This window comes from Lissotriton helveticus, unplaced genomic scaffold (assembly GCF_964261635.1).
Source record: "Lissotriton helveticus unplaced genomic scaffold, aLisHel1.1 SCAFFOLD_392, whole genome shotgun sequence".
NCBI lineage: Eukaryota > Metazoa > Chordata > Amphibia > Caudata > Salamandridae > Lissotriton > Lissotriton helveticus.
The window spans coordinates 6,378-150,556 of NW_027611977.1; the positions used below are offsets into that span (position 1 = coordinate 6,378).

Sequence of the window (144,179 nt, forward strand, 5' to 3'; positions counted from 1 at the left end):
CTTCAATGCCATCATTGGTGATATCATTTGCAGTGAAATTTTTGATAAGAAAACTGCATGGTGGGCGTGCAAGTTATAGTTACCCAAGGGCACGAGTTATAGTTTCTTGAGATAACTCTAACCATTACTGCTGAATTTCTATGGTTTTATGTATAAATTGTGAACGAAACTATACCGTCCCTGTAATCTTTGTTTTTTTAGCTAATTTCTCAGGTTTTTTTAAATTCTATTTCCTAACTAGAACGTCCCTGTAAACTTTGTTTTTTTTCCAGTGGATAAACATATAAATATATATATATTACCTACTGGCGGTCGCCAGTAGGTATATATAGTTAGGATTTTTTCTCTATGGGATTTTTGAAAATAACTTTGGCGTTTGTGGACGGAATTGGCTGGAATTTTCAGGAAAATTGAACATTTTGTTTCTGAGCAGCCCCTGAAAATTTGGGGGGGGTTTGTCAAGGGGGGGGCCGAGAAAAAAGGGGGGTCCCAAAACGCGTTTTTCCCATGTTAATTTCCATAGGGCGGTTAGCCTCACTTTTAGCCCGAACGGCTGAATGGATTTGCACGAAACTTGGCAAAATTGTAGGGACTGGTAGCCCGATGTGCCTTTGCTAGGTCTCAATATATGTGCTCCAGTGGATTTTGAGAAATTAACGTTCAAAAAAATATATATATCTGTGACAGCGTCCCGGGTAGCGCTCCGTTTCGCGTACTTTTCGCTGTTACGGAGCTTTGCGAAGCGAAGCTGATTGGCTCTCCGGTGTCTGTAAACATTCCAAACAGTCCGTAGCGGCCGCCATCTTGTCTCTCGGTAGGATCGAGAGACAAGAGGAGGCCAAAGCGAAGGGGCAAATGACCATAAGGGGGCATAGTAGATCCTCCCTGACCCCCTAGGTTTGATGTGGAGGTTTTAAAAGGGCCCCACGGGGCAAAAAAAAATCGAACGTCTGAATGGATTTGCATTAAACTTGGCAAAATTGTAGGGACCGTTAGCCCGATGTGCCTTTGCTGGGTCTCAATATATGTGCTCCAGTGGATTTTGAGAAATTAACGTTTAAAAAAAGATATATATCTGTGACAGCGTCCCGGGTAGCGCTCCGTTTCGCGTACTTTTCGCGTTACGGAGCTTTGCGAAGCGAAGCTGATTGGCTCTCCGGTGTCTGTAAACATTCCAAACAGTACGGAGCGGCCGCCATCTTGTCTCTCGGTAGGATCGAGAGACAAGAGGAGGCCAAAGCGAGGGGGCAAAGGATCATAAGGGGCATAGTAGATCCTCCCTGACTCCCTAGGTTTGATGTGGAGGCTTTAAAAGGGCTCCGCGGGACCAAAAAAAAAAAAAAATCGTTTTTTTTTCGTGGGGTGCGCCCGGTTCGCGTAACGGGAAGCGGACTGGGGAGCGTACTACAAGGAAACAAGAATGATTGACTTTTAACTTATTGTATGTTTATAGACTTTTTTTTTTCTTTTTTTTCTGCTGAGTGACGTCTCGGCCTATCTCCACGGGATGCAGTCCCTACCATCTCAGCGTTTAAGCCGAGGGGGGCCGGTAGTGTGGGAGAGATAACGTCTGTTAACGTTCGATTCGAAGGAAATCAGGAAGTGTTGATAAACATTGTCTGCGCCATCTTGCCTTTTTTCAAATGCCACATTTTTGTCGTGCACGGCAGCCATTTTAGATGCCTTGACCAGACCCACTCTCTGCATGCTGTCGATCCTTAGCATGGCTCCCCACCCTCGCAAGCATCTCCCCCAGGCACTGGTCACCCCCGCTCTCTGTCTTATGCATGGGCAATAAACCTCCCCCCATCTGCGCTGCTCTTCCCTGAGAATCACACCCTGTGCCCGCCCGACACCTCCCTTTCGCCCTATTCACTACCGCACCCTCTGAAACTCCTCTTCCTCTGTGTCCGATTGTCCAGGCCGGTCCCAGGCTATCACCTAGCCCTGCAGATGTAGTTTATGGCCCCAGCTGTAAAGAATCACCCCTCTTCAAAGGAGTTACAGTAGATCAAGTCCCCCACCCGATGAGATCCGTCACACCACACGCGTTCCTACTATCTGAAAACCATCCTGTATTGTGATTGGGGAGGGGACCGAGCCTGAAGCGGAAGATTCGAGGGATGCCTCTTTGTACATCAAAGTTTTTACAATTATGTGTCACATTAAAAATATATAGCACTCCAACAAAGTAGTAGGATTATAAAACTTTAATAACTTATAAATATATACAACGCAACAAAAACAGTAAAAACATTTAAACATTTTTAGGAAAAAAGAAGCAACAATGGTCAGTAGCTGTGTTTTGTGCGAATAGTCCCAAGGCAGCACAACGTGCTGAGTTCTGGACGGCACCCAGGTGATGTTGCCTGGGTGCCGCACTGGTTTTGGGTATCCTACAATGCAGCTCTGAAAAACGGCGTGGGGCGTCCCGGGGGGTGGCCTCGTCAGTAGCGGTCTGTTGTGCGAATAGTCCCAAGGCAGCAGAACGCGCTGAGATGTGGATGGCACCCAGCTGATGTCCAGTAAGTTGCCGCACTGGTTTTGGTATCCTACAATGCTGCTCCGAATAACGGCGTGGGGCGTCCCGGGGGGTGGCTCGTCAGTAGCGGTCTGTTGTGCGAATAGTCCCAAGGCAGCAGAACGCGCTGAGATGTGGATGGCACCCAGGTGATGTCAAGTAAGTTGCCGCACTGGTTTTGGTATCCTACAATGCTGCTCCGAATAACGGGGTGGGGCGCCCCGGGGGGGGGTGGTGAGGCGGCGTGAACGGGCCTCCCCAGCTGGAGGCTCGTCTGCTGTAGTGGGGCGCCCCTTTACCGTTTCAGTTGCCATTCCGCCCGCTTTTGGTTCACTGTGCCAAAATCCGCCATTCAGCTGAGTTGCGCCCACTCTTGCGGTGCAGCGATAGGCGGCTGCCACAGGACTCTCAAAATGGCGGCAGGCTCTTTCCTTTTTGGGCCTGGTCCACTGAAATGGCCCTGGGACACCTTGGAAATCGGACGCTTGTCTGCTAGGTCTTGGACCCCATTCTCGAAAGCGTCCCCTCAGCCTTGAAGATTCTACAAAAGTCTTGGGGGCCCCCGACTCCTGCAGGCTTCCGGTGGGGAGCGGCTGCCATGATTGCTCGCGGAATGACCACGACGGAGCCACGAGATGGTGGTGCTTTCATGCTGACGCCAGCTTCAGTCTGAAACATCCAGAAACAAGGTGGGGCTTTCATCGTTTGGGAAAAAAAAAAAGTTTTCACCCAATGAAAAGTGTTATTTTTAGGTCATATGATCAAGCCTTCCATCATTAGGAAACCAAAAGTAAAATGAACCAATGAAAAGTTTTATAAACAAGTCACATGACCTGTTATGCGGCATAGGGTATAAAAAGCGTAGAAAATCCGTTGGCACGTGAGGCGGCGTCAGTAGCGGACCGATGTGCGAATAGGCCGAAGGCAGCACAACGCGCCAAGATCCGGATGGCACCGAGGTGGTGTCCACCAAGTTGCCGCACTGGTGTGGCCATCCTACAATGCTGCGCTGAAAGTCGGCGTGGGGTGCCCCGTTGGCCTGTGAGGCGGCGTCAGTAGCGGACCGATGTGCGAATAGGCCGAAGGCAGCACAACGCGCCAAGATCCGGATGGCACCGAGGTGGGGTCCAGCAAGTTGCCGCACTGGTGTGGCCATCCTACAATGCTGCGCCGAAAGTCGGCGTGGGGCGCCCCGTTGGCCTGTGAGTTCGCGTCAGTAGCGGACCGATGTGCGAATAGGCCGAAGGCAGCACAACGCGCCAAGATCCGGATGGCACCGAGGTGGAGTCCAGCAAGTTGCCGCACTGGTGTGGCCATCCTACAATGCTGCGCCGAAAGTCGGCGTGGGGCGCCCCGTTGGCCTGTGAGGCGGCGTCAGTAGCGGACCGATGTGCGAATAGGCCGAAGGCAGCACAACGCGCCAAGATCCGGATGGCACCGAGGTGGGGTCCAGCAAGTTGCCGCACTGGTGTGGCCATCCTACAATGCTGCGCCGAAAGTCGGCGTGGGGTGCCCCGTTGGCCTGTGAGGCGGCGTCAGTAGGGGACCGATGTGCTAATAGGCCGAAGGCAGCACAACGCGCCAAGATCCGGATGGCACCGAGGTGGTGTCCAGCAAGTTGCCGCACTGGTGTGGCCATCCTACAATGCTGCGCTGAAAGTCGGCGTGGGGCGCCCCGTTGGCCTGTGAGGTGGCGTCAGTAGCGGACCGATGTGCGAATAGGGCCAAAGGCAGCGCAACGCGCCAAGATCCGGATGGCACCGAGGTGGGGTCCAGCAAGTTGCCGCACTGGTGTGGCCATCCTACAATGCTGCGCCGAAAGTCGGCGTGGGGCCTGTGAGGCGGCGTCAGTCAGTGGGGGCTGTTTGAGGATCTGACTGCATTGGAAAGCAATGTGATGCTGTGCGTCGCCCCCAAGATGAAGGTTCCTCGGCTGCAGTGGGGCGCCCCTTGGTGTTTCACTCGCTATGCAGCTGAGTTGCGTGCGCACTTGCGGCGAATAGGCCGAAGGCAGCACAACAATATTTTCGGAATGGAAGACACCACAAGGCGCTGAGATTCGGTTGGCACCGAGGTGGTGTCTAGCAAGTTGCCGCACTGGTGTGGCCATCCTACAATGCTGCTCCGAATAACGGCGTGGGGTGCCCGAAGGGGGGGGGGGGAGGCGGCGTGAACGGGCCTCCCCAGGTGGAGGCTCGTCTGCTGTAGTGGGGCGCCCCTTTACCGTTTCAGTTGCCATTCAGCTGAGTTTCGGCCGCTCTTGATGCTACAGCGACAGGCGGCTGCAACAGGACTCTCAAAATGGCGGCCTGTTCTTTGGATTTGGGCCTGGTCCACTAAAATGGCCCTGGGACACCTTAGAACTCGGACGCTCGAATTTTTTTACTTTCCTCTACATGCAAAAAATGTAAATGCCCGGTACGTAACCTGCCTCATCTGCCACGATGTACTCTCCAGAGGAACCGGAAAAAAATATAGTTATGGTAATTATACCATGCATCGTCATATGGAGAGGTGGCACCGATTAATTATAGTGCTGCACAAAAGAGAGATTTGGAGGAGAACCCCCGGTCTGCCAGTACATTCACCAAAGAAGTGGCACTGACAGCATCAGAGGCAAGGGAAACGGTCCCAAATATTTAGAAGAACTTTGGAAAGATTAAAATCACATGTTTAGATTGTGGCAAATTAATTTCATGTGGACAGATGAGTGTTACTCTAATAAATACAGCATATGACCATCATCATAGTCGATGGTTGGTGGAGACATTTTGACTATATCCTGGACCTGCCCGTCCTCGCCCAAAATGGCGCCGGAATAAATGGGACTCGTAACTCCTTGTTGTGTACTGGTTGCACAACCTTGATATCACGAGATACGTATGCAGTTTTGAAGCATATGGCGGGCGGGGACGAGAATTGATTGAATATTTCGACATCCCTATTGATATTAAGTTCTGATGTGTTATTGATTACTGTACTATTGAAAGTTCGAATTAACGTCACCCATGGTACTTGCCCGCAAATGTATATCTAGATCATTTTATTGTAACTGGCCCTGTCGTATTTTAATTATAAAATGTACGTCCACCGATTCCGCAACTGTTAGACACCTTAGTTCTTGCAACCTAATGGCCCGCCCGTTACGTTCCTCTACAGTGTAAATGTCTACTCATCATATACGATTACAGTTTGCTCCGTGGCCGGCCCACGTGGTTATAGGCCCGTATTTGTATACTGACATTTTCACAATAAAGGTTTTTAAAAGAAAACATGGTAGAAGTATTTACATTGGTAACGTTTTTAATAATAGTCACTGTTTTAGAATCAGTAAAAGGCAAGTGAAATAAAGCAGTCCAATTACATGAAGGGTAAAAGGTATAATACGCAGGAACGCAGTAAAGATAAATGGTCAAGGGCTGTTGTGTTTTCTACTTCTGCAACATAAAGTGATCGATAAGAATCTGATATTCAGGCGTATCGGCGACTAAGACAGCAGGCCGAGCCTCTTTTGCTCAACGGCTCCGTCATGGGACGAAGAAACGCCCTTTTTCTCGAAAAAGGAATATATTTTACTTGCAGAACAGTTGTAAATTTTCCGGGAAAGTACATTAGCCTGGAACATTATAACATATGTTTAAGAAAAAATAATGTTCGAAAGTAATAAAAAGCGTAATTTTTAGGTCATATGACCAAGCCTTTCATCATTAGAATAAGAAAAGTAAATGAACCAGTGAAAAGTTTTATTAACAAGTCACATGACCTGTTATGCTTACGTTACGCGCTGCGCGCCGCGCCCCGGATCGCTTCCGGGAAGCTGCGCTTCGCGCACCGGAGCACTTCCGGATGCGCTAACGCGGCGCGTCATATGACGCATTACGCGACAACGCAGGTCCAGAATATAGTCAAAATGTCTCCACCAACCAGCGGTCGGAACACAACCCCTTTCAGCAGGCTAAATAGTTCTGTTAAATGACAACAGAAGGGACAGGCAACAAGAACCATCAGTCAAAGAGGGGAGGGCAAGTTCTTCTCTACCGGGTCACGTTGGGGCGCTACCGGAACTGATCGAATTGGTAGTCTACAGTGTTTCTGGATGTTTCAGACTGAAGCTGGCATCAGCATGAGAGCACCACCATCTCGTAGCTCCGTCGTGGCCATTCCACGAGCAATCATGGCAGCCGCTCCCCACCAGAAGCCTGCGGGAGTCGGGGGCCCCCAAGACTTTTGTAGAATCTTCAAGGCTGAGGGGACGCTTTCGAGAATGGAGCCCAAGCCCTAGCAGACAAGCGTCCGAGTTCCAAGGTGTCGCAGGGCCATTTTAGTGGACCACGCCCAAATCTGAAGAGCCGGCAGCCATTTTGAGAGTCCTGTGGCAGCCGCCTATCGCTGCACCGCAAGAGCGGGAGCAACTCAACTACATGGTGAGCGAGACGCTGTAGTCGAAAGAGCGGGCGGTAAACAGCTAAATAGCGGAAGAGGCACAGTGTAGCAAAAGCGGGCGGAATGTCAACTGAAACGGTAAAGGGGCGCCCCACTACAGCGTGTCTTTAGGTGAAACGGATTGTGGGACAAGGTCAAGAATGGAAGAGTCACCAAAAGGCAAAAAGTTCCGCTTGACCCCGGGAGCCGGCCACCTATGTCGGGGGCGATCTCAGGCCACACCAGGGCAACACGACTTGGGGAGGGGGCCGGAGCCAAGCGCCCCCTCCGAGTCCGCGCCATCACACCGTCCCTCGGGGGCCTCCGTCAAGCGGTTCAGGGTGGCACCGCATCACATTGTTTTCAAATGCAGTCACGTCCTCAAACAGCCCCCACTTACATTGAGAATAGTGAAGCTGTAGCAAGTGCAAATAAGCTTCAGACAGTGTTACAAGCACTCCTCAAAACTTTGAACTATCAGAGTGCATTAGTTTCATGCTCGATCGATTGAGCTAGCCGGATCGGGCACCAAAAAGTATAAAATAGTTATGTAAATAGTTATTTAATAAAATGTTTTACCCTGTTACTTTGACGGTGTGTTGTATATATTTGTAATATTTGCATAGAGTTTATCGTTATTTTGGGCGGGCTGGGTGGCGGAGCCGAGCTGTCTTGCAGCCATCATGGTGTGGAGCTCAGTTCATCTCACTAGTTTCGTATTTCTCATGAGGGGTTGTTCCTAATGTTTCTATTTTAGCGAGGTCAAAAAGAGATCCCATTAGTGGCCTACTGATTTTGCTCGATTCCTTTAGTTTTTTTACACGATTTTTCACTATCTGCAAAGACTAAACAGAGTATTGCGACTCTGTGCTTGTTTGTAAATAGAGAATGAACCAAAGAGAACCAATTCTAAAACAGTAAATGCTTGGATAACAATCAATCAAATGGAGAGAGAAGCAGGCACGACGGATTACAACGGGGGCAAAGGCCTGCGTTAACTACCCTTCACCATCTGCAAAGAGAGAGTACTCCTAATAGAAATGAGGGGGAGGGGGGGCAGCATTCAAAGCAGATCAGTGTGCATAAACACGAAAATGTTTTTACTTACCATGTACTTGACATTCGACAGCTTATGATATTTGCTATTAAAAAACCATTGAAATTCACTGAAAAAACCATAGGTTAGAGACCATATATAGTTAGGAATTAGCATTTAAAAAACCTTGAAAATTCACTGAAAAAACCATAGGTTATAGACCATATATAGTTAGGAATTAGCATTTAAAAAACCTTATTTTACTCACACAAAACCATTGAAATTCCATATATAGTTATTTGCACTAACTATATATCGCGCACCCGCAATTCACTGCTGATGATGTCACATATTACATCATTCATGACATGGTCAGTGACATCACTGATGACATCACTGATGACATCTCAAATGACATCACTGATGACATCACTGATGACATCTCAAATGACATCACTGATTACATCACTGATGACATCTCAAATGACATCACTGATAACATCTCAAATGACATCACTGATGACATCTCAAATGACATCACTGATGACATCACTGATGACATCTCATTTGACATCATTGGTCACATCACTGATGATATCATTCATGTGACAATACAATGCATCTCCTCACACTTTCATATAACCTCTGTTACACCCAGTGTTAAATACAGAGTATAATTTTTTAAACCATTGACACACCAATACTAGTTACTACATACGCACTCACTGATTCCTATGTTTACACAAACACTCACTCATTCACCCATACAATCATTCATACATACAATCACTCATCTTTACAACACTATCATATGCACTCATACACCTATACAGACACTCACACTCTGCCACTCATCCATGGAGTTACTCACACACCTAGTCAGTCATGTAAAGAATCAATCACACTTCCATTTTCTAATCTATACAGTTAAACATAGAGCACCTTACATTTTCAAACATATACTAACACATACTTACTCTCTTATACAATCATTGATACAAGTACACATTGATCTGCACAGAGTCACACACCTCCCAGCCAGCCACACACACACTCAGTCTCCCATACAAATACTTGGGCAATCAATCAATAACCCATATAGTTACTCATATAGCTACTGATCAACACATGCAGCAGTTTACAGAACAAAAGACATAATGATGCACAAATTAAGACAGTTTAGTCACTAACCCATGCACTCAGTGAGACACATTTAATCACTCACTCATACATTCAGTCATGCACCTCTTAAATCCTTCGTCCAGACACTTATACATCTACTCATTCTTCAATATGTAAGACATATTTTAACTTTACAGAAACATACAGTCACTGGATGTTGTCATCAGTGATGTCATCAGTGATGTCATTTGAGATGTCATCAGTGATGTCATCAGTGATGTCACTGACCATGTCATGAATGATGTAATATGTGACATCATCAGCAGTGAATTGCGGGTGCGCGATATATAGTTAGTGCAACTAACTATATATGGAATTTCAATGGTTTTGTGTGAGTAAAATAAGGTTTTTTAAATGCTAATTCCTAACTATATATGGTCTATAACCTATGGTTTTTTCAGTGAATAATATTTATAGTTAGGCACCCGTAGAACTATGGAAATACTAGCCCCTAAACAAACTCATAAAATTCTCTTTTACAGGTAGCTTGGCAAAGGTGTAAGAAGATCTTACTCAGTGAAGTAGCTCCATAGATAGCCTTTGCTAGAACTTTATCACTGTAAGAACAAATAGGGGCTTGGAAAAATAGCCTCTCATACTATGAGAAAAAGTATAAAATGATGAGTTAGTCCGAGACCTAGGAGAAGCAACATTCTGGATTATGACCTTTGCAGGAGCGGTTCAACAAAAAACAAAAATTCAAATAACCATTACTTTATAACTGCTGGCCCTTCACCCTTACTTGGTGCTCACAGGTTTATGAGAAGCTCTTTGTACTGAGCTCCTCCATTCCACAATAATTCATATCAATATTTTGCCATCATGCATTGATTCTGTCCTATAACCAGTTAGAATTTGGTTGAATGAATCTCTGTAAATAAGAAACTCATAACATATATTTATACAATGAATCTAACTGGGACTCATTTACACAGCCAGCTGTGACCAAGATCCAGCTCGATGATAAACACCTCTGTTATATATAATTTATCTAACTATCAATCATTTACATAGCCAGCGGTGAGCCAAGATCCAGCTCGATGATAAACACCTCCATTATATACAATTCATCTAACCGCGACTCATGTACACAGCCATTGGTGAGCCAAGATCAAGCTCAATTATAAACACCTCTGTTGTATACAATCCATCTAACCGTGAATCAGTTACATAATAAGCGCTGGGTGAGTTAAGATCCAGCTCGATGATAAACCCCTCGGTTATATACAATTCATCTAAGCATGACACGTTTACACAACTATTGGTGAGTCAAGATCCAGCTCGATGATAAACACCTCTGTTACATACACTTCATCTAACCGTGAATCATTTACAGAGCCAGCGGTGACCAAGATCCAGCTCGATGATAAATTCTTCTGTTGTATACATTTCAAGTAACCGTGTCTTATATACATACCCAGCGGTGAGCCAAGATCTAGCTCGAAGATAAACACCTCTGTTATATACAATTCATCTGACCGTGACTCATTTACACAGCCAGCGGTGACCAAGATCCAGCTTGATGATAAACATCTTTGCTTTATACAATTGATCTAACCGTTAATCATTTACATAGCCAGCGGTAAGCCAAGATCCAGCTCGATGATAAACACCTTTGCTATATACAATTGATCTAACCGTGAATCATTTACATAGCCAGCGGTGACCAAGACCTAGCTCGATGATAAACACCTTTGCTATATACAATTGATCTAACCGTGAATCATTTACATAGCTAGTGGTGACCAAGATCCAGTTTGATGATAAACACCTTTGCTATATACAATTGATCTAACCGTGAATCATTTACACAGCCAGCGGTGACCAAGATCCAGCTCGATGATAAACACCTTTGCTATATACAATTGATCTAACCGTGAATCATTTACATAGCCAGCGGTGACCAAGATCCAGCTCGATGATAAACACCTTTGCTATATACAATTGATCTAACTGTGAATCATTTACACAGCCAGCGGTGACCAAGATCCAGCTCGATGATAAACACTTCTGTTGTATACAATTTATCTAACCGTGAATCAGTTACATAGCCAGCAATGACCAAGATCCAGCTCGATGATAAACACCTTTGCTATATACAATTGATCTAACCGTGAATCATTTATACAGCCAGCGGTGACCAAGATCCAGCTCGATGATAAACACCTTTGCTATATACAATTGATCTAACCGTGAATCATTTACATAGCCAGCGGTGACCAAGATCCAGCTCGATGATAAACACCTTTGCTATATACCATTGATCTAACCATGACTCATTTACATAGCCAGCGGTGAGCCAAGATCCAGCTTCATGATAAACACCTCTGTTGTATACAATCCATCTAATCGTGAATCAGCTACAGAGTCAGCGGTGCATTAAAATCCAGCTTGATGATAAACACCCCTGGTAAAGGGCCACGATGATGGGTGTATTAACTGATGCAACAATGGACATTGGAGTCACCTTTTTCCACATCAGGGCTTGGGTGGTGAATGCCATGCACTGCAAGCATTAACCCTGAGAGTCACAGCTCACATTCTTCTCCTTTCATTCTTCCATGTCAGGGCTTGGGTGGTAAATGCAGTGCACTGCAACCATTAACAAAGAGAGTCGAAGCTCTCATTCTGATCCTTTCACTTGTTCCGCATCAAGGCTTGGGTGGTAAATGTTGTGTACTGCAAACAATGTACCCGAGAGTGACAGTTCACATTCTTCTCCTTTCACTTTGCTTTTGGAAACTGTTCTCTGACCGCTGTCACTGAATCATTACTGTTGTAGAAAACAACCAAACACCACAATCAGCTGTGACTATTCACCAGTGTGTGCTTGTTAAATTAGTTCCTCCTGCAGGGACTCAGTCCAAGTGTGTTGAGTTTATAGGATTTATCACTAATCCCTAAAGTTAGCTGAAAATACCCTTCTTTGTCCAAGCATTGTTTCTAGAGCTGCTTTTGTTGCGGGGATTCTGCTCATGCACAGAACGATGCTCAGGAAACCAGGACCTCAGTGTATTGTGGTGTACCAAAAATCCACCTCAGTGCCCGGAACCCCTATCCGACTAGCAACTGTGTCTCATTCATTCCTCGTACTACAGTGAAGCTAGCAATGATTAGACAACCCAGAACAAGCGACTTTGGGACCTCTCAGGAATAGTGGGAATCAAGAACACTCTTTCGTTTTTATTTTCATAAATGTCCACAACGTGAGCAATCAGAGACACAGTACAGTTTACGTGCTCTAAGATGCAGTATCTTCGCTACCATAAGTAAAAAGAAGCATAAAATCAATACAATCAGCATTGTTACAATTCCATAAAATACAAAGGGAGAAATCATATTATAATGATAGTGGAACCAGGTCTATAGCGCCTTGTGTACCACCCGCCCCTTGCTAGGAGCTAGGTATTATAATAATAAAAGACCTCTAGGTTAAAACGGGGAACCCAATACCTCCAAAGTCAGGTGAAGTGAATCACATCCCAGATAAGCACAGCACTTTGTCGATTGAAAAGTTTTTTCCAAGTGCTAGTCTCATGCATACAGTGCAATATTAAAAGCAGCTGAGTTTTAGAAATGAGCAGCTGTGTTCGTGTTGTGTCTAGAGCGTGGGCCGATCAACCTCAATCAACAACATACATTGTTATTTTAACCTTGAACACTTTGTGCAGACTTGAAGTCGCATTGTGAGTCTAGAGATGTGAAAAACAGACCATTCTCATGTGAAGGAAAAGCAAGAGACATGTAGTGTTATGTGCAAAAGCAGCAAAATGGCGTTTGAGCAACTAACTCACTTATGCTAACATAGCAATGTGTGCAGGCAGAACCGTATCCTCAATACACCCTCCCTTGATCGGGCCAATGCACGAAAAGAAACATAAGAAGAATGCAGAGTTCAAATTCATCCGAGACAGAAATAAGTTCATTCTTGTCAAAAAATGGGTGACAAGGAAATGAAAGGGGCAAAAAGAAAAGAATGTCTATTAAAAAAGAAAAAAAAATGCAAGTGATAGAAAAAAAATAACATCACGGGGAGAAGCAAAAAACTTGAGTGATGCATCGCATGCTGGATCGTGGCCAATCGATTCCATCAGCGTGTATGCACAGTATGTCGCAACAGCCTCCAAAAGGAAGCCATTGTTATTGTCAGCAAAGAGTTCTGCCATTCAATTAAGTAACGGATATGAACATACATGTTCTTCAATTGCGGGAGCCTCTAGCACGATCATAGGACAACTTGCGTATACTTCAAGATAACTTCATTTCAGGAAGTCATGCGCAGCCGTATATATGTCCCAATTTGGCAAAACTCAGTGCGCTGCTGCACAGACCATAATCCCGATTCCAGAACAGGCCAATTCATGAGCCACTAAGGGACTCAATAGATGGTCGAAATCTGGAGCAGGAGACACCGTATTTGAGAGACAGACTTTTAATGCCCATTCGAATTGGCAATCCAGGCAATGGAACATGGAGAAGCCGCCAAAGATGCTGGAAAAAATAGAATGAAAAAATGCCAGTATCACATCAAATATAGTTTGGAATGAGGTCACGAGGCCGAAGCTAACAGTTTTAAAAAAGTGGGCCAGGCTTGTAGTGGTCGAGGCATTAAAGATAGTGTGGATTAAAGCGCCAAAATGAAGTGGGAGATCCGTATTTAAAAGCGCGTGTACTTCTGTACACGTGTTAGCAACATGAAGGACAAATGTTTCACGAGAAGAAATGAGAGCGACTTCTTTTTGAGACAATAAAGCTCTTATTCTGTTCAACTTGTTGAACTCTCCTTTCAGGGTCGGAATGGAAGGCCAAATAGAAATATCAAGCCTCCTATGCGGGGGCGGGAAAAGAAATTTTTTACAGCAAACTGCACGCTGTGAAACAATGACAATGTACGGAATTGCAGCCAACATCCTGCAGCAAGCTTCATTATTTAAAAGCAAATAGTTACCGTTAGCTAATAGTGTGAATGTTGGTATGATAGCTGGCACAGGAATTCCCTTCAAAATGCAAGCTAAATTCGGAGCCTCCACATTACACGCGCTGTGCAATTGAACATTCTTGCATACGAGAGAATGATCAGGTGTGGAAGTGCACTCCTGCCCTTTTAAGTAAACCTCTTAGCCATCCCTCAGTCATCTGTATGAGAAGGACAGAGACCAAACTTCATGGAGAACAGCGGTACCAAGTTTTTCATATCTACCCAGGGCATAGTGTTTCATAGATGAACTAAACTTAAACAGAGGAAAAGGCAATGTTATTAAACCATGGATGAGCCACACAGCTGAATTAGATTCAACTACAGAAAATGGTAATGGTTCTAATTTTTCAATATGCAATAGAGAATATGACGCATCCATCATAGACAGGAACTGGTATTTTTCTGTTAAATTAAACGGTAAAAACACTGACGAAATATTAATGTAGTCCCAAGGCACTTTCCCAGATTTTAAAGTTTGTAAAGGTCCATGCAAACTGCATGATGGACCGCAATTGATTTTGACCATAGAACAAAACAGAAACATCATCTTACACAATATCCACAACAGATGAAACAATATTATCCAAGGTGTAAATCCTGAAAGAGAGTGTGTTAATGCTATTATCAATGAAAGCAAGCACTTTTTCCAAATTAGCTTGGTCTATTGCTCTAAAACGGGAAGCAGCCTCAACCTGCAACAGTTCCCAAACTTCATAGTAAATAGCACATATATATATATCTTTTAGATCCTCCACTCACAGGACCCTTAACAAAATCGGTTAAATCAACATTGTCGGTCAACAAAGATAAATGATGTTTAACAGACGAAAGGGTGGAATGTTTCAGCCAATTTTGACATAATTTCCCCACTGACTAGGTGGTAACTGAATGGGAAGTTTAAAAAAGGGATCAGTTCTGTCCTGTGTAAGGCCAGGGGCTAAACCCAGAAAGCCATGTTGACAAGAATCAGAACTTGTTGGCCACAACAGCCAACCCTGAGGATCCAGGGACGAAATGTTGAAGGAGAAATTTGAAATTAAAGATTGTAATTCATCAAGGGACCTATCGGTATGATTGTTCCAATTAGGGTAAGCATGCAGATTAGGAATTTTAGGGGTATTCATGTGTTTTGAAGTGGCCAAACCAAGACAAGTTGTTTGTGAGATCGTACTATTTAAAAACAACATGTGGCCGAGAATAAGACATGCTTTGTGTAAAGCTTCAGTGCCCTGCACTTGCCAGGGTCTAGAACTCCAAACAGATTTAGGATCTATGGTATATTTCCATACTTTGTAGCCACCCACTGCTAACTGATCCATAAAGGATTTGGAATACAACAATTTTGTGTGAGTAAGCCTCACTTTCGAATTTGATTTGCAATTTAATTTAAAATAAAATGAGCTTGGGTTAGACCGATAAAGTCAGTAAAATATGTGAATTTATTCAAAAGGGTATTTGAGCTGCCTTCTATGGGAGTAGGACAATGTTCCCTTTGGGTGTAATTAACCACATTTCTAAATGTATTAGCCTTATGCAGAAAGTGATGGCAATAGTGTTGGTAACAGAACAAGTCGGCGTAGTTTGCGGAGTATAAATATAAATCCTCAACGTGAAAGGCAGCATAATATTTCAAATCATAAAAGAGAGCTTCAATGGCTTGGACATCCCAATCATCAGAACGTATGTTTTGTTTCACAACATTTCCCATTGAAACACGAAGTACATTAGGAACATTAACCACCTCTGTGGGTCCATGAATTTGAAATTTTACAGCATCTCATACAATAACATCTAGCATGGGCCAGGCTGTGATGTTTACAAAAGACTGATCTCTTTTCATGATGTGGAGTGTGGGGCCAAAGTTTCATCAATTATTCTGATTTTTGATCGTTCAGTTATATAGTGTCCTTTTACCAGACGAAAAAATACCATCACAAATCGAAACGACAAGAACAAAAAATGGAGATGAGAACCAACCAGATGTAAGTCCAAGGTGGAACCAAAAAAGTCTTTTAAACCAAGTAACGAAAATAGAAAACCTCAATGGTACACTCGATGTTATAGAGTCAGAGTCAAAAGAAAAATGTGACTGGTCAGCTGGACTTGTCTACACACCAGGCAATTTAAAATCTGTGGGATATGTATACTCAGTATCTTCATGTGGATCGCCAGCTGGCGAATTTAATAATGGATTAGTGACTGTGGACATCTCTATAGCAAGGTCAGGCCTGTTGGTGTCAGCCGAGGCCAAAACAGAATTTCTCAGCAGTGCTGGAAAAGAGATAGCAGGAGTCGTACTAAGAAGAATCGGTCACTCGTTGTAGTTTGATATTGTCAATGGAGTCGTACTTGTTTCCCTTGCGACCAGGAAGTGGTGGTAAAATGACTGTTCTTGTACCCTGCATGCCAAGCACTGGAACGGGTTCATGATACGAGGGGCTGAACTCCTTCTTGTTCTCCACCTTCTCACGGACCATGTCACCGACTCGGGGTAGCCAGCTAACTACCTGAATCTACCGGAATCTGTAGGGCAGCTTCAGCTCCATATGTGGAGGGCAAGTGTTCCTTTGCAAGACTATGTCGAGTCTCTTGTAGGTTCTGTAACACAGCAGAATTATTATCTACGTCAAAGGGAACGGCTGTCGCCGCCATGTCTAGACCATCAAGGTCTGGGACAAACATTTTTATGCCAAACAGCATTTCGTATGGAGTCTGCCCACCCAGAGATCTTCTAGGAAGATTATTTAGTGCACGTAGTACCTAAAACCCTAGCTGTCAAAGATTGCTTTAAGTCACGGTTCATTCGCTCCACAACAGAATTGCTCTCAGGCCGGTATGGAGACAAAAATTTCACCTGCACCCCCAAAGACCCCATGGCTTCCTTGTATGCCTTAGAGGTGAACGCTGGACCTGATCAGAATGGACAGTCCCACATGCAAAAATTCCTACAAAGACATGCAAATCTCTGATGACAGTTCAAGCATTAGCACTCCTTTGCAGCCAAACCCAGAGAAAACGTGTGCATGTATCCACTGCAGCTAAGATATACTTATATGCAGTATCAGCAGAAAAAGGTCAGCAGTGATGTAAATAAACACAACCAAGTGGTCTATTAGATATGTACAGCTGAGTCTGTGGCAGCCGAGCAGCAGTTGAAGGTTTAATCTGCTGACATACATAACAAGAAATTACATATTCACAAGTTCATTTATACGCCACCAGTAACGCTGCTGTAAGATAGAGACATATGCTGAAACGCGGGCATGAGCCGAGGCTATGCCTTCGTGAGCGACTGTTATCAAGGGTAGCCTGTGGTCCGCATCGGGAATAAGCCTGTCACCAACGTTGTTAATTCTCACATAGGGAACTTTATCAGGACTTAAATGATGAGTTTTGTGGTAAATAAATAATTAATTACCGGTACTATTTTTGAATACAGTGAATAAAACAGATAGCTCAATAAATAAGAGGCAGGATCCAATGTATCCGAGTCAGAAGGATTTTATTCAGGCAAAAAGGAAGGGACTGGAACGGGACAGCCTGAAATAAAATAGGAAGGAAGACAAGAAGGCAGTAAGGCAGCTGCCGGGGGCAAAAGAGTGGGGATGGGAAGGAAGTAAGGATACATCACATTAACAGTACATTGTATATATACCAAAACAATTACATTACATTCAATACAGTAGGCGTAGCAGTAGGCGTAACTTGTAGCAGTCGCGAAAGATAAGAGTGAAATGGGTGGAGGAAGAAGGCGTGTACAGGGCGTATACATAGACATGTGGTGTAAACGTAATAGAAGTGTCATAAATGGGGCGGAAACATGAAGGGGCTACTCGAGCAGCTGGGACCTTTAACTGGGAGGCTGGTGCTCGGGGACGGAGAAGTGCTCGGCGGGTCGGTGCAGAGGGTCGGAGCTGGCTGGAGCCTGTGGAGCTGCTGGGGGACTCTCACAAGCCTGGTTGACCGCGGCTAGAGCCTGCCCCGCTTCACTGTGCTGCCACGTTTCCCCTCGGGACCGAGATCCGGACCTTCGGGCGCTGCGCTGATCAGAGGCGCGGTTGCAGGGCTGCAAAAGGAGCAGCGGAAGCAAGCACCGTGAGAGACCCGGGGTGAGCCTCCCTGAGACGCCTGGCATCAGGCGCTGCGTGGATCAGCAGGGCTGCAACGGCAGCATCGGGAGCAGACACCGTGAGACACCCGGTGTGAGCCACCACTGAGGACGCCTGGCAACAATCAGCAGTATAGGACGCCAGGCGGTGCGGGACCCCCGTGCTCTCATGGCACAGCAGACACTGGTTGCGTGCCCCCCCCCCCATGATATTGCGAGTGGTTAGGGGTGCACGCGAGGGCATGCTGGCAGCCGGGGAGCCTGTACCCAAGGACAGGAAGGACTAAGAGCACATATCACCACCAGTTTATCTACAACATAAGCAAGCCACAGCAACAAGCAGAACAGACCTCAACTTGCCACTAACAGCAGCTGTGCACACTTATGGATCGCCGGACCGATTTTACCAACGGATCATCGACAACTGCAACACTCTGCTGGCAAACTCAACATGCTGTGTGAGCAGTATATTCACAAGAGGAGGGGAGAGGCATGGCGGTCTAGTCGAGTGAGCTAAGCTCCGCCTGAACGAGGAGCAGAGAAAAGGTACTTTGTTTTTGTGCTTTTGCCATCAGTCCTATTTAAAAACACATTGCTTAAAATGGCGGGGTTCCAAGTTTCAAAAAGCTAAGGCAATAAATCACCGCCTGTGGTCACGAGGCTCCTCGAGATAAGGCTCCCTCGAGCAGGAAAGTGAAACTGCCCTCCCGGCTCACAAAGCAACCACAATAAACAGAGGACTAAGGTTTTCTTCCCCCCTCTATGTGGCGGCCATTTTGACGATTCTCTTCCTCTCGGGCCGCCATCTTGGACTAGTCAATATCGCTGGGCTATTAACTGATTCACTTCACCTTATAAACTGTCACTAAGAACTTACCACCCCAGACTAAGCCCAACTACTTTACTCTGGCGCACACCCATCTGTGTCTTGTAACCGACTGCTTGCATGTGTATTCTGCTGTTTATTTTTATATCTGTATATTTTATCCATAGATTTGCATTTTATCAGAACTATTCCTCCAACTGTACTCTGCACTACTTTACACTACTGCTACCTCATATAATGTAGGTTTATATTTTTTATCAAAACTACTCCTCCAAGTATACCCTGCTCTACCTTACATAATGCTGCAACCTGCACCCATTGGTGGTCTATAGTGTCCCTGAACTATTCCTCCAATTGTACTCTGCACTACCACTTTACACAACTCTGCAACCGCACTGCACTACCACAAGTATTCACTTTACCTATCCTTCATGTAATGCACCGACTGCACATATGCCTGTCGTCTCACTAGTGTATCTTTCTGCCCGCTAGTGCTGTGCCATCCCTGATCCTGATAACCGGCGGTGTCTGCATGTGCATCTTGCTCCGGCATATCACTAGGGCCCACTAACCCCTGCGCTATACTGCCACCATACCAACATGGAGCTCAGCGGCAAATACACATATAAAATAAACTACCCTCCCGTGCTCACCAAAAAAGCTACTAAACGCTTTAAACACGACTTCCTTAGGTCTCACCCAGAAATACCCTTTGCCGACACCTACTTCTCATCGGTCAATGGACCCTTGAACACCGACATCATTTTCCACACCACACGCAGAGCGCAATGGAAAAAAGTGTTCCTCACCCTATTCACCGTCTCCACCTCCCGGAAATCCGCACATGGCGTAACACTTTCCATCACATCGTCCCAACTCCTCCCAGGCAGAACCACCGTCACTATATACAACAACGGGATTGTCTTAATTCAAGCGACAGACAGAAACCTGGAACTACTTGACAACATGTTCCCCTCTCTTAAAGAGCACCTTTCCAATCCTCGGACTTGCACGCATATCACCCCCTGTCCTACCTCTCCTAACGTCACAGCTCCCACCCTCAACGCTCCTAACCCAGTGCAGCAGCAAGAAGACACGCACCTCACCTTCACACCCTGCTCCACAATCAATCACCTGCCCGTCCCAGCTATCCCTCCCCGCCCCTCATACACAGACTTAGACCTGGTCCCTCCACACACCACTCTAGTTCCCTACCCCCCTACTAACCTCCCTACCTCCGCTCATCCTCCTGTCTCCCCCTCCACACTCTGCACTCCCGTACCTTCCCCCGCACATTTTTTATCAGAGCACCCCTCCTCCCCCAATGGCACCCCACACATCATGACTCTCTCTCCGACTTCCGCCCCCCCCACACTTAGCACTCCCGCCACGCCTAGCCTGTATCCCTCCCTCAACCTCCCACCCCCCTCGCTCACTCCTCAATATTCCACCTCCTCCCCCACAACGGCCAGCCTTCACATCGCCCCCTTATTCCCCTCCCCCCCTAGCGCGGATGCGCCTCCCAACAACACCTATCCTCTCGCTAACGCCCCGAACACCCACACCAGCCCCGCCTCTCCTCCCGGACTGCCCCCTGTCAACGTATTCGCCGATTCAGCACCAGTACCCTCCCCCAACACCGCGCCCATCATCACCTTGGACATCATTATGTCCACCCTCCTCCAACTGAAAGAGGAATTTCACTCCATTAAAGAGTTGCTCATCACACACCCCATCAGACACCCCCCCCCCATCACCACCCTTCCCACACCTAACACCACGTCCCCCTCACCGCCTTCGCGCCCTACCACACAACTCTCCACACACCGGACTTCTATCCCCCCTCGCAACACCAACAATCTCAATAACAATTGCAATCTCTTTACTACCAAGCGCAATATTCCTCCTTCCTCTACACCTAACAACACTTCCTCCACACCTCCTTCTCGCCTCATCACACATCCTTCCCCAACTTGGACTTCTACCCCTTTGTGCAATACCACCAATCGCCCCAGACGCACCACCAACACGATCTCTGACCTTGACGTACACACCCTTCTCCACTCTTACGACCCGGCTCCCCAAAAGCCACTAGCTACCAACAACATGTCCATCCCAACGATTATATCTAACGACCTCAGGCACCTAAAGGATAACAACAGAGGCGCTGTGCCCAACAACCTCACTAATGTACCCCTCGTTGTGGAATCTTCCTCCACCCTATGCACCCCTAGCCTTAAATGCATACTTCTCAACTGCAGATCGGCCCAAAGACATTCCACGGAGGTCGCCGAACTCATCATGTCCCTGGAATTGGACCTAGCCATCCTGACTGAAACATGGCTGTCTGACACCTCCACACCTATACTGGATATCCTAGTCCCCCCCAATTACTGTATCATTAGACTTGACAGGGACAAAAAGATAGGCGGTGGAATTGCCTGCATTCACAGAAGCAACCTCTCAGTCTCCAAAGTGACCGTCTCCTCTCTTACTTCCTGTGAATACCTCTGCCTTGATATCATCAGCGAAAGCAAACCGGTATGTTCACTACACATTATATACCACCCTCCTGGGGACAATCTCTCCTTCTCCCAACAACTCATGGACACAATTACAGCCAACTCAGGACGTCAGCACACCCAAATTTTCCTTGGTGACTTCAATCTCCACTGGAATGACAACAGTGACACAGTGGTAAACAGCCTCAAAAGCTTTCTCAACGCACTTGATCTCAACCAAATATGCAACAGCCCGACCCATAAGAGAGGCTCTACCCTTGACCTCATCATCTCCAAAGAGGGCGCTATTCAACTGGAGTCAATCCAACCTTGTGACTGGTCAGATCACCATATTGTCTCCTTCATCATCAAGGAAAAAACCAGACTTAATTCAGTTCAACCCCCTAAGCACAAAGTGTGGAAAAGAGACTTGAAGAAACTCAACCCAAACTCCCTACCACCTAACAGCTGCAATCGGCTACTTCCCCCTCCTGGCGTTACAGACGTTCAACTTCTGACTGACCACTATCTCAATACTATGTCCACAATAATCGATGAGGTGGCGCCCATGCAACTGAAAAGAGTCTCGTCCAAGAAGACTTCCAACCCATGGTATGACGGAAGCCTCAATGAGGATAGACGGGCGATGCGAATGGCAGAGCGCACCTGGAGGTCAGCCCCTTCTGCAGTACACCTAAAAAATCTAAAGAAACAGAGAAACGCCTATTTCAGGAAAATAAAACGCTCAAAAAGAGACTTCTTCAGCCTCCAGCTCGCCCAAGCTAAAAACCGTCCAAGAAAATTGTTTGAGTTAGTCAGAACTCAATCCAAAGAGCATCCCCAGACAATCAGCTCCATGGACGCTACTCCTTCCGGCGAAGACTTCTCTGCCTTCTTTACCCAAAAAACTGAGAGAATAAGAAGCGATCTCCTCAATGACGCTATCCTGTACTCCAACCCCCGACACTCAGCAATACCTCAACCAAAGAACAATGCTACTTGGTCTTCCTTTGACACTTACTCCGTAGAAGAAATTGGCAGACTGCTCAGCGCCTTGAAACCTTCCAATCACCTCTCTGACCCCCTTCCTGCTAGCGCTGTAAAAGACTTCTCCCCTTGGCTTCTCCCACTCTGGTCTAAGATTATCAATAGCTCTCTTCAACAAGGATCCATCCCCAACGCCCTCAAAGTAGGCCAAGTCACACCGCTACTAAAAAAACCAACAGCAGACCCCACTGATCTAAACAACTACCGCCCTATTACAAACATTCCCACTCTCGCTAAACTGTTGGAAAAATGCGTTCAACTACAACTGACTAAACACATAGATAAGTTTGATCTCCTAAACGCTCATCAGTCAGGCTTCCGAGCAGGGCACAGCACCGAAACTGCCATGACTCACATAGTGGACGATGCCCTCCAAATCCTAGACCAAAACGATACCTGTCTCCTCATCCTTCTGGATCTCTCCTCAGCATTCGATACAGTTAAACATGAGAACTTACTCGAACTGTTAAACACAAGAATGGGCATATCAGGGACTGTGCTAAAGTGGTTCACCTCATTTCTACACAACCGGACACAAAGAATCAAAAGCAACAACCTGCTGTCATCTCCGGCTCCAGTATCGCTAGGTGTCCCTCAAGGATCCTCCCTCTCCCCAACACTGTTCAACCTAGTTATGGAACCTCTCACCACGTTGCTACAGGCTTCTAATGTGCACTTTCACATGTATGCCGACGACACCCAACTTTATCTTAAAATACAATCTCCCAAGGACATCATGCTGCTGAACACCACGATCAGTAACACCCAATCCTGGCTTGCAGAGAATCACCTCAAACTCAATGCTCTGAAGACCGAGTTTCTCCTGATCTCACCTCCCGCTAAAATATCAACGGCTCAAACATGGCTTAAGCAATTAACGGCTCTAAATGTACAGCCCATCGTAGTAGACTCTGCAAAATCTTTAGGCATAACACTTGACACCAATCTCAACATGCAGCAGCACATCAGCAAGGCAACCAAAGGAGCGAACTTCCAAATCAATACCCTGAGAAAACTTAAACCATTCCTTCCTGCCAAAGACTTCCAAACTGCAGTACAATCTATAGTCATCCCGCACATAGAATACGGCTGCACCGCCCTCTGCGGGCTCCCCCTAACTACAACAGCACCCCTAAGAGCATCCCTTAACGCCGCAGCGAGACTCGTCACAGGCTCAAAAAAACACTCACATATCTCCCCGGACTTTAAATCACTGAACTGGCTACCTTTTGAGGCCAGAATCCAACTGAAAATCGCATGCATGACACACAAGGCTGTGCATCTGAATTCACCCGCCTACCTCACTCAAAAGTTGACAATTTCGGGTGGCTCCCGAACTACTAGGAGCACAAGCAATCTGTTGCTGAAACCCCGAAGATTTCGGAAGGAAAAAACGTATAAACGTTCCTTTTCAGGAATGGCGCCCAGGATCTGGAACTCACTCCCTCCTGAAACAAGGCTCATCACCTCCAACACTATCTTTAAGAAGAAAGTTAAAGCGATCCTCATGGCAAAATACACATGACCTATTTCTACGTATCACTCATGAATCTGCGCTGTAAGTCCTGCCCGTCCATGGCCTATTGTACCCTGTATTAACGAATTACGTATTGTATACGCTCACTCCTTGTATTTTGTTATAATGTTTTGATGCACCTGGTTGATTATGTTTATTGTTATATTGTTGACGCACCTGGCTGACTTTGCACACTTTACCCTCTCCACCTCAACGATCCTTACTTCCCTTCTACTCGCACCTGTGGGTCTTTACATCCTGCACACACCCACCTCAACTAGGCCCACCTTTAAACTCTAGATACTCTAAAGACGCTTAAGCAAGTATATGCTCCTTGCTATTGCACTTTATGCTATTGACACAACTGTTTTGTCTATACTCAGTGTACCTACATTACCACACCTATGACCTACCTCATGTCCGCTGACCTACCTATGTAACTAGCACCTTGTACCTAACTACCTCATATATTACTTTGTATATTCGCTTCTTTACATTGTATTTTTACTTTGTATATTCTACTTTGTATTTTTTACTTGTAAAGCGCTCTGATATCTGCAAAGATCTTGTTCGCGCTGTATAAAACTCTCAAAATAAAATAAATAAATAAACCTAGTGGTGCGCGCAAACGGGCAATGACGTATTACCAGTGTGGAAAAGTAAATTTTGCCATGTTCTGTGTCCCTACGTGTCATCCATCATATGTTATGTGTGCATGATTAATATGCATATGTATTCCCTATGTTCGATTCAAGACGCAATTATAGTTGTGTCCACCTCTAGTATGCCAGTTTCCAGTTCTCGTGAATACTACGAATATCAGGCCTATGTAAAGCTACGTTGCCACGTTTCTCAGTGTGCACGTTATTCCATTATAAAGTCCCCGTTTCTAGGCCTCAAAAGGGCCTGGACACCAGATTCAGCTCCTGTCTCCTGAAACTTCGCTGAGGAGCGATACAGCCCCCACCTGTATCCTCGACCCTTCACTTACTTCCTACCTCGCAGTGCCCGGCTCACCCTGGCTCAGCCTCTGAGTCTGCCAAGAATATGTTATGATTCCAGTTATCAGTTCAGTCCTCCTTCTCTGCATTCCTAAAGCTACTGAATCGCATCGATAGTTTCCGTCATTGTCTAGCCTTCACGTCTCCACGTTAGAGAAATACTGCATTTAATGGTCATTTAATATTCTTCATCACGCACTACATGTAGAATAATGCATGGTCCAGTCTTAGAATCAAGTTAGCCTTTCCCCTCCTGACTTATAGTTTATATCAACATGTTCTCTAAACATCAGATACTAGATACTGTTTAGGTACATGTCGCCCTGACTCTCCAGACTTCAGTCTCTGCTCCTAGCACAGAGTTCATAGCCCCCAGCTTCTCCTAGTAACACGTCATTGCTAGTTTGCGCGCACCACCAGGTTAGAGGTCCCGGCTCCTTAGGTAGCCCCCTCCATGTTTCCGCCCCATTCATGACATATTCTGTTACGTTTGCATCACATGTCTATGTATACGCCCTGTTACACCCACTTTCACCCTTATCTTTCGCGACTGCTACGCGTCACACCCTTTGCTCCACCCACTGTTCCGCCTATCATATGTACTGTAATGCAACTGTTTTACTATATATGCTTATGTATTGTTATTAAATGCTAGCGCGCTCATCCCAGATCCAGCCCCGGCAGCTGCTGGGCCCTGCCATCCTATTCCTATGCAGGTTGTCCTGTTCCTGTCCTTTATGCTGTAATAAACCTGCGAAACTCCTACTACCTCGAATCTTGACTCTTATTTATTGAGCTATCTGTTATTCATTTATACATTCAAAAATAGGGTATTATTTATTTATTTACCACATAATGGCGCCCGAATAGGGACTTGCCCTTTCCCCACGCGCCGGTGAAGCCACGCCGGGCCCCTGACCCTCTGCAGCCGTGACGGAACCATACCGTGCACGTGCAGATATTTCTGCTTCAAGTATCCCTCAGGCCCACGGAGGAGACGGAGGAGGCGGTCCAGCATCCAGACGAGGCGGTGGAGGAATGCGGCGAGTCCCGACCAGAGCCCAAGCCGAGAGTCCAAGGTCCGAGGTATCCGGAGGTCCACCCGTAACAGAAGTCCGAAGTTCGTCCGTCCGGCGTCCAAGCAGTCCAGTCCAGTCCGAGGCCTTCCGTTCTTGCTGCCCGGTGAGTACCATTACTGGGGTAGTATCTAGACAGGGTCAATCTAATTGACTCTGGTCCGTGGGTTGGTGGTACCCAGACACACAAACGAAGTGTCCACTTCGGTGGATGCGGGTCCTGACGTGTCTCTTTATGAGACCGGTAAGTTTCGTACTGTTTCAGCAGTGCATCTAGTTTCTGTTCCAGTCAGTTCTGTTCTCGAGAAAATTCATATAAAGTCATATATTCTGTGTTCCGTATTCCAGGTAGTATTCTGTTCGAACTGTTATTTCTAAATGTTTTTCATGTATTTTAATGTCGTGGTATGAATGGGGAATAAGTATCGTGTTCATTGTGTATTGTATTGTGTCAAGATTACAGTCCAGTCATGCCCTTGTTTTCAAAATTACGTCAGTTAAAAACTAGAAAGGGTTTGTTAGAGGAAGCAGTTCCTGTCCCGCCTAGGGACAGTCCAGGTCATTTTATGTATCAGAAGCATGGCATAAGTGCCATACTATATCTAGATTTATGGGTAGAGTATACAAAACAGTTAGAAGAAAAGTATAGATGGCCCGTATCGGGTACATGGGATGCCGAGTGCATCATGCGAGTAGAAGAGGCATTATGGAAAAAGAAAGCCAGACAATCACAGAAAGATGCCATCGAGTTATGGCGCAAAGAAGCTCATAAAAGAACCGAAAAAGAAATCAGAAAGTCAGAATTAAGTAGAGAATCCTCGGAACGAGCACAAGAAAAAGAACTAATCGAGATAGGTGAACAAGTCAAAGCCGAACAGTCAGACAGACAGAGGAATGCCCTCATTAAGGGTATGTACCCTCTCCTTGCCGAGGGCTTGCCAAAAGCGACCCCAGAGGCATCCAGTAATTTTCCGCCACCACTAGTTTCGATCAAGTTACGTCACAAACAGACCGCAGCTGATATTTTTATTTCGTCCTATTTGGACGACACAGTCCCAGAATATGCAAATCCTGTTCGCGCTCCGCCAGTCCCTGTAAATCAGGCACTTCCCGCTCCTCCAGACACCAGAGTACCTGTTACGGTACCCCCGGTCCAGCCCGCCATACAAGTCCAGCCTACATTTCCATTTCCCACTCTGCCAGGACGAAGAGCCTCAGTAGACGACTCTAGTTTAGGGGCCGCAGGGGGAGGTACTCCTCAAACCCCGCCGCCACACAAGCGTTTAACGACAGCCGAATTACATGCACAAGCGTCACAGCGTACGCCCAGACATCAGACTGTAGCAGAAATAAGAAAATCCCTTGCCGAATGCGGCTATGATCCAGTCCCAGGCGAGGATAATATGGTTTTATATTCATTCCGCGTAAGAAAGGTGGCCGAGTATCTAGTCACCTTACCGAATATGAAAGAAGATCTAGACAGAATATATCGTTTCATCCGTACAGGGGATGATCCAGAAAGCATTAGCGAGGCCATGTCTCAAAGGAAAGCCGAGATCCAGCTCATGATATTAAAGTTTCTGATTAACTGTCTAATAAGAGAACAAGATTACCCATCTAAAGATCCGGCCGAAATGAAAATCCTGACAAGGTGGAGTGATAATATAGCCGAGGGTAAGCACAAGACCGTCGGTGCTATGGAGAGTATGTACAAGAAAATCCGTAAAGAAATAATAAAGTTACACGAACAGCGTAAAGCAGTACAAGTAAGCGAGAAAGAAAGTAACTCTGATACTGAAGAGGTAGAGGACGAGAATCCCGCCAGAATAGCGTATGTAGGAAAATCTAGATTTCCAGATCGCCATTTACGCCTAGAACACAAGTCTACTTTCCATCATCCAGTACCAGACCAAGGTTCTCTAGAACAAGTATTTCAAGCTACCGATCACATTCTGAAATCACGAATCGGTTACAGTGAGTTGAGTACCATGCATGAACAAGAACTAGTCCGATCAGCAGTCCGATGGATTACTGATTCTACCACTTTTCCAGACGAAATAGTGGCACAAATGTTTCTGAAACTGCCCCCAGCCGAGCAACGACTGGTGGGTATGTATATGATCCAGCACCTCATTACATTGTATGAGGGTCAGCACTCTGATCCAGGCCCGTTACATGATGTCCTGAACGAGTTACTCCAGTATAGATGGAAAGGTCTAGGTACCGATTTAATTAGTGTCATTCTAGAACAGCGTCACAAATATAGAACGTTTTTGAACCCGCATTTTGTTCATGTCTCACCCCCAGAAAGTAAACCATTTTACATGGAGAGACAGAATCCGTTACGAGAAGTCCACCCAGTTAGAGGAACGGGTGGCGAACTAGAACGAGTGTTTGTTTACACTCCGATTACAAAGATGGAACTCCTCGAGATGAAGAAATTAATTCCCTGTCATGACAAAGATCCAGCAGGGTTCCATAGAGAATTAAAAGACATGCTCCGTATGGGAGAATACACGTATCCAGATATAATTAAAATGTTAAAAGTTCTGCTGCCCGCAGGGGTGTATGAAAAGCTCAAGGAAAAAGAATGGGAGGTGGGAGAGAAAAAGATCGATTGGGCAGTTCTAGAAGCTGAAGATAAGGCACGAGTACCAGGTACCGGTCTTGGAGCGAAATGTAAAGAATTACCAGAATTATTAATACAAGTTTTACCTAGATTATTGACAACTAGAAAAGAAGACTGGGATGCAATCTCAGCCTGTAAACAGAAACAAGACGAAGATATTAGTGATTTTTATTCTAGATTCGGGAAATGTTTTAGCATCAACAGTGGCCTCAAGACAAGTAGTGAGTCATACCCTCACCTTTTTGTTACTAAATTAGTCGAGAATTCAAGCCCACAAATTAAAAATCGAGTTTTGAAAGTCGAAAGTACCTGGCAAGCTAATACCCCGTCCCAGATGTTGCAGATGCTCCAATACCACCAGAATAGAATCAGGGAAGAGCAAGAACACGAGAGAAAACGTATGAAAGACACGAAAATGAAAGTACTAGTTGCACAATCTGTTCCTCAAGACAGTCAGAAGAGGGGTCCAAATCAAGCCAGTCATCCTGCAGCTCCCGTTAAAGGGAACTGCAATTATTGTAAACAGCCAGGTCATTTTATAAACGAGTGTGCAGTTCTGAAGCACAATATAGCTACTGGTAAGACTAAAGAAAGACCACGTCCGCCTAGACAAGAACAAGTTTCACAGACTCCTCAGTTACAGAATGCACCACAGACAGTTACAGCACCGCAGCCTATCGCTGCAACACAGCATGTCACACAGCAGATGTACCAGTATGCACAGTCTGAGTATCCAGAGTACCAACAGTATTCATGAAACAGCCTAGAGAGGGAGGTAGGCGTGCCTCTCATCGAGATACCTGTAGATCAAGAAGGTCCCTATGTTCATAGTCAAGTATTAGGGAAAGACAGAAAGTTTTTGATTGATACAGGGGCAAGTAGGACCACAATTAGTCACGCCGAAGTTCCAGGGGCTCCGCTCTCAGGCTCAAGAAATGTTTCCCTTGGATTTTCAGGAAAACCCATTGTAAATGAAATATCAAAGCCAGTTACTCTAGAAGTAGGTCCATTGTCCCGCACTACTGATCTGTTACTTACTAAGTCATGTCCAGAAAATCTATTAGGCATTAAGACACTGAAAGAGTTAGGTGCAGTTATATGCTGTTCCCCAGAGGGAATACGATTGTTTCTACGTGACTTTAAGGGTCACTATGTATTACGAGATTTTGATTCAAGACTGTCTAATGTTCCGCAGCACTTATGGGCGCAAGGTCCAACTGATGTAGGTTACATGCAAATCACACCCTATCGTGTGACTCTCAAGCCAGGAGTAGTGTTACCACGAATCAGACAGTACAGATTGCCACCTGAGGCTGTAGCAGCCTTATCCAAAATTATTGACGAGCTCATGGCTCAAGGAGTGGTTGTAGAAACTGACTCCAATGTATGTAATTCTCCGATCATTCCAGTCATGAAACGTACTGATCCAAATGCACCCCCAGTATATCGATTAGTGATTGACCTACGAGAGCTTAATAAGTGTATTATTCCTCAGTACCCAGTTGTCCCAGACATCTCTTCCCTATTAACGGCCATTGATTCCGAAGCCACGTTCTTCACTGTCATAGACCTCAAGAACGCATTTTTCAGTGTCCCTATTCATCCAGACAGCCAGTTCCTTTTCGGATTTTGTTTAAATGGAAGGAGCTATATGTTTACACGAGCTCCTCAAGGTTTCACAGAAAGTCCTAGTATTTACAGTCAAGCACTCAAGAGACAACTAGACAACATTCACATGCCAACTGACACTGCCCTGCTCCAGTATGTCGATGATCTCCTGATCACAGCCCCTTCTGAACGTGCTTGCGAGCAAGCATCCCTTACAGTCTTGTATTTCCTAGCCGAGATGGGGCACAAGGTGTCCCCTTCTAAGCTTCAATTCTGTGTCCAGCAAGTGGTCTACTTAGGACACTTACTGTCCAAGAGGGGTAGGCAGTTGACACCAGACCGTATCCAGTTAATAGCGAGTCTTCCTCAGCCCAAGACCCAGAAGGAGGTACGTGCTTTTATCGGCCTCACTTCTTACTGCAGACAATGGATTCCTCAGTATGCATTTCTAGCCAAGCCACTGATACAGTTAACGACACAGGAGGCAGCCGTATCGACTGTCCTCCCTTGGACATCTGAACATACACTTAGTTTCAATGAGTTAAAGAAAGCCCTATGCCAAGCTCCAGTTCTAGCGACACCGAACTACAGTAAGCCTTTTACACTTTTCGTCACTGAACGTGAAGGTACAGCATTATCTGTTCTCACACAAGATCAAGCAGGACAATACAAGCCCTGTGCTTATTTTTCGAGCACATTAGATCCTGTAGCCCAGGCTCTGCCTGCGTGCCTCAAGTCAGTTGCAGCCGCAGCCCTAGCTATCAGACAAAGTGATTCCATAGTCTTAGGACATACCTTGACAGTACAAGTTCCACATTCTGTGGAAGTTCTTTTGAACCGAACACAAACTCAGCACTTGACAATTGCACGTTTAACAGGTTATGAATTGACATTATTCCAGCCACACATAGAAATCCGACGCTGCAACATCCTTAATCCTGCTACACTGTTACCATCAGTTAATTCAAATCCAGCCACACATGATTGCGTGGAAGTAGTTAACATTACGACAAAGCCAAGACAAGATCTGACAGATATTCCGTTACCAGATCCCGACCTGACACTTTATGTGGATGGTTCATGCATGAGAACTAGTACAGGAGAACTAGTCGCCGCGTATGCAGTGACTACTGACACTGAAGTTATTGAGACACACCGTATTGACACCCTGTCCGCTCAAGCAGCAGAGCTAGTTGCTCTGACACAAGCCTGCATACACGCCAAGAACTTGAAAGTTAATGTCTACACGGATTCACGTTACGCATTTGGAGTCGTACACGACTTCGGAGTGCTCTGGCAGGAGAGAGGTTTCATGACTTCTCATGGAACCAAGATTCAGCATGGTCTCCTTATTCAAGCTCTGTTAGATGCCATACATTTACCGACATCTATCGCTATCATGAAGTGCAAAGCACATACGAAAGTTACTGACATTATTTCTCAAGGTAACGATTTAGCAGATCGCACAGCCAAGCTCACAGCACAGACTCTAGACATTCCAGTTAACATGACACACACTCCAGATCCGATTACATGCATGACAGTTAAGGACCCTACACAAGATGTCATAGATATCCAGTTACATGCTACTCCCGAAGAAATCAAGAAATGGTCCGAACAAGGAGGGGTCCAGACAGATCAAGGATGGTTAACGAAGGGTAGAGCCACATGGTTTCTCCCCGACTCCATGGTTCAAGTCATTATTAATACCGCACATAGTCCAGCACATTTAGGAGAAAAAGCTATGTTAGACAGTATCCAGAATATTTGGTTCAACAAACATTTACGAGCTGCAGCCAAGCAGAAAGTCCGTACCTGTATGATATGTTGTCAGTTTAATCCAGGTAAAAGTGTCCCGGTGGAACAAGGTGGATTCCAGCCCCCTGACCACCCTTTTGAAGTCCTCCAGATGGATTATATTCAGATGGAGCGATGTCGAGGTTTCAAGTATGTCCTTGTAGTTGTATGCGCTTTGTCCAGGTGGACAGAAGCATATCCAGTCCCAGATTACACAGCCGCGACCACTGCCAAGCAGTTGGTTCGTGAGTTTTTCCCTCGTTATGGACTCCCTAGAGTCGTATATTCTGATAACGGTCAGCCATTCTCATCTGAACTCATGAAGCATGTTTCCCTGTTGTTAGGGTACCAGTGGAAGTTTCATTGTGTACGCCATCCTGAAGCAGCCGGTCTCGTAGAGAGACATAACCAGACTCTGAAAATCCGAATCGCCAAAGTATGTAAAGAGAAAGGTGTGGACTGGCTGGTAGCTCTACCAGTCGCTTTATTTTATATGCGCATGGTCGCACATTCCAGATCAGGTCTGTCCCCGTATGAGGTCGTTTTCGGCCGCCCCCCTAACATGTGGGGTACTCCTAGACCCCGAAGTATTACCGATGTTTCAAGTAATATGCTGACAGATTACCTAGCTTCCTTGATGTCTGCCCTCAACTCATGTCGTTCACAGGTTGCCGCCGCATTTCCAGACAATACCGAGGTGGCACCGCATGAAATCGTTCCAGGATCCATGGTGATGGTGAGGAATTTTGACAGATCAAGTCCGCTGGAGCCTCGCTGGAAAGAGCCCCGACAGGTCCTCCTCACCACCCGTACAGCCGTGAAGTTGGAAGGTCGCAAAGGCTGGGTGCACCTTTCTCATGTAAAACAGTTTAATGGACTGAAACCCGTCTTAAAGAACATTTCCCAGGATTTGAAGGATTGCCAAAACATTGTTCTCAAGGACTGTCCCGCAAAAGACATTGCTACAAACCCTCCCCTGTTAGAGAAAACTCCGCAACAGGAGTATAAACTCAAGTTAAGGTCTAGTAAAATAAGTCAGTCAGTTTGATTGTCTAAGTCCTCCCCTAGGTGAAACGGTTAGACTGTTTCTGACATGTATAAAATAGACCCCCATAGTGAGAGAGTCAGTCAAAACTCAATTCGATGTATCGTTTTTTTATGTTTCATATTGTTTCTCAGCATTATGATTTCCTGCACCAGTTATGCATTTTTCTTGTATTTCCCAGTTCTTCATGTAAATAAGTCTGCTAATGCTACAGTAGAGCACACGTTTAGTGATCTACCTCCCCATGAACTCTCTTACCGCCTCGCTATGCGAAATAATTCCTTTATCCGCATGTTACATTACTCACATCAGACCAGCAATGCCACTAATTGTTGGGTGTGTGGTCGACTCCCCCCTTTCCAGATACCGAAGGGAGTTCTGCCACTTTTTCCTTATCCATTTTCACATAATGGTTCGTGTGGAGCATGGTCCACGTTAACGTCATCCTCAACAGATATGTCTTTTCTTAACAGTACATGTTTCCCAGACAAGCAAGGTCTCCCCCACAGAACAGGTTTAGATCTAGAAAATGAAGTGTATAATTTAGGTAACTATTCTTCGAATTTCATGGTCCTGAATGTTCAGTCTGATACTACTCCAGACTTACCTGCTATTTCAGTATTACCAGTCAAAGGCGAATTATGTGTCCGAAATAATGGTTCCGTACATGTAGGACACAGTGATTGTACTACTATTGTCAAGTATAGTGACAGTGGGAAATCTATTTTTAAAGCTTCACGTCATTCTTATTTTATTTGTGGTCAAACTGCATATGTTCGTCTGCCCCTCGATTGGGAGGGAACCTGTTACATTGCCTTCCTACTGCCACCAGTTTTCCTAGCCCCACCTGATTATCATAGAAATACACATCTAGTACACATTAGACATAGAAGGGAGTCCCCAATTGTCGATTATACTGAAACTGCTCTAGAACAGTATACAGATTTCAATAGAGGTTTCTTCTTCTTTATAGGACCTATCCAGAATAGTAAGCTAATCCGTAGGTTAACAAGAACTCTTGAAGCTGTGGTAAATGAGACTGCCTCTGCTCTAGGTAACTTAACCGAAGAGCAATCTGCTATGAGATTTGTCGTTTTACAGAATCGTCTCGTCCTTGACGTCATACTGGCCGATAGGGGCGGGGCCTGTAGAGTCATCGGATCTAGTTGCTGCATTTTCATTCCAAATAACGCGCCGTCTGTTTATTCAGCTATAACCAGACTCCATAAAATTGCCCATCTGATACACCAAGATCCAGGCACCTGGACATGGTCCGGTTGGTTCTGGAATATAATTTCCGCATGGGGATGGAAAATATTGTCCTTCCTAGGTATTGCAGTAGCGATCATATTCAGCTGCTGTCTCTGTATACAATGTGGCCCTGCGATTTGCGGCATTTGTGCTACCTCTTGTATTCCTAATCCCAAGCCCCGTTCTAAATCCCGTTCCAGGATAATTCGAGACGAGCAAATGATACTGTATGAAATGATAGATGGTATCATGAATATTGATGTTTCCTGATGGAAACGTAGTGACAAGGAGGGAATGTGGAAAAGTAAATTTTGCCATGTTCTGTGTCCCTACGTGTCATCCATCATATGTTATGTGTGCATGATTAATATGCATATGTATTCCCTATGTTCGATTCAAGACGCAATTATAGTTGTGTCCACCTCTAGTATGCCAGTTTCCAGTTCTCGTGAATACTACGAATATCAGGCCTATGTAAAGCTACGTTGCCACGTTTCTCAGTGTGCACGTTATTCCATTATAAAGTCCCCGTTTCTAGGCCTCAAAAGGGCCTGGACACCAGATTCAGCTCCTGTCTCCTAAAACTTCGCTGAGGAGCGATACAGCCCCCACCTGTATCCTCGACCCTTCACTTACTTCCTACCTCGCAGTGCCCGGCTCACCCTGGCTCAGCCTCTGAGTCTGCCAAGAATATGTTATGATTCCAGTTATCAGTTCAGTCCTCCTTCTCTGCATTCCTAAAGCTACTGAATCGCATCGATAGTTTCCGTCATTGTCTAGCCTTCACGTCTCCACGTTAGAGAAATACTGCATTTAATGGTCATTTAATATTCTTCATCACGCACTACATGTAGAATAATGCATGGTCCAGTCTTAGAATCAAGTTAGCCTTTCCCCTCCTGACTTATAGTTTATATCAACATGTTCTCTAAACATCAGATACTAGATACTGTTTAGGTACATGTCGCCCTGACTCTCCAGACTTCAGTCTCTGCTCCTAGCACAGAGTTCATAGCCCCCAGCTTCTCCTAGTAACACGTCATTGCTAGTTTGCGTGCACCACCAGGTTAGAGGTCCCGGCTCCTTAGGTAGCCCCCTCCATGTTTCCGCCCCATTCATGACATATTCTGTTACGTTTGCATCACATGTCTATGTATACGCCCTGTTACACCCACTTTCACCCTTATCTTTCGCGACTGCTACGCGTCACACCCTTTGCTCCACCCACTGTTCCGCCTATCATATGTACTGTAATGCAACTGTTTTACTATATATGCTTATGTATTGTTATTAAATGCTAGCGCGCTCATCCCAGATCCAGCCCCGGCAGCTGCTGGGCCCTGCCATCCTATTCCTATGCAGGTTGTCCTGTTCCTGTCCTTTATGCTGTAATAAACCTGCGAAACTCCTACTACCTCGAATCTTGACTCTTATTTATTGAGCTATCTGTTATTCATTTATACATTCAAAAATAGGGTATTATTTATTTATTTACCACACCAGGGAGAACTGGGGGCTATGACGTCTGCGCTAGAAGAGGAGACTAAAGTCTGCGGTGTCAGGACGACATGTACCTATATCATATCTGGTATCTGGTGTTTGGAGTACATGTTGATAGAATCCAAAAGTTATCAGGGCAAAGGCTACTTGACACTAAGACTGGAGCATGCATTATTCTACATGTATTGCGTGTGCTAGGAATATTCTATGAATATTAATACAGTATTTCTCTTACATGGAGACAGAAAGGCTAGACCCTGGCTGAAACTATTGATGCGGTTCAGTAGCTTAGGAATGCAAAGAAGGAGGGCTGGACTGATAACTAGAAGCATAACATACTCTTGGCAGACAGGCAGGCAGAGCCAGGCCGGGCCGGGCACTGTGCGGCAGGAAGTAAGCGAAAGGTCAGGGTTGCAGGTGGGGGCTGCATCGCTCCTCGGAGTGGGTTCAGATAACAGGAGCTTGAATCTGGTGTCCGGGCCCTTTTGAGGCCTAGAAACGGGGACATTTTACTGAATTAACGTGCACACTGTAAAACGTGGCAACATAGGCCTAATACTCGTTGCTTTCACGAGAACTGGAAACTGGCATACTAGAGTTGGACACAACTATGATTGCGTCTTTAATCGATCATAGGGGGATACATGCATATCGATCATGCACATATAGCATAATATGGGGAACACGTAGGCACATACAACATGGCAAAATTTACTTTTCCACATTCCCTCCTTGTGCCCTACGTTTCCATCAGGAAACATCTATATTCATGATACCATCTATCATTTCATATAGCATCATTTGCTCGTCTCGAATCGTCTTAGAACGGGATTTAGGACTAGGACTAGGAATATAAGAGGTAGTACACATGCCGCAAATCGCAGGGCCACATTGTAAACAAAGGCAGCAACTGAATATGATCATTACTGCTATACCCAGGAATGACAATACTTTCCATCCCCAGGCAGATATAATACTCCAGAGCCAACCGGACCATGTCCAGGTGCCTGGATTCTGGTGTAACTGATGGGCAATTTTATGAAGTCTGGTTATAGCTGAATAAACAGACGGCGCGTTATTAGGAATGAAAATGCAGCAACTAGATCCGATGACTCTACATGCTCCTCCTCTATCGGCCAGTATGACGTCAAGAACGAGACGATTTTGGAGCACGACAAATCTCATAGCAGATTGTTCTTCTGTTAAGTTACCTAGAGCGGAAGTAGTCTCATTTACTACTGCTTCAAGGGTTCTGGTTAACCTACGTATTAACTTACTATTCTGGATAGGTCCAATGAAGAAAAAGAAACCTCTATTGAAGTCTGTGTACTGTTCTAAAGCAGTTTCAGTTTGATCGACAATTGGGGACTCGATCTCCCTTTTATGTCTAACGTGTACTAGATGTGTGTTTCTGTGATAATCGGATGGGGCTAGAAAAACTGGTGGCAGTAGGAAGGCAATGTAACATGTTCCATCCCAATCGAGGGGCAGACGAACATATGCGGTCTGACCACAAACAAAATAAGAATGACGTGAGGCTTTGAAAATAGATTTCCCACTGTCACTATACTCGACCATAGTAGTACAATCACTATGTCCTACATGTGCGGAACCATTCTTTCTGACACATAATTCGCCTTTGACTGGTAGTACTGAAATAGCAGGCAAATCTGGAGTAGTCTCGGACTGAACATTCAGGACCATGAAATTCGAGGAATAATTACCTAAATCATATACTTAATTTTCTAGATCTAACCCTGTTCTATGGGAAAGACCTTGCTTGTCTGGGAAACATGTTCTATTCAGAAAGGACATATCAGTTGAGGATGACGTTAACGTGGACCATGCTCCACACGAACCATTATGTGAAAACGGATAGGGAAAAAGTGGCAGAACTCCCTTCGGTGTCTGAAAAGGGGGAAGTCGACCACACACCCAACAATTAGTGGCATTGCTGGTCTGGTGTGAATAATGCAACATTCGGATAAAGGTATTGTTACGCATAGCAAGACGATAGGATAACTCGTGAGGAGGCAGGTCACTAAACGTGTGCTCTGCTGTAGCATTAGAAAACATATGTACATGTGACATCGGAAAACATAAATGTAAAGCATAACTTGTGCATGTAATCATAAGACTCAAAAATAACAAGAAGAATAGAACGACAATACATCTTTTAGAGTTTTGACTAACTCTCTCACTGTGTGGGTCTGTCTCATACATGTCAGGAACCTGTCTAACCGTTTCACCCGAGAGGGACTTAGACAATTAAACTGGCTGACTTATTTTACTAGACCTTAACTTGGCTTTATACTCCTGCTGCGGAGTTTTCTCTAACAGGGGGAGTTTGAATTCAGAGTCTGTTTTTAGGCAGTCTTTAGGAATGAGGCAGTCCTTGAAAAATGTCCTTGGCTTAAGTCCATGAAACTTCTTAATATGGCTGGTGTGCACCCAGCCTTTGCGGTTCTCGAGCTTGACGGCGGTCCTGGTGGTGAGGAGGACAAGACGGGGCTCCTTCCATCGGGGCTCCAGCGGACTTGAACGATCAAAGTTCCTTACAAAGACCATATCACCTGGAACGACCTCATGCGGTTTCACCTCAGTGTTGTCTGGGAATGTAGCGGCAACCTGTGAACGACAAGATTGTAGTGCAGACATCATGGAAGCTAGGTAATCTGTCAGCATATTAATGGAAACATCTGTAATCTTTCGGGGCATAGGTGTACCCCACATATTTGGAGGGCGGCCGAATACGACCTCGTACGGGGACAGACCTGATCTGGAATGTGCAACCATTCTCATGTAGAACAGGGCAACTGGCAGAGCTACTAGCCAGTCTACACCTTTTTCTCTACATACTTTAGCAATTCGGATTTTCAGAGTCTGATTATGTCTCTCTACGAGACCGGCTGCTTCAGGATGGCGTACACAATGGAACTTCCACTGGTACCCTAACAGAAGGGAAACTTGTTTCATGAGCTCGGATGAGAATGGCTGGCCGTTATCTGAATACACGACCCTAGGTAATCCGTAGCGGGGAAAGAACTCACGAACCAACTGCCTGGCAGTGGTCGCAGCTGTGTAATCTGGGACTGGATATGCTTCTGTCCACCTGGACAAAGCACATACAACTACAAGGACATACTTGAAACCTCGACATCGCTCCATCTGAATATAATCCATCTGGAGGACTTCAAAAGGGTGGTCAGGAGGTTGGAAACCACCTTGTTCCACCGGGACACTTTTACCTGGATTGAACTGACAACAGATCATGCAGGTACGGACTTTCTGCTTGGCTGCTGCTCGTAAATGCTTGTTGAACCAAAGGTTCTGGATGCTGTCTAACATAGCTTTTTCTCCTAGATGTGCTGGACTATGTGCGGTATTAATAATGACTTGAACCATAGAGTCGGGGAGAAACCATGTGGCTTTTCCCTTCGTCAACCATCCTTGATCTGTCTGGACCCCTCCTTGTTCGGACCATTTCTTGATTTCATCGGGAGTAGCATGTGACTGTATATCTATGACATCTTGTGTAGGGTCCTTAACTGTCATACAAGTAGTCTGATCTGGAGTATGTGTCAGTGTCGTGTTAACTGGAATATCTGGAATCTGAGCTGTAAGCTTGGCTGTTTGATCTGCTAGATCGTTACCTTGGGAAATGATGTCAGTGACTTTCGTATGTGCTTTGCACTTCATGATAGCGATAGCTGTCGGTAAATGTATTGCATCTAACAGAGCTTGAATGAGGAGACCATGTTGGATCTTGGTTCCATGAGAAGTCATGAAACCTCTCTCTTGCCAGAGCACTCCAAAGTCGTGTACGACTCCGAATGCATAACGTGAATCAGTGTATATATTTACTTTCAGGTTCTTGGCACGTATGCAGGCTTGGGTCAGAGCGACTAGCTCTGCTGCTTGAGCGGACAGGGTGTCAATACGGTGTGTTTCTATAACTTCGGTGTCAGTAGTCACTGCATACGCGGCTACTAGTTCTCCTGTACTTGTTCTCATACATGAACCATCCACATAAAGTGTCAGGTCAGGATCAGGTAATGCAATATCTGTCAAATCTTGTCTTGGCTTTGTCATGGTGTTAACAACTTCCACACAGTCATGTGTGGCAGGATTTGAAGTAACTGACGGTAATAGTGTAGCTGGATTTAAGATGTTGCAGTGTCTGATTTCTATGTGTGGCTGGAACAGTGTCAGTTCATAACCTGTTAAACGTGCAATTGTCAAGTGCTGAGTCTGGGTTCGGTTTAAAAGAACTTCCACGGAGTGTGGGACTTGTACTGTCAGGGAATGTCCTAATACTATGGAATCACTTTGTCTGATAGCTAGTGCTGTGGCTGCAACTGACTTGAGGCACGCAGGGAGAGCCTGAGCTACTGGATCTAATGTGCTAGAAAAATAAGCACAGGGCTTGTATTGTCCTGCTTGATCTTGTGTGAGAACAGATAATGCAGTACCATCATGTTCTGTGACAAAAAGTGTAAAAGGCTTACTGTAGTTCGGTGTTGCTAGAACAGGTGCTTGACATAAAGCTTTCTTTAATTCATTAAAGACAAGTGTATGTTCCTGGGTCCAAGGGAGGACAGTCGATACGGCTGCCTCCTGTGTCGTTAACTGTATCAGTGGCTTGGCTAGAAATGCATACTGAGGAATCCATTGTCTGCAGTAAGAAGTGAGGCCGATAAAAGCTTGTACCTCCTTCTGGGTCTTGGGCTGTGGAAGACATGCTATTAACTGGATACGGTCAGGTGTCAACTGCCTACCCCTCTTGGACAGTAAGTGTCCCAAGTAGACCACTTGCTGGACACAGAATTGTAATTTGGAAGGGGACACCTTGTGCCCCATCTCGGCCAGAAAATACAGGACTGTAAGTGACGCACGTTCGCAGTCACGTTCAGAACGGGCTGTGATCAGTAGATCATCAACATACTGGAGCAGGGCAGTGTCAGCTGGCATGTGAATATTGTCTAGTTGTCTCTTAAGTGCTTGACTGTAAATGCTAGGACTTTCTGTGAAACCTTGAGGAGCTCGTGTAAATTTATAGCTCCTTCCATTTAAACAGAATCCGAAAAGGAACTGGCTGTCTGGATGAATGGGGACACTGAAAAATGCGTTCTTGAGATCGATAACTGTAAAGAATGTGGCTTCAGAATCAATAGCTGTCAATAGGGAAGAAATATCGGGAACCACTGGGTACTGGGGTATGATACATTTATTAAGTTCTCGAAGGTCAATCACTAATCGATAAACTGGAGGTGCATTTGGATCAGTACGTTTCAGAATTGGAATGATAGGAGAATTACATACATTGGAGTCAGTTTCTACAACCACTCCTTGAGCAATGAGCTCGTCAATAATTTTGGATAAGGCTGCTACAGCCTCAGGTGGCAATTTGTACTGTCGGATTCGTGGTAAAACGACACCTTGTTTCAGAGTCACACGATGGGGTGTGATATGCATACAACCTACATCAGTTGGACCTTGCGCCCATAAATGCTGTGGTACATTCAATAATCTTGGATCAAAATCACGTAATACATAATGACCCTTAAAATCTCTCAAAAACAGACGAACCCCCTCTGGGGAACAACAAATTACTGCTCCTAATTCTTTTAATGTCTTGATGCCTAACAAATTTTCTGGACAAGACTTCGTTAGTAACAGATCTGTAGTTCGGGACAATGGACCAACTTCTAGAGTAACTGGTTTCGATATTTCATTAACAATAGGCTTTCCTGAAAATCCAAGGGAAACATTTCTAGAGCCTGAGAGCGGAGCCCCTGGAACCTCGTCATGACTGATAGTAGTCCTACTTGCCCCTGTATCAATCAGAAACTTTCTGTCTTTCCCCAATACTTGACTGTGTACATAGGGACCCTCTTGATCTACAGGTATCTCGATGAGAGGCAAGCCTACCTCCCTCTCTAGGCTGTTTCATGAATACGGCTGATAATCTGGATACTCGGACTGTGCATACTGATACATCTGCTGGGTAACGTGTTGTGTTGCAGTGATAGGCTGCGGTACTGTAACTGTCTGTTGTGCATTCTGTGGTGGCTGAGAAGTCTGTGAAACTTGTTCTTGTCTAGGCGGACGTGGTCTTTCTTTAGTCTTACCAGTAGCTATGTTGTGTTTCAGAACTGCACACTCACTTATGAAATGACCTGGCTGTTTACAGTAATTGCAGGTCCCTTTAACGGGAACTGCAGGATGACTGGCTTGATTCGTACCCCTCTTCTGACTGTCTTGGGGAACAGATTGTGCAACTAATACTTTCATTTTCGTGTCTTTCATACGTCTCCTTTCGTGTTCTTGTTCTTCCCTGATTCTGTTCTGGTGGTACTGGAGCATTTGTAACATCTGTGACGGAGTATTAGCTTGCCAGGTACTTTCGACTTTCAATACTCGATTTTTAACTTGTGGACTTGAATTCTCTACTAGTTTCGTGACAAAAAGATGAGGGTATGATTCACTACTTGTTTTCAGACCACTATTAATAATAAAACATTTCTCAAATCTAGAATAGAAATCACTAGTATCTTCGTTTTGTTTCTGTTTACAGGCTGAGATGGCATCCCAGTCTTCCTTTTTCGTAGCTAGTAATCTTGGCAAAACTTGTATCAATAACTCGGGCAATTCTTTAGCTTTATCCCCAAGACCGGTACCTGGTACTCTTGTATTATCTTCAGCTTCTAGAGCTGTCCAATCTATCTTTTTCTCTCCCACCTCCCATTCTTTTTCTTTGAGTTTTTCATATATGCCCGCAGGCAACAGGACCTTTAACATTTTAATGATATCTGGATACGTGTATTCTCCCATACGGAGCATGTCCTTTAATTCACGGTGGAACCCTGCTGGATCTTTATCGTGACAGGGAATTAGTTTCTTCATCTCTAAGAGTTCCATCTTTGTAATAGGGGTGTAAACAAATACTTGTTCTAGACCACCACCCTCTTTCCTGACTGGATGTACTTCTCGTAACGGATTCTGTCTGTCTATGTAGAATGATTTACTTTCTGGGGGTGAGACGTGAACAAAATGTGGATTCAGGAACCTTCGGTATTTGTGGCGCTGTTCTAGAATGACACTAATTAAATCGGTACCTAGACCTTTCCATCTGTACTGGAGTAACTCGTTTAATACATCATGTAGAGGACCTGGATCGGAATGCTGATCCTCATACAGTGTGATGAGGTGCTGGATCATATACATACCCTCCAGTCGCTGCTTGGCTGGGGGCAGTTTCAGAAACGTTTGAGCCACTATTTCGTCAGGAAAAGTGGTAGAATCAGTAGTCCACCGGACTGCTGATCGGGCTAATTCTTGTTCATGCATCGTACTGAGCTCGCTATAACCTATTCGCGATTTCAGAATATGATCGGTAGCCTGGAATACTTGTTCCAGAGAACACTGTTCTGGTGCTGGAGAGGGAAAAACTTTCTTGTAGTCTAGGCGTGAATATCGGTCGGAAAGTCTAGTTCTACCTACATACGCTATTCTGTCGGGATTCTCGCTGTCTACCTCTTCACTGGAAGAGTCATTCTCTTTCTCGGTTGCTCTACTTACTCTCTCTTTCTCATGTATACTTACAATTTCTTTCCGTATTTTCCTGTACATACTCTCTATACTATTTTGTGTCTTGTGTTTTCCCTCGGCTATATTGTCACTCCACCTAGTCAGGACTTTCATTTCTTCCTTGTCTTTATCAGGATAATCTTGTTCTCTTATTAAACAGTTAATCAGAAACTTTAAAATCATGAGCTGAGTCTCGACTTTTCTTTGAACCATGGCTTCGTGAATGCTTTCTGGATTCACTCCTGTACGGATAAAACGATATATTCTGTCTAGATGTTCTTTCATATCGGGCAGGGTGTCCAAATAGCTGGCAACCCGTCTTAAACGTAATGAATATATGACCATGTGATCATCGCCTGGAACTGGATCATATCGACATTCAGTAAGGTTTCGCTTGAGATCTGCGTATGTAGTCACTTTTGGCGTACGCTGTAACGCTAGTTCATGTAGCGTCATACGTCTTGGTTGAGGCGGGGTACGAGGAGAACCTCCCCCCGCGGCTCCTAAACTAGAATCGTCGGGGAATACTGTACGGGCTGGTAGAGTGACTGGCAAAGCGGGTACATGTACTATGGGCTGGGCCGGGGGTGCTGTAACATTATCTGGACCCACGGGACCAGCGGCTGGAGGAACAGGAATTACATTATTTACGGGAGCAGGCGGGACAGGATTTGCATATTCTGGGACTGTGTCGTCCAAATAGGACGAAAGAAAAATATCAGCTGCGGTCGGTTTATGACGTAGCTTAATCGGGACTAATGGCGGCGGAAAATTACAGGATGCTTCCGGGGTTGCTTTTGGCAAGCCCTCGGCAAGAAGAGGATACATACCCTTAATAAGGGCATTTCTCTGTCTGTCGGACTGTTCTGCTCTAACTCGTTCACCTTCTTCGATTAATTCCCTTTCTTGGGCTTTCTCTGCGGATTCTCTACTTAATTCTGTTTTTCGGAATTCTTTTTCGGTTCTTTTATGAGATTCTTTGCGCCATAACTCGATGGCATCTTTCTGGGACTGTCTGGCTTTCTTTTTCCATAATGCTTCTTCTACTCGCATGATGCACTCGGCATCCCATGTACCTGATACAGGCCATCTATATTTCTCTTCGAGATCTTTGGTGTAATCAGACCATAAGTCTAGATATATTATGGCATCTAAGCCATGCTTGTGATACATAAAATGTCCTGGACTGTCCCTAGGAGGGACAGGGACTGCTTCTTCAAGCAACCCTTTTCTGGTCTTTAGCTGACGTAACTTGGAAAACAGAGGCATCACGGTAATACACTTGGAATACAATACACAATAATCACAGTAATAACACAGCAAACAAAACTTTCATACCACGACATAAAAATACATGAATAACAGTTCGAACAGAAATACTACCTGATACACTGAAAACAGAACGCATGAATTTCTTGAGAACTGAACTTACTAGAAATACTGGATGCACTGCTAAAACAGTACAGAACATACCGGTCTCATAAAGAGACACGTCTGGACCCGTACCCACCTAGGTGGATACTTCGTGCTGGATCTGTGTACCCAAACCCATCGGACCAGGAGCAAATTAATGCTCCTGTCTAGATACCCCCCTGTGACGGTACTCACCGGGAAGGCAAAAACTGGAAGGCCTCGGACTGGACTGGACTGGACTGCTACGACGTCGGACTACGAACTTCGGAAACTTCGGTTACTTCGGTTACAGGTGGGCCTCCAGATACTTCGGACCTTGCACTCTCGGCTTGGGCTCTGGTCGGGACTCGCCGCGTTCCTCACCGCCTCGTCTGGATGCTGGACCGCAACCTCCGTCTCCTCCGTGGGCCTGAGGGATACTTGAAGCAGAAATATCTGCACGTGCACGGTATGGTTCCGTCACGGCTGCAGAGGGTCAGGGGGCCTGAATGAATGAATGAATGAAAATGTTTTTATTCTGCGCATACTTTGCCCCATGGGCGTCAAGGCGCCTAACATCAGAAACACAGCTTATCACTCCAGGGAACGTTCAGTTAGAGATAAGACTTCCTAAAGAACCATGTCTTTAGCTCCTTTTTGAACAACTCAATAGATGGCAACCTCTTAAGCTCAATGGGAATCGAATTCCAGAGCTGAGGGGCCACAACTGAAAAGGCCCTAGCTCCCCATCTTGCCAGCTTGACCCGTGGCACGACAAGTTGGAGCAATTTAGCGGATCGAAGGCCTCTAACTGGAACATAGCGAGCGAGCAAGGAACTAATCCCACTCATTGATCCCTCCGCCAATGCTCTGTAGGTCATGCAAAGAATTTTAAAAGAAATTCTGTGCTGCACTGGAAGCCAGTGAAGATCTTTCCTGGCTTTAGTCGCAGAAGCCACCTTAGGAAGGGCCAGTACAAAACGTGCAGCCGCGTTCTGCACAATTTGCAGTCGATGCACAAGGCTCTTGTTGGACTCCATGTACAGGGAATTGCAATAATCCAACCTGGAGCCAACAAGAGCGACTGCAATTTGTTTCCGAGCTTGGGGAGAAAGATATTCACGGATTCTATTTAGAGTCCTAATCACACCCCAGCAAGTGGCCACGGTCCTGTTTACTTGAAGGGACATAGAGAGTGAGGTGTCAAATATCACACCTAGATTTCTGGCTGATTGGGAGGGAGAGGGGCAGATGCCAAGAGACGAAGGCCACCACTCGCTCGACCAGACATCCTGGTTCTTTCCAAAAACCAGTACCTCTGTTTTTTCGCCATTGAGCCTCAGGGAATTAACAGTCATCCAGTCTGCCACCAACTGCATGCATACCCTGAAGCTCAAGGCAGATGTCACCACAGAGGAATGAGCCAGAGACACCATGATTTGAGTGTCATCAGCGTAGGATACTACCTCCATCCCCTGCGATCTTATAAGTCTAGCAAGGGGGGCCACGTAGATGTTGAACAGGGTCGGGCTCAAGGCCGACCCTTGTGGCACCCCACATTGCAAAGACTTGGCAGGGGAGAGGTAGTTCCCAAGCATCACTCTCTGCTCTCTTTCTAAAAGAAAAGAGTTCAGAAGACTCAAAGCCGATCCCTCGACCCCTGCCTCCCTAAGCCGAGATGTTAAAATGGCGGGAGACAGGGTATCGAATGCGGCCGAGAGATCAAGTAAGACCAAGACAGTGGATTGGCCAGAGTCCACTTTCCGACGGATCCTGTCGGCCACAAGAGTCAGAGCGGACTCTGTGCTGTGGTGTTTCCTGAAGCCATGCTGTGTGTTATCTAAATATCCGGATTGATCAAGAAAGGCGGACAAATGAGAATTTAGGTGTGCTTCCAATATCTTTGCAGGTGCCGGAAGAAGGGAGATTGGCCTAAAGTTTTTTAAAAGGCCAGGGTCAAGGGATGGTTTTTTGAGGAGAGGCTTTACGATGGCCTTCTTCCATACCGTTGGAAAAGAGCCCTGGGAAATGGATTTATTCATAACCATGAGCATGGAAGGAAGAAGACTGCTTCTACACTCTTTAAGCTTTTTTAGAGGTAGAGGATCCATAGGAGAAGAAGATTTGGTTCTATCCAGCAGGAGATTCAGTTCCTCCAACGACAAGGGGGGGAATTCCGATAGAGATGGAATAGCAGAATCCCTACTGAAAGAATCAAGACTAGACAGCTCCATAGAGATACTCTGATCCAATAGAAGGCGTTCGACATCCAAAGAGGCATGGATATCAAGAATCTTTTTATGGAAAAAAGCAGAGATCTTGTTGCACAGTTCCTGTGAATGGACTACAGGGTCAGGGAGTTGGAGGGAGCATAATGAATCAGCGATTTTAAACAGTTCCCCAGGAGATGAAAGAGAGCTGGTCAGATTAGCAAAGTATTCCTGCTTCTCCTTTACCACTCTCAATTTATACTCCCGTAGTGCAGACTTGTGAGCCTCTCGATCCCTAGAATCCCATGATTTCCTCCACCTTCTCTCGGTACACCTACATCCCTGCCTCAAAAGTCTCAGCTGGCTGGAAAACCAGGGAGCAGTAGGCTTTCGCCTTGCTACATATCGCAACGAAGCAGGGGCCAGCCTATCAACAGCACTGACTATGGAGTTCGTTAGATCAGAAGCTGCCTGCGTGGCTTTGCCGGCGCGTGGGGAAAGGGCAAGTCCCTGTTCGGGCGCCATTATGTGGTAAATAAATAATTAATTACCGGTACTATTTTTGAATACAGTGAATAAAACAGATAGCTCAATAAATAAGAGGCAGGATCCGATGTATCCGAGTCAGAAGGATTTTATTCAGGCAAAAAGGAAGGGACTGGAACGGGACAGCCTGAAATAAAATAGGAAGGAAGACAAGAAGGCAGGAAGGCAGCTGCCGGGGGCAAAAGAGTGGGGATGGGAAGGAAGTAAGGATACATCACATTAACAGTACATTGTATATATACCAAAACAATTACATTACATTCAATACAGTAGGCGTAGCAGTAGGCGTAACTTGTAGCAGTCGCGAAAGATAAGAGTGAAATGGGTGGAGGAAGAAGGCGTGTACAGGGCGTATACATAGACATGTGGTGTAAACGTAATAGAAGTGTCATAAATGGGGCGGAAACATGAAGGGGCTACTCGAGCAGCTGGGACCTTTAACCTAGTGGTGCGCGCAAACGGGCAATGACGTATTACCAGGGAGAACTGGGGGTTATGACTTCTGCGCTAGAAGAGGAGACTAAAGTCTGCGGTGTCAGGACGACATGTACCTATATCATATCTGGTATCTGGTGTTTGGAGTACATGTTGATAGAATCCAAAAGTTATCAGGGCAAAGGCTACTTGACACTAAGACTGGAGCATGCATTATTCTACATGTATTGCGTGTGCTAGGAATATTCTATGAATATTAATACAGTATTTCTCTTACATGGAGACAGAAAGGCTAGACCCTGGCTGAAACTATTGATGCGGTTCAGTAGCTTAGGAATGCAAAGAAGGAGGGCTGGACTGATAACTAGAAGCATAACATACTCTTGGCAGACAGGCAGGCAGAGCCAGGCCGGGCCGGGCACTGTGCGGCAGGAAGTAAGCGAAAGGTCAGGGATGCAGGTGGGGGCTGCATCGCTCCTCGGAGTGGGTTCAGAAAACAGGAGCTTGAATCTGGTGTCCGGGCCCTTTTGAGGCCTAGAAACGGGGACATTTTACTGAATTAACGTGCACACTGTAAAACGTGGCAACATAGGCCTAATACTCGTTGCTTTCACGAGAACTGGAAACTGGCATACTAGAGTTGGACACAACTATGATTGCATCTTTAATCGATCATAGGGGGATACATGCATATCGATCATGCACATATAGCATAATATGGGGAAAACGTAGGCACATACAACATGGCAAAATTTACTTTTCCACAGTTTTTAGAAGGGAAACCCTTAGGGTAATTATCACCGACCTCTGTAGCAACTATAGCTGCCAAGATGTCATCATCAATCTTACTGTTGGACCTTGTAACTGCTGCTACTACATATGTTGCTACTGCGGTCTTTGCTGCTTCATCAGCAAGACTGTTGCCAACAGCGTGTACTCCTACATGCTAGTGACCAAGAGTATGAATTACATTCACGAGAGGCAGACGTTCTTTATTTCTGCGACTCAAACCAATAGCATCTTGTGCTTAATTGTGCCACCTTTGGAATCACGATAGTCATTCTGAGTCCAAAAGAATACATTTTTATTGAAGGACTGAACACAGTAATAAGAGTCACTCACAATTAAAGTAGTCACACGAGGGTCAGCAAACTCCAATGCAAGCGCTAGAGCACAGTTTGAGAAAGGTGTGTCAGGGCAAGCTTTGTTTTTTATAGTCTATTATGGAAAAATTCCAATCACACGATGGTTCATTTTTTTGTTTTAATAAAGGTGTTAATATATTCGTGATAGTACGTAGGAGAACAGCCAACATTTGTTTCACCCTTTACATGGCCATCCGACCTGGGGCTTCCTCAGGGCGTTACGAATCAGGTTGAAGAAGTATATCTGGTCGTTCTTTTCTGTGGATAAATAGGGATTCCCTGATTTTGGTGTAATGCCGGTACGAGTCGTCTCGTGCGAGTGGAATTTTTCCATAATAGACTATTAAAAACAAAGCTTGCAATGACACACCTTTCTCAAATGTTGCTATAATAGGGGGTTAGGCCCCATCCCAAGGGCAAGCTTGACAAATAAGAGGCACCATTGCTCATAAATGGCCAGGAAGGATTGGGACATTTTACCCCTCATGCTCACTAACCCAAGCACTAGAGCACGTAGTTCTGCCAACTGGGCGGTACAGTCACCTAATGTCTGCTTGTGCACGACATCGGACTTGAATTCTGTATTCACCATGGTACCAGCCATGGTTGCGCAGGCCAATGAATAAGAATACTTAGATTCTATCGCCGGTTGCGCTGAACCGTCAGAGTAAATGATACAATGGTAGTCGTCAAACGTGCAGATGGACAGAGGAGCAGGATGAACAAACTCATACTGTAAGAACTCCTGAGTTTGCAATGAGGGGTCAAAGATAAATGTGACATCCGGAGATGTCAAAGAAGTTTCCCATTGTATGCAATTAGGATATATAACTTTAGAATTTGGTACACTGGCTTTCATCACTGCTTCAGATGCAGGATAAGGTGTAACAACCAACATGCGTTTTCCTTGTGACAGCGCTCTCTCTTTTAGAATCGCCATCTGTACAGCTGTCAAAACTTTCTCGACAGAAGAAAATCGCTTTTCAGTCGAAGTGTACAAGTGTGACTTGTAAGCAATAGGAATTGTGTCTCCTTCATTAAAAGTCAAGTACGTGAAACCCACGGCACCAGGCACAATTCTTATTACCAGGTTAGTAGGTTAGTGTGGTTATCATGAGTCAATAAGTACTTAGATTCAAGAAGATCAGACTGCAAAAATGGCAGAATAGCTGAATGTTCAGGCAGCCAGCATGACTTGGTAAAAGTTGGTTGTATCAAAGCATATAGAGGTTTGATATGCTGGGCATAATCAGGAATATAAGTACGCCCAAAATTAAAAAATCCCAGCAAGGATTGTAGTTTTTTCAGAGTTGCAGGAGACCGTAAACATGCGCATTTGTCCAGGAAGTGAGGTGCGAGATTTCTACCTTCATTGTTGAGCTCATAGCCCAGGAGCAACACTGTGTACTCCACAATGTGTGACTTTGCAAAGTTACATTTATAACCAAAGTCCGCAAACATAACTATGATGCGGTCAATGCAACACAGATGCGGCCATAATTTGTCATCCATGAGATAAATATCATCAATGTACGAGTATGCATCAGGATCAATGCCATCTAACAAAGAGACGACACCTGAGGCAAAGACGCCTGGGCTGTTTTTATAGCCCATAGCCAATCTTTTAAATTGTTTTTGTTTGCCGCCACAAGTGAACGCTGTCCATTGACTACTAACAGAGGACAGGTTATGACTAAAAAAGCCATTGGAAATGTCTAGTGTGGTCTTAAATCTTTTTCGCACCAGACTGTCAACAAGAGCTGAACTGTGGGTGTTCTGTACCGCACATTTACGAAAATGTGAATTTAAATGTCAATAATCCAAAACCAGGCAGTACAACCCATCAGGTTTGGTAACAGTGAAACGAGGATTATTCATGGGTGACACAAATGTCTCAATCAAGCCTTTATATTCTAATTGTTCAAGGATTTCCACAACGGGAGCTTTAGCCTCTCGCCGCATGGGATATTGGGGTTGTGGCTGTGGCATAGACCGCAATGGAATCTCGTGTCTGGGAGAAAGTTTATCCCACCCAACTTGAGCAAGGTACAACACAGGTGCAAGCACCAGAGCCCACTCTTCTGCAAAGTTCTGTGGACTGCCCCTTGGGCACGGTGTGCAGAAAACTAGGGAGGGTCACCTCCTCCCCTCTTGGAGCGGCCAAAACGAAAAGCAGGGGCCAGCCTGCCTCAGTTAATAGAATGTCATATGTAGAGGTCAGATGTTCCCAAAAAATCCCTTTTATTACACGTTGGATGTCACCTTCTATTAAAAGAACTATATCATATAGTCTGTCAGGGGGACCCATCCTAGTGTCAGTAGTTTCCACTGTGACAACGACGCCAACTTTGCCACCCTGATCCACAAACCTCGACAACCTTGGCCTCAGACAACTTGTCACCGCACTCACCCACGCAGCCGGCCACGCGCTGGACCCCGTCTTCTCCACAGGCACCCACGTCGACTTGCACCCACGTCGACTTCGACCACACCACCGAACTCCACTGGACCGACCACCGCTGCATCCATTTCACCTTCAAGAAACCAACCACGCATCACCGCACCCAACAGCTGCCTCGCCGCTGCTGGAGCAAAGTCACCGAAGACCAGCTGATCACCACCCTCGCCCAGAACCCACCCACCGACCCCACCAACCCAGACGCCGCAGCCTGCAACCTCAGACGGTGGATCGACGACTGCACCAACACCCTCGCCCGCTCAAGAAACCCTTCAACAGCCACATCAGCAAGAGAGCCACCTGGTTCACCGACAAGCTCCATACCTCCAAACGCGCATGCCAGAAACTGGAGAAGATATGGCTCCATGAACGCACACCGGACAACCACGCAGCCCACAAGGACGCAACCCGCAGACATCACCACCTCATCAGATTAGCCAAGAGATCCTCCTTCAAAGACCGCTTGGATAACAACGCACACGACAGCAAGGAGCTCTTCAGCATCGTACAGGAACTCTCCAACCCCAGCGCCAATGCCAACGACATCCCGTCCTCAGAAGAACTGTGCGACTCACTAGCCATCTTCTTCCACCGCAAGATCGCTTACAACCACGACAGCTTCAACACCACAACCACCCTGACTATGCCAGACTCCACCTCCCCTGTGAACACTACTAGCGCCAACCGCCTGACCTCCTGGTCCAACGTCAACGACATCGAGACAAGCAAGGCCATGAACTCTATCCACTCAGGATCTCCGTCAGACCCGTGCCCACACCACGTATTCAACAAAGCAGACGCAGCCGTCAAACCCCAACTACTGAAGGTCATCAACATCTCCTTCGAAACAGCGACATTCCCGGAAAGCTGGAAGCACGCCGAAATCAACACCATCCTCGAAGCCCAAGGTGGACCCCAAGCACCTCAAGAACTTGCAGCCCATCTCCCTGCTCCTGTTCCTGGCAAAGGTCACCGAGAAAATCGTCAACATGCAATTGGCCCGCCACCTGGAAGACAACAAAATCTTGGACCCGGCCCAGTCCGGATTCAGACGAAACCACAGCATCGAGACAGCCCTCATCGCCGCCACAGACGACATCAGGCGCAAACTAGACAATGGCGAAACATCAGCCCTTATCCTCCTGGACCTGTCAGCCGCCTTCGACACGGTCTGCCATCGGACTCTAAAGACACGCCTCCTAGAAGCCAGAATCCAAGAGAAGGCCCTTGACTGGACCACGTCCTTCCTCTCCGGCAGAACCCAGAGCGTCCGCCTCCCACCCTTCCGATCTGAAGCCACCGACATCATCTGTAGCGTCCCCCCAGGGCTCAGCCCGATGCTGTTCAATGTCTACATGGCCCCCCTCGCACAAGTGGCCCGCCATCACAACCTCAACATCATCTCCTACGCCACAATGACACCCAGCTCATCCTCTCTCTCACCAAGGACGCACACCCCACCAAAACCAACCTCCACGAGGGAATGAAGGCCGTCGCCGACTGGATGAGGAGCAGCCGTCTGAAGCTGATCTCGGACAAGATGGAGGTTCTCATCCTCTGACCCACCCCCTTAGCCTGGGATGATTCCTGGTGGTCGACCACACTAGGAACAGCACCAACACCCACTGACCATGCACGCAACCTAGGATTCATCCTCGACTCCAACCTATTCTTGTCAAAGCAGGTCAACGCTGTCTCCTCCTGCTACAACACCCTCCGCATGCTCCGCAGGATATACAAGTGGATCCTGACCGAAACAAGAAGAACGGTGACACAGGCCCTCATCAGCACAAGACTGGACTACGGCAACGCACTCTACGCAGTAATCCCAGCCAAAATCCTACGACGACTAAAACGCATCCGGAAAAAACGCCTCCGCCTGCCTGATCGTCAACGTCCCCGTAGCAGCCACATCACCCCCCACCTGAGAGACGTACACTGGCTCCCCGTCGACAAGAGGATCACCTTCAAGCTCCTCACTGACGCACACAAAGCACTCCACAACGCCAGACCAGCCTATCTGAACAGCAGACTCAGCTTCTACACCCTCACTCCACCAGCCTCGCCCTCGCCGCTGCCCCACGCATCCAACGAAGGACCTCCGGTGGCAGTTCCTTCTCCTACCTCGCCGCCAAGACCTGGAACACCCTCCCTACCCACATAGGGCAGACCCAAGACTTACTCGCCTTCAGAAGACTCCTCAAGACCTGGCTCTTCGAGCAGTAGCAGCAACCCCATCCCCATAGCACCTTGAGACCCTCTGTCAAGCGTTCACACATGAGGTTCCTGTTGTTTCCTTCTTGGAGATGCACGCTCCCAACCCTCCTATGAACTAATCAGTCAGCAAGGAGTTAAGCACTTGCACAACTGCGTAATCCACAAGGGAAAGGGGAAGTGGATAGAGAAACAAGACAAACAACACTGGATCTCTTCCTGAGATGGCAGCTCGGTTTCTAGTTTGAAGTGTTCAGGACTTCAGGTTCATTCGTACCTTCACAAAATAACAACAATCCTTCAAGTCTCAAAATAACACTTTGCTTTTCTTTTGAAATATTGCTAAAATTACTATTACCTACCTATATCTGAGAAGACCTTTCTAACACTCCTATGATTGTCAGGTTTCAATATTTCTGGGTTAATGCCTTTAAGAACAATACGCAAATAAAATGAATAATCAAAACAATGCACCAAGATATCAGCAATCATTGGTTAATGGTTTGTGTTTGATTTAGTATTCAATTTGACACCAAACGTGGCCGACCTGACAAGTGTGTGCTGCTTTCCTTAAAAGGTATTCTGAGAATAAAAGACAAAAAAAGAAACAACAACAATAGCCTCCTTTTAGGAAGTTTGACCTCTGTCCTGTATAGGAATTCTGTCCTGCATACGAATTCTCCTATGTCAAATTATACATTGAATACACATGACTTAAAGAATCTTCAAAACACTGTTTAGTTTTTTTTTTATAAAACAGTTATTGTCTCTGCTGAAATGTCAATAACGATTTTCTATATTGATTTGTCTACAACTATGTTCATAAGAAATGACAATTGAAAATAACCTTGCTTTAAATATATGCCAAGTTCCAAAAATCCGTTTTACAATCAAGAAAATGATTTTCTAGCTCTCGAGTCTTTTACAAATAAGAAGCTTGTCCTTACCAATGCTTGTCTTTTGATCCCGAGTTGCTTGGTAACCAGATCTCTTACTTGTTTACACAGGAAATCGGATTGACGAGAGAAGGCTCAACCAGAACTGAAGATCAAGGGAACTGAAGCCACTGGTGCCTTTCGGAGATCGGAGGACGACGAAGGAATCACAAATTGGAAGGTAAGTTTTCAAAGGGAAAACGGGAACTGAGGTTTTCTAAGGGAATCGGGAACAGAAGCTAGCGGAAGGAATTCCAGACGGGAGGGAAGCGGAACCAAAAGAAAGGGACTGAATCAGACGGGTCTCAGATGCCAAACAGGAACACTCACGGTGATGCTGTTGCACGACGCGAAGCGTCACTGTGAGCGAGGGCAGGATATTTATAGTCTTTGCTTGGGCGTTCCTTCACCTGCTCACGTGTATTCAGGAAACAGTTCAAAATGTGAGAGTGAAAAGGCTCTTGTATTAAGTTCTACGCGTGCATAAAACTTGAACAGTAACAATCATTGCTAGCTGCAAGAAAATGTACCAACATACATTGCTAGCTACAAATGAATCACTAGCAGTACTTGCCACACAATAAACAGTACTTGTCACACAATACGAGAACATGCATAATTAAAGGGATTAACTTGCAAGGGCAAAAGAACCCATGACACCCTCACGGGTAAGTAGCGAGCTTTACAAGTACTCCTATTGATTGATTGATAAAAGTATCAGTTGCTGTCGCCTTCAGATATAGCCGCAGTGCTTGCCGCACTATTGTAACCTCCGCTGCGCTGTCGAGCAGCGTTAATGTCCATGTCAGGTTCCGAAGCTGTGTTCTCACTAGCCGTGGCATACCTTACGGTTAACGCAGCAACTTTCTTTTTCTGAAAATGAAGGCGTTAACGTAGCAAGTCGTCCTGCTTGCCTTTATCATCAGAGGGGCGGGGCTGCTCACGTCCTTCTGGGGTACTCCGACCCCTGCCGTGTTCTCCGCCACCGGCTTGTGCGCCCGATGTTTTCTCTGAAGAACGACGAGAACGTTGCTCAGGTACCTGAAATCTATACGACGACCGAATTCTTGAGTGGTCGCACAAATCATAAGTGCGCTCAGTAGACACTGGTATCAGCGCGGCCGGACACGACCCCTGCTCCTATTGCTGCTTCCTCTGTTTTTTATTCTTCAAATTCTGTTTTGGAAAATTTGGACGGTCGTCTTTAGTAGACTTTGCCATCTGAGTCTGCAGTTGAGTTGCCATTTTAGAAAAAGGCTTAACACCCAAACTATTGCGGCCAATGGTCTTATAAGCCTCCGCAATAATTCTCGGTAACGCTCGGGGTTTGTCGACGTCTGGGACAAGGCGCAAAGCATTCGACACCTGAAAGTTAACCGCATCTCCCTTTACATTACAAAAGATGAGATCAGCAACTACGTCAAACACTCCAAAGAGCCTCATTCCCAACTCGACAGCCGCCTCCGGACTGTGCTCATCCTGAACACGCTTGATCACAGAGGGCAAGACAGTCATAGACGGCATGCCAAAACAGTTTGCATATACTGCTGCAAATACTTTACCCCAATTCTCACAATCTGTTACCTCTGGCAATAAGTCTTTCTGCAAACTAATTGTGAGAATCCTGTGTTTTTCCACAGGAGTGGTATTAGGAAACACTGCTTCCAGTTGGTCACATTTCTAAGCAAGCCAATAAGGCATTTCGTACTTAGTTTGGGGGTGCTTTCCCATTACCGAATTAACCGAATTAACCATGACGGGACTAATCGGCATCCCGGCCAGTCCAACTTGTTGCGCTGCAAGAAACATAATGAACTAAAGCCCTATGTACCCCAACAAAAGAGGTATAAAGTTGACACAATCGGGGCATTGAGATAACGTGGATATGGTGTGAACCCGGCTAAGACTGGCAAAGTGGCCCCAGGAATTGACAAGGGACCTAACCGAAACGGAGTTACAGTGTGGGGGAGGGTGCCATTAAACCAAACACGATGCTGCCATGTCGAAATTGGAATCTCTTGTGTACTATATGGAGTATAGTTCATAGGAATCGCTGTGTGAGTGTATGTTTGGAACATATCCTCATCCGCATTTATTGCAGGAAACGTAACCCAAGAGTAGAAAAGCTCAAAGGGGAACGCTGAATCAGCACTCACCACAAAGATAACAGACATACCATCGTCTGGTACTCCAAACTGCGTCAGATGACGCCGGAGCGCTGCCCGACTATGCTGAGCTATATCAATATCACACATAAGGATATGGAGAAGAAAACCAATTTATATAAATTGCAGCACAAAAAGGGTAGTTATTCAAAACATGAACCTTTTTTTAAATCTCAAGCTTGAATTAACCTATAACACATTCGTATAGGTAGGTTAATCTGTCACGCCTGTTAACCGGAAACAGTGGTGAGGGTATTGTGATACAGATACAAGCACTAATCAAGACGTTGGGCGCCATGTTGCGGGGATTCTGCTCATGCACAGAACTATGCACTGGAAACCAGGACCTCAGTGTATTGTGGTGTACCAAAAACCCACCTCAGTGCCCAGAACCCCTATCCAACTAGCATCAGTGTCTCATTCGTTCTCAGTACTACAGCAAAGCTACCAATGATTAGACAACCCAGAACAAGTGACTTTGGGACCTCTCAGGAATAGTGGGAATCAAGAACACTTTCATTTTTATTCTCATAAATGTCCGCAATGTGAGTAATCAGAGACAAGGTATAGTTTAAAATGTTTATTTCAACTACGTGCTCTAAGATGCAGTATATTTGCTAACATAAGTAAAAATATGCAAAAAATCAATACAATCAGCATTGTTACAGTTCCATAAAATACAAAGGGAGAAATCATATTATAATGATAGTGGAACCAGGTCTATAGCGCCTTGTGTACCACCCTCCCCTTGCTAGGTATTATAATAATAGAGGATCTCAAGGTTAAAACGGGGACAGCATACCTCCAAAGTCAGGTGAAGTGAATCACATCCCAGATCAGTACAGCTCTTTGTTGATGGAAAGGTTTTTTCCAAGTGTTAGTCTCATGCATGCAGTGCAATATTAAAAGCACCTGAGTTTCAGAAATGAGCAGCTGTGTTTGTGTTGTGTTTAGAGCGTGGGCCGATCAACCTGCATCAACAGCATACATGTGTTATTTTAACCTTGAACACTTTGTGCAGACTTGAGGTCGCAGTGTGAGTCCAGAGATGTGAAAAACAGATCATTCTCATGTGAAGGAAAAGCAAGCAGTTTGCCTTTATAAAAACAGAGACATGTAGTGTCATGTGCAAAAGCAGCAAAATGGCGTTTGAGCAACTAACTCACTTATACTAATATAGCAATATGTGCAGGCAGAATCGTATTCATCCCTACACTTTTACAGGTAGCATGAACAGTAACACTTGGATGTTTTTCTTTGTAACTCTTCATCGCTAAATAAAAACCACCAGTGTTTCTTTTCTTTTATTCCATATTGTGCTAGTCTCCTGGTGGATTTCCTGTTATATCAAGTTGTTTTTTCTATGTGTAGAGAAGTGAACAATCACTGGGAACAGACACTTTTATTATTCTACAAATCTTTGCTTTTCTTCTTTTCTTCTAGTCGAGTCTTCATTCATCTGGTATTTGAATATCCCACATAATAATATATTTGTTCCTGTAATTCTTTCATCTCACAATAACTGCACTGTTCTGCTCCTGTCTATGTCCTCAGATGAGTCAATAATATTGTTAATGTTCTTAATTTTTTTCTGAATTCACTGCATCTCTAGGAATTATTCTAAGTGAGTTAAATGAAGGTGTGTGTACGCTGAGGCTATGTAGGACCAGAAATTGACAAAAGCTCATCACAATTTTAGTGCAATTGTAAGGTTTACCCCAGGTGTGTTCACAATTGACAAAATCACTTCTGACATTCATTGCAATGCTCTTTTTTACTCTGTGTGTGTTAGTTGATGTATTCGTAGGTCTAATAACTGACAGAAGGCATTCACACATTCACTGCACCTGAAAGGATTTTTCTCTGTGTGCATTAACGGATGAATCCTTAATGCGAAAGATGACCTAAAGGTACTTCTACACTCACTACAGTTGTACGGTATTTACAGAGTGTGTGTAAGCTGATGTCTACATAGGCTTGATAATTGACTACATTTCTTCTCACATTCATTACATTTGAAGGCTTTTCTTCTGTGTGTGTTCGCTGATGCCTGCTTAGGAGTGATAATGGACTGCAGCTTTTCAAGCATTCATAGCATTTAAAAGATTATTTTCCTCTTTGTGAGCTCGCTGATGATTTCTTAATGCTGAAGAGTAAGTAAAACTACTGCCACATTCTTGCAATGGTATGTTTTTCCCCTGTGTGTGCTCTCTGATGTGTGTGGAGGTTTGATAGATCCCTAAAGCTACTTCCACATTCACCGCAATGGTATGGTTTTTCCTCAGTGTGTATTCGTTGATGTCTCCGGAGGTCTGTTAACCGACTGAAGCTCTGCAGACATTCCTTGCAATGGTATGGTTTTTCCCCTGTGTGTGTTCTCTGATGTGTTTGGAGATGTGCTAACCGACTGAAGCTCTGCACACATTCACTGCAATGGTATGGTTTTTCCCCTGTGTGTATTCTCTGATGTCTGTGGAGGTCTGTATTTCGACTGAAGCTCTTTACACATTCACTGCAATGGTATGGTTTTTCCCCTGTGTGTGTTCTCTGATGTGTGTGGAGGTTTGATAGATCCCTAAAGCTACTTCCACATTCACCGCAATGGTATGGTTTTTCCTCAGTGTGTATTCGTTGATGTCTCCAGAGGCCTGTTAACTGACTGAAGCTCTTTACACATTCACCGCAATGGTATGGTTTTTCCCCTGTGTGTGTTCGCTGATGTGTTTGGAGATGTGCTAACCGACTGAAGCTCTGCACACATTCACTGCAATGGTATGGTTTTTCCCCTGTGTGTATTCTCTGATGTCTGTGGAGGCCAGTATTTTGACTGAAGCTCTTCACACATTCACTGCAATGGTAAGGTTTTTCCCCTGTGTGTGTTCGCTGATGTGTTTGGAGTTCTGTTAACGTACTGAAACTCTTCACACATTCACTGCAATTGTATGTTTTTTCCCCTGTGTGTATTCTCTGATGTCTGCGGAGGTGTGATAATTGACTGAAGCTCTTTACACATTCTTTGCAATGGTATGGTTTTTCCCCTGTGTGTGTTCGCTGATGTGTTTGGAGTTCTTGTAACCGACTGAAGCTCTTCACACATTCACTGCAATCGTATGGTTTTTCCCCTGTGTGTATTTTCTGATGTACGTGTAGCTGTGAAATCTGATTGAAGTTCTTTCCACATTCCTTGCAATGGTATGGTTTTTCCCCTGTGTGTGTTCGCTGATGTGTTTGGAGTTCTGCTAACGTACTGAAACTCTTGGCACATTCACTGCAAAGGTATGGTTTTTCCCCTGTGTGTATTCTCTGATGTCTGTGGAGGTTTGCAATTTGATTGAAGCTCTTTACACATTCCTTGCAATGGTATGCTTTTTCCCCTGTGTGTATTCTCTGATGTGTGTGGAGGTTTGCAATTTGACTGAAGCTCTTTACACATTCAGTGCAATGGTATGGTTTTTCCCCTGTTTGTATTCGCTGATGCTCTTTTATGGTTTCTAATTGGCTAAAGTTCTTGACATATTCAGTGGAATTGCATGATTTTTTTCCTGACCGTGTTTCCTGAAGGGTCAGCATAGTTAATAAACTACTTACTTGCGTTATTTTCACATTCCCTGTATGTGTGTTATATTTTGATTTCCGATTTAACAATAAAATACAAGACTCACTAAATACCTGCCACATTCATAATATCTGTAAGGCTTCCGTGTGGGTGATTGCATCTTTAGATTGGATAATGGCTTTGCATGCTTGCGGGTAAAGCTTAATCTTCCTTCCGGTAGGTGCAAATTGGGACAATACTCTGTACTTCAGAGAGCAGATCTCCGCTTTCCTTTAGCCTTCAGTTGTTAGGCTCCACTTCGTTGTGCTTTTCCCTGGTGCCTGTGGTTTGGCTAGAAAGACTTAACAATACACCTAGAGCACTGAATGCTGGTCTGTTGCCAGTTTAGATAGCGAAGCACTGCTCTAGCCATATCATGATGGTGAAGCGACTCGTAATGTGTACAGCTACTCCAAAGAGTGTCCCGGGGCAAAGTACAGGTCAGAAAAGAAAGCAAATCCGGTTGTTTCAAACATGGACAAAAAGCCAAGTTTTCAACCTTTTTTTAAACATTATCATGTTGCTAACAGCTCAAAGCTGAAGAGGGAGTTTGTTCCAAGCTCCGGATCCCAAATAGACACGAGACCTTCCTCCAACTCTCATACCGGCCTCATGATCAAAGCTGGTGTTGGACGCTTGATTATACAGCAGGTGGTTTGTCAGTTTTGTTGGCTTAATTTTGTTGAGGTCATTTCTTCGTCTTGGGGTGTCGAGGTGCAGAGCTCAGACTCGGACACTCACTGAATTGCCTTTGACTGCGTCTTCCTGGATCTGTCCTCTGCCTCTGATGCATTGATGTTTTTGGAGCTCCTAATTTTTGGTAATTTTTGCAGGTTTGATGTGTTATCTTCATTATTCATAATCAATCCGTGCATTTAAGGCCTATTTTCTGTTGGATTTAAAGAAATGTAATATTACTAAATGCAAATGTAATAGAATGTGAATACACAATATTTAACCAGCTGGATAAGACATCTCTTCTCTACCAAATTTGAAATATAGTAAGGAACATTTTACCATACATGGATATTTAATAAAAATGTGGTTGGACATGTCACATCTTATTTACTTCTGAGAAGGCAGTGATTTACCATTGTTCAGAGTAAATTACTAAGGAAAGGGCAGCTACAGAGCACTCGTGCTAGAGGTACAGTTTTGGGTAGATACACATGGATAAGATTTCATTTAAACAGAACAGATTGTGGAAAAAGAGAGGAATCAGGAAGCGCTGCCGTTAATTCAGTTTCAGGAAGTATCTACCTTAGGTAGCTCTTCAAGAAGTGTATGACAAAGGTAACTCTTCAGGAAGTGAATAACAAAGGTAACTCTTTATGAACTGTATAACAAAGGTAACTCTTCAGGAAGTATATATGACAAAGGTAACTCCGGAAATCTTTTTCCGCAATGCTTTCCTGTTCACACTGGATCAGCTCAAATGCCAACTGCCGCCTTTACCTTGCTTGTTATTAAAGACAGGGGTCTCTGTTTACACAGGGTGGTCACTCCTTGACCACAAGGGAGATGTCTTCAGTCTTCTAGTCGGTATAGAATGTCGAAGGTCCAAGAGTTTCATTTCAGAGTTTCGTTCCAGGATAATCTAAAGTCCTGGGGACACAGCACCTATCTTTATAGTAAGTAAATGGGCTGGATTACCCGCTAGGTCCCGCCTATGGGTGGACCTGGGAAGGGGGTGGTTACACCCCTTTCCCTTTGTCCAGTATCGCGCCAGAGCGGGGCTGGAGTGCCCCAGTAACTGGTTTGAACCGGGCTATGCATGGAGCATCTTGTGTGCCCCATGCAGTGTCTGGAAAAGCATTGTTCCATTCAACCCACCCTGCCCCAATACACTATAGGCTGTCTGGGGAGGTGCTAGCACCTCCCTCGACAGGAAACTCATTTTCCAGGCCTCCCTTGCTGGAGTTTCGTCCAGCAGCAGGAGTTCAGACTCGTGTCTGTGGCAGCAGCATCCATTTTTTGATGCTGAAGCTCTGTTTAACTTTAACCGGGTAAAGCAGTAACATACATGTCTTTTCCCTCTAGAAGGGTGGAATGCTACCCCTGCTGCCAGAATTGGTGGGGGCGGTAGTATTCCAAAGTGTTTGACACCTTACACCACATGTTTTGATAAAGCCACACCAAATTTAGCATTTAACCATGAGGATTATAATGCACTTAAGAGTATATGGTATAGCTATATCATAGAACAGCTATAAGGACATGGTTCTGAAAGCTGCAGAGGGGCTCAGCTCATGCGAGGGCACCCTCTCACATAAAACCAAGCACTCTGCTTTGAGGATTGTCGAGGCCTACCATGGGAGTGACTTATAGGTGCATATGTGTCTATATATAAAGGTAGATATAGGTATACTATATCTAAGTAAGGAGTGATTACACCACCTTACTCAAGCTGAGTGATCAGCCTGTGGTGTAAGTTTGGATGGCCAGCCAGGGGTGGCATAATACATGCTTCAGCCCCTGGTAGGCCTTGGATGCACCTATGCCCTGGGTACCTATGGTACACTACACAGGGGCTCACAGAGATGACCCAATACCCAACCTGGTATGTACCTAAAGTACATGGAGTCCCTTTTATAGGGAGAGCAGATAGCCTGGAGCCCCGAATAGCAGGATCCCAGGCCAACTAAGTCAAAAACCAGCAAAACACAAGGCAAAAAGTTGGGGTATAAAAAGAATACAAGGGGGTCAAAGGGAATATTTATCGACCTAGCATTGTTATCATCCCTTCCCACTATGAATACCAACAAATAGGATAACAATGGGTCAAAAAGCAAACTATCCAAAAAATTATCTGTGTGTCAAAAGGTACAGCCGCGAAATCCACTAAGGGTGAATCGTGGTGAAATAATTATTCCCATGAGATTACCAACCTGTACCGCCCTACATCATTTGGGATCCTTCATCCTGAAGAAAAGTGGTTTCACCCACAGTAGATTAGGCGGGTAGTAGCCTAGTCTAACAAGATGTCTCAAATGTGAGTGTGGTGTACTATGGTATCAGGGGGTAAACTGACTAGCAGTGCCAAAAGTGATAAAAGTAATATGTGCTAAGTGCAAAAAATGTTTAAAATTGGGTAGTGGAAATGGACAAACAATTTTATTGAGGTCCTATCCGCTCTCAAAACTAAAAACAGTGCATAGTAGTGTAAACAAATAACTACTAGAATTGATATTCGGTCGACATGTTTCTGCAGTGAATATAGAGCCTATTGGTCTCCTACTGCTTCCTCAGGACCATAGTTTATGCTGCTGCGTGAAGTGAATAGCGGTGAAAAGAAATGAGTTGGGGTAACCATATAGTCAGATATCCACCTTCCTACATCCAGTGTCTTCACAGTGTTGGAAATTATCAATTTTATTAACAGCACGATATTAACTCACCACTGCTGTGGCTTGCAGCAATAAGGCCATTATGAACGGACTATGTTGTGTGCCAGAATGCCTGTGAATAGTTGAGCAAGAATGTTTGGGAGGGAGATTGATCTCATGATGAGCAGGCCTAGGGGTTTTGTCAGGGTCTGTGAATAACTGTTATTACTGTTTCTCTCTTGGTGTCAGTGGGCTTGTCTGTATCCTCAGCTCTTTAAAAAAAATTTGAAAACAAAACTAGTCAGATGATAGCTGCCAGGTGTACATGTTTTGCACGTGCAGAATCACACACTAGTAGCTGTACTGCATGCATGATTCACCTTGTCAGTTTGTGAGCAAGTGAGCATTCACAGACCCCAATCTGACTATTTTTGACACTGGAAACAGTTAGAGTTTCACTTCAACTTCAACAAAATGCGGGAGTAACTCTCCCTCCAGGGTAGGAAGAGAAATGGATCACCCTCTAAACGTACTGGCGAGTAGTGCTATACGGTTCATAGCACCATTTATCTGGGGAAAGCTGGGGAAATGGTACAATGCACTGGGAAAATGGCATGTGATGACAATGTGACATGACATTTCCACTAAACCTGCTTTTACACTTTTTTTTGAGCTGTCTGTGTTCAGTTTATCAAGGCCCAGGGTTTAGTTTCAAGTCAAGAGATAGTGCAGGATTAGACTAATTATAATGTCAAAGATGCCAACAAATGCCTTTAACATGTATGTCTTTACCCTGCAATGCCATTAACACGTATGCCTTTACTACGTAACACCTTTACCATGCATATGCCTTGACCATGCATAATGAATGATTTACAAAAATGGCCCTGCCAGTAAATGGTGGGTGCCCTTGAGCCCATCCAGGGCACCCACATGATCAATGTTGATTGCCCCCAAAGTCCCCATGACGCCAGCGGGAGCCAGTATTGTTCCTACCCATAGGGAGCAGCTTAAAATCCTGCGCTCTACGGGCAGGACATCATTTTTTCATGTGTTTCTCTGCCCGCTTTATAAGCTGTGCATTGTGGGGAGTGTAAATTATTGTCAGCCCAGGTAACTATAACTGCTCAGTTTCTATGGTTTCGTGTGTAAAATCTAACCTAAGTAAACGTCCCTGTAACCTTTGTTTTGTTCAGTAAAAATAACTCTCTCTTTTTCTCTCTCTCTCTCTCTCTCTCTCTCTATATATATATATATATATATATATATTCGCCTATTACACGTTTTGTGATATACTGCCTCAATTCCGCTGGTAATTCCTCAATTCTCCGAAATTTTCACCCAGAAATGTTGGCAGTTTTCAGCGTTAAAGTAAATAGATTCTCGATATTTCTGGATTGCATATTTCCCATAGTAAACAAAGAGGCTACTTGTAGTGAGGGCATTAGAGGGTACACGGTAGCCGACCTCCAGACTGCTCTGGGCTTGTCTTTATGGCTGCTCCCCCTTCGAGCCTCTATGGTTCTCAAGTAAACTGCCCCAAGGAACAGGGCTCTTAACTCCTTAATATGGTGTACTTGCACCACATACAGGAGATCACCATATCTAGTTAAGTTGTCCAAAAGTTATGACAAGACCGTGTTAAACTGTAAAATCCAGCAATAATTAGAGTTCAGTGGACTCTGGTGCGGTGGCACCTGCTGCACCAATGGAAGCTATGTCTCTATTTTACGCATTGTGTTTGAAAGTTGGAGTGGAGGATAAACAATCTGTGTTTGTGATAACAATAATGATTTACAAGTACAGTTTTTACACTGAAAATCTTATCCAAATAATTGATTGTGAATACATAGAAAATTGTGTGTGCTAATGTAATTTAATGTGTGTTTTAATGTATAGGGCAGGCATAGGGAATACCTAATTAAAAGAGGATTTCTATCTTCTAAGGAAGAGGTTAAGCACATTGATAAAGACAGAAAAGAGGGCTCCCACAAAGAAATACACATACAAAGAGATGCACAGACCCACAAACACACACCAAACATGAACTTACAGACACCTAACTACCCACAATGGTGCACACAAACACATATATACAAATAGAAACAAACTAACACCCACAAACAGATATTCAAATAGACGCACACAAACATGCACAGATAAGCAAACACACAGGCTAAAAGACACTCACATGTAAACCAGCACACACCTCATTGACACTGAAGTAAATAGGTAATAATGAGACACTGGCAGGCAGGAGCGTGGCTTGGGCAGTAAGATTAGAGGGGGTGAGCTGTAGAGTTTCCATGAATGGAGCTGAGTTATAATGTGCATGAGAGGGCCTAACGGGGCAATGGAAAGGAGACACATGCGGAGTGAGAGAAAACACTTTATTTTGTCATACAACCAACATTGTTAAAGACTTTCAAAACAGAAAGGGAAAAGTGTGTGTCGATAAATATTCCTGTTGAAATGCAACAGACATCTCACCATACCCGACTAAAAGCACCTGTGCCCAACTATTTAGCTGAAAATACATTTACTAGTGAGATGTAACGCCCCAAATACCACCCCCGGAAGCTGCGTCCCTACTGGCATGGCAGAGAATGACACCGAAAAGGGAATGAAGTAGAATTTCAAGTACTAGGGTCTCTACAGCAGCACAGAGGATAATTGCCTAACTTGGCCTGGTGCTCTAGGGGGGCCATTCCCACTAAATCTTCAGCCCGATCTTGCTTGGCCAGGGATGAGGGACGGCGACGCGATAACTTAAGACACACAGTGGGTCGGTAACAGGCAGAAAGCTCTGATACCTGCTACTTTTTAGCGACTGAGCAGAAAGGTGCCCATGTCACAAAAGGGCCTAATGCCCACTAGATTAGCATTCAAGAATCACTGACATAATCATATCTGTCCCCAACAGCCCCTCAACAGAGATCACTGAACAGTGCTTTAACTATACACAAGGACAGAGCACAGAGGTCGCCGTCACCAACAACAATTGATGGAATATGTCACCCTAAGTGGGAAGGGTATGCCCAGACATGGGTGCCGTGCTCACTACACCACTGGATTCAAGCTAACCTGGCTGATGCCCTGCAACCGGTCCCAGGATGCTTGTTTCCGGTCCAGGGAGGACCTGGCTTGTCAGTTCGGGCTGGACTGTTCCCACAAGGAACAGGGTTGAGACTGATTTGCATATGGTTGGGTCCAAACTGAGGTGGTGAGCAAAAGAATAATGGATTTAACCCAGATCTTTGTTGCTGCGGGTGTATGTTTGCAGTGTCCAGCATTCTGTCCATCAATTGTTTCTTTTGAATATGCCACCCTAAGTGGGAAGGGTATGCCCAGACGTAGGTCCCATGCTCACTACACCACTGGATTCAAGCTAGCCTGGCTGATGAAGGGTGATGCCCTGAAACCGGTCCCAGGATGCTTGTTTCCAGTCCAGGGAGTATCTGGCATGGCAGTTTGGGCTGGACTGTTCCCACAAGGAACAGGGTTGAGACTGATTTGCACATGGCTGGGTCCAAACCGTCGTGGTGTGGTGAGCAAAATAATGATGGAATAAACCCAGATCCTTGTGACTGGGGGTGAATGTTTCCAGTGTCTGGCATTCCGTCCAGCAATTGTTTCTTTTGAATACAGCATGTAGAGGGGGCCCAGGCGCTGAGGCAGGGCTGTCCGCTGACCATGGAGGAGAGCTGCAAGGTGCTGCTGCGAGATGGTCATGCTGCTAAACATGGTCAGTGACATCGCTAATGACAACGTCCACACAACCACTCACACACCCACTCCCATCCCACAGAACCTCTCATACACCCAATCCCAACCCCACATAACCCCTCACATACCCATTCACAGACCCTCACCAGCACTCACACAACCAATGACTCATCCAAAGAGCCACTCACAAATCCACTCACTCACACAACCACTTACATACCCACTAAGTCACCCATACAGCCACTCATGCTCCCATTCACTCACCAATACAACCACTCACATATACAGATATACATACACTTACACATCCACTCATACACCCTTACATCTACTCTCACACCTACTCAATCACCCATACAGAAACTCACACTGCCACTCACTCACCCATACAGGTACTCATACACCCAGATACTCCCCTATAAAGCTACTCACACTGCCACTTACTCACCAATACAACTACTCACACACCAACGTATTTACCATTCAGCCACCCATACACCCACTCACTTACTCATACAGCCACTGACATAGTCTCTCATTGACCCATACAGTCACTGACAGCCTCTCACTCCCCCATACAACCACTCACACTCCCACATAACCACTTACATAACCATTCACACATCCATACTACCATTCACTCACCCTTACAGCCACTCACACAGACATTCCCTCTCCAATACAGTCACTCACAACCACGGGAGCGTGACCAACTGCTGTGTATAGGGGACACACTCTGAGAGAGCTCCACGCCCGGACCAACTAATGCTGCTAAATCCGGCATTGTTATGACGCATCCTACACCCAGACGAGAGAAGTGTGACTGCACAGCGGAAGGCGGATGATATGCCCACACCAAAACAGTCGATGCGACCTGTGGGCAGCCAAACAAAGAGACTGTGCTGACGACATTTGAGGCCTAACCAATTCGCCTGATTCCGATACGGGTGAGACAGCACAGGTTTGAGAGATCACGGAGACAAGGACGGCACAGAGAGGTACGATAATCCAACCAGTTGGGGACCCCTGCATTCCGGGCTATAGAGTTAACCATGGGTGCGGGCAAGGACCCTGAGAGCTGCATCACCGAGGCCGCCGGACCCGTCCCCGGCATAACGCACTGCGCGAACCCGCGCCGCTCCTGCTTTAGTGGCGGAAGGCTGTGTCCACTCTCCCCCCCAGAACTACATTGTACTGAACTCCTGGGCTCACCAGAGGGGGGACAAGCAAAGGGAGGCAGACCTGTGCAGGGCTTCGGGGATGGAGGGCCGGCAACGGAGGCCGGTGCCAACGCCATTTAGGGCCTAACCAATTCACCCGCTCCCGATACGGGAGACAGCACCGGTCTGAGAGAGCACGAAGGCTAGGATGGCACAGAAAGATATGGCAATTGACCGACAGGGGACCCCTGCATTACGGGGTTGTCGGGAAAGCCCTGGGTGCCGGTTAGGACCCTGGAAGCAGCATCACCGAGGACTCTGGACCCATCCCTGGCATGACACACAGAGCAAGCCCGCGCCTCTCCCGCTTCGGTTGCCGAATGTTGTATCCACCCTCCCCCAAACCTGCATTGTACTGAACTCCTGGGACCACTGGACAGATGACGAGCAGGAGGCTGGAGAGTGGAGGCAGGCCTAAGTGGGGCCCCGGGGGTCAGATGGCCGGCAACAGAGGCCAGTAAACTGGCACAGTGCACGGTACAGCTCACAACCTCGCCCCTGCGCAACACCAGACTTGGCTGCGATCTCCAGTGGGTGAGCGAAGACCTGCAAGCTCCCCCTGGGTATGTGAAATACCCAAACACCTCTTCTGCACAGGACTAACGGCGGCCCGGCAGCACTTTGGGGCGACACCTGGGCCCTGTCCTACATTGTGACTGGCCTGGGACAAACACACATGCAGTGGCTATGCTAGACCACGAAAGAAAAACGGTGAGTAGAGACTCTCAGTTCTCCCCCATCCACCCTCCTACTACTTTATATACACAAACATGTTGAGTAGGCCCCAGGATACTGCCCTTAAACATGGGCCTTCCCTGACGCTGGGCGGTGGAATCCCCACTGTGTGAAGAGTTACGCATCATATGGCCTACTGAGGGAAGCAAGACACTCTGCTGCACCTACCAACTTAGGTCACTGAGCTCCTCCCCCATTGCAGCACGCACACACTGGAGGGTGAAAAAAGGCGCTCCAGGAGGTACTTCAGGCTTGGGACAGAGTGGACACCGCATACAACAGGGGGCAACTCGAGAATGGAACCGAACTAACTGCCTGAAAGAGAATCACCAACTTAAAAGTAGAGGGTTCATTTGTCAGCTACCTGTGCAATGACACAGTGGGGTGGGGGATGTGAGTTGGAGGAAACTACCGAAGACATTGCAAAAAAGTAAGGGGACCCCCTCTAAAGATACAGAACAAGGTCAGGGAGAAGAGGGGAAAATAAACAGACCTAAGAAAAAATCTCCCTCATGACCACATTTATTTATGCATAGGAATTAATCCCAAAGGTCAACTGTGAGCGCCCAAGCTGGTGTGTGAACCCACTCAGAGAAAATTATAACGACATATCTGAAAAATATACAGTTTTTTATTTTCATTTCATTTTATCAAAATATTTTTTCATAGCTTATACAAATCCATAAATATTTTTACAAATAACATATTTAAACATAGTAAAGTCACAGATCAACATAAATAAGAAAAACAATACATATAATCAAACATGAAAGCCCAGAAAAAACAACCAGAAACATCACACCACCCCTTTCATACCCAACTCACACAAATCCAGACACACCTTCACATTCATAATATATCTGGGGAACACAATTACAGAATAACAAAGTAACTGTGATGATCAAAGACAGAAACTGCACAAGGGCAGGATGTTATATAGGCCGTGGTCGACACGTATCGGTGGCTGCAAGCTGATAGAATGCCACCTTCATCAGGACCTGCCAGATATAATGCCCCAAAGTATGGGGGGAAAAGATGCCACTCAACCCGGGAAAGGTAAAAACACACACTCCAACAATAGGTATAAGCACCTTCTTTATAGGTGCCGATATGCATCTTTAGATATAGAAAACAGATTTGCCAGACAGTCCTCAGCTAGGTGTAAACACCAATCTCAGCATCTGCGGGGATTAAACCCCATCAATCCTTTCTAGTGTGACAATTACTCGAAATTCGGAAGCCTCTATTCTTATATCTTGCACATATTCTTGGTTTGCTACAGGATGTATCAAACACCGGAACAGTATGGCGAGAGTATAATATAGCAACTCCCAGTGAAGGGCCTCCAATACTTCAAAAGCTACACTTGGTCCAGTAATCCTCCTCCTTCTCAATCTTCCACCAATGTCTATGCTTCAATATGTAGTGGTCTCTAAAAACGGTCCGATGTATTCCTGGAGTGCCGCCTCAACAGAGCTTGCATCCGCCCGGAGAGTATACACAGAATCGCCTACAGGGGCCCACTGGTTCAGGCTAGAACCATACATACGACAGACCATACTGAGCTGCTGCCGACGTCAGTGCATCACCCCGTGCAATAACAGAGACATTGCGCCCAAATAGACACTTCTACCCGTAGGCACGCTGTGTGGCCTCCTGGTGCTGTGCAGGGAAACAAATAAAAATGGGACGCCCCAAAAGGAAAGTCCCGGAGACGACCACAACTACAGGCAAACAACAAACGGAGGATACGGACCCCCACCTCTCATCAGCCTTCCTTGAGCTGTGTCCCACCAACAAACATGACTTCAGAACCCGACAAACTAGATTAAATCCTACAGGAAGTTCGGGACGCAAGAAAATCCATAGAGCACCAAATTGGCTCAACAACAGGATTCACTCTTCTGAAAGCAGACCATGATAAACTTGCCACCACCGTTAAAGATAATATACTCGCTGGTGCCATAGCATAAAGAGCAAGCAATGCAACTGACACAGCTACAGCGCCAAGTGTTGGGACAACAGGAATGGATTGATGATGTTACTAATCTTGATGTTACTAATATCGACATTTGTATTATTGTTATGTATTTTATTATGTATTGAATATGTATGTGTTATATGTTTTTTGTTAAGTATTTTACTTGTTTTATATTATATGTGTACTATTTTTATATGTTAATAATGTTATTTTTAAGTCAATTTTGTGTTTTAATACCGGAGCGGGTTGTGCCTAAATATAGGGAAATAGGGTGGGAAGTAATTTAATTATACTAAATTAATTACTAATTTTTTATAATTATAAATTAATTTTAATTAATTTTTGCGTTTAAGTTCTGTAGCGGGTTATGGATTTACAGGGGAATTGGTTGGGAAGTAATTTAATTGTAATTAAGTAATGATTTATTTTTATTTATTGGTTTTGATAATTATTATTTTTTCATTAATTATTAATTGGTAAATATTTTTAAAATTTCAAATTAATTTATTAATTGGTAATCAATGTTTTTATTTGGCAATTCAATTTTTTAATTGGTAATTACTTTTTTTAAATGGCAATTAATATTTTTAATTGGTAATTAATTGTTATTCATTGGAAATTATGTTTTATTAATTGGTAATTAATGTTTCATAAAAAGTATTTTTGGGTATAAAAAAGCATTGTATTGTTTAATTTTTTTTAAGTGTTAATCAATTTTTAATAATTAATATGTTTTTGTTATGAAAAATTTGTTATTGTTCAATATTTATTATTTGGTCATTAATATATATTAATTAATATTTATTATTAATTTACTGTTAATTAATTATCAATTGTAGTTATGTTTTTAATAATTATTAATGGGTTTTTGTAAATGATGTAGAGTTATTTAAAAAACTAAATTATTAATTATTTTAAATACAAAAATTATTTATAAGTATGTTATATTTAACTTTTACTCTATCCAACACTTTCTCTTATGTTGCACCCTCTCGAGTTGGAATAGTAATTTTTACCCCTACACTATCCAATGCTTTCCTTACTGTTGCACTCTCTGGAGTTGGAATAGTAATTTTAACCCTTACGCTATCCAACGCTTTCCCTACAGTTGCACTCTCTGGAGTTGGAATAGTAATTTTTACCCTTACGATTTCCAACGCTTTCCCTACTGTTGCACTCTCTGGAGTTGGAATAGTAATTTGTACCCCTACGCTATTCAACACTTTCCCTACAGTTGCACTCTCTGGAGTGGGAATAGTAATTTTTACCCCTACACCATCCAACGCTTTCCCTACTGTTGCACTCTCTGGAGTTGGAATAGCAATTTTTACCCCTACGCTATCCAACGCCTTCCCTGCTGTTGCACTCTCTGGAGTTGGAATAGTAATTTTTACCCCTACGCTATCCAACGCTTTCCCTACTGTTGCACTCTGCGGAGTGGGACTAGTAATTTTTACCCCTACGCTATCCATTGTTTTTGCTACTGTTGCACTCTCTGAAGTGGGAATAGTCATTTTTACCCCTACACTATCCAACGCTTTCCCTACTGTTGCACTCTCTGGAGTGGGAATAGCCATTTTTACCCCTACGCCATCCAATGCTTTCCCTAGTGTTGCACTGGATTGGGAATAGTAATTGTTACCTCTACGCTATCCAACGCTTTCCCTACTGTTGCACTCCCTGGAGTTGGAATAGTAATTTGTACACCTAAGCTAGCCAATGCTTTCCCGCCTGTTGCACTCTCTGGAGTGAGAATAGTAAATTTTACCCCTACGCTATCCAACGCTTTTCCCACTGTTGCATTTTCTGGAGTGTGAATAGTAATTTTAAGCCCTACGCTATCCAACATTTTAATTACTGTAGTTTTTTTGGGACTTTGAATAGTAATTTTATTTCTTCAGCTATTTAATATTATTTGTATTATTTTAGATAATGTAGTATATAATGAATTTTATAAATATTGATAGTATATTTAATTATTTTAGCGTATTAAACATAATTATTTACTTTTTATTTATGTTATTGTTTTAAGTGTGTAGATGTATTTGTAATTTATAATATTTTTTAATAATATATAAGTTATTAAAATAATTATTAAAACATATTATTAAGTAAGTATATATTATATATTTTATGTATATGTGTAATTAATGTTTTATTATTATATATGTATTATTTATTCAATTTAAACATTAGTAAATATTTTTAACTATGTTTATTTTATTTATAAGTATTATTTACTTTATTTTATACATTTTGTTTACCGAAAAAACCTGACATTTTTAATTACGATTATTTTAACACTGATATTTTTTTTCTCGATATTTTTGTACTTAACATGTTGTAGATAGTATGTCGATATTCTTGCCTTCGATATTCCTGCATCGATATTTCTGTAGTTTGATATTTTGTAGGTCAATATTCTGTCAGTGATTCGTTCCATGTCTTGGCGCGAGGTACATATATGGGGGACAGTGGCGAGGGTGTGGTCGGTGGAGTGGAGCTGGCGGGGTGGGGTGTAGAAACTGAGTCGGCTGTTGAGGTATGCTGGTCCAGTGCTGTGGAGTGCCTTGTGTGCGTGAGTGAGGATCTTGAAGGTTATCCTCTTGTTGACAGGGAGCCAGTGTAGGTCTCTTAGGTGGGGTGTGATGTGGCTGTGGTGAGGGATGTCAAGGATCAGGCATGCTGAGGTGTTCTGGATGCATTGGAGCCGTTTAAGGAGTGTGGCCGAGGCTCCTGCGAAGAGGTAATTTCCGTAGTCCAGTCTGCTGCTGACAAGGGCCTGGGTGACCGTCCTTCTCGTTGCGGTGGGGATCCACTTGTAGATCCGGCGGAGCATGCGGAGGGTGTTCAAGCAGGAGGAAGAGACGACGTTGACCTGCTTTGTCATGGAGAAGGTCGATTCGAGGATGACCCCAAGGTTACATGCATGGTCGGTGGGCGTTAGTGCAGTTCCTAGAGCGGTCAGCCACCAGTAGTCGTCCCAGGCCGAGGGAGTGGATCCGAGGATGAGGACCTCCGTCTTCTCCGAGTTCAGCTTCAGTCAGCTGTTTCTCATCCATTTGGCGATGGCTTTCATTCCTTCGTGGATGTTGGTTTCGGCGGCCAGGGGGTCTTTGGTGAGGGAGAGGACGAGCTGGGTGTCATCGGAGTAGGAGATGATGTTTAGGTCATGCAGTCGAGCGGCATGGGCGAGCAGTGCCATGTAGATGTTGAACAGCGTTGGGCTGAGGGATGAGCCCTGGGGTATGCCACAGATGATCTCGGCGGCTTTGGAGCGGAAGGGAGGGAGGCGGATGCACTGTGTTCTGCCGGAGAGGAAGGAAGTGGTCCAGTCCAGGGCCTTCTCTTGGATACCGGTGTCGTGGGGGCGTGTTTGTAGTGTGCGGTGGCAGACCATGTCGAAGGGGGCTGACAGGTCCAGGAGGATGAGGGCTGCGATTTCTCTGTTGTCTAGTAGGGTCCTGATGTCGTCGGTGGCGGGGATGAGGGCAGTTTCGGTGCTGTGGTTGCTGCGGAACCTGGACTGGGACGGGTCCAGGATGCTGTTCTCCTCGAGAAATCTGGTCAATTGTTTGTTGACGGCCTTCTCGATGACATTTGCTTGGAAACGGAGCAGAGAATGGGTCGGAAGTTCTTGAAGTCCTTGGGGTCCGCCTTGGGTTTCTTGAGTAAGGCATTGATCTCGGCGTGCTTCCAGCTCTCCGGGAAGGTTGCTGTCTCGAAGGAGATGTTGATGGCTTTCTGAAGATGGGGTGCGATGGTGGTGCTGGCTTTGTTGAAGATGTGGCGTGGGCATGGGTCTGACAGGGATCCGGAGTGGACAGAGTTCATGATCTTGATGGTATCGTCGTAGTTAATGTTGGTCCCAGAGGTCAGGTGGTTGGTGTGGGTGGAGTTCGTGGGGGGTGGGTCTCAGTAGTTGCCGGGGCAGTCGCGGCATCGAAGCTGTCATGGATGTCTGCGATCTTGCGGTGGAAGATGGTGACCAGCGAGTCGTCTACGTTTTGCGACGGTGGGATGTCGCTGGTGTCGGAGCTGGGGTTGGAGTGTTCCTTCACGATGTTGAAGAGCTCTTTTCTGTTGTGTGCGTTGTTGCTTAGGCGGTCTTTGAAGGATGCTCGTTTGGCGGATCTGATGAGGTGGTGGTGTCAGTGGGTGGCGTTCTTGTGGGCTGAGTAGCTTTTTGGTGTTCGTTCACGGATAAGTGCTTGGAGGTCTGGAGGTCTTCGGAGAACCAGCTTGCTTTCTTTCTGGTGTGGCTGTTGGAGGGTTTCTTGAGCAGGGCAAGGGTGTTGGCGCAGTTGTCGATCCACTGTCTGAGGTTGCGGGCGTCGGCGTAGGGCGCCGGTAGGATCTGCAGGTGGGCTCAGGGCGAGGGTAGTGGTTAGCTGGTCCACAGTGACTTTGTTCCAGTAGCGGCGGGGAGACTGTTGAGTGCGGTGGTGCGTGGTTGGTTTCCAGAAGGGGAAGTGGATGCAGCGATGGTCGATCCAGTGGAGTGGAGTGTGCTGGTGTTATTGACGGAGACGTGTGATCTTGGGATGTATGACATTACAACGCAAACTTTTACCACGCATACCTTTACAACGCGGTTTTTACATCGCATACAATTACAATGCATAGCGCTTTTGGGTGTTGGATAGTGAATAGTTTAATTTACTATTCCAACTCCAGCCCCCGTGGATACTAGGGAAGGTTATTGGATAGTAAATTAACCTATTCCCTATCCTAGAGCGCCCCCCAATGCAATGGTTTGCGTTGTAATGACCGCGTTGTAATGGTAGTGCGTTGTAAAAGTTTCATATTAAAGGATGTTTACCGTGATCTTGCGGTGAAGATGGGTTCAAGCGTGTGGCTGGTGGAGTGGGTGGGTGTTGTGACGAGTTGTCTGAGTCCGAGGTTGTTGAGGTTGTCGATCAGGGTGGAAGAGTTGGAGTCGTTGTTGTTCTCCAGGTGGAATTTCAAGTCCCCGACGAGGATGTAGTCTGTGGAGGCGAGGGAGTGTGTGCTGATGAAGTCGGCGATGGAGTCGCTGAACTGTGGTCGGGGTCCAGGGGTCTATAGATGAGGGTTCCTCTGAGGATGGTGTTGGGGTCGGTGTGGATTTGGAAGTCCAGGTGTTCAGCAGTGCTGTGGGTGTCTTCGGTGTTTGTTGAGATTTTGAGAGGGTTCCCGTGGACGATGGCGATTCCTCCTCCTACTCCTTTGGTGCGGCCCTTGCGGGTGATCGTGTAGCTTTCCGGGATGGCTATGGCGATGCCGGGTGCCAAGGACAGGTTCACCCAGGTCTCCGTCAGGAAGGTGACGTCTGGGGTGTTGGAGTCCAGTAGGTCCCAGAGTTCAACGGCGTGTTTGCATGCGGGGCTGCAGGGATGCAGCGGCAGTAAAAACTTTGGCGGGAAAAACGGGCGAGGGACGACAGGGGGGGCCGAGGGAGAACTGGGCATACAGGAAGGAGAGACAAGTAAGGCAAAAAATACAAGTTAGGTGAAAGTAAACAAGTTCGGGCACAGAAAAGACAAAATAATGCAGGAAGTGGTAGCGAGGCAGGCAAAGACAGGCAGAGCCGTGCAGCAGCGCGGGTAGCGACTGGCCTGCGAGCAGGATCAGAGGATTTTCCATCCCTAGCTTCTGACTATTCCCGCCCTCTTTAGCCGCCTGGTTGTGAAGGGCATTTGCCTAGACAGCAGACAGTGTATGTGTACAAGCCCTGGACATGTTCGCTGCCGACAGGCCCTTACCATGTTAATTATCTGGATGCCAGTTCAGCCCTCAGGGAGTCTGAAGACAAACAAGAGTGTGGGGATTCTTGAAAATGTTTTACAACCTACAACTGAGGGAAGACGGCAGAAAACACTATAAGCAAGCATTTGTAATGCAACAGGTCTCGCAATTACATTATTTTGAGCTATTGACATTGTAAATTACAATGCCTTTAAAAAATGTAAACAGACAACCCGAATTGCATTGTTTGATTTACTCCTGTGCTATCCTTCTCCTACACTTATTCCTACTTTTCTTCTCCACCTCTCTCTATCCTTTATCCTACCATCAACCTATAACCAGCATAAGGGGACCCTGCCGTAAATGTATACTATTAACTCCATACCTTGTAACCACAGGAACGGGAAGCCCACACTAAAACATACGATTCAGAAAAGGGGGTGGTGATGAACAGAGTGTCTGAATTAAGCAGACCCCCGGAAGCTTGTTTCCTTCCCAGTGTAAGAATTGGCTTTTGTAGTCTGGTCTGCCCTGTTCCCATGATGCACTGGGCCAGGGACAGACTAATTTGCATACAGCCAGGTTCTGAAACTGGGATGGTGCAATGAGCTAAAAAACGGTGTTGGATCTAGCCCTGATCTCTTGACTGGGTGAGAGTACTCTGCTTAATTCAGAGACTCTGTCCATCACCACCCCTTGTTGTAAATAACACACTAAAACATACGCCACACACAATTCAGATCACAAAGACAATAAGCACATGACAAAACACACTAAATACACTAACATATACACACTTCAGATAATCCCAAGACTGACCTCATGTTACATTCTGACATAGCTTTTATTTATTATTTAGTATTGTAAAACTGTTCCTTTAACTGCATGTGACATGTTATGTTTCTGTCTGCATTCCATGTTCTGAACAGAGTTTTCCTCATGTAGCATTCTGCACTTTCTAGCAGTTTAACCTTGATGCATACAAGAACTGATACTTCAGTTAGCTCATAAAACCCATCCTGGGATTTCAGCCATGAAGCGTTTAATAAGGTTAAATTTTTGGTGGCCAGGGATGGACAGATTTGTTGACCGCACAGTGAGGGAGTGTAGTGAGTGTTGTTTTAATGATAAAATGCTTAAATTGCATGTTCCACCTCTCAAAGCCGTGCAATGGCCAGAATTTCCTTGGAACAAGATAGCATTTGATATTTCGGGCCCTTTCCATATTTTGCCAGAAACATCACGTTTTGCACTAGTCATGATAGATTATCATTCTAAGTGGCCAGAAGTGAAATTTGTGGCTAAAGTTACTTCTGAGGTAGTTATTTCCTTTTTCAAAGAAGTTTTTGCGAGAGAAGGATCTTCCTCAGTGTTAGTGTCTGACAATGGTGTGCAGCTAGTTTCGGCTGAAATGCAATCATTTTTAAAAGGTTGCAATATTAAACACATTCGGACATCTCTTTATGAACCACATGAGAACGGACAGTTTGAACGCTTTAACCGAGTATTAAAGGGTTTTGTTGCTGATGCTGTTAAAGAGAATAGTAATTGGTTGAATGTGCTTAGAGAGAAGCTTTGGACTTATCGCATAACTCCTCATACCACCACGGAAGTTAGTCCTTTCAAACTACTTAAAGGAAGAGATCCTGCTTCAGATATATGTCCCTGGTGGTTTAAGGAGAAATGCAAAAATTTAACTAAAGATGAAGTTGACATTGGAAAAATTGCCAGCAAGGTTTGTTGCAAGCAAAGCAAGTCAGCTTTGTGGTACAATAAAAGGTGGAAAACCAAAGAGCATGATTTGGGGGTTGGTGATTGGGTTAAGATCTTGAAACCTTTCATGGTCAGCAAAGGCATGAGTAAGTATGGCAGACCTATGCAAATTAAAAAAGTTTTCAGTAATTCTGTCATTACTCAAGATGGCAAAGTTTGGAACGTGAGTAAAGTTGCCAAATGTCCCATGCAGAATGATGTTCTGTTTCAGTCTCGTGGTGATTTAGACAGTGTTGAAACAAACGATAATTCTTTCTCTGACTCAGTGGCTTCAAGAGTCAAAAATGATACACGTGTCCGAAGAAGACCCACTTCTTTACAAAATTTTGTATAATACATTTGTATGTTGTTTTATTAATGAGGGGGATGTGTTACATTCTGACATAGCTTTTATTTATTATTTAGTATTGTAAAACTGTTCCTTTAACTGCATGTGACATGTTATGTTTCTGTCTCCATTCCATGTTCTGAACAGAGTTTTCCTCATGTAGCATTCTGCACTTTCTAGCAGTTTAACCTTGATGCTGCTGTACTAGGATCTTATGCTGTGCTGTTGAATAAACCTTTTAAATTCAAGCTGTTTCCTGGATTACTACACCTCACTTTTAACGCTAGCCCTAGAAGGCAGTTAACAGGTATAATATTCCATTAAACAAAAACATCTGTAGCGTTCAAGAAAGGTGTTGGGCCATTTTGGAAACGTTACTGTTGGAAATGGGATCCCTGGCTGGCCAGGGCTTTCGCCAAAGTCAGTCAGAGACCACCACTCCCAAGTCAGGGCAAGGGAGTTACACGCCAAGATAACCCCTGCTCACCCTCTAGGTAACGTGGCGCGAGCAGCAAGGCTAAACTTGGAGGCGATGTAAGTTAAGTATTTGCGCACGCACCCCAGCAACAACACCCAGGACCCACCACAAAGGAAACTCCACACAAGGTTATATAAAAATATCCTTTGTATTACACCAAAACACATTAGATAAAACACACACTTTACAATGTGCCAGAGGTACGGGCAGAATTTACAGGGAATATTTACAAGACAGGGCCACCTGGACCACTGTCAGGAATCAGCACTTTTAGAACTAGCAATACAATACTTGTAGGCCTAGAACTTAGAACATAGAGCCTATCGGACAGTACCTTCCGTCCTGGTTGCACGGGATAATGCGAGTGACCTCCTTAGTAGGCTTTAGCGGGCGACCGGCAGCTACAAGCGTTTCTCTGGGGCGACCAATGTGTGCGGCTTAGAAGAGGAGGGGGAGGCAGGATGCGGGCGGCCCAGCGAAGCGGCGCGGCTCAGGGGAGAGCGGCGCGGCTCGAGGCTTGGACGGGCGGCCGGGCACGAGCTGCCAAGGGGAGTGAGCGAGGCACACTTCAGCGAGGCCCCAGGGGCCCAGGGAGATCAGACAAGTCCCAGCAATTTGTCAGGGAAGGCACAATAGAGTCCACTGGTCCTGGGACTCTGGTCAGGGGCGAGCTCAGTATCAAGCCCTTGGAATATCACTTAGACCATAACAGAAAATCACTGTAGCACAATATAATAATAGAGCACACAACCAGTAACTACTGGTAACCAGGACCTCACTAGCACCACCTGTACTAGGAAGAAAACAACCACCTCAGTATCACAATACAAGTAGGGGCATAGACCTGGGGACAAAACACATGATGCAATGCATACATTCAGAGGTGTAAGGAAGGAGGCACATGACGCATTATCAACACATTCAGAGGTGCAGCGCAGGAGAACACATGATGAATAATCTACCCATTCAGAGGTGTAAGAGAAACACATGACGCATCAACACACGTTCTGCGGTGTAAGGAACAAGGCACATGATGTATCAACAACACATTCAGAGGTGCAGAACACAGGGTGCGCAAAACATACTACACATTGCACATTTCCTAACACCCAAAAGCAATAGGACATAGATCATAACAGCATCTAAACCTCAGTTAGCGCATAAATCACCTTTAGCGCAGAACTCACAAAGTCCAGGTTGCGGCCCTGCGCCAAGACCTAAACGTAGCAGCTGCCCACTACTTGCTGGGCAGCTGAGGGACAGAACAGGGGGCCTAAACGCTGCAGCTGGCACTAAGTGCTGCGCAGCTGGGAAAAGACCAGGGATGAAGGAGTGCGCCTCACTCCTAAAGTCCAGAGCACATGTACCTAAAAGAGAAAGACCTAAATGGTGCAGCTGCCCACTAACTGCTGGGCAGCTGGGGAACAAATCTCGCCTGGGGCTCTCACTAGCCCCTCAGGAATACTGCGCCACATTGAGCCATCTGGCTCTCGAAATAATTGGCACTTTAGCCTCTCTGGGCTCGTCAAACAAGAATGCCCCCTGAGCCTCTCGGGCTCTCAAAGAACGTTGGAGCCTCTCAGGGCTCGTGAATAGGGTGGGGGCCTTCGCTGGAGTCCCCCCTCTGGGGACTCGATATGGCCAAACTAGTCACCGAGCCTCTCGGGGCTCGTGGGTAAAAATGGGCGGAGTCCCTCTCGGGGGACTCGAAGGAAATTATGGCCCAAGAGCCTCTCGGGCTCGGAACACTGGCGGAGTCCCTCTCGGGGGACCCGAAATCACTTGAGGCCTCACGGGCCTCTTAACACAACCGGGCTCGCTCTGGAGGGGAGGGGCGGTCTTCTTCCGGCGCTCCTCCTCTCTCGCACTCACCGGGCTGGCTGCTGGGGCTCGGGCTCCTGTCTGCAGGCGGCGGTCTTCTTCCGGGGCTCCCTCCTGGTCCTGGGAGCCCCGCAACCTTTCGGGCGGCTTTCTGCTGGTCCACCGGTGCTCCCAACAGCTCACGGGAGCCCGGGCAGCAGGCGGCCATCCTTTTCTGCCGGCGGAGCGGGCAGCCAATCACAGTGCAGCGGCGGGCGGGACTTCCCCTCAAAAACGGAAGTCCCGCCCCGAGTCAGGCACCGTAGTGCCTGGCTTCCTGTTTTGCGGCGCTCGGGCCGCGGCGGTGAATCTCGGGGGCATTGAAGAGGGGTGGCCTCCCTCGAGAGATTAAATTATAAGCAATCAAGCGAGGTAGGCACTCGCTGGGGCCCAGGGGCCCTTCTCAGAACGGGGAAAATGCCGGGTGGGCACCGGCTCGAATAAACAGCGCTCCCAAGCGCTGTGGGCAGAAATACAGCGCTATATGCAGGATAAAGCGCTCCCAAGCGCTAGGACGGGAAATACAGCGCTCCCAGGCGACAGGAAGGCACAGACAGCAACAAAGTCCTTTGGCAATCCAGCATCTCAGCAGTCCAGGGGCTGGGCAGGGCTCAGGGAGGCAAGCCTTCCCTTGAGCCCAAGCAGCAGCACGCCCCTGGCAAGATTCAAGTTGGGAACAAGAACATTTGACAAGAGGTCACAGCCTCCTTTTATACAGAGCAATCCTTTGTCTAAAGGTGCAGGGTGGGGGAAGAACCAGTCGCAGCTGGTCTGGGAGTACTGTTGATGGGCTCAACCACCCTCTCTATTCACTGGCAGGGCTTGGGTCATCAGTCGCTCCCCAGGGGGGTGGAGCCAGCATTGTCAGGGGAAAACCCAGCCTCATTCAGGACACAGGTACACTCCTCCCCAGCCATCAGCATAGTAATCTCCCACTCACCACCGGGCAGACCCATCCAGACTTCCTGGAGCCTGGCATGCCAGCCAGCTCCAGCCAATCACGCTCCAGCACCCTCACAGCACACGTACAGCCATGTCTAGGAATGGCACTTCCCCACTAGACACATACAAGCTGCACACACCATCTTGCAGCATTCATTCTCACGAGTTCACACATACCAAACTCGAGCCTGCACTCCCCACGCATCAGGAACTACCAGGGACACATACATTCCCCATGCATTCCTGTGGGAGGGCAGACCTATCTCACAACAGGCACTCAAAGTGCGCACGCACTCTACACTGCGCCACAGTGTCAAAGTGCGCAAAGACCAGAAATCACTATAATTCAAGGCAAAAAGTTCAGGGGTGAACCTGCCAGAAGGCCCAAGTCCAACACAACCCCCTTCCAGCCAAAACGCAGGGTAGGCCAATCACCACCGTGATGGACTTCCCTGCTTGGGGCGATAGAACACGGACGCGGGCCCGCACAGCAGGGACACCCTCCGGTTCTACGCCACGTTGATCCATAAGACAAGCACATACTTAAAAAAAAACAGGCCCAACTAGGCTACCCCACTGGTACTCCTTAGCTGTCCACGGCTAGGACCAGGCCCTAGGCCACCCAGATACCACTGGTCCCTGCCAATCCACAGAGTGGGGGGTAGTAACCCCTGGCCTACAATAGCCATTCTCCACTCCCTTTCTCAGTGTAGTTCCAAACTACCACTGATCCTTCAACCTAGGGTCCGTACCCTCAGGCTGACCAGAGGTCACGGGCACGATTGCCCCACCCTACCTCTACTTCTGAAGCACTCTCCAGAACACAACTCTCCCACCTGGGATCCACATTCACCGGACGCACAGCGGTCAGACTCCCTCTGACCCCCTTCCAGAGTTCTGCACCCTCCCACTGTAGAACAGGGTCCCTCCAATTAAGGTAGGCCCCACCTGCTCTCAGGGTAGTACCACAACACTCAGCCAAGAACCCTAAAGATCCCTGCTAGGCCTGTACCACCCCTTCTTGGAAACACAGGGTCTCTTCACTTAAGATGAGCCCCACCTGTGTTCACAGGAGTACCCCTAGAAGACAAACCGGCCAGGACACTGGCTACAGTCGCCCTGCCATCCAGGACAGGCAACCACCTGAACCTGGCTCCCCAACCTAGGGACGCTACCCTTTGGTTAGATGCCTGGCACACCAGGACTTCCACAAGTTGAAAACAAAAATCTAAGACTTTCTCTCCTCCTTCAGCAGCAAGGCAACCACTGCAGGTCAATCCCCATACAGCTTACCCGGTTCCTTCTCTTCAGGCAGGAGTTCCTTCTTGTAACTTCAGGACACTACATACAGTTGCCCTTACGTCCAGATCCGGAAACACCGGCTACTGGCTCCCCAACCGAGGGACGTACCCCTTTGGTCAGATGCCTGGCGCACCAGGACTTCTTTGAGGGTGACACAACTAATGTGTTGTGTACAAGTGTGCCTGACACTCAGGACAGAAGTGGCCTCACCATGGTCACTCCCTGGCGACACAACCCTTCTGGCTGGCCCCTGACCCACTGGCTCTTCCACTGGGGAACCTATCCCCCTCGCACCCCTCCATCTGGACTTCTGCACCCTCCCAACTGGAGCGGTACTGCCAGACACCAGAACTACTGAAACCCTGTTTACAGAGGTTCCACGTTCTCCAGACACTCTGGAAGATCCTCCTTAAATGACCTATTGGTACAGCCTTGGCCCCCGACCTGACGTTCCCTTCAGAAACATTCCAGGCCCTGACACTGGGTTTTGGGCACGTGGAGACATGCAGTCCCACCCACTCCTTCTCCTCTTGAGACAGGACATGAGCCCCTACACCGAGACCTAGCTGGGCTACACTGAACTTCTTCCACCACATTGGGCTGGAAGACACCTCAGACACTCCTTTTGGAATCACTCCATCCCCTATGCCTCTCTCCTCCCAGAACATTACCAACTCCAAAATTCTGTCTCTCAACAGACCACAGAAATCAAAAAGCAGGCTCCACTGTCTGCAGACATTTTTGGGAAAAGTTCAACACACAGGACTTAGGTATCTGAGCAAAACAAGAGTACACAAGCATTCAGCAAGCTCCCCATCCAGAGAACTCACAAACACGTCCAGTGCCACACACCATTCATCCACACACACCCCTCCCCAGACTGGTAAGGCAGTTTCTACCACCCCTTACTTCTCAACCTGACCACACTTGACACAGGTACCATTACTCCAGGACAGGGACGGGGGACACATGCACTGGACACACTTATGCTGCCACCACTGGATACCACCCTTCTGGTGAATCCAGAAAACACACTGCACTTAAGGGGATGATCTACCCTCCCGAGCTAGGGACACCTAACTCAAAGTGCACAAGAAACACATTTCCACAGAAATGACATTTTCAGCAACCTTAACAAAATAATCCCCACAATGTGATTTATCTAAAATGCAGAGTTTTCTAGTGCGGCCAGTTGCCACTGTGGTACAACGCAAACACAAATCCTTATCCTCACCGCTTGCCGCCAATTTTGGAAATGGGATCCCTGGCTGGCCAGGGCTTTCGCCAAAGTCAGTCAGAGACCACCACTCCCAAGTCAGGGCAAGGGAGTTACACGCCAAGATAACCCCTGCTCACCATCTAGGTAACGTGGCGCGAGCAGCAAGGCTAAACTTGGAAGCGATGTAAGTTAAGTATTTGCGCACGCACCCCAGCAACAACACCCAGGACCCACCACAAAGGAAACTCCACACAAGGTTATATAAAAATAGCCTTTGTATAACACCAAAACACATTAGATAAAACACACACTTTACAATGTGCCAGAGGCACGGGCAGAATTTACAGGGGATATTTACAAGACAGGGCCACCTGGACCACTGTCAGGAATCAGCACTTTTAGAACTAGCAATACAATACTTGTAGGCCTAGAACTTAGAACATAGAGCCTATCGGACAGTACCTTCCGTCCTGGTTGCGCGGGATAATGCGACTGACCTCCTTAGTAGGCTTTAGCGGGCGACCGGCTAGCTACAAGCGTTTCTCTGGGGCGACCAATGTGTGCGGCTCAGAAGAGGAGGGGGAGGCAGGATGCGGGCGGCCCAGCGAAGCGGCGTGGCTCAGGGGAGAGCGGCGTGGCTCGAGGCTTGGATGGGCGGCCGGGCACGAGCTGCCAAGGGGAGTGAGCGAGGTACACTTCAGCGAGGCCCCAGGGGCCCAGGGAGATCAGACAAGTCCCAGCAATTTGTCAGGGAAGGCACAATAGAGTCCACTGGTCCTGGGACTCTGGTCAGGGGGCGAGCTCAGTATCAAGCCCTTGGAATATCACTTAGACCATAACAGAAAATCACTGTAGCACAATATAAAAATAGAGCACACACCCAGTAACTACTGGTAACCAGGACCTCACTAGCACCACCTGTACTAGGAAGAAAACAACCACCTAAGTATCACAATACCTGTAGGGGTGTAAGAACATAACACATGATGCAATGCATACATTCAGAGGTGTAAGGAAGGAGGCACATGACGCATTATCAACACATTCAGAGGTGCAGAACACAGGGTGCGCAAAACATACTACACATTGTACATTTCCTAACACCCAAAAACAATAGGACATAGATCATAACAGCATCTAAACCTCAGTTAGCGCATAAATCACCTTTAGCGCAGAACTCACAAAGTCCAGGTTGCGGCCCTGCGCCAAGACCTAAACGTAGCAGCTGCCCACTACTTGCTGGGCAGCTGAGGGACAGAACAGGGGGCCTAAACGCTGCAGCTGGCACTAAGTGCTGGGCAGCTGGGAAAAGACCAGGGATGAAGGAGTGCGCCTCACTCCTAAAGTCCAGAGCACATGTCCCTAAAAGAGAAAGACCTAAATGGTGCAGCTGCCCACTAACTGCTGGGCAGCTGGGGAACAAATCTCGCCTGGGGCTCTCACTAGCCCCTCAGGAATACTGCGCCACATTGAGCCATCTGGCTCTCGAAATAATTGGCACTTTAGCCTCTCTGGGCTCGTAAAACAAGAATGCCCCCTGAGCCTCTCGGGCTCTCAAAGAACGTTGGAGCCTCTCAGGGCTCGTGAATAGGGTGGGGGCCTCCGCTGGAGTCCCCCCTCTGGGGACTCGATATGGCCAAACTAGTCAACGAGCCTCTCGGGGCTCGTGGGCAAAAATGGGCGGAGTCCCTCTCGGGGGACTCGAAGGAAATTATGGCCCAAGAGCCTCTCGGGCTCGGAACATTGGCGGAGTCCCTCTCGGGGGACCCGAAATCACTTGAGGCCTCACGGGCCTCTTAACACAACCGGGCTCGCTCTGGAGGGGAGGGGCGGTCTTCTTCCGGCGCTCCTCCTCTCTCGCACTCACCGGGCTGGCTGCTGGGGCTCGGCTCCTGTCTGCAGGCGGCGGTCTTCTTCCGGGGCTCCCTCCTGGTCCTGGGAGCCCCGCAACCTTTCGGGCGGCTTTTTGCTGGTCCACCGGTGCTCCCAACAGCTCACGGGAACCCGGGCAGCAGGCGGCCATCCTTCTCTGTCGGCGGAGCGGGCATCCAATCACAGTGCAGCGGCGGGCGGGACTTCCCCGCAAAAACGGAAGTCCCGCCCCGAGTCAGGCACTGTAGTGCCTGGCTTCCTGTTTTGCGGCGCTCGGGCCGCGGCGGTGAATCTCGGGGGCATTGAAGAGGGGTGGCCTCCCTCGAGAGATTAAATAATAAGCAATCAAGCGAGGTAGGCACTCGCTGGGGCCCAGGGGCCCTTCTCAGAACGGGGAAAATGCCGGGTGGGCACCGGCTCGAATAAACAGCGCTCACAAGCGCTGTGGGCAGAAATACAGCGCTTCCAGCGCTATATGCAGGATAAAGCGCTCCCAAGCGCTAGGACGGAAAATACAGCGCTCCCAGGCGCTAGGAAGGCACAGACAGCAACAAAGTCCTTTGGCAATCCAGCATCTCAGCAGTCCAGGGGCTGGGCAGGGCTCAGGGAGGCAAGCCTTTCCCTGAGCCCAAGCAGCAGCACGCCCCTGGGAAGATTCAAGTTGGGAACTATGGGCCCGATTCACAGAATGAACTTAAGACTCAATCCTAAACTTACTACTATTTTGGTATTCACAGAATGAACTTACTACTTTTGGTATTCACAGAAGTTAGGATTTTGTCTTAAGTCTGTCTTAAGTCTGTCTTAAGTCTGTCTTAAGACAAACTTAAGATAAAATCCTAACTTCTGTGAATACCAAAAGTAGTAAGTTCATTCTGTGAATACCAAAATAGTAGTAAGTTTAGGATTGAGTCTTAAATTTATTCTGTGAATCGGGCCCAAGAACATTTGACAAGAGGTCACAGCCTCCTTTTATGCAGAGCAATCCTTTGTCTGTAGGTGCAGGGTGGGGGAAGAACCAGTCACAGCTGTTCTGGGAGTACTGTTGATGGGCTCAACCACCCTCTCTATTCACTGGCAGGGCTTGGGTCATCAGACGTTCCCTAGGGGGATGGAGCCAGCATTGTCAGGGGAAAACCCAGCCTCATTCAGGACACAGGTACACTCCTCCCCAGCCATCAGCATGCTAATATCCCACTCAGCACCGGGCAGACCCATCCAGACTTCCTGGAGCCTGGCATGCCAGCCAGCTCCAGCCAATCACGCTCCAGCACCCTCACAGCACACGTACAGCCATGTCTAGGAATGGCACTTCCCCACTAGACACATACAAGCTGCACACACCATCTCGCAGCATTCATTCTCACGAGTTCACACATATCAAACTCGAGCCTGCACTCCCCACGCATCAGGAACTACCAGGGACACATACATTCCCCATGCATTCCTATGGGAGGGCAGGCCTATCTCACCACAGGCACTCAAAGTGCGCACGCACTTTACACTGCGCCACAGTGTCAAAGTGCGCAAAGACCAGAAATCACTATAATTCAAGGCAAAAAGTTCAGGGGTGAACCTGCCAGAAGGCCCAAGTCCAACAGTTACTTTGTTCCACTGAAGGAAATTGTAAGTGCTGGGTGGAAAACCCTGCACTGGCATCGGACTTAATTTTAGTACACACATTTATATTTATCTCTTTAGCAGATATTTTATGTATATGTTATCCTTGAAACCCAATAAACAGTAAAGGGACTGCTCATTGCGTCACATGAAGAACATTAAAACATGGAGAAGAAGGTCTCAGTTTATGTTAACTTGCAGACATTCCAGCCACACCTTCTGGAATCTGTTAGTATGCATGGGTTGCCTTGTAAGTTTGTGAATGCACAGAAACATATATATTTGTAGCAATTCCCAAACTCCAGTCTGACCCCTTCAAGCCCTGGATCTGGCCAGGAATGCAGGGTGGGAAGGGGAACAGACCATCTCCATTAATGGCAGGAGTGTAGGGAAAATACTGTTTTTGCATCAGGGTATACAAATGCATTTTCACGAGAGGCTTGGGCTCTAGTCTCCTTTACACTATCTGGATTTATGCACAGGAGTGCATGCAAGATGCCACATGGCATTACCTATTGCTATATTACCCTGAGAAATATGCGATTAGCACAGCATTCAAGGCATACTTAGGGGATTTTTTTTTTACCATTGGACTTGGTATCTTGATTTGTGGACAAAACATTTTCTTTCCACATGTGGACCATCCCACTGAGAATCGAGTGCAAGCTGTCAATAGTTTATTACTAAAATGTTAGGATTTCTGTGTGAGCAGAGGGAGGTTCAAGTCCTGCTTCTGTCAGTTATACAGGAAGGCCATGCTATTGACTCTGTGCCAGCCCGCCGTCTTTTCATCGACACCACCCTGATTTCCTATACCATCTATATGTCTTAGCGCCAGGGATAGCTGTAGTGCCGGAAGTGCCCGCTGCAACCCTGGTAACATTTGTATGTGCCTTTTGCTTTTGTTTTAAAAGAAAAGAACCCGAGAGATGTGGTTTTATATGTGAATTTATTATACCCTTGAATTCCTTCTGCAGGATTCCCTTACTCCCACCTTCCACCAGTGCCCCTCACCTCTCCATAGCCTCCTCTCTGACATGCATTCTTTTTAATTTTGCTGGATTGTTTACTGACACTCAGTTCTGTGTTCTCTATATGATGTGCTGTGCAAGCCCACCTCTTCCAAATTTGGCTGCATTTAATTCCGCTTTCATCACTGGGGTGAACAGCTGTGGTGTGTCAGCAGTGGTGTGTCAGCAGTGAAGTGCAGAGCAGTGGTGTGTCAGCAGCAGTGATGAGTCAGCAGGGGTGTGTCAGCAGCGGCATGTCAGCAGCAGCGTGTCAGCAGCGGCGTGTCAGCAGTGGTGTGTCAGCAGTTATGTGTCAGCAGCGGTGTGTCAGCAGCGGTGTGTCAGCAGTGGTGTCAACAGCGGCTTGTCAGCAGTGGTGTGTCAGCAGTGATGTGTCAGCAGCATTGTTACAGCAGTGGTGTGTCAGCAGTGGTGTGTCAGCAGCGGTGCATCAGCAGCGATGTGTCAGCAATGATGTGCCAGCAGTGATGTGTACACAGCGGTGTTTCAGCAGTAATGTGTCAGCAGCGGCATATCAGCAGTGGTGTGACAGCAGTGGTGTCAGCAGTTGCATGTCAGCATTGGTGTGTCAGCAGTGATGTGTCAGCAGGGATGTGTCAGCAGTGTCGTGTCAGCAGTGTCGTGTCAGCAGTGGTGTGTCAGCAGTGCTGTGTCAGCAGTGCTGTGTCAGCAGTGCTGTGTCAGCAGCGGCATCAGCAGAGATGTATCAGCAGCGATGTGTCAGCAGGGGTGTGATCGGTCTGGACCAAAAGTGACCAGGATCTGAGTGTCGTCAGCATACGACACAACATCAAAACCATCTGATTTAATCACTTTGGCCATAAAGGTCACATAAAGGTTAAAGAGTGTGGGACTAATGAAAGAGCCCTGTGGTACTCCCATCCTGACTAATCTACTACAGGAGCTGGTATTTCCTACCTGTACTATCGCAGTTCGATCCATTTTTGAGCCACTGTAAAGCCTTACCTCTGACACCAATCTCCCAAAGCCGACGTTCAAGAATGCTATGGGAGATGGTGTTGAACGCTGCAGATAAGTCTAGCAGAACGAGGATAGATGACTGTCCCTTGTCTAGTGCAAGCCGGATATTATCAGATACCTCCAGCAAAGCTATTTTGGTACTGTGGGCTTCCCTAAAGCCAGATTGTGAGGGGTCAAGCAATCCATAGCTCTCAAGATGAAACATGAGCTGTTTGTTAACCAGTGACTCAAGCATCTTACTGAAATGAGGCAGCAAAGATATAGGACGATAGTTAGAGAGAAGTTTTGGGTCTGCACTAGATTTTTTTAATATATGCCTAACACTGGCAGTTTTCCATATTTTGGGAAATTCTGATTCTAACAATAATTTGTTGAATAGATCAGTGAGGCACTTCAAGAGGGCTGGAGCTACAGTAGGAAAATATTTCGGTGGCAAAGAGTAAATTCTTCCAAAATATGAAAGGGATCAAAAGTAGTTACAGAACGATTTCCCATATCATTATTAATATCTTGTGCAGGGAAGGAATTATGGCTAGCCATGATCTTATCAACAAAAAATGTTGAAAGTGAATCTACCCAGTCCTGAGAGGTAGAAGGTTGTGTCTGAACAGGCGTGGTAGAGAATTCCTTCAAAATTTGATAGAGCTCCTTGTTAGAATTTGCAGCCCTCTCAATACGGCTAAGGAGAAATCATTTTCTTGTTTGTCTTATGTTTTCCATATACTTATGGTGAGCCTCTTTATATGATTTACGATCTATTGGGTCTTTAGTTTTCCTCCATTTTCGCTCCGCAGTCCTGCAGGCGAGCTGCACTAGCTTTAGTTGTTCAGTAAATCACGGAGTGGCTCGGGCTTTAATTGTAACTCTGGAGAGAGGAGCAATTTTATCCAAAGCATTTGTTATTGTTCTATCTAGAGAAATCGCACATTGATCAATGTTATCAATTGTGTTAGGTAAAGCTGACCTGAAGGTAGTAGTAAATAGAGGTAAGGTGATTTTACGCCAGGATCGTCTCCGAACCACTTCCCTACAGGGGACCGCATTGATAGTACGATCTAGAATAACAAATTTTAATAAAAAATTATCCGTCCACAATAGTGGTAGTGGAGACTCAACCTTGACCACTGTAGAGTTTGTTAACAATAGGTCAAGCGTATGACCCGCAATATGCGTAGGCCCATTTACTAATTGGACTAATTCCCAGGTGCTGAGACTTGAGATTAACTGATCCGTGTCAGGGTCATGTAATAGTTCTACATGACAGTTAAAATCACTTAGCAGAAGGAAAGTGTTGGAGGCTAATACATGTGGAGCAATAAGCTCGAATAGCTTATATGGAAAGTCATTTTTGGGACCTGGAGGTCTGTACGCTAATGCTCCTCTCCATTTTCCTCCCAACAGACCTCCCATTTTAAAGATACATAATTCCATTTTGTTTGTGCTTATGGACTCTAGGGAGGAGATGTTAACTTCCGGAGTTGTGGCTATGAGTAGGCCACCTCCCCTATTCTTCTCTCTGTCCACTCTTATTATGTAATATTGTGGAGGAAACGCAATGGCCACATCCAGGCATGCTCATGTAACCAGGTTTCCGTTATAAAACAGATATCATGTGATTCAGAGTCAATAAGACTCCATTCTTCAACAGCATGTTTAGGAATAGTGTGTGCATTAAAATATAGTGCTTTTAGTGGACTGGAGGTTTTGGTGTGCGTAGATGTACAACAAACTTGAGTTTCACAGTGGAGAACTTGTAAATTAGGAATGGCCATCATATGTACCCCACTAGTTGTACCAGCTTCAAGTCTGGCTAACTGTTTAGATAATAAAGGGTTGAGATCTTTCAGCTCCTGACTAGAATATTTGAGAAAAGACAGTTTGATGTCAACTATTTAAGAGAATAAAAGGCAAAATAAACTAAGTTTTAAAGACAAAACGGGCAGGGGTCCAGGCAGCTGACAGCTGTCTGGTGCGGACGGGCGCAGACAGGTTTGCCTTTGGCGTGCCGCTGCGCACGTCCGCTGCCCAGCCCCGCTTTTGTAGGGCTGAAAGGCTGGTGATCAGAGGCTGGAATGCGAATTACACTTCCGGTTGGCAAGCTGACAACCAGAAGTGCGACTGACGCCTCCTAGTCCCTCCTTACAATCAGCACAAACCGTGGCGGACCGAGGACAGAGGCGAGTGCGATCAAGTAAGTGAAAATACAGTATATAAATGAATCCGGCGCAGATTAAAAAGCGGTAGTGTCGGCGCAGGGTAAAATACACTAATAGTCCCAAAAATACAGTTCAAGAACTAAAGTAATGGATTTCGACTTACGGCGGCGGCAGAGGCCTAGTATAGAACTGTTCGCTGTTTTCACAATAGGAATTGCTGTTGTGGTGTTTATACTTTGGATAACCCCATCCCAGAATCCAGTTAGTGTAGGGCACTCCCATAACATGTGGAAGACTGCAAAATGCCGATATCTTCCACATGTTATGGGAGTGCCCTACACTAACTGGATTCTGGGATGGGGTTCTCCAAAGTATAAACACCACAACAGCAATTCCGCCAATCCGAAAACGGGTACTCATCCCAGTAATAGAAATAAAAACTTTATTGGAATACGACGAATTTAGTGTCAAAAGACCGAGAATGGCGAGTACAGTATGTACAAGCATTTTCGTCGCATTCAGGTGATGATTTCACCTCGAAATCATCATTAATATCCTGAACCCTTGGCTTCCATTTTGTATATAGCCGCCATTTGGTGTGTTGCCCTGTACATAGGCCTTAATCCAGCTGAATTCGATCCCATAAGGACACGTACACCTTAATCGACTTTCCTGTGACCTGTACAAGTAGAAACCATTGCCTCAGGCCGAACTCGTTAGGTCAGTTCCCCTCCCAGTGGCCGAACAAGATAACATCAAGGCTCAACAAGCCATAAAACCATTTCAGCGCACACACCTGCCCTATCTCGCTCACATCTATCTCCACTCCTTTTCTTCACTTACTTTATGATGGGGAGGTGCCCGTTTTTATTGAGGGTCCAGCGATATCTGATGAAATGTTAGGCCTTGCCGAAATGATTTGTTGTGGGCAGCACGACGTGAAATATGTACATGTCATCATGACTCTGTTTTTTCTTCTAACCAATAACTGTAAATAACATACTACAACTTCGAAGAATGTTTGCCTGAAGCTAGAAACTGTGTATAAGAAGAGAAGCCTGACTTTGTGAATTCGAGCAGTCTCCTGAGAATATACTCCCCGTGTGGTGTATTACTAGGACACTTGTTACCTTGGTTGCAGCCAATAAACCGATCTTTGACTTCACCTAGACGACTCTGAGTTTTTGTGGTCCGGATCAGGAAAGAACCCGAGGTCTCTGGGTGTGCCCTGGCACCGCTGGGTTACCGGCTCTGTGCCGGTTCTTAAAAACCCAGTACCTCAGTTGGCGCCCAACGTTTGAGGCGATTCCAGTGGTACCAGTCAGCCAGAGGATCGTGAGGAGCTTCGTGTGGAAATTCCAGAGGACGGCCAACCACTTCAGCGACCCCTGCATGTCGACGTGGTCCGAAGGTCTTTGCTGCGAGGTTCCCCGCTTCCCGACGGCTACAGAGGACTGCTGCCTTGGCTATCGCCCTGATTTGGACCCTTGAAGTTTGGTAGAGCGAAACACTAAGACGAGTCTTCTGAGTGACGTCATCGATATTTCAGTTAAGTATAAGTGGAGCGTCTCCCAGTCCTTAGGTGATTCTTGAGTTTGGGTATTTTGAGTTTTGTGTTGGTACATGACAAAACCGAGGGACTTGTGTATTCACAAGAAATAATCGTAATCGATAATCCTTCGAAGTTTGGAACTAGACTAGTGAGCGAACATGCCTGGTCTTAGACTTAGGAACTTGTTTTGTATTGGTAATAATAATAGGGACTCCCGATTGGAGGACTCGTGTCCGGTTCCTCCGGTTGGAACTCCAACATATGAGTTATATGTCAAGCACGGAGTAGGTCTCATCGCATATAATGAGGTGTGGATTAAATACACCAGAAACGACGGTGTTCTAAAATGGCCCCAATACGGTAGTTTTGACGCAGAAATTCTAGATAATCTTGAGGTCAAACTGTTCAAAAAGAAAGCCCGGCCATCGATGTTTGACTCGTTCCGCCTATGGCGTAAGGAGGCCAAACAAAAGGAAATTAAATTAGAGAAGAAAAATAAGAGAGAAAGGAGTATTTCAGTAATACAAGCCGCGATGAAATTTAAAGACAATGAAGAAGAGCAGATAAGTGAGCAGTTGCACAGGCAACGTAAAATGGCAATAGATAAATGCTATCCTGTTTTACCGTCTCTTCAGCAAGAGACAGCAAAAGAGCGTGAAAAAGATCCATTAATGGCACATTTGCTAAGTTCGTCACCACCTTAGGCACAAAATGCCACAGCACCTCCGCAACCTTTAGTTGCACCTCTGGTAGCTGTTATGCCTGCTCCTTTACAGCACTCACCAGCTGCTCTTCAGCTGGCTTCTGTCTCTCTGGTACAGTCTCCTCAAGGCTCACCAATCACATCTACTTCTCCTAATGCTCCTTCTACAACTTCGCCTAGCACACCTTCTATTTCTCCTGATGCTCGTTCTACAAATGCCTCTGTTTCTGCTTTGCCTGACTCTGTTTTTTCACCAGTTCTTCCTCCGCTTTCACCTTCCGTTTGGCATAAAATGGCCAGCATTGTTACTAACATTCCTTCACCACTTTTTCGGTCGCCTAAAACGACCCCTAATATGGGACGAAGATAGTTACGAAGCCAAATGCCTGATTATCAGGAGAGAGATTCATTGAATAGGTTAGCACGGAAATGGGCTATGGATACCGCAAGATATGATATAGAATCTGTCATGGAAGTGTTTCGTCAATGGGATGCACCAACACAGAGATATGTTTTTGAACAGATGTGTGTTTTTCTGTGTGAGGATTTGGAAGACAATGGTCAAGAAAGCAACCCGCAAGAGTTGTGTCATGTACGGTTTAAGTTTGGGGACGGCATGATTGTAGGTCCTGATGTCGAAAAAGCAGTTGAGATATTGTTATCATACCGAAGTAAAGGAAGTAATTCTGGGTCATCATCTGAATCTGGTACATCTAGTAGGAAAAAGGCATGTCAATACCCCATGAGAGAAGTACCCCCACAATGGAGGGAGGGTGACTCAACCGCTGTACCGCCTGTTCTGCCACACTTTCAGCGTGTTTGGGTACATGTCCCATGGAAGCGAGCTGAAGTTTTAGCCCTCAAACAGACGTTACCTGATCCGCGTAAAAATCCTGCAGGGTATTACAAAGAGTTGTCACAGACTGCTGGGTCATGTATAATGAATTTAGCCGATATCGACATGTTATTTGGGAACGTTGTTCCGCAGCCTTTATGGAATAAAATACGTCATACAGATCATGATCAAGAATTAGGTGATTCATGGGCTAACATTGCTATTGCAGACGCCCGACAAGTTGGTGGTGCCAAGCCTGAGCCTTTGGTAGCAGAACTACCTAGTAAAATAGTCGAGTACATGAAAACGATAATGCCTGCAATACGTGTAAATTGGGACAAATTATCAGCATGTAAGCAAAAGAAAGACGAAACTGTCTCAGATTTCTTCACCAGGTTTGAAGAAACGTTTGTCGATCACGGCGGTCAGGATATGACCACTGAAGGTGGCCAGCGATTATTTGTCGATAAATTTGTGCACAATTTACTTCCAGAATTATGTAAAAAGATAAAGGATTCAGAAAGTTCTTGGGCTGTCTCGTCTTCGACACAGATATTGGCTACTGCCCAATATTACGAAAACAGAGACAAAGATGAGAAGGATAAGGCAGACAAGAAAACGAGAGAGTTAAAAACAAAGGTTTTATTACAGCAAGCTTATCCGCCACGTGGCGCTAGTAATGGCCAGAATCACGGTGGTCAGAACAACTATCAGAATAATTTTCAGCATTCTCAACAGTATCAGAGAAATTGGCAAAGAACCGAGTATAATCAGCCACGTGTCACTGTAGGCCCCAACCAGTGTCTGTATTGCAAGGAAGAAGGTTATTTTAAGTATAATTGCCCTATCTTGTTACAACGTGCAAATGGTGTCTCACACGTAAGAGGTAGAGGTGTTCAGCAAGCACCTAGAGGTAGAGGACGTGGAAACGTCCCCCAAAATGCGCAGTCTCTTCCACCACAGAATTCTATGAATAAATTCGATCAGCAGAATAACGCATCAAGTAGGACAGCTCAGTTCTATACTGATGATTACTATGCAGAAAGCGAACAATGGAGCAATAATGATTGCTAGGACAGCCTTGGACAAAGAGAGGGAGTTGTTTCAGTTCCAGTAGATCAGAGTGGACCATACGTTGAGGTTATTACATCAGGTGTGTCAGAACCTTTTCTCTTGGATACTGGTGCTACAAAGAGTTCTATTATGCACTCCAAACTCCCTGGCGCACCTTTGTCTGGCGAAATTAATGTTTCTGTAGGTTTTTCTGGCGCCCCGGATAGAAATCCGATTTCTGACCCTTTGTCTCTTTCTGTTGGTCCTTGTGAATTGGAAGCACCCCTTATTATGACAACAGGTTGTGGTGAAAACTTGTTAGGATTGGACTTGCTAAAAAGATTGTATGCGACTTTGTATTGTTCTCCTTCAGGAGTAGAACTTACTTTAGGTAAGAAAGTGGTTTCTCCCATGTACCTATCGAGAGATATGCTTCCAGCAGAATTGTCATTTCTACCCGATATCCTATGGGCCACCGGTCCTAATGATGTGGGTCTTTTAGAAATTCCACCCTATATTGTAACTTTAAAAGCCAATGTTAAAATGCCACGAATTCCCCAATACCGAATTTCTAGAGAGGGTGAAAAAGCCTTGCTAGCGATCGTTTACGAGCTAATTGCAAAGGACGTGATTGAGGAAACAAGAGGAAACGTTTGCAACAGTCCAGTTCTGCCTGTTTTAAAACGAACTGACCCTTCCAAGCCACCTGTTTACAGATTTATGATCGACCTTAGAGAAGTGAATAAAATAGTTGTGCCACAATTTCTAGTTGTCCCCGACATTACCACATTATTGACTATGATCCCAGCTTCTGCCTCTTGGTTCTCGGTGATTGACCTGAAGAATGCTTTCTTCAGCATCCCGATTGCTGAGGAGAGCAGGGACATTTTTTCCTTCACTCTAGGAGGTCGCAGTTTCCGCTTCAAACGCGCTCCTCAAGGCTACTGTGAAAGCCCGTCAATATACAGCCAAGCTCTAAAAACACAGCTTGATACGATTGTTTTGCCTAAAGGTGCCGCTCTTGTACAGTATGTGGACGATTTACTCATTGCTGCAGACAATGCGGAAATTTGTAAAAAGGCCACACTGTCACTATTGCATCATTTGTGTGATTTACATCACAAGGTGTCACTTTCCAAGCTCCAATATTGCCGACAAGAAGTGACCTACTTAGGTCACCTCTTATCGAAGGAGGGAAGGAAACTGACCCCAGAAAAAATTAAGGCAATAGCGAAATTGAATGTACCTACAACACAGAGAGAAGTGCATGCTTTCTTGGGCATTACCTCGTACTGCAGACAGTGGATTCCAAATTTCTCGTTATTAGCCAAACCTTTGGTGGCATTGACATACAAAAATACGCCCAATCCTGTACCTTGGTCTGAAGAGTGTCAGAAAAGTTTTCTCGAACTACGCGCAGCATTGTGTTCGGCTCCTGTGTTGGGTACCCCGGACTACAGTAAGCCTTTCACACTGTATGTCCATGAGAAGGACGGTTGTGCATTATCTGTGTTGACTCAGTTGTTTGGAGGTAGACAGCGTCCATGCGCTTACTTTTCGGCGACTTTGGATCTGGTAGCCAAAGCATTGCCAAGTTGTCTAAGAGCCACAGCAGCAGCAGCTGTTTCTATTCGACAGTCTGCTGGTCTGATAATGAATAACACACTAGTCGTGATGGTTCCACATGCAGTAGAGACGTTACTAAATAGAACTAGGACACAGCACCTAACTAGTGCTCGATTGTCTAGTTATGAATTGACCTTACTAGCAAGTCATTTGCGCATAAAAAGGTGCAGTAGATTGAACCTAGCTACATTGTTACCACCGCAGAAGGATCAGATGTGTCAGGACAGCACGATTGTTTCCTTAGAACAGAGGAAGAGACGAAAGGGAGAATAGACTTGTCCGACACTCCTCTTACCGAATGTGATGGTACATTATGGGTAGATGGTTCATGCTTCAGGCTCCCGAATGGTGACACGACTGCAGCATATGCTGTCACGACATTACACACAGTTGTTGAAACTGCACGTGTGCCACATGGTTCAGCGCAAGCGGCTGAACTCGTTGCACTCGCGAGAGCATGTGTGTTGTCTAAAGGAATGAAAGTGACTATCTATACTGACAGTCAATATGCGTTTGGTGTGGTTCACAGTTTTGGACGATTGTGGAGAGAACGAGGGTTCCTGACTTCGCATGGAGCAAAGATTCAGCATGGTCAGTTGGTGAATGAGCTTCTTGAATCACTGACCCTGCCCCTACAAATGGCGATTGTGAAATGTAGTGCTCACAAGAAGGTGACTGATGATGTTGGTCGTGGAAATGCATTTGCTGACGAAATCGCGAAAGAGACGGTGAGAAATGTAATGAGCCGAATGTATGTAGCAGGCCCTGCAAGAGGGACTGGTGAGGTTGGAATATGTGAAGACACCATAGAGAGAGTGAAGTCCATTCAAGCCGAGGCCACAGAGAACGAATTGAGCACGTGGAGAGAAAGTACGGGTAGAATGCATTCAAATGGGTGTTGGATTGAATTATCAGAGCACCAGAGATGGTTGTTACCCGATGCATACGTTCTTGCAGTAGTTACAATGGCTCATGGAATGGCTCATATCGGCGTGAAGGGGATTTGCGAGTTGTTGGCCCCAGTATGGAAGAATTCAGGGATTCCCAAGTGTGCAGAGAATGTTGTAAAAAATTGCATGGTTTGTTTGAAACACAACCCAGGTAGGGGAACTCCAACTCCAGCTGGTCACTTTGCACCTCCTACGTATCCGTTCGAGGTTTTGCAGCTAGATTTCATCCACATGGAGAGGTGCAACAATTTAAAATATGTGCTCGTTGTTGTTTGTGCTTTCTCAAAATGGGTAGAAGCCTATCCCCTCAAAGACAATACTGCCCTGTCCACAGCAAAAGCCCTGGTGAAAGAGTACTTCCCGAGGTTCGGAATGCCTAGAATGGTCTGGTCTGATAATGGAAGTGAATTTGTGGGTCGTGTGATGAAGAGAGTGTGTGAAGGGTTGGGTATTAGACAGAAGTTCCACGCTGCAAATCACCCCCAATCAGCTGGACTAGTAGAATGCTACAATGGCACGTTAAAACTTAAACTGGCCAAAATCCAAGCGAGCACAGGCCTTAAATGGCCTGACGCTCTACCTTTAGCACTCCTGTCCACTAGAATGACTGTGCATTCACGAGTGAAACTCAGCCCTTACGAGATTGTTTTTGGCCGGCCAGCCAACATTTGGGGAGTGCCTAGGCCCACGAAATTTAGTGAACTGGAACACCCTGTTTTGCTCGATTATCTGTATGAATTGACGGCTAAATTGCGTGTTTTGCATCAACAGGTCCACAACACTCTGCCTCCGGTCTCTGACACTCCGGGCCACGACATTGATCCTGGTTCGTGGATACTGGTAAAGAATTTTCAAAGGACGAAGAACGACCAGCCCAGGTGGACCGGGCCTCACCTCGTCCTTCTCTCTACAAGATCTGCGGTTCGGGTGGAAGGAAAAACCAACTGGGTCCACGGGATCCATTGCAAGAAGATACCTTTCCCCCTGCCTACTGACCAATGGGTCAAGACAGGTGGCACTGATCCAGAACGTGATACTGATCCAAATACCGTACCTTTTAACAATTCGCACGAAAGTAGCTCTGACTCTGAACCAGAAAATGAGAACATTTCGCACAGGATTGTGCCACCGCCTGAACTGTTGAACACTGCAGAACCTGACCTTTTGTTTCAGGACCAGACTATACCTGGAACGCAACGTTACAATTTGAGACCGAGGAAAAATGAATAAGTAAAGTAATTTCTTTTGCAAACTTGAGACTAAAAGAATCCATGGACTAATAAAAAAGATATTTTTTCCCCCTAAGTACTATTTTTGAAAGTGCAGCTCTCCCATTTAGGAAACTTGCTTATTTTTGTTTTTCGAACCGCCATCCGGGTTCACACTGCTAGGGCCGCGATTGGCTAAAGTCTTTGGAAAGTGCAGCCAACGACGTTAGGTCGGTGGTTCTGGTTGGTCCAAGGGAGTTGCCCTAGACTGACAGAAGCATCCTTTAGCAGAATCAACCTCCTCATCGCGGGCAGCACTTTTAGAGAGGATGGAGTTTCACGATGTGGAGAGACCTGCCAAACGAACGAACTTTAAGCATCAATTATGCGAAACAATGTCAAAGAAAAGTTTTATAATATTATGCATTTGTATGTTATTCAGTATGATGATATTTTTAATAAGTTACGTCATATTCTCGTTTCGTGTAACATTTACACCCACGGCATCGCCCATACCTCCTACTACTGTTTCCCCTCATTCTTTCCATCCCCTTCCTGACCACGAATCCAATAGAACACTAGAATTCATTAATAACTCCTTCATTCAGCTCCTGCACCAGCACCAGCACCAGCTAGTAATAAACACAACAAACTGCTGGGTTTGTGGACTTATGCCTCACACTATGGATAAGGGTATCCCTTATCTAGTTCTGCCCTTTAGTCACAATGGCTCTGTGTGGGCATACAGAACAATGTTCATATATGCACGCGAAAACCAACCCCTACGTTCTGTAAAGGACAACCCCAAGACTAGCGCCCTAGTGAAAGGCATAATGGACATGGTTAGAGATATAACTCTTTATGTAAATCCTCCCAATGATGAGATACTTGCATATGTAGGTTGGAACGTGATTGGGTATGGAATTACCGTGAATGAGAAACAGCAAGCCACGAAGTCTTTCCCGATCTGGATTGTACCCCATCGAGGTAATCTGTGTCTGCAAGGTACTGGCAGGAATCCCAGAGCTCAGTTAGGAAACAGTGTCTGTACAGAAACATATGTTTTTGGGTCACAGATTTCCCCTGCATTTCTAGCAGCAAAGGGTACCGATTTCATTTGTCACGATAGAGCCTATACATGGTTGCCCCCTGACTTTTCGGGCTCATGTTTTGTGTCATTCCTGTTGCCTCCCACCTACACAGCAGCGGCAGACTACCACCGGACAAGGATAGTTAGAGGTGTCTTCAGTAAAGAAGACACTGCAGGTCAAGAATTTGGAGTCTTTGCTAAGGGTTTTTTGCCATTCTGGGGATCTATGGCTAACAGCAGGAATATAAGGCAATTGACAAGGGTAGTCGAGTCCACCGTGATTGAAACTGCCGGTGCCCTTAGTAACTTAACTGCTGAGCTCCAGTCGGATCGTCTTATGACCCTTCAGAACAGGGTCGCCCTAGATGTCATACTTGCAGACCGAGGTGGTGTATGCAGATTAATCCAATCTAGCTGTTGCATTTCTATCCCAGATAACGCTCCGACAGTGTATCAGGCCATCTCCAAACTACATAAGATTTCCGAATCCATTCATGTGGATAAAGGAGATTGGTCGTTAACGGGTTGGTTCTGGGAACTGATATCCGCCTGGGGATGGAAAATTCTAATGGTCATTGGGATAATCTTAGCCATCCTTTTCCTGTTCTGTCTGTGCATACAGTGTGCTCCTGCAATATGTGGCCTCTGTGTCACATCATGTATAAGGAAGCCTGTGTCAAGAGATGAACTAAGTACTAGGATGATGTTACAGCAACATCTCAATGACTTTAAGAATATAGATCTGGACTCAGACTAACATGAGGATAGATTAATTGCCTATGTAAGGGCAAAAGGAGGGTTTGTGGTACTGAAAATCCGAAAACGGGTACTCATCCCAGTAATAGGAATAAAACCTTTATTGGAATACGACGAATTTAGTGTCAAAAGACCGAGAATGGCGAGTACAGTATGTACAAGCATTTTCGTCGCATTCAGGTGATGATTTCTTCTCGAAATCATCATTAATATCCTGAACCCTTGGCTTCCATTTTGTATATAGCCGCCATTTGGTGTGTTGCCCTGTACATAGGCCTTAATCCAGCTGAATTCGATCCCACAAGGACACGTACACCTTAATCGACTTTCCTGTGACCTGTACAAGTAGAAACCAATGCCTCAGGCCGAACTCGTTAGGTCAGTTCCCCTCCCAGTGGCCGAACAAGATAACATCAAGGCTCAACAAGCCATAAAACCATTTCAGCGCGCACACCTGCCCTATCTCGCTCACATCTATCTCCACTCCTTTTCTTCACTTACTTTATGATGGGGAGGTGCCTGTTTTTATTGAGGGTCCAGCGATATCTGATGAAATGTTAGGCCTTGCCGAAATGATTTGTTGTGGGCAGCACGACGTGAAATATGTACATGTCATCATGACTCTGTTTTTTCTTGTAACCAATAACTGTAAATAACATACTACAACTTCGAAGAATGTTTGCCTGAAGCTAGAAACTGTGTATAAGAAGAGAAGCCTGACTTTGTGAATTCGAGCAGTCTCCTGAGAATATACTCCCCGTGTGGTGTATTACTAGGACACTTGTTACCTTGGTTGCAGCCAATAAACCGATCTTTGACTTCACCTAGAAGACTCTGAGTTTCTGTGGTCCGGATCAGGAAAGAACCCGAGGTCTCTGGGTGTGCCCTGGCACCGCTGGGTTACCGGTTCTGTGCCGGTTCTTAAAAACCCAGTACCTCACTATCGCAGTTCGATCAATTTTTGAGCCACTGTAAAGCCTTACCTCTGACACCAATCTCCCAAAGCCGACGTTCAAGAATGCTATGGGAGATGGTGTTGAACGCTGCAGATAAGTCTAGCAGAACGAGGATAGATGACTGTCCCTTGTCTAGTGCAAGCCGGATATTATCAGATACCTCCAGCAAAGCTATTTTGGTACTGTGGGCTTCCCTAAAGCCAGATTGTGAGGGGTCAAGCAATCCATAGCTCTCAAGATGAAACATGAGCTGTTTGTTAACCAGTGACTCAAGCATCTTACTGAAATGAGGCAGCAAAGATATAGGACGATAGTTAGAGAGAAGTTTTGGGTCTGCACTAGATTTTTTTAATATATGCCTAACACTGGCAGTTTTCCATATTTTGGGAAATTCTGATTCTAACAATAATTTGTTGAATAGATCAGTGAGGCAGTTCAAGAGGGCTGGAGCTACAGTAGGAAAATATTTCGGTGGCAAAGAGTAAATTCTTCCAAAATATGAAAGGGATCAAAAGTAGTTACAGAACGATTTCCCATATCATTATTAATATCTTGTGCAGGGAAGGAATTATGGCTAGCCATGATCTTATCAACAAAAAATGTTGAAAGTGAATCTACCCAGTCCTGAGAGGTAGAAGGTTGTGTCTGAACAGGCGTGGTAGAGAATTCCTTCAAAATTTGATAGAGCTCCTTGTTAGAATTTGTAGCCCTCTCAATACGGCTAAGGAGAAATCATTTTCTTGTTTGTCTTATGTTTTCCATATACTTATGGTGAGCCTCTTTATATGATTTACAATCTATTGGGTCTTTAGTTTTCCTCCATTTTCGCTCCGCAGTCCTGCAGGCGAGCTGCACTAGCTTTAGTTGTTCAGTAAATCACGGAGTGGCTCGGGCTTTAATTGTAACTCTGGAGAGAGGAGCAATTTTATCCAAAGCATTTGTTATTGTTCTATCTAGAGAAATCGCACATTGATCAATGTTATCAATTGTGTTATGTAAAGCTGACCTGAAGGTAGTAGTAAATAGAGGTAAGGTGATTTTACGCCAGGATCGTCTCCGAACCACTTCCCTACAGGGGACCGCATTGATAGTACGATGTAGAATAACAAATTTTAATAAAAAATGATCCGTCCACAATAGAGGTAGTGGAGACTCAACCTTGACCACTGTAGAGTTGGTTAACAATAGGTCAAGCGTATGACCCGCAATATGCGTAGGCCCATTTACTAATTGGACTAATTCCAAGGTGCTGAGACTTGTGATTAACTGATCCGTGTCAGGGTCATGTAATAGTTCTACATGACAGTTAAAATCACTTAGCAGAAGAAAAGTGTTGGAGGCTAATACATGTGGAGCAATAAGCTCGAATAGCTTATATGGAAAGTCATTTTTGGGACCTGGAGGTCTGTACGCTAATGCTCCTCTCCATTTTCCTCCCAACAGACCTCCCATTTTAAAGATACATAATTCCATTTTGTTTGTGCTTATGGACTCTAGGGAGGAGATGTTAACTTCCGGAGTTGTGGCTGTGAGTAGGCCACCTCCCCTATTCTTCTCTCTGTCCACTCTTATTATGTGATATTGTGGAGGAAACGCAATGGCCACATCCAGGCATGCTCATGTAACCAGGTTTCCGTTATAAAACAGATATCATGTGATTCAGAGTCAATAAGACTCCATTCTTCAACAGCATGTTTAGGAATAGAGCGTGCATTATAATATAGTGCTTTTAGTGGACTGGAGGTTTTGGTGTGCGTAGATGTACAAGAAACTTGAGTTTCACAGCGGAGAACTGGTAAATTAGGAATGGGCATCATATGTACCCCACTATTTGTACCAGCTTCAAGTCTGGCTAACGGTTTAGATAATAAAGGGTTGAGATCTTTCAGCTCCTGACTAGAATATTTGAGAAAAGACATTTTGATGGCAACTATTTAAGCGAATAAAAGGCAAAATAAACTAAGTTTTAAAGACAAAACGGGCAGGGGTCCAGGCAGCTGACAGCTGTCTGGTGCAGACGGGCGCAGACAGGTTTGCCTTTGGCGTGCCGCTGCGCACGTCCGCTGCCCAGCCCCGCTTTTGTAGGGCTGAAAGGCTGGTGATCAGAGGCTGGAATGCGAATTACACTTCCGGTTGGCAAGCTGACGACAAGAAGTGCGACTAACGCCTCCTAGTCCCTCCGTACAATTGGCACAAACCGTGGCGGACCGAGGACAGAGGCGAGTGCGATCAAGTAAGTGAAAATACAGTATATAAATGAATGCGGCGCAGATTAAAAAGCGGTAGTGTCGGCGCAGGGTAAAATACACTAATAGTCCCAAAAATACAGTTCAAGAACTAAAGTAATGGATTTCGACTTAGGGCGTTGGCGGAGGCCTAGTATAGAACTGTTTGCTGTTTTCACAATAGGAATTGCTGTTGTGGTGTTTATACTTTGGATAACCCCATCCCAGAATCCAGTTAGTGTAGGGCACTCCCATAACATGTGGAAGACTGCAAAACGCCAATATCTTCCACATGTTATGGGAGTGCCCTACACTAACTGGATTCTGGGATGGGGTTATCCAAAGTATAAACACCACAACAGCAATTCCGCCGCCCTAAGTCGCAGAAGTTGCAAATGTGATACACTGACTTGGCAGTACTAATTGCTAAATGCGCCATCACCATGCGGTAGAAATCGGCGAGGGCCCCAACAGTTTACAGCTGGTACAATGAGGTGGTGAGATGGGGTAGTGCGGAGAACACTGCCATTAGACAAGAGGAGGCCCAAGGCCAACGTAAGACTCCAATATCAATGGAATGGGACATATTATTAGAAGCACTCAGGGCCATTGAACCGGCACCCACCCCTTAAGAACAAGATGTATAATATGGTAATCATCGTTTGTATGCAACCCATCCCCTCATAATGTCGGACCCCAAGTGATATATACGAGTAGTAGTGTTCTCCAACTCCCAAACACTACACACGCAATGACGGGCAAAGCAGGGAAATCTGGATGGACTATATAACTGAGAATTTCAGATGGGGTGAGCCAATAGAAAGGGTTGAGAGGAGGGATAGTTTAGATGTTCAAAAATTACACAAGCTAGTATAGATAGCCTTTTTCTCCTAGGTTTCAATGGAGACTGTACAAACACATCAAACCGTACAAGTTATGTAATATCTCGTAACAGCTACAGATTAACTGCAAGAAGTTACAAAATGTGATATATCATTCCAAATGTACTGTAACATTGAATGCAAATATATTTTCTGTATTGGGGATAAAAAGGATAAAACCAATTAAGTGTGTATAAAAAAAGTACAGTCACTCACAACCAATCACTTACCTATACACACCCTCAAACAGCTATCCACTCACTCACACAACCACTCCCTCACCAATTCAACCACTCCCTCACCAATTCAACCACTCACACAGCCACTAACTCACCCATGCAGCCACTCACATACCCACTAACTCACCCATGCAGCCACTCACATACCCACTAACTCACCCATGCAGCCACTCACATACCCACTAACTCACCCATGCAGCCACTCACATACCCACTAACTCACCCATGCAGCCACTCACATACCCACTAACTCACCCATGCAGCCACTCACATACCCACTAACTCACCCATGCAGCCACTCACATACCCACTAACTCACCCATGCAGCCACTCACATACCCACTAACTCACCCATGCAGCCACTCACATACCCACTAATTCATCCATGCAGCCACTCACATACCCACTAATTCATCCATGCAGTCACTCACACACTCATACAGCCACTCAGACATCCACTTACACACTGATACAGACAGTCACACAACCACTCAGAGGAGATGTTGGAAATAGTATGACTAATTACTAGTACAGAAAGAATAGTAATTTAACTCACGCTGTAGCTTAGCATATATCTCTAAGTCTCAGAAATGTTTACGAAACACTTACACTCACTGGATGATGTCATGGGTGATGTCACTGACGGTTATGGTCCTCCGTAGCAGAAGAGGAAAGGGTAGAAGCACCTCAACAGGAATGCTGAGAGACAGAAAATGTCGTATGATTGTGAACTGAATGTTGCAACGGGAGAATCACAGCTCACATATGGCATTGGGGCAGCAACTGCATCTTCTCCAAGGTTTGGGACTGCCTACATAAACCCCTCCCCTGGAGAGAGCTGGTGCTTGTCAATCGTTAGAGAGCCGGTGGAGTCAGACTCTTTGTTTAGAGATCAATCTTTGGTTCCTGTGGATGGTTGGATTCAGCCTTCTTCAGCTCTGCTGTGACGGAGCTCTTGTCAGTTCATTTCTTTTTGTAATCAGCAGCCCTCCGCTGATACGGAGTGCCTTCCCACTTCCAGGTCGTTCAGTGGCAGGATCACTGCTGAACCAGGGAGCCCTCCTGCAGACTCGAAAGGGTTCGATTCTGCTGCTCTGCAGTGAAGGAGCTTTCCTGTGCGTTCAGTTCTTGAACGCTTTTTTTGGTAAGGGACACCCCTTCGGTTTCACCTCCTGCCGTGCCTAGTAAACACACTTCCTCTCCGCTGTGATGGAGAGTGGTGTAGAGAGCGAAAATCCACGTTCTCTATACCGTGACTTTTTTTTGTTTCTTTTTAAATGTAAATCCAGTATTTGTAAAGCGCACAGCTACCCTGAGGCATCCCGTCACTGGGCGCCGTCGGGAAGATTAAGCAAGCTATTGCCCAGAGTCACATGGTGCTGGGCTAACCTGCCGCCGGAGCCGGGGATCGAACCGTGAGCCCCAGCTGCCGGTGTCAGTCACCCTCTTTTACATTTGCTCATGCAAACCCTTGACAGGGTTTAGGTATTCATATATATTTCATACACCCGATTTGGCGTGCTAAAGCCACTCGTCGTGGCGGGCACTCGGCGGGATCGCCACCCCCTCTTTATGCACAACTCCTGGTTAAGGCGTGATGGTTCCACAAAAAAACCAGAGCCGAGGCCCAAATAGTGCTCAGTGCGGTATTTTATTGGCACACGAAAAACAAGCACTCAGCGCGTTTCGAAGTAAACAGACTTCTTGCTCACAGGTCCCAGGTAACTTCAAAACATTAATGTTATTATTGACATATTCACCTAATTATAACGTTACTGTAACCTTTGCAGTAAATAAATAAATAAATAACTAAATCAGTCTCAGTAATAAGAGGTGCAGTTTATAAAAGGCTCCACAGTAAATGCCCCTCGGAGTGTGAGTGAAGATCAGTGTACAGATATTATCTACTCTACACACTTGTCTTAGTGCGAGTTCAGATCAGGGCACCTTACAGGTCAGTTAGGACCCCTTATACTGCAGTAAAAAGAAGTGTTTTGTACACAGATTTCTTCTTTTGTAAACACTTCTCATTTTGTTGGAAAAAGTCAGGGCAGTGTTCAGTTTTCATCTGTAAATGTCCCTCATAGTGTAATAAATAGCAAAGCACTGCACATAGATTTCTTCCTGTTACGGCCCCTCATAGTACAGGTAAAAGCAGTGCAGTGTTTACACAAACTCTCTGTAAAGGCACCTCATGTTGTAGTAGACAGGGGTGCAGTGTGTACAGAATTACTCTTCTGTAAACACTCCTCATTCTGTTGTAAAATAGATTTCCTGCTGTAGATGTAAACACTGCTTCTAGTGCAGTTAGAAAATAGTGCAGGGAACAGATTTCTTCTTCTGTAAACGCCCCTCGTAAGGCAGTAAATAACAACGCAATGTGCACAGATCATGACTTCTGAAAGCCCATGCAATGGAACGCAAGAGGGACGCAACTCTTAAGTTATATTTATCAAGACACACAAGGGCACCTTGCATGGCCCTGCGCGGCCCATGCAATGGAATGCAAGAGACACACAACTCTTAAGTTATATTTATCAAGCTATGCAAGGCCACCTTGCATGGCCCTGCGCGGCCCATGCAATGGAACGCAAGAGAGACGCAACTCTTAAGTTATATTTATCAAGTCACGCAAGGCCACCTTGCATGGCCCTGCGCGGCCCATGCAATGGAATGCAAGAGAGACACAACTCTTAAGTTATATTTATCACGCCACACAAGGCCACCTTGCATAGCCCTGCGCGGCCCATGCAACGGAACGCAAGAGAGATGCAACTCTTAAGTTATATTTATCAAGCCACGCCAGGCCACCTTGCATGGCCCTGCGCGGCCCATGCAATGGAACGCAAGAGAGATGCAACTCTTAAGTTATATTTATCAAGCCTTGCCAGGCCACCTTGCATGGCCCTGCGCGGCTTGATAAATCTAGAGTCACACCACGCAGCGTAAATCACTGCGCTGTGTTACTCTTCCCTCGAGAGGTGTTCCATTCCATGGGTGGGGCGTGGTTGTTCCCACACATCCACCCATGGATTTTGGCGCATTCCTACATTTAGCACCACTGGTAGACTTGAGAATGCGTCAAAATGCTGAGTCTCCCCAGGTGAGGCATAACTAAGAGAAGTATCTTTATTTCTCCTCGTTGCGTCTTCTTTCCATGTGTACTGGATACTGCAGCACACATAGCAAAATCCCTCAAGGGATTGTTTTTGTGCAGCTTGCACCATGGGGCAGGGGTGCCTGCTTTGGCACTAGGAGCACATTGTGCGTCAGCGCAGGGAAAAGACAGGACTGCACCGTAGAATGTTAGATACAGCGCATTCTTGCCCGTCCCTATCACGCAGCGCAGCCAGGTGGCTTGCTGAGCTGCGCTGTGTGCCCCTAAGTGTAGTTGAAGGAAGTGCAGTATGGACAGCTTTTTTCCCAGTGAGGAGTAAAGAGCGATGCAGCGCGCCCAGATTTTCTATTTTTTAAACGCCCCTCGGACTGTAGTAAAAAGTGATTCTGTTTGCAGACCACAGATGGGCTCTAAACACCCTGCACAGAATAGTCAAAGGCAGAGGAGTCTGCACAGATTTCCTCTTTTATATTAAACCCCCCTCACAGTGTAATAAAAAGCAGTGCAGTGTGTGCATATTAACTTGCCTGTCAACAGCCCTCACAGAGCAAGGAACAGCAATGCAATATACAGATTTTCTTGGTTCTCAGAGATTATTAGTAAGCTGAGCACAAATTTCTCACAAAGTAGCAAAAAGCAGTGACGTTTTCACAGACATCCTCTTCTGTCAAAGTGCAGTAAAAAGCGGAGCAATGTGCACCAATTTCTCACAGTGCAGGGGGCACAGACTACTCATAGTGCAGTACAATGCATGGCAGCATGCACAGATCGCTCATAGTGCAAATAGCCGTGCAGCATGCACTGATTCCACCCAGTGCAGTACGATGCAGGGCAGTGTGCACAGATTTCTCATAGTGGAGTATGATGCAGTGCAGTGTGACAGGTTTCTCATAGTGTAGTAAGATGCAGTGCAGTTTGACAGGTTTCTTATAGAGCAGTAAGATGCAGTGCAGTGTGCACAGATTTCTCATAGTGCAGTGAGATGCAGTGCAATGTGACAGGTTTCTTATAGTGCAGTAAGATGCAGTGCAGTGTGACAGGTTTCTCATAGTGCAGTAAAAAGTAGTACAGTGTGACGGGTTTCTCATAGTGCAGTAATATGCAGTGCAGTGTGACAGGTTTCTCATAGTGCTGTGAGATGCAGTACAGTGTGCACAGATCCCTCATATTGTAGTATAATGGAGTGCAGTGTGCACAGATTTCTCATAGTGCAGTAAAAAGTAGTGCAGTGTGACAGGTTTCTCATAGTGCAGTAATATGCAGTGCAGTGTGACAGGTTTCTCATAGTGCAGTAAGATGCAGTGCAGTGTGCACAGATTTCTCATAGTGCAGTAAAAAGTAGTACAGTTTGACAGGTTTCTCATAGTGCAGTAATATGCAGTGCAGTGTGACAGGTTTCTCATAGTGCAGTAAGATGCAGTGCAGTGTGCACAGATTTCTCATAGTGCAGTAAAAAGTAGTACAGTTTGACAGGTTTCTCATAGTGCAGTAATATGCAGTGCAGTGTGACAGGTTTCTCATAGTGCAGTAAGATGCAGTGCAGTGTGCACAGATTTCTCATAGTGCAGTAATATGCAGTGCAGTGTGACAGGTTTCTCATAGTGCAGTAAGATGCAGTGCAGTGTGACAGGTTTCTCATAGTGCAGTAAGATGCAGTGCAGTGTGACAGGTTTCTCATAGTGCAGTAAGATGCAGTGCAGTGTGCACAAATGCACCCTTAAACACACATAATGACCACAAAAGCCCCCAGGGCCGGAGGGAAAGCCCCTTCTCCCTCCCAGAGGTCCCCAGGTAGAAGAACCCAGCTCAGTCCACCCCATTCAGTGATTTCTCATAGTGGGGTAAGACGAAGTGCAGTGACACAGATTCCTTATAGTGCAGCAAGGTGCAGTACAGTGTGCACAGATGCCTCATATTGTAGTATGATGGAGTGCAGTGTGCACAGATTTCTCATAGTGCAGTAAAAAGTAGTGCAGTGTGACAGGTTTCTCATAGTGCAGTAATATGCAGTGCAGTGTGACAGGTTTCTCATAGTGCAGTAAGATGCAGTGCAGTGTGCAGAGATTTCTCATAGTGCAGTAAAAAGTAGTACAGTGTGACAGGTTTCTCATAGTGCAGTAATATGCAGTGCAGTGTGACAGGTTTCTCATAGTGCAGTAAGATGCAGTGCAGTGTGCACAGATTTCTCATAGTGCAGTAAGATGCAGTGCAGTGTGACAGGTTTCTCATAGTGCAGTAAGATGCAGTGCAGTGTGACAGGTTTCTCATAGTGCAGTAAGATGCAGTGCAGTGTGAAAGGTTTCTCATAGTGCAGTAAGATGCAGTGCAGTGTGCACAAATGCACCCTTAAACACACATAATGACCACAAAAGTCCCCAGGGCTGGAGGGAAAGCCCCTTCTCCCTCCCAGAGGTCCCCAGGTAGAAGAACCCAGCTCAGTCCACCTCCTTGCAGTGATTTCTCATAGTGTGGTAAGCCTAAGTGCAGTGACACCATTCCTTATAGTGCAGCAAGGTGCAGTGCAGTGTGCACAGATTTCACACAGTGCAGTTAGATACAGTGCAGTACACTGACATAGACTTGTCATAGTGCACTAAGATGCAGTGCACTGCACAGACTCCTCATAATGCAGTCAGATGCAGTGCAGTGTGCACAGATTTCTCATAGGGCAGTAAATAGCATTGCAGTACTACGGATTCCTCAAAGTACTGTAAGATGCACTGCAGCGTGCACAGATTCCTCATAGTGCAGTGAGAGGAGGTGAACCATTCGCATGTTTCTCAGAGTGTCCTACGTTACACTGCAGTGTGAACAGATTTCTCATAGAGGAATAAGACGCAGCACAGTGTGCACAGATTTCTCATAGAACACTAAACTGCAGTGCAGTGTGCAGAGATTACTCATTGCAGTACAATGGAGTGCAGTGTGCACAGATTTCTCTCAGTGCAGTGGCACATACTTCTCATAGTGCTGTAAGATGCAGTGATGTGTGCGCAGATTTCTTATTGTAGTAGGATGCAGTGTGCACAGGTTTCTCACAGTGTAGTAAGATGCAGTGCAGTGCACATAGAATCCTCACAGTACAGTAAGTAACAATGCAGTGTGCATAGATAATTGATAGTGCAGTAAGATGCAGTGCAGCATGTCCAGACTGCTCATAGTGCAGTATATACAGTGCAGCTTGCAGAGATTTCTCACAGTGTTGTATGATGCAGGGCCGCGTGGACAGATTTCTCACATTACAGTAAGATGCAGCGTAGAGTGCAAAGGTTCTTCACAGTGTTGTAAAGATGCAGTGCAGCAGCACATATTCCTCATGCAGTAAAATGCAGTGCAGCATGCAGTGATTTCCATCGTTCAGTGAGATACTGTGCAGAGATTACTCATAGTGCAGCCAGTTGCAGTGCAGTGTGTACAGATCCCTCACAGTGCAGTAAGATGCAGTGCACAGACTTCTCATAGTGCAGTGAGATGCATTGCAGCGTGCGCATATTATTGGAGTGCAGTAGGGTGCAGTGCAGTGCACAGATCCCCTCTTTAACACACATGATGCCAACAAACAACTCCCAGGGCAGAAGGAAAGCCCCCCAGGGCCCACGGATAGAAGAGCCCAGCTCAGCCCCAGGGGCCCACGGATAGAAGAGCCCAGCTCAGCCCCAGGGGCCCCCAGATAGAAGAGCCTAGCTCAGCCCCAGGGGCCCCCAGATAGAAGAGCCCAGCTCAGCCCACGGGCCCCCGGATAGAAGGGCCGGGATTAGCCCAGTGGCCCCCGGATAGAAGGGCCCAGCTCAGCCACAGGGGCCCCGGATAGAAGAGCCCAGCTCAGCCCCAGAGGCCACCGGATAGAAGAGCCCAGCCCAGCCCCAGAGGACCCCGGATAGAAGAGTCCAGCCCAGCCCCAGAGGCCCCCGGATAGAAGAGCCCAGCTCAGCCCCCCAGGGGCCCCCGGGTTAGAAGAGCCCAGCTCAGGCCCTGGGGCACTGGATAGAAGAGCCCAGCTCAGGCCCTGGGGCCCCGGATAGAAGAGCCCAGCTCAGCCCCAGGACCCCCGGATAGAAGAGCCCAGCTCAGCCCCAGGGGCCCGGGATAGAAAAGCCCAGCTCAGCCTCAGGGGCCCCCGGATAGAAGAGCCCAGCTCAGCCCCCAGAGGCCCCCGGATAGAAGAGCCCAGCTCAGCCCCAGGGGCCCTGGATAGAAGAGACCAGCTCAGCCCCCAGAGGCCCCCGGATAGAAGAGCCCAGCTCAGCCCCAGGGCCCCCAGATAGAAGAGTCCAGCTCAGCTCCAGGGACCCCCCGGATAGAAGAGCCCAGCTCAGCCCCCCGGGCCCCCAGATAGAAGAGCCCAGCTCAGCCCCCAGAGGCCCCCGGATAGAAGAGTCCAGCTCAGCTCCAGGGACCCCCCGGATAGAAGAGCCCAGCTCAGCCACAGGGGCCCCAGATAGAAGAGCCCAGCTCAGCCCCAGGGGCCCCAGATGGAAGAGCCCAGCTCAGCCCAGGGGCCCCAGTTAGAAGGGCCCAGCTCAGCCCCAGGGGCCCCGGATAGAAGGGCCCAGCTCAGCCTGGCTCCTGCAGAGATTCCATCCAGGATTATTCAGTTTATTTCTACAAACACAGCAGATGGTGCTGACAATCTCCTACCTGAGCAGAGACCTGTGCAGACATGTCCAGGCTCTCTTCTCCTCCTAGGGCTGGGGGGAGGGGGGCGGCAGATCTGGGGTCTGGGGGGGCAGATCTGGGGTTTGAGGGGGGTCTGCAGATGAAGGTAACTGCACAGACAGACAGGGCTCCTTCCTCCTCTGCTGCCGGCTGCAAACACCAGGAGAGGCCGGAATTGATGTCACCACCGCTGCTGGTGCTGTCTATGCCGCCGCTGACCCGGAAGAGGAAACCCTTCTCCCTTTCATCCAATATGGAGCTCAGTGGGTTTCATCAGCAGGCGATGTTCGCCCTCTGGTGGCCTCTGACGGAACCACCGCCTCCAGTCTTCAAAAGTGAATTGGAAATGACAGCCTGACTTTCATTAAATACATAAAAATGTAAGAAAACTGCTAGAATTAAACTAGTCAACGTTTTTCTGTTTTTCTATTTTTCCTGTTTCTGTGGGTAATTCTTTATATTTGATAGGGCTGGCTGTGTGTATTCAAACAACTTTCCAACGATTTGCCCCAAATTAAGTTTTGCATTTCTCTGCCTTTTTTACCCACTCACTCCCCCAAAGTTTCACTTATAAAACAAAATAAAGTAAATTGCAGTCTCAATACATTCATGAGACAGAACAATCAGGTTTGACTGTCACAGATTTCTCCCTCAGTGGATGGTGTCATGGCAGTGAGTGACCGGTGCCGGCTCTGAGGATGAGATGGTATTCCAGCACTAACTAATGTTAGACTCCTTCATACAGGCTCTTATTAGAGGTACCACCTGCCTTTTGGTCATGTTTTAAGAGTTTGCATAGGCCCGGATATTATTCTTCAATAAGACTTTGAATAAAAGTGTTTGTATTAATTTTTAACATGGCTTTGCTGTCTTTATTTACTTTAACTCTCAGTCAGGATTCATTAAGGCAGCTCTAGAACACATTTTAAAGTGATTTATGCTTATATTTGATATTTTAAGTTTGCACTAATTAGAGGAAAAATGCCAGCTTTAAGTAATCTTCCTACGTTTGTTCTGGCCGGGACAAGAAAATACTGACCATGCCATTCCTATAAAAGACTGGTCAGGTGGTACCCCTCTCTCATAGCATAAGTCACTCCTCGTCCACGCACCATCGATGTGCGGGTGCAGGAGGGCTTCGTAGCACCGTCAGGCAAGTTGCATTTGTTGCCTGGGCAGTGACATCAGATGTGACATGCACACATCAGAGCCTTCAAATCTCACTCATCATGAGTGACACTCACACATTTAGTGGTCTGTGCTGAAGTCTCACTCACACCTTGCTGAATCTTATCACTGGGAGACGGGAGAGGGTCCTAGTACTCCATATGTGACTTTGCTCGCACTTCTACTGTGTGCAGAGTAGACGCTTACAACTAAAGAGGGAGACACTATTCACTTCATAGAGTTCAGCAAACCCACTGTCCTACATTTTGATATCACTACATTTTCAATATTTCACCTTGACGGCTGCACAGATTATGCATTCGGTCTAACGTTGATTTGGATGTCTGTGTTAATGATTTGGGGTCCTCTTAGACCACAAATTAACGTGGGGCCCCGCAATATCCAAAAAGAAGGGCGAAGTAACAAGGGTAAACGCGGCCATTCTTGGTTTTGGGAAAAAAATTGGCAATTGCCCCACGGCCGCACTACTCAAACTCTATCAGGCAAAAAGTGTTGCTGTTGCCTGTTATGGTAGCGAGCTCTGGGGCTATTGTAGGATAAAAGACCTAGAGGTCGCAGAAAACAACGTCCTGAAAAAGATATTGAGGTTGCCAAGGGGTACCGGGACTTACTCTGTACACGAGGAGTTGGGGGTTCCATATCTAAGCGACAGACTAGCAGTCAACCCGGTTTTGTGCTGGCTGAATTGTTGGCTTAATACCGACATTCCGCTTACACATGCCTTGTTGAAAGATGTCTTCTCACTAGATGGTAGGTTTAAAATTCCGTGGGTAAAATATATAAGGGATTGCCTGTCGGCAACAGGCCGATCTGATCTGTTTTATGCCCCCAACCTGATTACAAAACCCGATGTCGTCTCAGTAAAAAACGACATATTATTGGCAAGATGTACCGACAGAGAAGCGGCTGAGATTCAGAAGGGTAGTGTTAGGAAACATCTATTACTTAAAACCTGCCCACAAATGGAGCCTTACCTGACATGGCCTATGACTAGTTATGAACGGTTTCTGTTAACAAGGTTCCGTTTTGATCTATATCATCTTCTACTGGCGGTACCAAGTGGGGCACAACGGGGAGAAGTGTTGCCAGCTTGTGGCTGCGACAGTAAGTCTCCTCAAGATCTGGCACACTTCCTTTTTATCTGCCCTTATTATTCCATCCCTCGGAAAATGTACCTTAAACCATGTCTTAAAAAACTGAATTTTTTACAAATTAAGCCCGCACTCTATTACCTACAACTACTGAATTGTGACTGTACTTTATTTGTCTGTAACTTTTTTAAAAAAGCCATCTGTTTTAGGAAAAGTATGGACGGATAATTATGCTGTGAACATTTTAGGTGTTTTTTAACTAAAATAGTAATTTATGTTTTTAACCTTATACTGCTCATGCTCATAGTACCCGCTGTACCTTCTCTTTTTTGTACTGTATTCTGTGTCCTTATTTGCCATATGAAATGTATTGTTTGGAACTGTTTTTAAAATGTGTATTTTACGAACTGTACTTTTATGATTGTATGTTCTACAATCGAATAAAGATTTTTGAACTTGAACTTGATTTGTATGTCACCTGTGTACTTATCATTCCTATAATTTCACTATTGTCTCTTCCTCTGACATTATCGAAGTCAAATGTTATGTGACATCACTTCCTGTGAGGTCATCCATAGGATAGTTTGTTTTGACTCCTAAGAGTCTCAAAGCCTTGAGCTCTATGAAGCTCATACATGAGCGCTCATCTGGAGTAAGGGGGAGGAGCATGCTCTTAGCTCAGAGATGAAAGCACCTGGAAGCAGTGCAGGCGCTACCCTGACATGTTCCTGCCAAGCTATACTATCACCATTCAGACCAGCAGAGTGCTGATCTCTGCAAAAAGATATGACATGTGTGTTTCAATTTTATTGCACTTCATGTCAGTGTTGTTAAACTCTTCAATGGTCACAAAGTGGTTCCCCCCTTGAGTTCCCACGAGTACCTTCAGTCTCTAAACTTTCACACTGTGCAGTTTCTGCAATGACATTGTCTTTGGAAGAGCATACTGTCTTTTCTGAGAGAGAAGTCAAACTTATGCTTCCTGGAGAAAGTGGTTAAATGCGCTGTCTATGATTTGACAAAAGTGAGTCAAATTCTGTACCGAGGTGGGTTAACTAAGAGAAGCCCTTCAAAATGTACATTGACGCTGTATGAATCTGGCTTTGTATATGGTGTGCCCGTGGTCATTCCATGCACAGAGATCAGGGGTTACCCAAAAGTGCACAGGGCTCAAAGTAAAACCCAAAGTGCTCTATTAGTGGAAGTGTGGGTGAGCAGCGTTAGGCATCACACAGAGGAGTGGAAGATATGTTGTATCCTGGGTTGCTATTATTTATGTTGTGCCAGTGGAACCCTGCTTGAGTGATGTAAGATGGAATGTTGGGAGTGGGAACTCACAGTTGGAGAAGGGCTGAGCGCCTGGCTGGGTGTTCCTGGTGGGGCTAATATCTACTGTTCAACTATGCTATAACCAACCTGAATAAATGTTCATGTAACACTACAATCAGCGTGGACTTGGTTACTACATTATATATGGCGACGAGGATCAACGAACCTACCACTTTTACTGGTGAAGTGCAACTCGACTCAAGCAAGTAAGCAAAAGATACCTGTCAAGCAAGAAACCTACGGGAAAAAAAGCCGATTTTGGCGACGATTTTAAAAAAGAACCTGCAATTCTACCTCTCAAGTTCAAGTAGATGTGTCTGGGAACCTCAAGCTATCTTCACTGCTGAGCTTTGGATGTTGAAATCTGACTTCGACATTTTGTTTGACAGCACCCCGTAATTTTTGAGGTACATTCATTTATTTGTTGGTGTTTGCCTTTTAGCAACATGGAAGGCAAATGAAAAAGGAGGTGATTTGGTGAGGTACTGCCTGTTTTACTGTTTAACCACCATGGCATGCCAAAGTTTAATTACAGTTGTGGGGATTCTCTTTTATGTACATTATTTTAATTGTATTTGAGGAAAAATCGAGCCACTAAAGCCAGCGTCAGTTCAACTGCCTTTCCACATTTAAAATGCAGCGCGTGTCTTTCGCTCTGCGCGCACTCACCTGCTGTCTTTATCGAAGCTTCTGTGATGTGCTGCCTTCCCTGCACTATCAGCCGATGCTTTGTGGTGTTAAGAAGAGCCGTGAGCCACCCGGCTCTGCGTCACTGTACGTGTCGCCATGTTCATCATCATTCTCCGGCGTGCATCCTTCAATCCTGGCTGGGAATTGTTGTTCGGCATGGAATGGAAGTCCTTTGTGAACAGCTGCACGTTTTAAATTTAAGTTCTCTGTGAACAGCAAGCATTATTCAGATTTAGGTACTGTGTTTTGTTTACAGTTCTTTTTCATCACGTTGGAGTCTTCCTTTCAACCTCGGATTTTCACATAGAGTGCACCGATACTAAGAACGAACCCCTGTCAGAAATGTTCATGTTGGTTACAGTTTGTTTCCTTCAATGTTTGCCACTCGAGTACATTTTTGTATTCGTTCGTTATTAGTCTGTGACATTTTGACATGAATGGGGTATATATTGCCATCTTCTGGGCCAGTTTGGAATTTGTTATTTTCTCCATTTTAAAGTTAATCCTTCAGTGTGTAGTTTCTTGCTCACTGTTTTGCGTTTCAATATGGGGAAATCTGTATAATCTTTTACTCAGATTATCTTTATTGGCTGTATTGTTTTTTGATGTGTTGTAACTATGTTTACCACTGTTTTACTCCAATATTTTGTTCATGAAGCAAATTTGCAATGGGTCCCAGTCCCATTTACTTGCAGTGAGTTTTAGTCCCACCTGCTCTACGTCACGGTTTTTGCAATGGGTCCTTAGTCCCATTTGCCCGCAGTGGGTTTTAGTCCCACCTGTTTAACTTCAATGTTTTTGTGATGGGTCCCAGTCCCATTCGCTTGCAGTTCCACCTGCTCCATTTCTGTGTTTTGCGATGGGTTCTCAGTCCCATTTGCTTTCAATAGCGCACTATGTGGTTGCCCCACGTCAGTTGTCCACACACGGACCTCTCTATTTTTGTTTTTACCCTATGTAGGGTGTGGGCATTTCCGCCTGCTCCTTGGAGCTATGCAAGGGTGTTAGTCCCTGTGCATTGCGTTTATGGGTTCCTACCCAAACGCCGTCAAACTATGCTAAGGTTATAGTCCTTTAGCATTAACAAGGGTTTATACCCCTATATTCCATTCTTAGTTTGGAATATGTTATGAGCACACATATTTGGACATATTTATGCACATAATTTATTTGTCTCTTGTCCTCTCCCTGAGGTGTGTTTTTCCTCTCCATGAGGTGTATTTGGGGTTTTCCCAAATGTCATGTGCATTTCAAGTGACCTCCACTAGAGGTGTGTTGCGTGGACGTGTGTCCCGCGCCTTTTAAGTACCCTATCTTGATCTCTCTGGAGTGATAGATTTTTGTTTGGTAATTTAGTTTTGTTCAAGATACTTAAATTCCTATGCAGTGCACTAGTTTCCCATGTCCTCATGGGGTCTGTTTCCTGGGTGTCGTCCCTTCTGTACTGTGCACAACATATACCCGCGTATATATTATTTACCCTAAAGGGTGTATGGTTTTAATTACCATAGTACATGGGCTGTTTTACTCTTGGCGTTCTTATTTATAACTTTAGTTCTGTTTTCTTACACTGTAGCCCAGTTGTTTCTTCAATTTGTTATGTATTCTTAAATTCAGATGGAAGAGTTTGAGTATATTGACTCCTATTCTTCTCTGTCGTCTTGATTTCTCCTGATGTGAGTTGTCTTTTTGCTTACTTACCTGGCCAGTGGGTTTGCATAGGGCTGCCATTGATGGTTTCTCTTTCTATTCTTTGCATATGTTCTACTATTTTATTCTTCTCTTTGTTGTTCTATTATTCCACTTTTTCTTCTTTTAACATTTAACAAAGGAGGATATGTTGTATGTTTCTTTCCGCTTCTATTGCGTTCTTGTCCTGATCACACCTTCACTGGTGTTCTACTTTATTTTCTTTCCGCTTCTATTGCGTTCTTGTTTTATTCACATTTTCACTTGTGTTCTACTTTTCCTCTGGTTTTTCATTTTTCCTTATTCCTCTAGTCTGCATCCATTTCTTCTCTTTTGAGCATTGTGTTGTTCCTAATATGGGCGTTCCTTTTTGTTTTCATTTGGAACAAAAGAGGATATGTTGTATCCTGGGTTGCTATTATTTATGCTGTGCCAGTGGAACCCTGCTTGAGGAATGTAAGATGGAATGTTGGGAGTGGGAACTCACAGTTGGAGAAGGGCTGAGCGCCTGGCTGGGTGCTCCTGGTGGGGCTAATATCTATGGTTCAGCTATGCTGTAACCAACCTGAATAAATATTCATGTAACACTACAATCAGCGTGGACTTGGTTACTACACATTTATTGCACAAAATTAACCAATAATGGGCACACGGCCCAATAAGGATATCCACACCACTTTTGGAAAAATATACATTGTTTGTATTTTATTTGAAGACCAAGATCTTTGCAAAAAGGTAAGTACGTTTTTAAATAAAAATACTTTTCGCTTTTAAAAGTTGGCTTTTGGAATATGTTTGAAGCAGTTCAATATTCCCTATGGTGAAAATAATAATGCAGTTTAACAGGTAAGTTCCACACTTACAGATCCAGTATTCGGGCCCGAAGGTCAGCAAGGAGCACGGGTTAGGTGAGTTCCAAAACTGCACCACTAGCAGCACAGGGGCGGCCGAGTGCAGAGGTCAGAGTCAGAGTTCGGCCCAATGCTTTTCAATAGAGACTGGGGGTGCCTGGAGCCACACTGCTTGCAGGTAAGTGGATCCGTTGCAGAGGCTCAGCCTTTGGGGTTACCACAAGCACGGGGGGGCCAAGCAGCGCCAAGCATACACCACCTGGGGCAGAGGGGCAGCTGGATGCTAAATCAGCGTTGGGTGCCCAATGCTTTTGAATGGAGTTTGGGGCTTTTGACAAACAGGCTGCAGGCATCCCACCGGAGGTTGCAAGAGGGAGACCAACTACAAGAGAGGTAAGTAGAGAGGCAGGGTGTGGTAGGGGCACAATTAGTTCAGCTCACCAAGGCCCAGGGGTCCGGGTGCAGGGATGCCTTTCAACTTCGAAGTCTTCTTACCTGAGCCAGTCACGGTCAGGCAGAGCCTCTGGATTCAGTCTGCAGGCATCGTCATGGAGGTCAGGAGCGGTCAGCGAACACTGGATTCGAGGTCGGAATCACTGGGGAGACTTCACTGGGCAGGTGGGCCACTCAGACTCGGGCTGTGGGCGTCGGGTGCAAGGATCGCAGTTCCAGCTGGATCCGGAGCCCTTGGAGTTGTTTTCTTCTGGACAGGTCCACTCTCCACGGGAGATTGGAGTCTTTTTCAAAGGCAGCAGTCCACCCAGGGTTTTCAGAGGTCACCGGCTGCAAGACAGGTTGCAGGTTCGCAGAAGCTGGAGCCAGGCTAGTAGGGATGGGGCCAAGGCAGTCATCGTATTCAGTCTTCTCTGCAGGGACCTCTTCTTAAGTCATCGCAGATCCAATTTCCAGGACTGGTAGAGCCACCTAAATACCAAATTTAGGGGAATTTTAGGGGAGTAGCAGGTAGGGCCAATTGGCACCTTGCCTGGGTTGACTACACCATCTATTATGCCACCCTCCTGTGGGAGTGTGCACAGACCTAGCCCTGATTGGCGGGTCTACCCATCTTCAAGATGGTGAGGACTGAAAGATGTGCTTCACCTCGCCTCCCCCACCTGAGGGGTGGATTGGCAGAGGTGGGCACATCTCTTATTCTCCTAAGTTTTCCCACCGGTTTTCCCATATGAAGTGAAGGGGTAAACTGGAGGCTGCCATCTTCTGTTAGCAGCGGAGGCACAGGATTGCATATTACAAAGGCGGCAGGCCTTTGAAGCTTCCTCTTTCAGCATTGGCCCATCCTGGGGGAGGAGGTGCGACACCTTCACCCAGGATGTGCACTGTTTATGGTCCAAGAGAGAAGGGGCTCTCCACCCAGGGGTCCAGAAACCTGTCTGGTGGTGGCTAAATGCCTACAGCCGGTCAGAAACCACACCAGGATTGGTAGGTTTTCAGGGGGCACCTCTGAGGTGCCCTCTGAGTACATGGTATAAACAAATCTCACAATGGCATTGGTGTGGATATATTGAAAGGAGTAGTTTGGTACCAAACACCCCTGTGTTCAGGGAAGCAATCATGGTGCTGTGGAAATCGAGCTGTCAGGTTTCCAGCCCATGTACTCTGTTTGGCTTCACTGGCACTTACAATATTAAAGAATGGATCCTAATATTGTAGGGGCGTATCTGCTCGAGCAGATATGTCTTCACCTATGGTATAGGTCACCCTGCCTTAGGGCTGTGAGATCTGCTAGAGCAGTGACTTACCTATACCTTCAGGCAGTGTTGTCTGGCATGGCACCCAGGTAGAGTGCTATGCCAACCTTGTTGTTTACGCTCTCACAGGGGCATGCAAGCTGCAAGGGCAGTGGCATGGTCCCACTGAGGAGGGTACGAGGGGACCCTCTTCAGCTCCCAGGCCCTGGGTACGCAGGGTACCATTTACTAGTGACTTACAGGGGGCAGACATAGCAATTGTGGATATGTTTAGGGAAAAAGCACTGGCACAGGAGACCCTGTGTACTACAATTGAAACCACATCAAAACCCGGTAGCAAAAAACAGGGGATAACCATGTAAAATGAGGAACTTTCTCACAGATGCTCTTAGTGTTACAAATGGGCGTGAAGGATAGGACCTCTGCTCCACTGGGCTGGGTCAAGATATTTCCTTTGATATATTTTCAGCTGACACATCCGGGGGATTGAAAGGGCGTCTGATGAAATATATTCATCCCACAAAGAACACAACATAAACCGAGGAGGCATCAAAGAATCTAGCACACCGAAGTCATTGGGGGTAGAAGTTACTCCTGCTGCAGACAGTCTTCACCATACCCAGGGGTTCAGGGGAAATAACACGCATGTGGCAACAGAGACCATTATGAAAGGACTGACTTCATGTTCAGCTTTTCTGCACAATACAAAGCCCCTGAAAGAGAAAAGAAAAGGGAAACTTCATTCAAAGTGCATCAATCCTTTTGCTGCTTGTTTCTATTTTCACTTTTTGCCATTGAGTTTCACAGTTGATTATTACATATTATTTGGGGTGACTGATGCTTCTAGGATGGAAATATAGGGTGGGGGTGTTAGGAGGATGGATTTTAGGTTAGATTCTTTAAGGTTTCATTTTGTTCGTGTTACCAGGCACATGCCCCAGCGAGTTGTACAGGATCGCTTTGATTCTAATGACTAACGAATAGTTGTCAGATTTAGATGGGATATAGTATAAAGTCATGGAATAATAATGGTTTAAAAACTAAAATTGAGACGGGCATTTATATTGTTTGTTGAACATCACACCCCTAATATCCTGTTACTTCAAGAGACTCATTTACTAGGTACAAAGTGTGTGTTCCTGGGTAGTACACAGACACCTATGTCTATCATGCAGTATTTACTCAGTGGTCGACAGGGGTCGCTATTCTCCATTCGCCTCCGTAGGTCCTTCCCATTTTCAGTACAGACAGTTCATGTAGACGACATAGGTAAATATGTCATTCTCTCGAGCGGGCTTTCCCATCATTCACCCGTCCAACTAACCCTCTGACATCGACAATGCGAGTTGAAGGGTATGTGGTATTGGAATGCCTGGTAGCTGTTAGATGATACTCTTGTGAAACATCTGCGGGATAAAATAATAGACTATTTTGACATTATTGCGTGTTCTGTACCTGCAGCAGTTACAGTTTGGGAAGCATTCAAGGTAGTGACTAGAGGAAATACCATGGCTCTGATTAGGCGTAACCCGAAAATTAGAAGAGAGAGTGTTAGACCTGGCAGCCTTAGCATGGGTTTCCCCTGCATTTTTTGCCTTTGCCTCCTGTGTTTTACTGTGTGTTGGATTTTGTTTTTGCTGGTCTAGATCCTTTGTGTTACTGCTGTTCAGTGCCCAAGTGCAAGTGTCCCCTCTGTAAATTGTTATAATGGATTAGTGTTTCCATAGTTGGTTTACTGTTAAGTCCCTAGTACAGTGCACTTTGTGTGCCCAGGGCCTGTAAACCAAATGATGCTAGTGGGCTTGCAAACATAAACAAAAGGGGTATACCCAAATTACCCTCCTATACCCGGGTATGGGACATACTTTAATACAAGAAGAAATGGTATGAAGGAAAAGATTCAAAAAAGTTTATGAGTAGAGCACATTTAATTACCCTCTCCGAAATGTTTTATTCTTAATGTACCTATCACAATGTATTTACAACACACATAAACAATGGCACCTAATCAATGAAGAAAACAGAAAATAACATACACCACAACATTATATCATCAACATAAACACAGTTATACATTACACGGAAACCCTAGAATATTATTCTCACTAGTGTCCACCCATAAATTCTGGGCGAACCACTCAGAGGTAGTCCGGGTGAAACACTTAAGGACTAGCGCTAGTGTGTCACTACACAATTCCAAGGAAAACTGTAGTTCCAAGGACTCTTCCTTAGAAGTGTCGACGTGACCACGTTTCAGCCTTTTCTTCTTTGGCCTCCTCGGGACAAGGGTAATTAGACATTAATCGTTTTTAAGCGACCGGAACACTTGCCACAAATAATTTGCACTGCCTTGAGCACACTGGTGAGACAGAGTTAGTACCATCTTTTATTGGCGGGGCTGTTCATTGAATATAGACTTTATTATGGTATCTGCTCCCCTGCTCCTTCACATATTATTAAAAGTAAACCCTATGTGGAGCTGCTATAGTGATCACAATCCGCTGATTTTACAAATGATGGGAGAGCTGGACTTCCATGGAGCTGAGAGAAAGAGTTTATCAAATTGGGACTTTAAACCAACAAATCAGGTCCACAAAATGAGGTGCCGGAGGCCTTTTTAGATAAGTTATATACGAAGGGTGCTGAAGGTATTAAATTGTGTCTTGATTCCCAGGCTGAGGCTGGTGTGACAATAGGGGCTTTTGGAAATCTTGTCAAGCGGATTGCAGAAAGTTTAACGGGGAGAGGAAGGATAGGGACATTAGAGCGGTAAAAATGGTTCAACGCAGACTGCTCTAAATCCCACAAAGCTCTAATGAGTGCTTTAAAATATAAACCCAAGAATGAAGAACAGATAAATACGTGTAGGAAAGCCTGTAAACTGGCCATAATTCAAAGGAAAGACAAGATATGGGAACAAGCATGGCACAATCTGAATCAGGTTAGTGTTTTGTTGAATAGTTCAAAATTTTGAAAAATCATAAACAGTCCTTTTTTTTCTTAGAACAGCACTCTGTGAGAACAGACCGTGTCATCCCTGCTGATGTATGGGTTAGTTATTTTAAGCAGATTTATAGAGGAATGGATTTGGAAAGAAACATCACCCCCCGTGGGAACCTTGCATAGAGATGCACTCGCTATGCTTTGGGGTAGCTGAGGTCCAGAAAGCAATCATTGACACATCCGGACGAAAAGCCCCTGGGCCTGATGGGGTCCCTGCAGATCTGCATAAAGCTGACCCTGGGATGTGGGCATAGATCCTAGCCAGGGTCTTTAATGGCGCAACGGTCGGCGGTTCACCCCACTCTTGGTCTACAGCGGTTATTTTACCCAATTTTAAAAAGAGCGCTCGGATGACCCTGCTTGTTATCGCCCGATCTCAATATTAGTCTGTGCTGCAAAAATTATGGGGAAAGTGATTTTACAACGCTTAATAATATGGTTAGATGCAAGTAATATAATATCTGACCTGCAATACGGTTTCAGGAAGGGGGTTGGGGACAGTGGATCAATGCATAAAGGTACTCATGATTATCAGCAAATACCCACTCACTATAAAGGGACATATGCACATGGCTTTCATGGACTTAATGTCTGCTTTCGACCGAGTGAAAAGGTCAAAATGATGGCCTTTATTAAAGAGTGAGGCGAGTGACAATCTAGTGGCTTTTCTGCATTGGTCCCACCCAAATTTAACAGCCTCTGTCAAATACAATGAAAATGGTTCCCTTACAGAATCCTGGGACGTTAAGCGAGGGGTGAGACAGGGATGTTTTTTGGCCCCTGTCTTGTTTACCTTATATATTAACAATCTGGGTGCTGCCCTATCATCGGCTAGCAAAGACACTCCTAGAGCAGGTGCTAAACTTATCCCTGCTCTTTTATACACAGATGATGCAGTTCTACTTGCAAGGGCACCAAAGGTGCTGCAAAGACTTGTAAACACGTCTATAGATTTTATGGTCTTACTCAACCTCTCTATCAATTTCCCAAAGTCCCACATAATGTCATCTGGTAAAATAAAGCGCGACAAGCGTACGCTTTTATGCACAGGTGGAGAACTGACAAATGTTGCTACATTTCCCTATTTGGGTATCCTGGGGCAGATTTGCAAGCCCCCTGCGTCATTTTTGCGCCACTGTTGCATCACTTTTTGTGTAAAAATACAGCCATTTACAACGTGAAGCATCTAGGGAGATGCCTCACGTAAAGCCCTGCGTCACATTATACCTGCGTCAGGTATAATGTATGCAGGGTGGGCGTTCCAATGCAAAAAAGCCTCATAGAAGTGACGCAGTGAAATCTACTAGATTTCACTCCGCCAATTCTAGGATGCCACTGCGTCAAATTCTTACGCCTGCTTCAAGCCGGCATAATATGTAACACAGCACAAGGAGAATAGGCCGCCCCCTGCATTGCTGGATTTGCGTCATGCTTGCGAACCGACTCCAGCAATACGTGACTTTTGCGTCAACAGATTTGTCTGAATTTCTGACACATCTGTCAATCCTTACGCCATGGTGCGCCGTACTGGAAATACGGGGCATCCATAGTGGCGCAAGTGTTTCTCAGGTGATTAATCTTTACATATGCGTCACTTTCTTGTGAATCTGCCCTCCTGTTTGACAAAAAAGGGTCTTGGGTAGCTCAGCGAACACTAAAAAAAGACTCCTAGAGTTTGCTAGGAGACTGGGGAGCAAACCACGACAAGCATTACTGAAGGTCTGTAATGAGAAATGTACACCAATGGCCACATATGGCAGCGAGGTATGAGGCTATAAGGAGGTTGGTTATGTGCTGGTGGCTGAAGATAAATTCCTGCGGAAACTATTATCTGTACCCCCAGCACTCATCTTTTATGGTGCATGAAGAATTAGGACTGGGTTATATCTCTGACCCCATAACAGTGGCCCCTTAAATAAATGTGGTCTAGCCCCACACCTACGCTGAACCAAACTGTTTTAGAAGATTGTCTGAGCCTCGACGAGGTGGCTGACATTCCTTGGCTGGGTTACATCTCACCGCAGCTGGCGTATGTAGGGCGCCCTGAGCTTTTTATACATCCTAGACAAATGCACCCTGGTGAGTTGAAGGTAATTAAAAGACAAGTTTTAGCTAAGAGGGTGGTGGAAAGGGAACTTAAAAAACCTACGATAGGACAGTACATACTCTTGAGTCCTGGAACTTTAGAAAAACCCTTCTGGTCTTATATTAAAAAATCTACAGCACCGATTTCTTTTAATCAGGTTTAGGTTCAATTGTATCCACTGGTCCCTCACAGTCCCTAAGGGGATTTCGAAGCCTGACGCTGTAAAGCCCTGCCCTCATGATGATTTCTTGGACCAAAATCTCATAAATGTTATGTTCCTTTGTGGATTTTATAATGATCATTGGTCAAGATACATTTTACCACTTTTAAAACACTGTAATTTTGCAGAAGTGAGGCCAGCACTGATATATATCTGCAAATGTTGTCCTCACCTTTGATATGTTTCGGGGTTGGGAGTTTCTTAACAGGAGCCCTACGCAGAAAGAAAAAATGTGATCGTGCATTGACTTGTTTCTAGAATTGTTATATTTTAATGGACATTCTTTTAAATCATTTGTTAGTACTGTACAGAATGCTCTTTATCCAGGTCAAAAAAGGGGTGGTAGTTTTGCAATGTAGTAGTTTTTATATTTTATTAAAATTAATATAAACTAGGGCTATATCACTCGTATATGGAAATTTGTACATGACTTATCGGTTTCGCCTTCTTATTAAGTATTGTACAAGTTTTGAAAATGTTACTCTAGGGCTGCGCTATTGGGGAGACATCCATTACAATGCGCTCTTTACACCGCGATATGTTTACAACGTGGCCATTACAACTCAAGTCGTTACAACGACTTGCGCTGGATCGCGGTATTCACTAAGGAATAGTATGATATACTATTCCAACACCTTCCCTACTGTTACGTTGGCTGGAGTCGGAATAGTAAATCCTACTATTCCTAAGTCCAGCGCCATCCAGCGCAAGTCATTGGAATGACTTGCGTTGTAATGGCTGTGTTGTAAACGTATCGCTGTTTGAAGACAGCGATGTAACGTCATACATATGTGCAATTGTGCTTTTATGATCATTATTGGCCAATTACATTTTTATTTGACTTGCATTAGATTTTGTGAGTGGTCTTTTTGAAAAAAGTGAAGGAGGTTGGTAAAGGTACCCCGAGTGGAGTAACCATAGCCAGACCTCTAGGCATAGGTGAAAATGAAGTGACTTGCAGTTAAAACAGGGTTATTGGTACATACAAGGATGTCTGAATGTTCATTTCTCAATGCAAAAAAGATCAACCAGATTGTTGAGCACAATGCCATGGACAGACAGGGACACTCACGACAGTGGGTCAGGAGTGGCTGAGGGATATTAGCTCAGTGGACCTTTGGAGAACCTCACACCTCAAAACTCGCGATTACACATTTTACTCTCATGCCCATAAAACATATGCCAGAATCAAATACCTACTCAATACCCCAGAGGTATCCACAGTGGTCCAAGCGACAGAGATCTAGCCTCTCTCCCTTTCTGACCACGCCCCGGTGTCAGTGACCCTCTCAGTGCCGCACCCTAGACCTTCCCCCAGAACGTGGAGACTCAGGGACTCCCTGCTCTACCGACCGGAGGTCAAAGACCAGATAACCAAGACAATACAGGACTGCCTGATGACTAATTTCACCTATGAGATCTCGATCTCTATGCTGTGGGATGCCCTGAAAGCGGTTGTGAGAGGGGAGTTTATAGCTGTAGCTTCAGCTGACAAAATAGAGAGCCTGTCTCGCCAAGTGACAGAATTAGAGCACATACCCAAAAGGACAGGGGCCCTTCAGGATTTGGAGGCAGCTTGAAGCAGTCAGAGTTCAACAAGCAGGGCTATACATTGACAGGGCTGAATACACTGCGCTCAGACTCTGGCATCGGTTCTACACGGGCGGCGACCGCTCAGGCTGCCTTTTGGCAAGTCAGCTATTGGGCCAACACCAGGAGTCAGGAGTCCAGACAGGGAGGGAAATGAGTGGACAGACGAAACACACATCGTAGATTCCTTCTGGAAATACTATCAGACCCTCTACACCGCACAAGATGTGTCGCTGGACGTGATCTCAGCCTATCTAAAGGGCACTTCCACTACTTCTCTGACTCCCACGTAGGCTGTGGATCTAGAACAACCGATCAGGATAGAAGATGTTATCTCTAGTATTTCCCGCCTAAAACCTTCCACATCCCCAGGGCCAGATGGTTTTCCAGCCTCCTTTTGTAAAACTTTCTGTCAAAGCCTCGCACCAGTCCTCATGAGGCTCTTTAACGTGATCAGGGGCACAACACCACTCCCCCTGTCGATCATCCGAGCAGATATAGTAGTAATCCCCAAACCCAGGAAAGCCAGGACTCATTGTGCTTCCGTTCATCTTATCTTCCTCCTGAAAACAGATCTCAAAATCTTTACTGGGATTCTTGCTTCTCTGCTTGGTCCTCTCCTTCCCGGCATCATAGACCCTGAGATATGCCAAAGAAAGAATGCTCTTAGGAATAGACGCCAAGGAAGCATTCGATAGGGTCCACTAGCCCTATCTGGCAGCCACTCTGACCCTCTTTGGCACAGGGGACCACTTTCAGAGATGGATCCTCAGCAGTTACTCCCACCCAACAGCCACTGTTCGCGTCAATGGGCACCCATCCTCTCCCTTCCCTGTTGCCATGGGGACCAGACAGGGGTGTCACCCGTGCTGTTGGCCCTGTACATAGAACCCACAGATATAAGGAGTCTAATTTGGTGGAGAGCCGCATACTATAAGGGTATACATGGATGATGTCATAGCTTCTCTGGAGGAACCTTCTACTTCACTGCCCGCCTTCCGATCTGAGTTGAAGGCTTTTGGCTTAGCACCAGGCTTCAAGATAAATATCCAGAAATCACAAGCTCTCAACCTTACTCTCTGGCCACAGATATTAAACGCTTTAAGATATGCTTTGCCTTTACAGGGGGTCCCTGTATCCATTCCTTATCTAGGTCTCCAGCTAACACCTACCATCGCTGGTTATTTATGGACCGGGCGCTGAGTGGGACAAGCACTATGGAGCATCCTGTTCTTCCCGAAGCTTACAAGGCCCAAATCTCTATATCTCTCACCAATTACCAAGGCACCACTGGCAGTTTGGAACAGTCTAGCGACACAAAGGAACCTCACTAGTTTCCCCTCACCACTCACTCCCATAACTAATAACCCGGATTTTCACCCGGACTCTCGGAACCCTTCATTCGAATTCTGGGGGCAGACAGGCTGCAGATCAGAAGGCCACCTATTTAGCCTGGAGGGCCCACTCCCCTTCGAAGCACTCCGTGCACACTTTACACTTCTTGAACGAGAGCGCTGGCACTACACCCAAACCCGACAGTGGGTGCTGCAACCCACTATGCGCCCCCGTGCAGAACGACAACTCACCCCCTTCGAAAGCTGGCTCTTGTTGAGGTCTTCCAACAAGTGCCTGTTTCAGACCTATATGGCCTGATTAACTCCTCAATGGAGACTCCAAAACCCAAGGGCCAACTCCGCTGGGAAGCAGAATTCGGCAGGGAACTCACGACTAAAGAATGGGGGGACGTTTATTACAGGGCACGACACACCGCACGCAACATGGCCAGGATCCAGATGACCACAAAGATTGCAACCTACTGGTACTACACACCTCACAGGATTCATACATATAACCACTCCAGATCTCCTGAGAGATGGCAACAATGTGGTACCCCTGGTACACTACTACACATATTATGGGATTGCCCACGGATTAGGCCCTAAAAGGAGCAGGTGCTCGCAGACATTGACACTCATCTGGACACAGAACTCCGTAGATTCCCAGCCTACCTGATCTTAGGCCTTCCGAATCCTCTCACTTTTCCCCTTAAGTCATGATTGGGTAAAAAAATTGGCGTGGCATTATGCGCGGCCCTGCAAAACATCCTCTCTCCCTAGGGCACCGCACATATACTGACCCGCCTGGGATGGTTACGCCATATGTGGCCGATATTAGGGATGGAAGGCATCAATTATCCAACCAGGGATCAGCGTTTCCCACACTATGGGCACCATTCCTATCATTGTTAAAATCAGAATTTCAAGAACTTACCTGCCCCAAATATCTCCAGTTGTTGCGCATACCTGAGGTCGCACAGCCCCCTGACCCCGACCAACACTAATGACACACTCTACAAGAATTATCTTACGTTTTATCCTCCCTACTTGCCTGTCCTTTTAGTCACCAGGTCCGGGGGTGAGCTCAGGGGGAGAGGGATTTCTGGGTTCTTTCAATTCAGAGTATGACCCCCTTTGTAGCTGGGTCCCGCAATGCCATCATGAATACGCCTTGTTTTATTCTTCTGGTATGTTTAAAAACTAATAAAGAAATTTAAACCACGTCAATGCGCGTTTTGGTGGACATCTTCAATTTACATCTCCACCTTGTTCAGGTCCAAGGTTTAGATACATCTATAATGTAGTAGACAATATTTTGTCATGAACATTACAAAGGGCCAGATGTAGGTAATCTACATTTACAGATTCTAAAGTACCGAATTTTACCGATTTGGTCATTTAGAATCGGTAAATTGTATGTAGGAAAAAATTCGGTAAAATGTACCGAATCGGTAAGATTCGGTATTTAAGAATCGGTATTTCCCATTCATTCCTAATGGCCTGGAGGCCCATAGGAATGAATGGGAAGCCATTCACTATTATCGATTCGGTAAATACCGAATCGGTAATAGGGGGCACATATTCAAGGGGGGCAGGGTTTCACATTGACACCCTTTGGCACCCCTGAATAGTGCATGGGTGCACATGTGGCACACATACATGCCCTAAGGGCATGTATGTCTGCCACATGGCACTTCAGATTAAATTCAAAAGTGAATTTTTAAAAGAATTCGGTAATTACCACCAACTTGAAGTTGGTGGTAATTAACAAATTCTTACAGCACATAAGCACTCTTTAATGTGCTTTCTGCATAGCATTTACCGATTCGGTAAATAACAATTTCGTATTTACCGAATCAGTAAATACTGATTCGTTTTTATCAAATCGTCACCTACATTGGAAGGGGCTAAATACCGGTCGGTAACGGCTGAAATTTGGTAAATTATCGAATTTCGGCTGTTACCGACCGGTATTGGGCTACCTTCATCTGGCCCATAATGTTCTAATGGTAGTTCTGTGTCAAAAGGCTGACATCTAAGCATGGGCGAATTTTGCGAATTCGCGATCCGCGAATTTGCGGATTTGCGAATTCGCGATCCGCAAAATTCACGAATTTGCGGATTTTTTTATTTTTGCGTGTTCGTGGGGCGCTTGGTGTGTTCGCGGGGCTCTTTGCGTGTTCGCGGGGTGCTTTGCGTGTTCGCGGGTTTTTTTGTGCAAGACCACGATGCGCCCTCTGGTTCATCACTGCCACTCTCTCGTTTTTTGTGCCCTTCTGCCCTCTGTCCCACTCGTTGTGCCCTTCTGCGCTCTGCCCCAGTTGTTGCTGTGCCCTTCTGCCCTCTGCCCCACTCTGTGACCTTCTGCCCTCTGCCCCACTCCTGTAACTATTTTTGAATGGCGCCGGCAAGCTGCCAGCGCCATTCTAAAATAGTTACTGAGTTAGCTTCAACAGGAAGCACTAATAGATAAAATGCAGGTGCTCGAGCATGGCTATATGCAAATCAGTCTGACAGCCACAGTGTGGCAGGGCATGCTCAGACGTGAGTCCCTTGCTCACTTTGCCACTGGATTCAAGCAAGCCGGGCTGAAGACGGCTGGAATGCCAGAAACCGGTCCTCGGAAGCTTGTTTCCGGTCCAGGGAAGGCATGGCTTGGCAGTTCGGGCTGGACTGTTCCCATGAGGCACAGGGTCAGACTGATTTGCATATAGCCATGTCTGAACTGGGGTGGCAGAGTAGGCTAAAGAACGGTGATGGATTAAACCCAGATCTTTTGACTGGGTGTGAGTGTTTGATTGGTTCAGATGCTCCGTCCATTACCACCCCCTTTTGTACCGCTTTTGGCCGCCATAAGTGTGGCAGGGTATGCTCAGACGTGAGTCCCTTGCTCACTTTGCCACTGGATTCAAGCAAGCCGGGATGAAGACGGCTGGAATGCCAGAAACCGGTCCTCGGAAGCTTGTTTCTGGTCCAGGGAAGGCATGGCTTGGCAGTTCGGGCTGGACTGTTCCCATGAGGCACAGGGTCAGACTGATTTGCATATAGCCATGTCTGAACTGGGGTGGCAGAGTGGGCTAAAGAACGGTGATGGATTAAACCCAGATCTTTTGACTGGGTGTGAGTGTTTGATTGGTTCAGATGCTCCGTCCATTACCACCCCCTTTTGTACCGCTTTTGGCCGCCATAAGTGTGGCAGGGTATGCTCAGACGTGAGTCCCTTGCTCACTTTGCCACTGGATTCAAGCAAGCCGGGCTGAAGACGGCTGGAATGCCAGAAACCGGTCCTCGTAAGCTTGTTTCCGGTCCAGGGAAGGCATGGCTTTAGCAGTTCGGGCTGGACTGTTCCCATGAGGCACAGGGTCAGACTGATTTGCATATAGCCATGTCTGAACTGGGGTGGCAGAGTGGGCTAAAAAACGGTGATGGATTAAACCCAGATCTTTTGACTGGGTGTGAGTGTTTGATTGGTTCAGATGCTCCGTCCATTACCACCCCCTTTTGTACCGCTTTTGCCCGCCATAAGTGTGGCAGGGTATGCTCAGATGTGAGTCCCTTGCTCACTTTGCCACTGGATTCAAGCAAGCCGGGCTGAAGACGGCTGGAATGCCAGAAACCGGTACTCGGAAGCTTGTTTCCGGTCCAGGGAAGGCATGGCTTGGCAGTTCGGGCTGGACTGTTCCCATGAGGCACAGGGTCAGACTGATTTGCATATAGCCATGTCTGAACTGGGGTGGCAGAGTGGGCTAAAGAACGGTGATGGATTAAACCCAGATCTTTTGACTGGGTGTGAGTGTTTGATTGGTTCAGATGCTCCGTCCATTACCACCCCCTTTTGTACCTCTCCAGGAATCTGGCACATCCCCCAAGAGCCAACATTCGTCTATAGGTGGGACAGATTTTTGGACCAGAATTCGATGTTCGCTTTAAGCAATTGACCAGGAAGACCGTTTGGGTCTGGTGCGCCATTTTTCCTGATTTTTTATAGGATTTTTGAGACTAGCAATTTACAAGGCGAGGCCTTCTTATCAGTGGTGGAGTATGGCTCGTCTCTTACTATCGGTCCATTGTTTGACTGGGAGGCCGGTTTGTCTTCATTGTATAGAGCTTTTACGTGCGCTACCCAGGTTTAGGCCTCAAGGGAGTTTTCTCTGTGATTAGTTCCTCGGCTAAGATTACTTAGGTAGCTTCAGAACTCTTGTGTTTTCCCGGGGCTCAGCAGGTCAAAGATCTTCAGCCATTGTCCATCGCAGTATTCGCGTTTTGCAGCCCACACTATCTTGGAATGGCTTTTTGCAGCCTCTTGTAGATGTTTTTTATCTGAGGCTGTGCCATTTTTACGGAAAGCTTTTTGTTTCATATTCAAGTGTTTAGCATTATTTTTGATTACCCGGTTGAATCCGAGTGCAGCTGGTGGGTGCCAATGGGGAGTCCTGTTTGAATCCTCTCGAAGTATCGCCGCTAATGTCCCAGTGATGCCATCCCATGTTATTATAGCTCCCTTCTTCTGTTCACACGGTGGCCAACCCGCCCACGAGTTTATCCAGTTATTAAATTTGGAGGTCGCTGCGGGCCCCATTTAATTCTTCTGGGGAGCTTTATCAGTTCGTCTCCGTCAGCAGCCCCAATGCATTGCAGCCTGTGGCGTATTTCTGCTGTCAGGTTCAGAGTGATTGTTAGGGCGGCATGGTCGCTGTCACTGCATGGATGGACTGTATAATCTGACATTAGGGGATGCAATTTGTCGCTTAAAATGATGTAATCGATCGTCGTCTGATTATTATATGTGGGGGCGACAAAAACCCTGGATTGTTCTTTATATGGACTGAATGTGCTGAGGCCAGTTTGTACGATTTTAGTAGTTCGTTCATTGCCTTAGTGGCACCAGACTTGTTGTTTTGTATACTCAAGACCCCTATATTATGAATGTTGAGGTCTCCAAGGATAATGCAATCTAATGCCGGAAATTGTAGCAACAAAGACTCTAGATGGTTTGTTAGCATGGGCGTATGCCCATGCGGGTTATGATAGATATTAATTACTAGAATTAAAGTTGTTCCATGTGACGGGTAGAAGCCTTTCAGAATACCCGCCTGGAGCGTATTTGGTAGGTTGTTTATTTCCGTAAATTCTAGTTTAAGCGCATGCTTTATGTAGATACATGTCCCACCTGATGGTCTTCCAAATATGTTGGTCTTTGTTGCTGCTTTGCCGTATTCTGCGTATCCTCTTAATGAAAGTCGGTTGATCAGCCAAGATTCTTGTATACAGATTATATCCGCCTCCTCCAGAAAAGTCACCGCAGCTTGGTTATGTAACAGCTTTTTGAAACCTGCAACGTTCCATGTCATGATTTTCAGGGTCTTTATGGTTCCGGCTTTGTTTAAGAATTTCACCTGCTCGTTGGACATGCGTTGGTGTGCGTGACCTATATCTTCATGGAGGTGCCTGTTAGGAGCGGGGGTTTAATGCTAGTGGCAGCCAGGACCAGTCCTTGTTCACGCGACCCCTTGTTACGCATGAGCGTTTTCCTTGGCTCAGGTTTGCAGGTATCTTAATTGGGGTGCCTTTGATTAGGCCTGTGTTCGTGCAGCCCTTAGACCCTTGAAGAATTGACGCTGCGTCTTGGGCGTGGGTAGAGGAAGAGTTCAAGCATGGATGCCCCCCAGCGTGCTGTTCGTGAGTTTCCAAGTAGCAGAGTGGATGATGAGCTTTTAATATTGAGGGGTATTTTTGTACTGGCTGCTGCTTTATTTTTATGCCCCAGTTTTCCAATAGCGTATGTTGGCTCTTCAGTGTCTCCACCATATGTGGGCTGATGAAGGTTATCTCCGTAGTTTCATTTTTCTCCTCCGGGTCTGGCGGAAGGAAGGAGATGGTCTCAATGTCTGTGGTTTTTGTCCCTTCCAGCCCTGGGATATTTGCGCAGAGTATCAAGAAGTTGCTGCGGTTAAAAATATCCCACTTGCCCTGAGAGGCATAATCAGGATACAGCCTTATTTTCCGATCCTGAGTTGTTATTTGAGTTGAGTGGAGTACAGGGTCCACATCCTTCTGCTTTTTAGCCTGAGTACAAGCGAATGATGACTGAACCATGCCGGACCAATGAAGGGTTGCCTGGTTTGATGGCCTTGTTGTTTGCTGGGCTACCACCCCGCGGGAGGGGGGCTAAGCGGCTTGTTGTTGAATAGCGTGTTCTCTGCATAGTCGAGCGTGGGGGCCAGAGTCCCATTAGGAGATCGCTTGGAGGTTTCCGTGATTGCAATAGTCACTATGGGTTTTTTGGCATCTGGTGACACTTGGGTCACTCTGCTCGATATGGTCTTTGAGTGATTGGGTTGCTGAGAGCTTATTGGACAGGGATCGCGGTCGCTTAAAGGGGCATGATTTGCTTCCCCATTGTTTTGTCCTTGCGGGTCAGTTACTTGGTTTTCTGTTTCCAGTGCAGGAGTTTGCCGGAACACTGCCAGTTGGGCCAGCGTCATCGGGTCTGTTGCTGAATTGGTTGAATGCTGAGCTTCTGCGACTGTCGCCTTTTTTTCTGCTGTTTTAGTGATGGCTGCCAGTTGGATCGTTTTCTGGATCTCGGTGTGACCGGGAGTCTGTGTGTCAGGACGTAGCCAATGCCGAATGGAGCAGGTAACAAGTGATTTGTTCTTGTTCAACTTGTTAAGTTTTCTTAGTTGTTTTTTTTTTCTTCCGGGATAGATTTTGGCGTGTTGGGCTATTCAGTTTGGAGATATGTTGAGGGTCATGATTTTTAGCCCGATCCATGGTAGCATTTGTTCCGCTCTCAATGAATGTCGCTGGGGGCACCGAGCAGGCGGTTTTTTCCCTTTTGTAGAATTCCGTGCTACAAATTTGATGTGTTGTTATGCCTTTTGTTTTTGAAGATGCCTGGACGGTGTCCTGTGCAAGCAATTTCTGATGCTTGCTTGCTTCGTTCTTGAGATCTTCGACTAATGTGGTCATGATGTTTGGTAAATTTTCTAGACTGTGCAGAATTGGACTGCAACCACAAGGCTCTAGTTTTAAGTTTGTTCTTTCCTGTGCTCTTCGAATCAGTGAATTCAGATTGTCCAGTTTAGAGTCTATCCCGGCTATCAAACTTGCGACAATTTGCAGAATATTGATTTGTGCGTCAAGCTTGTCTGCGTGCATTATGGCTGCGCCTGTCATTGAAGTGAGGGTCTCATTGATCAGTGATAGATGATTAGAAATCACTGGTGTTTTCTCCCCCTTATCCGCGCGGCTGCTCGCAGACATTGGAGACTGGACCGTTTTGTCGTATTCCGGGGTGCTCCATTGTAACAAGTTCGGGGGCTGTTTTTGTAATAGGCCTGGTGAGTTTAGATTTCTTCCTTCGATTCCCGCGATTGCGCGTAGATGCTATCAGGCACATCGGGCATGATTGCTCCGTTTGCAGAGGTTCTTCCTTCTCTGGCAGCATATGTGCTATCAAGCTCATCAATCGTAGGTTTCCGTTTGGGGTAGGGCACAGCTGAAGGCCCTCCAGTTGTTGATGGGTCAGGGCTGTGATAATTGTATGGGGAGGGTTAAGTGAAGCTGTGTTCGAAACTGATGATTTAGAGTGTGTTCCGCCCCGATGCATGGTTATTGTTGGTGAAAGAGGGATGCCAAGTGCCCGAGAGGCTGTAGGTTTTGAAGGCTGCCCATCCTCTGTTGCCCTATTGGTGGGTGGGCTTTTTGGAGTTCGGATGGATTCTGCTTGGTTGGATGCTTTAAGGTTGAGCAAGTCTCTTATGTCTCTGTTGCCTGCAGTCCCATTAGGAGTGTCTTTCACGCTGGGACAGGGCTTGTGAGCAGGTGGCTTAGGAGTCCTCCATGGTGAAGCTGTTTGGCCCGGAACTGAGAGTTCTGCCGGTGCTCCCGGGGACGTGGGCGTGGCTCCGGTTGCCCCAGCTGTGTCTGTATGTACCCCGTCCATGGGCCCTGGCCCTAACCCTAGGTAGGAGCTCCCTGTTCCTGGGGGGTAAAATAGCTTCGCCTTCTGTCTCCTGGCTGATCTGTGGGGGCGGGACCTCTCCTGTAGTTGTATTAAATTAGAGTTTCTGGTCCTCATGGTTTGCCAAGTTGATTGACTTGCCCGATTCAGCTGGGCGCAATGCCTTCTACTTAATGTGGTGGGGGCGGAGGGAGCAGTGTTGTGGTGATGAGGGCTGAGTAATCAAGTCAATCTCCCCTCCAGTGGTGCCAAGGTCTAAGTGTTTCTCCTTGCAGCGGCCAGCGCAGGTGTGCAAGGGGAGGGGAAAGGAGCCTCTGCACGAGTAAGGGAAGTTTCGCACCCCTCCTGTAGACTGCTAAGCTCTGCTCTCCTTTAGACTTTCTTCTTCTGAGTCTGGGTCAAATTGTTCTGCACCATTTTCTATAGACGGATATTCCTAAAGATGAGTATCTATTGACTGGACAGGGCTCCTCCACTCGGCCCTGCTCAGCCTGCTTGATCAACACCTGCAGCTGTATCTAACTCGAGATATCCGGCAGTTCCACAGTGACGGTGCTACTGTTGGCTGGCTGACTTGCCGTGGGCTGCCCGCCTCTCGCTCTCTCCTGTACTGCTACCCCCACTGAGGCTGCAATAGCGGGAATGGCGGCGGGCTGCAGGCAGGCGGCTGTGTGCCCGTACATTAAGCTCTCCCAGACTCACCACTCGCTGGCTGTTGTTTTGCCCCGCCTCAGCTGAGGGACCTGAACCGAGCCGCAAGCTGCGACCGCTTTCTTCTCCCGCTCCCTCTGCAGTTCCCAACGGCAGCTCCCAACTCGGAGGCGTGGAGGCACGGCACGGCTCTCACGGCTCTCAGCTGCCACTCTCAAGTGCTGGAAAAATGCTGGCAGGGGGAGTTTCTAATGTCCACCTCTAACCTCTGTTGCCCCAGTGTCGAAAAGCCACGTGGTCAGGAACCGTGCACAATGGGGTGCTGCAGATGTACCCAGCTCGGCTGCTTTTCCGTAGTGCTCCCTGGTGCTCCTGGGCTCCTGAGCACAACACTCCCTGAGCTCCGATTATGCTCTGCCGCGCTCGCCCCCCCAGCTCCTGCTTAATCCTTACCACAAGCTGGCCGGTTTGGTTTGCGCCGATGTTGAGGCTCGCAGCTCCGCGCTTAAGTGCCCCTACAGCCTGGGAGCACAACTCGCGGCCGTTAGGAAACCAGCAGCGGGAAAGTCCGGGACTAAGCAGCTTGGCTGGGGCTGGGGCAATTCGGGCGGTTCGACCACTCCGAGCGTTTTTGTTTTTGTTTTTTTTTCAGAGCAGAGCGGAGCGGTTTTCCTCGGTGCTCCCGCGCTGCTGCTGCTGCTTCTGCTTCGATTCGTCCGGCTCGTGCAAAAAGCAGGACTGGATCAGTGAAAAGTCAAAACAAAATGAGGCTGAGGGTGTTGAGCAGGATGCACTTCAGGTGGTTGTTGTTGGAGCTCTGTTTGGCGTGTGCGGTTGTAGTGTGGGTCCTGATGCAGCAGAACTTGCAGGCTTGGCAGGTGAAGGGTCCATGGGTGCGTCCTGGGGTGGCTCGGTGGCAATCGGGGAGTCGGCCGGTGTTGATTGCAGTGAGGGTTGCGGCGTCGTATGTTTTGCGGGAGGGATGGGCTCTGCGGGAGCCAGGGGGTCTAGCACTGGGCGCGGTGCAGGCGCAGACGGGCGCAGACGGGCTTACCTTTGGCACGCCTTTGGCGCGCATAGGCCGCGCCCGCTGCGCGTGAACGCTGCCACTCTGTCATAAGTGGAGAGTGGAGGGGGGCGGAGCGAGGGAGGAGCAGCTGGGAGGCGGGAGCGGGGTGGCGAGGTCCGGGGATGCTGGAGGGAACGGGGGTGGGGCCGCGGGGGAGCAGCGGCAGGGAGCGGGGAGGGTTAAGAAGCACAACAAATGGCACCAAAACAATGCAGGCGAGATCGGGGGCACAATCTGGCACAAATACAGGTTAATAAACAATATCGATACGATACCAGGCACAATTGCAGGCGAGATCGGGGGCACAAGTAAGGCACGCCAAGGAGCGAGTGGAGCGACCGGTTCTGACCAGGTCAGGACGGTCACAGCTCTTCATCTCGCGGGACTTCCCTTATGTTTACAAGTGGGAGGGAGGAGCAGCTGGGAGGCGGGAGCGGGGTGGCGAAGTCTGGGGGTGCTGGAGGGAACGGGGATGGGGCCGTCGGGGAGCAGCGGCAGGGAGCGGGGAGGGTTAAGAAGCACAACAAATGGCACCAAAACAATGCAGGCGAGATCGGGGGCACAATCTGGCACAAATACAGGTTAATAAACAATATCGATACGATACCAGGCACAATTGCGGACGAGATCGGGGGCACAAGTAAGGCACACCAAGGAGCGAGTGGAGCGACCGGTTCTGACCAGGTGAGGACGGTCAAAGCTCTTCACCTCGCGGGACTTCCCTTATGTTTACCAGTGGGAGGGAGGAGCAGCTGGGAGGCGGGAGCGGGGTGGCGAGGTCCGGGATGCTGGAGGGAACGGGGGTGGGGCCGTGAGGGAGCAGCGGCAGGGAGCGGGGAGGGTTAAGAAGCACAACAAATGGCACCAAAACAATGCAGGCGAGATCAGGGGCACAATCTGGTAAAAATACAGGTTAATAAACAATATCGATACGATACCAGGCACAATTGCAGGCGAGATCGGGGGCACAAGTAAGGCACACCAAGGAGCGAGTGGAGTGACGGGTTCTGACCAGGTCAGGACAGTCACAGCTCTTCACCTCGCGGGACTTCCCTTATGTTTACGAGTGGGAGGGAGGAGCAGCTGGGAAGCGGGAACGGGGTGGCGAGGTCCGGGGATGCTGGAGGGAACGGGGGAGGGCCACGGGGGAGCAGCGGCAGGGAGCGGGGAGGGTTAAAAAGCACAACAAATGGCACCAAAACAATGCAGGCGAGATCGGGGGCACAATCTGGCACAAATACAGGTTAATAAACAATATCGATACGATACCAGGCACAATTGCAGGCAAGATCGGGGGCACAAGTAAGGCACAGCAAGGAGCGAGTGGAGCGACCGGTTCTGACCAGGTCAGGAGGGTCACAGCTCTTCACCTCGCGGGACTTCCCTTATGTTTACCAGTGGGAGGGAGGAGCAGCTGGGAGGCGGGAGCGGGGTGGCGAGGTCCGGGGATGCTGGAGGGAACGGGGGTGGGGCCGCGAGGGAGCAGCGGCAGGGAGCGGGGAGGGTTAAGAAGCACAACAAATGGCACCAAAACAATGCAGGCGAGATCGGGGGCACAATCTGGCACAAATACAGGTTAATAAACAATATCGATACGATACCAGGCACAATTGCAGGCGAGATCGGGGGCACAAGTAAGGCACACCAAGGAGCGAGTGGAGCGACCGGTTCTGACCAGGTCAGGAGGGTCACAGCTCTTCACCTCGCGGGACTCCCCTTATGTTTACCAGTGGGAGGGAGGAGCAGCTGGGAGGCGGGAGCGGGGTGGCGAGGTCCGGGGATGCTGGAGGGAACGGGGGTGGGGCCGCGAGGGAGCAGCGGCAGGGAGCGGGGAGGGTTAAGAAGCACAACAAATGGCACCAAAACAATGCAGGCGAGATTGGGGCACAATCTGGCACAAATACAAGTTAATAAACAATATCGATACGATACCAGGCACAATTGCAGGCGAGATCGGGGGCACAAGTAAGGCACACCAAGGAGCGAGTGGAGCGACCGGTTCTGACCAGGCCAACATGAGGAATCTACACACTGCACTGCATCTTACTGCACCATGAGGAATCTACACACTGCACCATGATCAATCTACACACTGCACTGCATCTTACTGCACCATGAGGAATCTACACACTGCACTGCATCTTACTGCACCATGAGGAATCTACACACTGCACTGCATCTTACTGCACCATGAGGAATCTACACACTGCACTGCATCTTACTGCACTATGAGAAACCTGTCACACTGCACTGCATCTTAGTGCACTATGAGAAACCTGTCACACTGCTCTGCATCTTACTGCACCATGAGGAATCTACACACTGCGCTGCATCTTACCACACCATGAGGAATCTACACACTGCGCTGCATCTTACTGCACTGTGAGGAATCTACACACTGCGCTGAATCTTACTGCACCATGAGGAATCTACACACTGCGCTGCATCTTACTGCACCATGAGGAATCTACACACTGCACTGCATCTTACTGCACCATGAGGAATCTACACACTGCACTGCATCTTACTGCACCATGAGGAATCTACACACTGCACTGCATCTTACTGCACCATGGGAATCTACACACTGCACTGCATCTTACTGCACCATGGGGAATCTACACACTGCACTGCATCTTACTGCACTATGAGAAACCTGTCACACTGCACTGCATCTTACTGCACCATGAGGAATATACACACTGCACTGCATCTTACTGCACTATGTTGTTGTTGTTGTAAAAGCTTTAATTCGATGCGTAAATATCTTAAAAGCGGTACATACAAAAATACATTTTCAAGGCTTATGATAACATACAGTTGTGATTACTAAAATAATCAAGTAAAATGCAATAA

The 144,179-nt window shown here is 46.2% G+C and overlaps 1 protein-coding gene across 1 annotated transcript; it reads right to left on the minus strand.

Annotated features, from left to right (window-relative positions):
* Window positions 1-57,699: 57,699 nt before the first annotated feature.
* LOC144807485 (uncharacterized) lies at window positions 57,700-114,967 on the minus strand. Its single transcript, XM_078673124.1, has 2 exons — window positions 114,837-114,967; window positions 57,700-61,618 (listed from the first exon to the last, which is right to left on the minus strand). The coding sequence occupies exon 2, from the start codon at window positions 60,810-60,812 to the stop codon at window positions 59,298-59,300; it is 1,515 nt and encodes a 504-aa protein (XP_078529250.1). The 5' UTR covers window positions 60,813-61,618; window positions 114,837-114,967; the 3' UTR covers window positions 57,700-59,297.
* Window positions 114,968-144,179: the final 29,212 nt, after the last annotated feature.

Coding starts and splice junctions, on each gene's coding strand:
- LOC144807485 (XM_078673124.1), bottom strand. CDS start 60,812: ATGTGGCAGGTATTTAGTGAGTCTTGTATTTTATTGTTAAATCGGAAA.